The sequence below is a fragment of the Papio anubis genome, chromosome 1 (genome assembly GCF_008728515.1).
Source record: "Papio anubis isolate 15944 chromosome 1, Panubis1.0, whole genome shotgun sequence".
In the NCBI taxonomy this organism is placed as follows: domain Eukaryota; kingdom Metazoa; phylum Chordata; class Mammalia; order Primates; family Cercopithecidae; genus Papio; species Papio anubis.
In genome coordinates this window covers 123,178,789-123,322,967 of record NC_044976.1, presented here as the reverse complement: position 1 = coordinate 123,322,967, position 144,179 = coordinate 123,178,789, and the positions used below count along the sequence as shown (strand labels likewise).

The 144,179-nt window shown below is 41.5% G+C and overlaps 9 protein-coding genes across 9 annotated transcripts; 2 read left to right on the top strand and 7 right to left on the bottom strand.

Annotated features, from left to right (window-relative positions):
• Positions 1–28,078: 28,078 nt before the first annotated feature.
• Positions 28,079–36,069, bottom strand: C1H1orf68 (chromosome 1 C1orf68 homolog). The gene is given in 3 exon segments (XM_031652839.1): positions 28,079–33,043; positions 33,111–33,158; positions 33,161–36,069. Coding segments are annotated over 3 exon segments (750 nt in total). The 5' UTR covers positions 33,324–36,069; the 3' UTR covers positions 28,079–32,504.
• Positions 36,070–51,788: 15,719 nt separating this feature from the next.
• Positions 51,789–60,307, bottom strand: LOC110740912 (late cornified envelope protein 2A). Its single transcript, XM_021923776.2, has 2 exons — positions 54,785–60,307; positions 51,789–54,283 (listed from the first exon to the last, which is right to left on the bottom strand). Exon 2 carries the CDS (start codon positions 54,261–54,263, stop codon positions 53,967–53,969), a length of 297 nt encoding a protein of 98 aa, XP_021779468.1. The 5' UTR covers positions 54,264–54,283; positions 54,785–60,307; the 3' UTR covers positions 51,789–53,966.
• A 4,217-nt stretch (positions 60,308–64,524) lies between these two features.
• LOC101022264 (late cornified envelope protein 2D-like) lies at positions 64,525–73,944 on the bottom strand. The gene has a single exon (XM_021923771.2). It carries the CDS (start codon positions 65,080–65,082, stop codon positions 64,750–64,752), a length of 333 nt encoding a protein of 110 aa, XP_021779463.1. The 5' UTR covers positions 65,083–73,944; the 3' UTR covers positions 64,525–64,749.
• Positions 73,944–77,893, bottom strand: LOC110740910 (late cornified envelope protein 2D). The gene has a single exon (XM_031652835.1). It carries the CDS (start codon positions 75,944–75,946, stop codon positions 75,614–75,616), a length of 333 nt encoding a protein of 110 aa, XP_031508695.1. The 5' UTR covers positions 75,947–77,893; the 3' UTR covers positions 73,944–75,613.
• Positions 77,894–86,234: 8,341 nt separating this feature from the next.
• LOC103875991 (late cornified envelope protein 2D) lies at positions 86,235–88,129 on the bottom strand. The gene has a single exon (XM_021923764.2). The coding sequence runs from the start codon at positions 88,110–88,112 to the stop codon at positions 87,780–87,782; it is 333 nt and encodes a 110-aa protein (XP_021779456.1). The 5' UTR covers positions 88,113–88,129; the 3' UTR covers positions 86,235–87,779.
• Positions 88,130–105,288: 17,159 nt separating this feature from the next.
• Positions 105,289–110,450, top strand: LOC110740908 (late cornified envelope protein 2A-like). Its single transcript, XM_021923761.2, has one exon. It carries the CDS (start codon positions 108,981–108,983, stop codon positions 109,269–109,271), a length of 291 nt encoding a protein of 96 aa, XP_021779453.1. The 5' UTR covers positions 105,289–108,980; the 3' UTR covers positions 109,272–110,450.
• Positions 110,451–121,699: 11,249 nt separating this feature from the next.
• Positions 121,700–125,735, top strand: LOC101017778 (late cornified envelope protein 3A). The gene has a single exon (XM_021934478.2). It carries the CDS (start codon positions 123,323–123,325, stop codon positions 123,590–123,592), a length of 270 nt encoding a protein of 89 aa, XP_021790170.1. The 5' UTR covers positions 121,700–123,322; the 3' UTR covers positions 123,593–125,735.
• Positions 125,736–125,893: 158 nt separating this feature from the next.
• Positions 125,894–129,585, bottom strand: LOC101017424 (late cornified envelope protein 3B). Its single transcript, XM_021923759.2, has one exon. The coding sequence runs from the start codon at positions 129,555–129,557 to the stop codon at positions 129,270–129,272; it is 288 nt and encodes a 95-aa protein (XP_021779451.1). The 5' UTR covers positions 129,558–129,585; the 3' UTR covers positions 125,894–129,269.
• A 12,550-nt stretch (positions 129,586–142,135) lies between these two features.
• Positions 142,136–144,024, bottom strand: LOC110740409. The gene has a single exon (XM_003892631.4). It carries the CDS (start codon positions 142,767–142,769, stop codon positions 142,200–142,202), a length of 570 nt encoding a protein of 189 aa, XP_003892680.2. The 5' UTR covers positions 142,770–144,024; the 3' UTR covers positions 142,136–142,199.
• Positions 144,025–144,179: the final 155 nt, after the last annotated feature.

The window sequence follows — 144,179 nt, the reverse complement described above, 5'->3', positions numbered from 1 at the left end:
ACAGAAATATATGTATATTTCATTAACAGGACAAAAATGAGAGTAGGCAAGTTGTACTCCTGCTTGTACAGATAATTTAAGTTTCTATACAGCTCACTATCTTACAATACTCATTTTACTTAAACAATAATATTTGAAGCCTACTATGAAGCTAAATCACCCACTTTTTGAAACCATAGGAAACTCTCAGACCATCATCACATTTGGTGAATGGAGAGCCTTGCTTAATCACATCTTGAGTCTCATAGAATGTTAGTAGTATTGCTGGGTTATCAATATCCAATGATCTAGAAAACAGCAAAAGGGGCTCAGTTATTGGCAAGGATACACCAAATGCCAAGTAGTCTTTGGTTACTTAGAAGCCTTAAGCTACATCCAACTCCTCAAAATTGCTCCCTATGTAGGTTGGTGCTTCATTCACTTCCATTTCTCAAAATTCTTTCCGCTGCTAAGAACACTCTCTCCTCACTCACCCCAGTCCCATTGTATGCCAAACTCCTGCCAACATTGTAGGACCTACTGGTATTGCATTTCCATGCTGATGTGTCAGGTTTCTACACTAGATAATGAACCTCTTGATGGCAAAAGACTATGCACAGAAGAAAGCTGGCTTTCTAAAAGTGCTCATTAAATGTTTGTTGAATGACATAATAAAACTAGTGATAAGCCCCAGAGGACAATTAAAGTAATTGGTTATTTGATAGATAACAAGAATGACTTCAGCAGGCATAAGTTGGCTAGAAAAAAGATGACTTTCATGCCTGTAATAACAGCACTTTGGGAGGCTGAGGTAGGCGAATCTCCTGAGGTCAAGAGTTTGAGACCAGCCTGACCAACATGGAGAAGCCCTGTCTCTACTAAAAATACAAAATTAGCTGAGTGTGGTGATACACGCCTGTAATCCCAGCTACTCAGAAGGCTGAGGCAGGAGAATCTCTTGAACCCGGGAGGTGTAGTTTGCAGTGAGTCGAGATTGCATCATTGCTCTAAAGTCAATTTATTACTATAAAATTTATTAATTGATGATAAATACACTTTATTACAATAAAGAATACATTAGAAGTTACATGACCTTCAGCAAAATCACTTGAATTATCTGGGCCTCAATTGGACTAAATAAATCCTAAAATTACTTCTGGTCCTAATATTAGGTTCAAATTAGAGAGACAAAGACAGAGTTAGAAAAAGAGAGAGAAAGAAAGAAGAAGAGAGAGAGAGAGAACTATAGATTGAGGAAGAACAATGAAAGAAATAGACATAAAGCTGTGAAAATGGACTATTGTCATTAGACATGCATATAGAAAGATAAGAAGAGAAATTTGTGCAATAAGATTATACAGAATTGCCTGTAAGAATATACAGACGAAATTAAGATTAAAAAATATATGATTCCTCACATCATACACAGAAAGTTACTCAAAATAGATTATATACCTAAATGTAAAAGCTAAAACTATAAATCTCTTAGAAGAAAACATAGGAGTAAAACTTCATGCCATTGGGTTAGGCAATGGTTTTTTAGCTACAATACCAAAAACACAAGTAATAAATAAAAAAATTGAAAAATTGAATTTAATAAAATTAAAAACTTGCAAGTTGCAAATGATACCATTAAAAAGTGAAAAGATGACTCACATAATAAGAGAAAATATTTGCAATTCATATATCTATAAAGGACCTTTTATCCAGAATGTGTAAAAACTCTTGAGATTCAATAATAAGCACATAATACAATTTAAAAATGGGCAATGGATATGAATAGACAGTTCTCCAAAAAAGATATACAGACAGCCAATAAACACATGAAAAGTTGCTCAACATCATCGGTCGTGATGATGGAAATACAAATTAAAGCCACAATGACATACCACTTCATACCCACTAGCATTATTATAGTCAGAAAAAATAGACAGGAACAAGTGTTGGGGAGGATGTGGAGAAACTGGAACCATTAATATACTGCTGTGGGGATGGACATGGTGCAGTCACTGCGGAAAACAATTTGACAATTCTTCAAATAGTTAAACGTAGAGTATCACATGATCCATTAATCCCACTCCTAGCAAAAATGAAAATTCCATGCAAGCAAAATGAAAACATATATCCACTTAAAAACTTATACATGAATGTTTCAAAGCAGCACTATTCACAATAGCCAAAATGTGAAAACAACCTATACATCCATCAACTGATGAATGGATAAACAACATGGTTAACCTATATGAGGGAATATTAATTCGCCATGAAGAATAATAAAATTCTGATACACACTCCAATGTGGCTGAACCTTGAAAATGTCACGCTCAGTGAAAGAAGTAAGTCACAAAAGGCCACATACTGTATGATCCCATTTATATAAAATATCCAGAGTAGGCAAATTTGTAGAGATAGAAAATAGGACTTGGGGTAGTGGGGTGTGACTACTTTGACTGCAGAATTTCTTGGGGTGAGGAAAATATTCTAAAATTAGATTGTAGTGATGATAACACAGCCCTGCGAATACACTAAAAACATTGAGTTGTATACTTTAAATAAATGGATATGTGAATTATCTCAATAAAGATTATATATGTGTGTATACATATGTGCATATACATATATGTTGTATGCATAAGTACATATATATATCCACACACATATATATATACACACATGTCTGTGGGAATATATCTATAAATCTTGGTGAAACCTAAATTACATTTATGAACCATAGAATCACAAACTCCTTGAGATCCAACCTCTCTGCCATACATAATTCCCTCTAAAAGATGGAATCAGTCTCTGTTTGAACCTCAGTTAGCCATCTTTCCCAAGCATGCTGGGGATACTAATCACCTATATTGACGTGTTCACAAGATGTCAACCCATAATCCAGGAAAACAGTGTATTTCCTTTGGTGATTACCACACTTTAAAGGTCTTCCCTGTTAATAGTCATTATCTCACACACTCTACTTGGAATAGAAAAGATCTTAGTTTATGAAGTGGAGCTTATTCAGTCTAGTTCACTCAACACATATTTACAGATCACCTACCAGGTTCCTCACATTGGATTAAGAATAGTCAACATCATTTATTCCACAAGCACTCCCTGAGCATGTATTCACAGCATCTTCCCACAGGGACCTTACAGTCTAATAAGGAAAGCACAAAGATACACAGACAAGGTACTACCTTCCAAAGATTTTACCATCTGCTCTGGAGAAACAGCCACGCATGTCAAGCAGTGAGTGAGAGGATGGTCTGTGAATCTCCAGTTATGAAGTTGGGTAGTAGCCCACAGCATAAAAAGGCCAATGTGTGGGGTAGGATTTCCAGATTTAGCATATAAAAACACAAGATTCAGATACATTTGAATTTTAGGTAGACTACAAAATTTTTAGTATATATGTGTCCATGGGATATGAAGAGTTAAGAAAGATACTTCAATACTAATAATGATGAAAGGATGATGGTGATAATACTAAGGATACTGACTCAATTATTCATTCATTCATGCAAGTATTCACTCAGCAAATATTTATTAAGCATTTACTATGTAAGAAGCAACATGCTATGCCCTGTGGAGACAGTGGTAAGATATGCAAACTATCAAATACAATTCCAGTGCTGAATGAGCTTTTGGTCAGCAGGACAAACCCAAGGGTCACAGAGACAAATAGCCAATGCTAACCTTGATTACTGTTTGACAGGAGAAGTCCACAGAGCAGCAAAAGCTCCCTAGTGCTGGGTGCACAGAACAGGGGAGAGCCAACTGGGCCAGGGAGAGCTTTCCTGAATGAGCGGCTATGGGGCTGAGATCTGAAGGAAAAGTAGGAGCAAAGGAGTGGGAAGAGCATGCTAGAAAGGGAACTCCATGTGCAAGAGGAGTGTGTGGGGGGCAGGAGGGATCATGGCATCTTCACAGAACTGAAAGCAGCCAGTGTGGTGACAGCAGGAGAAGGGGCCAGTTGGTGCCTGGTTTTAAGAACCAGGTCTATGTCCTTAGACTGATAGCAACTGTTTTAGGTGGAGGTGTGATAGGACCAGTCTCCAGGTGCCCTGTGAGGGATGGTGTTGGGAAGTTGAGCAGAAGCAGAGAGACAGGGATGGAGACTATTTGTTTCAACACAGGAAATGAATCATTGACCCTATACTAGCACTAGGCACCATCAGACGTAATACTCTCTTGTTTGAATCTCAAGAAGCGAAAACCGCAGTTAGGAGGCTGAGTGGCCCAAAGAAACAGCAAGGTCTCCAAGTCAGACACATCTGCACTTATCCTGTTGCTTCCCTCTGGCCAACTGTGTGTCACACCAAGTCACGTGCTCTCTCTGAGCCTTTTTAGTTTCATCATACATACAGTGTAAACAATAGCTGCCTCATAGGTGGTTGTAAAGGCTAAAGAAAAGATATGTGAAGAGTCAAGCCATGAATAAGCCCTCAATAAAAGTAATTATCATTATTGCCATTATATTATTATTATTGCTTAATTATAGCCATTTTTGTTACATCATGATGCCACCTAGTGGAAAAATACTCATTTCTGAAACAGCTTACAATGAGCCAGAATTATGTGGAGTATGAAATCACATAGGCTGATCATGTGACATGAGGTGTGATGGAAAGGGAAACAGACTGGAGCTTCGGGCTAAGGTCCCAGCGGGCACTCCACATCTCTGTCTTCATCTTTCAATTCTGTGGGTTTTGTTTTTCTTGTTTATTTATCAAAGAATGCTATAAAAATAAAACAGAATAAATACTACAATTTTCTCTAAATTAAAATGTCAGCATAAGCATAGGAGTGTCTTCTCCTTGACAAATGTGGCATTTCTATTCCCTAACCCTGGGACTGGCAGAAGGGAAGCAAGTACTATTTCCAGATTCCACGATGAGGTCACTCTGAGGTTGTCTGGACAAAGCAGTGTGTTTTCTGGGATGTCTGGAGACTGAGTTGAGCCACCTTTCCTGGAAAACACTAATCAGCTTGGAGGAGCAGAGTTACTGGGAAGGCAGTATGTGTGTGTGAGGATCAAGAACAAGGAGCAGGTGGTACTGGAAGAAGAAATTTTATGTGATTTAGGATCTGATGTTCCACAGAGGGGTTTTGCATGGGCATGAGGTTAGGAGCTTAGGGAGTTTGTACAGAACAGAAGGTTGAGTCCTCTGAGAAGAGTTTGTCTTAGCATCTCTAACACCACAAGGTAAGAAAGAATGTGAGGGGAGGAAAACTCAGAAAGGGAGGTCCATGTTTAGTTGGGTCCTCCCATCACTGCTCCTCTGCAGAAAGGGCCCAGGTCAGCAGCAGCCTATAGAGCTGTGGCAGCAGCCAGATCCCTTAGTGGGCTCACAGCAGTCAGGGTTCTGGGTCTGGTGTCAGTGGAACAGACGGCCTGTGGTGGCTCAGTTGGCAGCCACCAATCAGAGCTGTAGCAGCCCCCAGAGCTGGGGCCACAGCAGCCCCCAGAGCTGACGCTGCAGCAGAAAAGACTGGAGGGACACATGGGGCAGGGCACTGGGGTGCCTCACTTAGAAGTGAAGCATTTGGAGGGCACTGGAAAAGGGGCTGGCACTGCTGCTGTTTTTAATGGCAAGACATGTTGGGAAAGGTTCAGTCAACCTGAAATTAAAATAAAAAAGAAATCAGTGCACAATATCAAGGACTATGTTGTTTTCTCCTGGATTTCATAGAAACCTACCACCTACAAAAAGCTGGTTCGTGAACTAACTTCTACAAAGGAATGTGGAAACCGATTTGGAGGAAAGTAAGTCTAATAAATACTCTCCCTGACTTCAGTCCACTTTGCCTCTGCTGAGGTATTCTGGTCTTCTCCCTCCATGCCCTTCAAAGTCAGCCCTACATAAGCCTTCTTGTCCCCAAGGGAAACAACGTAGTTTAGTCATTTTCTGACTCCTAATCTCAGGGATTTCTGGTGGGAGGATGACATTTCCAAGAACATTAATTTTCAGGTAAATAAATTGGAAGACAGTACTACTAAAAACCACAATGCCTGTAGGTTTCAGCATCCTTCCCCTCCTCCCTGGCCCCCAGTGATGCCTTCCTCTTTGCCTGCCTTCTTCTGTTCCTCTTTTCATACAGACCTATTACCCCTGGAGCTGTCTTTGCCAGGCACTCACATGGCTCAGTGGAGGATGCAAGAGCTGTCAGTAATAGTTGACAAGGCTGAGGACTGAGAAGCCCTGCACTGGAGCCCTTCTGTCCTGGGCCTGGTGTCTCCCTGGGAGTGAGGCACAGCCAGCGTGTGCAGAACAGTCACTTTCACAACCTGGGAGCAGGATGACTCTTGTCACACTCCTAGCCCTGAGGCTCCAGGATCTCCCCAGACAGAGGCCAAGAAGAATCTCAGGAACCAGAGATGACCCAGGTGTCTGCTCCACAGGCCTGCTGCAAGCCAGCCATTCCACCTTCATGCATTCACTCATCCATTAATTCTGTAAATATGTATTATCTGTCTTGGGCTTTGGTTTTGTAAGATGCTCTTGTCATAAATATGAGCCAAGTTGCCTTGAGGACATAAACGTAAACAACGCACTATGAAACATTCTATTACGTGCTGTAAGAGGGCACCATGACCGAGCGATGGGCTCCTAAAAACTTTTACACCAGGACAATGTCACGTCCATTTGTATGTCTTTCTGCTCTTCCACATGGATAGCATGTTGAAGGCAGAATCTATACTAGACTTTATTCAGCTTCATGTCCCTAGGAATACCATAAACAGAGAGGGCAGCCTTGAAGAATAAATGAGTTAAAGATTGACTGACTGAATAAAAGAACAAATGATTGGCTGCTTTATAGACACATGGGCAGAGGATGTGTCTTAGGATAACATTCTTTGGGCTTCAGAAGTGCCCTGAAGAATGGAACACATTAGGTTAAATGAGACATGACCCTTGGTTGTGATTATCTGTCAATGCCTCCATACCCCATTAACTGTTAATATTCCATTAACAGTCCTACAGGGATACCATTCAGATGGAACATGAGGATGTACAAGCAGGTCAAGAAAGGCAGTGAAGTTCAGGTCACCAATGAGGGAAGAAAATCCAAGGGGCAGTAAAGTGGGGGGTAGGAGACAGCCTAAGGCATTATAGGGTCATGGTGGAGTCAGTGCTATGAGAAACTGTGGGGGTGTAGAGGGGGAAATAACAAATGCTGCCACTTGGTCACAGGAGGGTTCATTGGACTTTGCTTTAAGGGAGGGTACAAGGGTAGAGAACACTCCGATATGTGAAAATCCATATTCTTGCCTTATTGATACATCTGAGACTAGAGACAAAATGACTTAATTTGGCAGATGGTTAATTTGTTCCACCTTGGCAGAGGCAATCTACTAAGTATTCAATATACAAGGATAATTATTCCTTTCCTGAAGGATTCACAGGCCAGTGTGGAAGACAGAGAAATACACAGATAATTTCTGTTAGATAAGTCCTGAGAGCCACTGGAGTGTGGAGGGCACGTAACTCTGCCTGGAGCATGAAATAGGGACCTGGCTGATGCCAGGAGCAAGGAGGAGGGCACCACAGTCATTAGGACCAAAGAGGTCCCGAGACCCCACGCTTTCATAGTTGGACGGCAGGTGAGGAAAGAGTATGAACACTGCATGGAATGGTCAGCGTTAGCCAAAGAGAAGGCAAATATTAAGAAAAAGTGGTGCATTGTTATTAAAGACAGAACTTTATGAAGCAGATGATCCCCATTGTCAAATGTCCCAGTGAGCCCACTCCATTTGGCTGTTTGGACATTAATTGTGACTTCAGAGCATCTGATTTCAGAGAATTAGAGCAAACGTCATGATTTAATCTTTCTACCAATGAATGGGCTTAAGTGATACATAATTAAGAGTTAGAAGACAACTTTATAAGATCTTAGAAAGGACAAATATGAGAAAACCACCCCTGAGAATTAAGAAAACAGAAAACTATTAGGACATAAAGCAGTATTCAATTGAGAGTCAAAAACATGGAACTTACTGAAAGAATTTCAGATATTTACAAAGGAAGTGAATAATAGGGCTGGACCAGTTAAGGGAGGTTTGCTCAAAGGATCAAGGTCACTAATGGGAGTGGCCATGATCATGGTGATGATGTTCTTGTTAGTGATGAAGGTAAGTTTAACCATGATGGTGATGGCAAAAGAGCTTCACTGCATGAAATAAATGGATTCCTGAGGGCTTTGTGTTACAATGATGGCTGTGGTATTATAAAAATTGTGTGTTTGGCCTTTGTCCCTAGTTCCTGATGCACAGCTCCTAAAACCCTTGGCAGTGAAACCCTTTTTGTTTCTCATAACAAGCCTCTTTAGGCCACACCTGAGTTTATGCTAATGGGACAGCTTGTGAAGGACCCCCTAGATAGCTTCAAGATTGAGGGCTGGTCACCAGAAAGGCCAAACACATGACTAGAGAGTAGGAACTTTCAACCTCACCAATAGCTGGTGATTTACTCAATCATGCCTACATATGGAACCTCCATGAACACCCCTGAAGGACAGGTTCCATAAGCTTCTGGCTGCCAACCTAGAACATACTCATTTTCTGGAAGGATGGTGTGGCCAGAGAGGACTTAGAAGCTCTGTGCCTCATATCCATACATACATTGCCTTATGCGTCTCTTCTATTTGACTGTTACTGAGGTTCATTTGTTTTATAATAAACAAGTAATCATAGATAAAGCACTTTTCTGAGTTCTATGAGTCAGTCTAGCAAATTATTAAGCCTGAGGAGGGGGTCATGGGAACCTCTGAGTTTGTAGTCATTTGGAAACCCATCTGCAGCTGGCATCTGAAGTGGGGACACTCTTGTGAGACTAACTCCTTAACCTGGGATGTCTATGCTAGCTCTGGGAGTTAGCGTCAGAAATGATTTGAATTGTTGGACACTCAGTTGGTGTTGAAGAAGGCAGAATTAGTGCAGAAAACAAACATGCATTTGATGTTGAAAGAAAACCACCCAGCTATCCTAAACTCATTTCATCCTCACAACAGCCCTATGGTTAAAGCAGCTATTTTAATCCTCTTTTTACAAAGTCTATACTAAAGCGCAGAGAAGTTAATAACTTACTTCAAGGTCACACAATGAGAATGAGAATTTTATTGAGATAATATATAGATTTCTAATTCATTTGTATCACCAACGAAAAATCATTCTCAATGACATCATAAAACACTTAAAATGACCTGTGTAAGTAAAAATAATTATTCATTTATATAAAAATATTCTTAGGCAGTGGTCTGAGTGTCATTTGGTTTAGTGAAATTTCAGCCTCTTCCTCTAGAGAGGAAGTCAGGAAACCTAAGGAGAAATTTCATAAGCCATTTGCACAAATGTCAGGCAGATATGTATGTCGTAGACAATGAATTTCATTGAATCCTCACTCCCAAACAAGTTATTTTGTGAAGATGATCCATAAATTGAATTTGGAAACTGATATGAAATGAAATTGAGTGCAAGAAAAGCTTTTTGTCTTGTGTTTCTTTCTCTTTTTTTTTTCCCAGTGAAAAATGCTAACCATCTTTCCACATGAGCTCCAAAATCAACCCCATAGAAGTCTTCCTAACTTGGAAACACGGTTGGCCATATGTTTGTAAACAATCCTTTAATGATATAATCATTCTTCTGCAAGTCAGATGGGTGTCTCTAAGAACATTTATTGGAAGGGGATTATAAGGAAAGAGATTGGAGATGTAAACCTGAGCCCCTCAATTCCTGTGACTACTCTTGCTTTGTTCCTTCTCCTCTTCCTCTACCCCACTGCTCATGATGCATTTCTTCTTGTTACTCTCCTTCCCTAAGTTAGACATTCACAGCTCCATGGTCTGCTTCTGACACATATTTAGCAAACTAAGAGAAGTGGAGGGAGGTTGTCACTAACAAGGATACATAAAAACAAGCCCAGACCTAGGTCAACTGCAGGTTGAAGAATTCTCACACATGTCCCTCCAAACCCACGTGACTTCTTCCTCTCTCCCTGCCTTTTTCTACCCTCTCTCCATGCAGTCCTGTCTGGCACCCATGAATCACCATACAGAGCCTTCTTTGAAAACCACTGACCTGGTTAGTGGAGGAGCAAGGGCTGTCACTAACAAGGCTAAGGACTAAGGAGCCTGGCACTGGAGGCCTTTTATCCTGGACTGATGTCTCCCTGGGAGTGAGGCACATCCTGTGTGTGCAAAACAATCACTTTCATTGCCTTAGAGAGGATGAACTCTTCTCACACTCCCAGCCCCAGGGCTCCAGGATTTCCCTGGACAGGAGCCAAGAGGAATCCCACAAGCTAGAGACTACTCCATACATGCTCCATAGATCTGCTGCAAGCCAGTCATTCCAGCTTCATACAGTCACTCATTCATTATTCCAATAAATATGTATAGTCTATCTTGGGACCATAATTTTGCCAGATATCAATGACACAGATGATGTAGATTGCTCTGAGGACGTTATGGTCCCAGAGTACAAATGTATAAACAATGATTTGTAAGTTTTTGTACCATGTGATTTTGAACTCTTGTTCAGGTCTCATACAGCATTTCCCCAAGGTGGTTTTACAGTCTTTGTACTTGTCTGTCCAATCTACGAACAGTGTGAAAGTATGGCATGTTTTGTTAGCCTCCATATTCCATGTGCTTTTACAGTATCTGGCACAATAAACATAGGAAAAAGATTAAACATCAGGAAAGACGAAGGCAGATGTTTAGAAAGCACTGAGGCAGATACTCAGGTCATAATGGTGCAGCCTCTTGGCTTTTAGAATCCCTTGTATGAAGATAGATTCCCAGGAAGGTATAGTGTTATTTCACTAACACAGAATACTAATTCCTGAGAAATAAGTTATTTCAGAGCATAACTCTGTGGAAATGAGACCAGGTTGGCAGAAGGTGGACCTAGAGGAATCCACGTGAGCATGGAAGTAAAGGCTTTGGGGAGCCTGATGGCCCCTAGAGGGCAGTGGGCACATGCAGGGCTGGTATTGCCATCAGAGAAGGGAGCGGGCTTGAAATGTGAATGAGTTAGAATAGAGACAGATATTATGTTGAACTCGGAAGTTCTAACAGACTTTTTATTTGGGAGTTGAAGGTAGGGGCTGAAAGTGCTTGAGAATTAGAATAATTGCATTATTGAGCATGTCCATAGGTAGATACTTTTAGAGAAGGAAAACAAAATAAGACATAAGTGGATTTAAGTTGACATTGATTCACACCTACTAGTTAGTAAACGCATCATTAAATTGCTGTGAATAAGGAGTTAGCACTAACTGAAGGAGCTCCTATTGTAGTTAAGGTGCTTTTTTTTTTTTTTTTTTTTTTTCAGAGAACAGAAGAGGGCGATCCTGTGATAGGGTTTTGCCAGGGCTCAATATAATAGGCAGATAGAGGAAAGTGTCACCTAAGACAAACTGGATTGCCTCTTTGGTAATTAAATAACCACCAAAGACATGCAAGTGGAGAAGGTTACCAAAAAAGAGTATGCATGCTGAGAGAAAAAAAAAAAAAGACAAAATGAGAGATAAAACCAGGCACAGAACCTTAAGGGTATTCCAACTGTTAGTGGGTAGGCAAAGGAGATGTAAAAATTAAGGAGTCTAAGAAAGTTAAGCCACATAGCTGGAAAAATAAAGAGAAAATAGTGGCATTTTGAAAAACAATGGGAAAAGAAATTTCAATAAAGGACATTATCTCGCATTATCAAATGCTAGGGAGACAGAATCCATAGCGACATTGGAAACAGTAGTTTCACAGTGAGGGCTAAAACTGCCTTAAAATAATTTTGGAAAGAAACAGGAGAGACAAGCAGAGATCACTATTTCAAAGAGTTTAAGAGATAGATGAACAATGAATTTTTTAAAGATGGAGAAATCACAATTTCTATATGTAGAAGTAAGGTCCAATGGCAAATTGTCCATGTGATGTGTTGATTCAAAGAACTACAGCAGTTCAGAGAGATTGATTTTTAAGAAAAATCCTTGAATTTTTAAATAAAAAGCTCTAATTTTAAGGGCAGGGGATTTTAAAGAAAGAGCTACTTAAAAGCCAATGACAACTGATGAAAGTGATGATGATACTGACCCTAATTATACCTCTCGTCAAGAGAAGCTTGAGCTGACATTAGAGACACAGGAGGTTGAAAGAAAAGAGGGATCAGGGCACAGTGGCTCATGCCTGTAATTCCAGCACTTTAGGAGGCCGAGGCAGGCGGATCATGAGGTCAGGAGTTCAAGACCAGACTGGCCAACATGGTGAAACCCCGTCTCTACTAAAAATACAAAAATTAGCTGGGTGTGGTGGCGGGTGCCTGTAATCCCAGCTACTGGGGAGAAAGAGGCAGGAGAATGGCTTGAACCCAGGAGGCAGAGGTTGCAGTGAGCCAAGATCGTGCCATTGCACTCCAGCCTGGGTGACAGAGCAAGACTCTGTCTCAAAAAAAAAAAAAAAAAAAAAAAAAAAAGACAGAGAGAAAAAAGAAAATAGGGAGGTGACTAAAACAAGTGGGAGGTATTTCAGAGTATTAATTTAAAAGGATAGTTTTAGGGTCAGTGAGACAGTGAGACTTAAGTTGACATTCCTGCTTCTTGAGAAAGTTGTGCAAACTTAAGCAAGTTATAGTTAGGGCACAGTTTCATTGTCTTCAAAATAGTGATCATAGTTCTGCTCATCTGTAAGCATGAAGTGAAATATTACCTATAAAGCACTGAGTACAGGACCATGTAGGTAGCTAGAACTCAAAAGGTGGTACCAACTTCTACATCTACTATTCTTACTACTCTACTGATTATTATTGTTTCACCTGCTTTGGTATTTTGATAGGCATTATTCTGCCTAGTAAGGTTCCTTTGTCACAAAGAAATGGTATTACCTGATATAATTAGAACTGTTGATTTTGTTCTGTTTTGCTTGTTGAACTCAACTAAGGCCATATGTGAATATTTATGAAGGTACATATGGCAAAAAAAAAAAAAAAAAAATGAGGGTTAGGTGTGTCTCATTCTATGTCACTTATTAAACATATTTAATGTGCAAAGTATTGCAGCAGGTAATATGGAAGATTCACAGAGACTTGGAAACCACACTTATCTTCAAAGATGTACTTATAAAGTTTACCATCTAGAAGACCAAACAGACAAGTACTTCACCATTCTCTACAAAATCAAGGTGTGACTGGAGATAGAATCTTAGCAATGAAAATAAGCAGGTGAATGTAGAGATGTAGAAATCTACACTGATAGCTACAGTGTGCAAGAATGAGACACAGAGAGGTGCAAAATAAGAGGATTCTGGCAGGAAAAACTTCTCCATAACTGGAGAAATAATAATTTGAGAACAATGAAGAAGAGATGGTTGTACAAGGTAATTCAGAAAGAGATATACATCTCCTTGCACTTAACATAGAACTAAAGGACCACACATTGCTCTCTAATTGAATCAATGATTCTAAATGTTGCAGAATTTCAGAGAATAAAGTTTTTCTTGTGGGCTGAAAAAATTAAAAGTTGTTTTTAGCAGAATTATAACTACTGAATATTACAATAAGATTGATACCAGTGGTGGTTGCATGATCTTAATTCAGTGGACACAACCATTTAATGACTGAGTCAAATAAATATATTATAACCTGAGTATTCCCCTTTGTTTCTTATAATACTAAGAACTACCTTCTTCCTAAACTATGTATTTGCCAACTTCACAATTAAAAGTAGAATAGTTTACCTAAAAGAGTGATTTTAAAAGTCAACTATGATAAAAAAACATTCTAGTTATAATAAATGAATTTGGTTTTCTTTTTTTTAAATTATTTTTTATTATTATACTTTAAGTTCTAGGGTACATGTGCATAACGTGCAGGTTTGTTACATATGTATACTTGTGCCATGTTGCTGTGCTGCACCCATCAACTCGTCAGCACCCATCAACTCGTCATTTACATCAGGTATAACTCCCAATGCAATCCCTCCCCCCTCCCCCCTCCCCATGATAGGCCCCGGTGTGTGATGTTCCCCTTCCAAAGTCCAAGTGATCTCATTGTTCAGTTCCCACCTATGAGTGAGAACATGCGGTGTTTGGTTTTCTGTTCTTGTGATAGTTTGCTAAGAGTGATGGTTTCCAGCTGCATCCATGTCCCTACAAAGGACACAAACTCATCCTTTTTTATGGCTGCATAGTGTTCCATGGTGTATATGTGCCACATTTTCTTAATCCAGTCTGTCACTGATGGACATTTGGGTTGATTCCAAGTCTTTGCTATTGTGAATAGTGCCGCAATAAACATACGTGTTCATGTGTCTTTATAGCAGCATGATTTATAATCCTTTGGGTATATACCCAGTAATGGGATGGCTGGGTCATATGGTACATCTAGTTCTAGATCCTTGAGGAATCGCCATACTGTTTTCCATAATGGTTGAACTAGTTTATAATCCCACCAACAGTGTAAAAGTGTTCCTATTTCTCCACATCCTCTCCAGCACCTGTTGTTTCCTGACTTTTTAATGAACGCCATTCTAACTGGTGTGAGATGGTATCTCATTGTGGTTTTGATTTGCATTTCTCTGATGGCCAGTGATGATGAGCATTTTTTCATGTGTTTGTTGGCTGTATGAATGTCTTCTTTTGAGAAATGTCTATTCATATCCTTTGCCCACTTTTTGATGGGGTTGTTTGTTTTTTTCTTGTAAATTTGTTTGAGTTCTTTGTAGGTTCTGGATATTAGCCCTTTGTCAGATGAGTAGATTGCAAAAATTTTCTCCCATTCTGTAGGTTGCCTGTTCACTCTGATGGTAGTTTCTTTTGCTGTGCAGAAGCTCTTTAGTTTAATGAGATCCCATTTGTCAATTTTAGCTTTTGCTGCCGTTGCTTTTGGTGTTTTAGACATGAAGTCTTTGCCCATGCCTATGTCCTGAATGGTACTACCTAGGTTTTCCTCTAGGATTTTTATGGTATTAGGTCTAACATTTAAGTCTCTAATCCATCTTGAATTAATTTTCGTATAAGGAGTAAGGAAAGGATCCAGTTTCAGCTTTCTACTTATGGCTAGCCAATTTTCCCAGCACCATTTATTAAATAGGGAATCCTTTCCCCATTTCTTGTTTCTCTCAGGTTTGTCAAAGATCAGATGGCTGTAGATGTGTGGTATTATTTCTGAGGACTCTGTTCTGTTCCATTGGTCTATATCTCTGTTTTGGTACCAGTACCATGCTGTTTTGGTTACTGTAGCCTTGTAGTATAGTTTGAAGTCAGGTAGCGTGATGCCTCCAGCTTTGTTCTTTTGACTTAGGATTGTCTTGGAGATGCGGGCTCTTTTTTGGTTCCATATGAACTTTAAAGCAGTTTTTTCCAATTCTGTGAAGAAACTCATTGGTAGCTTGATGGGGATGGCATTGAATCTATAAATTACCTTGGGCAGTATGGCCATTTTCACGATATTGATTCTTCCTATCCATGAGCATGGTATGTTCTTCCATTTGTTTGTGTCCTCTTTTATTTCACTGAGCAGTGGTTTGTAGTTCTCCTTGAAGAGGTCCTTTACATCCCTTGTAAGTTGGATTCCTAGGTATTTGATTCTCTTTGAAGCAATTGTGAATGGAAGTTCATTCATGATTTGGCTCTCTGTTTGTCTGTTACTGGTGTATATGAATGCTTGTGATTTTTGCACATTAATTTTGTATCCTGAGACTTTGCTGAAGTTGCTTATCAGCTTAAGGAGATTTTGGGCTGAGACAATGGGATTTTCTAAATATACAATCATGTCATCTGCAAACAGGGACAATTTGACTTCTTCTTTTCCTAACTGAATACCCTTGATTTCTTTCTCTTGCCTGATTGCCCTAGCCAGAACTTCCAACACTATGTTGAATAGGAGTGGTGAGAGAGGGCATCCCGGTCTTGTGCCAGTTTTCAAAGGGAATTTTTCCAGTTTTTGCCCATTCAGTATGATATTGGCTGTGGGTTTGTCATAAATAGCTCTTATGATTTTGAGGTACGTTCCATCAATACCGAATTTATTGAGCGTTTTTAGCATGAAGGGCTGTTGAATTTTGTCAAAAGCCTTTTCTGCATCTATTGAGATAATCATGTGGTTCTTGTCTTTGGTTCTGTTTATATGCTGGATTATGTTTATTGATTTGCGAATGTTGAACCAGCCTTGCATCCCAGGGATGAAGCCCACTTGATCATGGTGGATAAGCTTTTTGATGTGCTGCTGAATCTGGGTTGCCAGTATTTTATTGAGGATTTTTGCATCGATGTTCATCAGGGATATTGGTCTAAAATTCTCTTTTTTTGTTGTGTCTCTGCCAGGCTTTGGTATCAGGATGATGTTGGCCTCATAAAATGAGTTAGGGAGGATTCCCTCTTTTTCTATTGATTGGAATAGTTTCAGAAGGAATGGTACCAGCTCCTCCTTGTACCTCTGGTAGAATTCAGCTGTGAATCCATCTGGTCCTGGACTTTTTTTGGTTGGTAGGCTATTAATTATTGCCTCAATTTCAGAGCCTGCTATTGGTCTATTCAGGAATTCAACTTCTTCCTGGTTTAGTCTTGGAAGAGTGTATGTGTCCAGGAAATTATCCATTTCTTCTAGATTTTGTAGTTTATTTGCGTAGAGGTGTTTATAGTATTCTCTGATGGTAGTTTGTATTTCTGTGGGGTCGGTGGTGATATCCCCTTTATCATTTTTTATTGCGTCTATTTGATTCTTCTCTCTTTTCTTCTTTATTAGTCTTGCTAGTGGTCTGTCAATTTTGTTGATCTTTTCAAAAAACCAACTCCTGGATTCATTGATTTTTTGGAGGGTTTTTTGTGTCTCTATCTCCTTCAGTTCTGCTCTGATCTTAGTTATTTCTTGCCTTCTGCTAGCTTTTGAATGTGTTTTCTCTTGCTTCTCTAGTTCTTTTAATTGTGATGTTAGAGTGTCAATTTTAGATCTTTCCTGCTTTGTCTTGTGGGCATTTAGTGCTATAAATTTCCCTCTACACACTGCTTTAAATGTGTCCCAGAGATTCTGGTATGTTGTATCTTTGTTCTCATTGGTTTCAAAGAACATCTTTATTTCTGCCTTCATTTCGTGATGTACCCAGTAGTCATTCAGGAGCAGGTTGTTCAGTTTCCATGTAGTTGAGCGGTTTTGATTGAGTTTCTTAGTCCTGAGTTCTAGTTTGATTGCACTGTGGTCTGAGAGACAGTTTGTCACAATTTCTGTTCTTGTACATTTGCTGAGGAGTGCTTTACTTCCAATTATGTGGTCAATTTTGGAATAAGAGCGATGTGGTGCTGAGAAGAATGTATATTCTGTTGATTTGGGGTGGAGAGTTCTATAGATGTCTATTAGGTCTGCTTGCTGCAGAGATGAGTTCAATTCCTGGATATCCTTGTTAACTTTCTGTCTCGTTGATCTGTCTAATGTTGACAGTGGAGTGTTGAAGTCTCCCATTATTATTGTATGGGAGTCTAAGTCTCTTTGTAAGTCTCTAAGGACTTGCTTTATGAATCTGAGTGCTCCTGTATTGGGTGCATATATATTTAGGATAGTTAGCTCTTCCTGTTGAATTGATCCTTTTGCCATTATGTAATGGCCTTCTTTGTCTCTTTTGATCTTTGATGGTTTAAAGTCTGTTTTATCAGAGACTAGCATTGCAACCCCCACTTTTTTTTGTTCTCCATTTGCTTGGTAAATCTTCCTCCATCCCTTTATTTTGAGCCTATGTATGTCTCTGTGTGTGAGATGGGTCTCCTGAATACAGCAGACTGATGGGTCTTGACTCTTTATCCAGTTTGCCAGTCTGTGTCTTTCAATTGGAGCATTTAGTCCATTTACATTTAAGGTTAATATTGTTATGTGTGAACTTGATCCTGCCATTATGATATTAACTGGTTATTTTGCTCGTTAGTTGATGCAGTTTCTTCCTAGCCTAAATGGTCTTTACATTTTGGCATGTTTTTGCAATGGCTGGTACCGGTTGTTCCTTTCCATGTTGAGTGCTTCCTTCAGGGTCTCTTGTAAGGCAGGCCTAGTGGTGACAAAATCTCTAAGCATTTGCTTATCTGTAAAGGATTTTATTTCTCCTTCACTTATGAAACTTAGTTTGGCTGGATATGAAATTCTGGGTTGAAAATTCTTTTCTTTAAGAATGTTGAATATTGGCCCCCACTCTCTTCTGGCTTGTAGAGTTTCTGCCGAGAGATCTGCTGTTAGTCTGATGGGCTTCCCTTTGTGGGTAACCCGACCTTTCTCTCTGGCTGCCCTTAAGATTTTTTCCTTCATTTCAACTTTGGTGAATCTGGCAATTATGTGTCTTGGAGTTGCTCTTCTCGAGGAGTATCTTGGTGGCGTTCTCTGTATTTCCTGGATTTGAATGTTGGCCTGCCCTACTAGGTTGGGGAAGTTCTCCTGGATGATATCCTGAAGAGTGTTTTCCAACTTGGTTCCATTTTCCCCCTCACTTTCAGGCACCCCAATCAGACGTAGATTGGGTCTTTTTACATAATCCCATACTTCTTGCAGGCTTTGTTCATTTCTTTTTCTTCTTTTTTCTTTTGGTTTCTCTTCTCACTTCATTTTGTTCATTTGATCCTCAATCGCTGATACTCTTTCTTCCAGTTGATCCAGTCAGTTACTGAAGCTTGTGCATTTGTCACATATTTCTCGTGTCATGGTTTTCATCTCTTTCATTTCGTTTATGACCTTCTCTGCAGTAATTACTCTAGCCATCAATTCTTCCACTTTTTTTTCAAGATTTTTAGTTTCTTTGCGCTGGGTACGTAATTCCTCCTTTAGCTCTGAGAAGTTTGATGGACTGAAGCCTTCTTCTCTCATCTCGTCAAAGTCATTCTCCATCAAGCTTTGATCCGTTGCTGGCGATGAGCTGCGCTCCTTTGCCAGGGGAGATGCGCTCTTATTTTTTGAATTTCCAGCTTTTCTGCCCTGCTTTTTCCCCATCTTTGTGGTTTTATCTGCCTCTGGTCTTTGATGATGATGGTGATGTAATGATGGAGTTTTGGTGTAGGTGTCCTTCCTGTTTGATAGTTTTCCTTCTAACAGTCAGGACCCTCAGCTGTAGGTCTGTTGGCGATTGCTTGAGGTCCACTCCAGACCCCGTTTGCCTGGGTGTCAGCAGCAGAGGCTGCAGAAGATAGAATATTGCTGAATAGCGAGTGTACCTGTCTGATTCTTGCTTTGGAGGCTTCCTCTCAGGGGTGTACTCCACCCTGTGAGGTGTGGGGTGTCAGACTGCCCCTAGTGGGGGATGTCTCCCAGTTAGGCTACTCAGGGGTCAGGGACCCACTTGAGCAGGCAGTCTGTCCCTTCTCAGATCTCAACCTCCGTGTTGGGAGATCCACTGCTCTCCTCAAAGCTGTCAGACAGAGTCATTTGCGTCTGCAGAGGTTTCTGCTGCTTTTGGCTTTTGTTGTTGTTTACTGTGCCCTGTCCCCAGAGGTGGAGTCTACAGAGACAGGCAGGTTTCCTTGAGTTGCTGTGAGCTCCACCCAGTTCGAGCTTCCCAGCGGCTTTGTTTACCTACTTAAGCCTCAGCAATGGCGGGCACCCCTCCCCCAGCCTGGCTGCTGCCTTGCTGCGAGATCGCAGACTGCTGTGCTAGCAATGAGGGAGGCTCCGTGGGCGTGGGACCCTCCCGGCCAGGTGTGGGATATGATCTCCTGGTGTGCCTGTTTGCTTAAAGCATATTGGGGTGGGAGTTACCCGATTTTCCAGGTGTTGTGTGTCTCAGTTCCCCTGGCTAGGAAAAGGGATTCCCTTTCCCCTTGCGCTTCCCAGGTGAGGGGATGCCTCGCCCTGCTTCAGCTCTCACTGGTCAGGCTGCAGCAGCTGACCAGCACCGATTGTCCGGCACTCCCTAGTGAGTTTAACCCAGTACCTCAGTTGAAAATGCAGAAATCACAGGTCTTCTGTCTCACTCGCCCTGGGAGTTGGAGACTGGAGCTGTTCCTATTCGGCCATCTTGCTCCGCCCCCGAATTTGGTTTTCTTATACTGAGGCCCAACTTACTCTTCTTAAGATTTTGAGCTCATGCCTGTAATCTCAGCACTTTGGGAGGCAGAGGCAGGCAGATCACCTGAGGTCAAGAGTTGGAGACCAGGCTGACCAACATGGAGAAACCCCGTCTCGACTAAAAATACAAAATTAGCCAGACGTGGTGGCGCATGCCTGTAATCCCAGCTACTCGGGAGGCTGAGTCAGGAGAATCGCTTGAACCCAGGAGATGGAGGTCCAGTGAGCCAAGATCGTGCCACTGCACTCAAGCCTTCCAGCCTGGGTGACAACAGTGAAACTCCGTCACAAAAAAAAGAAAAAGATTTTGAGTATGTCTTAAAGAAGGATTGAGAATTCTTCTCCTCACCTCACCCTAAACAATGAAGAAGGCTTGACTCTTTTCAAGATACCTGCAGGCATATGGATTTGTATTAGGGACACAAGGACTCAGGGGAATGAGGGAAGGGCACAGGGCAACATTTTTACTTTGTCTTTGTTCCAGAGGAAGATAGTAGTTTGTTCTTACTGAGGGGACATGGTCAGATATTTCCACCTAGAAATAAAGAATACAGATTCCTTTTCCATAGATCTCTTCATTCACGGCCAGACACTTTCCAGGAAATATGCAACACTTTCTGGCCTGCTAGGGTAGGCAGCAAGTCTAAGAATTGACTTCTAATAGGAAAGAACGCAGCTCTATTCATACCTGCTTTACAGAGAAGCTGGGTCTGAGAGAGACGTGAATAGAGAAATAAATAGGTTGAGGGCAAAGGTAGGTACTCAGTTACTTCTGAGCTCTTCTCCAATTCTGTATTCACATTGGACGACTAGATTGAATGGACTCTTAGCATTTTGTTCCAAAGGCCTGACCCACTCTCTTCCTCAGTTTTAGGCAGTAATAATTAAGGATAGTATCTGTGGAATATCTACTGTGCACTAGAGCCTCTGTCATCATTTTATGTTACACATCTCATCTAGTCTCTACGAAAGCCTATATACTAAATAGTGATAATAATTATCATCAGCTTTGTTTGCTTGTTTGTTTGTTTGTTTGCTGAGATGGGGGGGTCTCATTCTGTTGCTCAGGCTGGAGTGCAGTGGCATAATTATAGCTTGTTGCAACCCCTGACTCCTGAACTCAAGAAGTCCTCCTGTATCAGCCTCCCAAGTAGCTGGGACAACAGGTGTGCGTCACCATGTCCAGCTAATTTTTGTATATTTTGTAGAGATGGGATCTCACTATAATGCCCAGGCTGATCTCGAACTCCTGGGCTCAAGTGATCTTCGAATCTCAGCATCCCAAAGTGCTAGGATTACAGGCATAAACCACTGCATCCAGTCTATTATTTGGATGTGAAGACTGAGGCAAAAAGAAGTTAAGTAACTTGCCCAAAGTTTGAGAGTTATTAGTGGCCTAGTGATTTAAACCCTGGCATGCTAACTCCAAAACCATAAAACAACATTATCACCCTAATTCTTTTCTGGCAGTTTTTCTTCTTAGTTCATTTTCTGCTACTATAACTGAGTATCTCAGACTTTGTAATTTATAAAGAACAGAAGTTTATTTGGCTCATACTTTTGGAGGCTGGGAAGTCCAAGAGCATAGCATCACATCTGACAAGGGTCATCCCATGGTGGAAGATGGAAGGCAGAAAAGAGCACATGAGACAGAGTCACCAGGGGCTGGATCAACTTGATTTTTATTTCGAGACAGGGTCTTGCTCTGTCACCCAGGCTGGAGTGCAGTAGCACAATCACAGCTCACTGCAGCCCTAATACCCTGGACTCAAGTGATCCTCCTGCCTCAGTCTCCCAAGTAGCTGGGATCACAGGTGTGCATCACCACACCTGGCTAATATTTTTAAATGTTTTGTACAGAAGAGGTTTCACTGTGTTGGCCAGACAGGTCTCAAACAATCCTCCCGCCTCGGCCTTTCAATGTGCTGGAATTACAGGCGTGAGCCACCACGCCTGGCCCAGATTCACTTTATAACAACCCACTCTCGAGATAATTAACCCACTCCCATGATAACAACAGAATCCATTCATGAGGGCTCTGCCATTCATGAGCCCTCATGACCCAATTTCCTCTTACTAGGCCCTACCGCTCAACACTGTTGCATTAGGGATTAAGTTTCCAACACAAAAACTTTTTGGGAACACATTGAAATCACAGTGCCTTTCTTCAAAATTTGGCTTTAGGAAAGAAGGCTGATTCGCTAAACACAACTATTTTTGATAAGCAAGTACATGGGCCCTTTGTATTCTGCAGGAATGCACAGCCATCAGAGTGCTGTAGAAATCACACACAATATACAAGGCACAAAAATCCAAGAAATTCCCATGAGAAGAGTTCCTGTGCTTCATGAAATGTAAATTAATTTCTGTCTTTCTTCCTCCAACTCCGTCTTTGACTCCCAGTCTCAGATACCTTAGCAAGTTCCTCTCCCCTCACTCCCTTCCCCTGTCACACAGACTCTAGTTTAATCTTCAAGTTGTGGGGTGAAGCTCACCTCACCCATAAAGCATATATATGTATATACAGACATACACTCTAGGAGAAGCACTACCCCAGGGTCCAGCAGAGCAGACGTCCTGACTGGTGATGGCCAGGGCACGGCAGGAAAAGCATGGGTATGAAACCGGAGGGCATCACCCCCACTCCGCAGAGCAGCAGGGCCACCCCAGCCAGTGCCCACTTCTAGGGTACTCCTCTCTAGGGTACAGCCTGGGACCCTAGGGACCTGGGGTAACAATGAGAACTTTGATAGGTCTACATAGTTTGAGTCTTAGAATTCTGTACTTCTTTTCTGACTGCTGACTCACTTTCATTTTTGTAGTGAGTTTAATGTATGGCACTCTCCAACAATACTCAGAGGCTAACGACAATGATGCACAAGTTAGACACATTATGATATTTACTACATTTTTGAAACCTTTTTCAAGAAAACATTATTTGAAATAATGTCCGCAATGGCTCAGATAGTCTACAAATATTAACGTCATTCAGTCCTTAAAATAACACTGCAAGGCTGATAACAATATTTGTCTTTCACAAGTGAAGAAATTAAAACTCAAAGAAGTTAAAATATCTTGTCTCAGTGCAGTAAACTAGTAGGCGGTAGAAGTAAAATTATAATTTAGAGGCATTTGACTCCAAAGCTTGTGCTGTTTTCACTCTGTCTCGCTGAGAATTTAGAAGGGTAAACTTTATATATTTTATACTACAAAGGGATTGGCATTAGGATTGCTGACATTGAAAAGATACTTGTCAGTGCCTTTTGTGGAGATGTTGATTATAATTGAGTTAAACGGCGGGAAAGCATGCCAATGTCCAACATGTATTAGATCCTCAATGGTTTTTAAGGGGAATCTATGATAAACATCAATAAATATTCTCGTAGGTGTGTCATGAGATGGCTCCATCGAACATCCAATGGCCCAGAACTAGCCCAGGAATGTGGAACTGCATAATAATTAGAAGGGCATAGGCACTGGAAATATGTAGATTCTTTTTCTTATCTCCATGAGAAAGTAGTTCAGATCTTTAAAGATACAGTGCTTCCTGATGCCTATTTTCTTAATGATATGAAAGATGAAACTGCTGGAAATGGAGATGTTCTTTTTAAAAAATATACTCCATAGTTGGTGTATATATCTAATGTAGCATTTCTGTAAAACCAGCTCTTTTGTGTGTGTGCAACTGTATGTATGCATGTGTGCGTGCATTTACACACACTCACACTAGTTAGGAATAGGTATTACCAAGCAAAAACTAAAGAGCAAATGAGAGAAAATAGAAACTATGTAAGAGTAATTTGCTTTTGCTCTAAAAATAAAATCAATATAATCAGCCTTTCCTTTTGCTCACCTTGCTTGATGAGGACAGAAGTCAGAGCCCAGTCCCCTGACGGTGTGTAAAATTGAATAGCAGACCACCCCGGAGTCAGCTGGACTCATTCTCAGGGGAGGCTGAGCTGGAGAAAGCAACTGCAAAGGCTTGCCGCCGTGCTCTAGACCCCCCCCCCCCCCCCCGCCGTGAACTTTGTCACAGGTGGTCCTAGAAGAGGAGACCCTCTGGCCTCTGGCAGAAGCAAAAACAAATCGTCCCTGCTGGGAGACACTTGTGTCCTAGGCAAGCTGTTTTCACAAGTACATTTTCAGGTCAGTGACCCCTCACTGTCCTCTCTGACTGAGGAGCTCCTCATCTCTTGAATGTCGTAATAGACTTTTCATAGGTTGTCCTGACCTCCAGCAGATGTTGAGCATCTTTCCTCTCTTCCCATAATGTCTTGTTTGCTATGTTTATAATTTTGTTTTTGTTATCTGACATGCTGGTTCAGCCAGGAGACTGTGAGCTCCTCAAAGGCAGAGACCCTGCCTTCTTCATGTTGGTGTTCCCCACACCCAGCACTGAGTTCAATACGTGTTACCAAGTGAAAATATAAACCCTTCCTGAGGGTCTGGGTGAGGAGTGGTCCTGTGTGTGAACAGGCAGGTAATTTCTGAGATGTGTGGCCACACCCACCTCAACCTGGGCTTTCCAGAGCCCTCTTGGTTTATCCCCAGGACTTAAGTCCCCAATAATGGGGATGATGCCAATCATGCCTTCAGGAAGTCTGTCATGGAAGAAGCAACTTATTCTGAAGAGCTTTTGCAATATGCAAGGAGGAACACGAGGCTCCAGGGGGACCAGGAAGAGAAGGATGAGGAAAAGAGAAGGACACAGTGGAAGCAAGAGGCACCAGCTGTTACAGACACAAGAATGGGATCTGCGTACAAAACTCCTGTTCTGGATTTTGTCCCACCACATACTTAGTCACCTGGATCAATTCCAACTTAACTTCTTAACTTCTCTGAACCAACTTAACTTCTCTGAACCTCCGTTTCCTCACCTGTTATAATGGAGCAGTTATAAATATTTACTGTTGCATATGGCTGCTTTTTAAATGGAACATTGGATTTTAGATTGCTGTATAATACAAAAAGAGCATGTGAAGTAGATTTTACCTTGCAGTTTTTTTGTTTGTTTCTTCAAGACGAAGTCTCACTCTGTTGCCCAGGCTGGAGTGAGTGCAGTGGCATCATATCAGTTCATTGCAACTTCTGCCTCCTGGGTTCAAGTGATTCTCCTGCCTCAGCCTTCCCAGTAGCTGGGACTACAGGTGCCTGCCATCACACCTGGCTAATTTTTGCATTTTTAGTTTCTGCCATGTTGGCCAGACGGGTCTTGAACTCCCGACCTCAGGTGATCCGCCCACCTCAGCCTCCAAAAGTGCTGGGATTACAGGCATGAGCCACTGCACCCGGCCTCCCTTATAGTTTTTAGTTATCATTACTAGTAGTATTTAAAAGGAGACCTGGAGAGAAAAGGATGCACAAAATGAAGAGAGGTTGAAGATAAAAGACTTTGCTCATTTGATAGGAAGCAGATTCTCAAGTGCCATGAAGGCACAGAAGCCTTCCCTATGTATTATGTTCTAAAGTAGAGAGAAAAAACACACACTGGTTGAGAACGAAGGCTCTGAAGTAAGATTGGGTTAAAATCTGAGCAACAATTCGTGTGGTTTTAGGTGAGTTAGTTAACCCTAGGAGGCTATCCTTAGCTATAAAATGAGGATAAAGCTTACATCTACCTCTTGGATTATGAATGAAAATTAATCACTCTTCCAATAAATATGCATTAACTATTTGTTATGTTATGTTATATTATGTTATGCTATGTTATGTTATGTTATGTTAATGCAAGACATTGCTCTTGGCATGAGGATACAAACAATGAATAAGATACACAGGACCCTTGACATCAAGGTGCTTCCATCCTAACAGGAAAGGAAAAACAATTAACAAATGAATATATAATGTAGTATCAGGCAGTAAAACGTCTAGGAAGAAAAATAAAACAGGGTAGGGTGAGGAATTGGACAATGTACTCTCTGAGACAGGGTGGTCAGAGGACCTGGCACTATGACAGGCTCAATGAACAGTAGATAGTGTTTAGTTGACATTTTCCGGTCTGAGAAATCTAAAGAAGCCAGGCCCGGGAGTCCTTTCTGATACTCCCTGAGTAATTAGACTGGATTTACACAATACAGGAAATCTCCATAGGGTAAACACTTAAACGGGGAAAATTTATTCCTTTATTTGACAGGAATATATTGAGTGCCATCCTGTGCTTGGCTATGGGTAAATCAAAGCAAACAAGGCAGGGTGCCCAGTCTAGTAGGTTAAGACAAACAGGTCTCCCAGCAGAACATCCATGTAAGCTGAACACAAGCGCTGGTCATGAGGATCTCCGAGAATATGACTCACTGCCCGCCTTTCTCAGCCCTTTGGTGCTGCACATACTACCCTGCCTCCTCTTTCTCCCCCGGTGGCCCAGCCCGCCCCAACACCCATTTGTTTCACACAGCAGACATGCTAAATCAGGCCATACGCTGCCATCAGCTGGGTGGAGATCCTTACACAGATGACAAAGAAACATATCTGATCATGACATTTTCCCAAGCCAACTTCTGTCTGAGGACCCAGTATAGATTCCCCTTTTTTTCTCAAGCACTGGCTCCAATCCAGGAGCTATTATTCGGGTGCCCCACTTCTTATGCTCCATTATGGGGTGCAAGTGGTGATCTCTAAAACCACTGTCCCATTTCTAGTATCTTAGGGAGATACTCTCTCTGAACTTTGAGGAAGAGTCAAAGAATGGGAGCTACAGAGTATTAGAGGTAGAAAAGCCTCTTAGTGATGGTTGCACCCAACTTCCCCATTTTACAGAAGAGGCAACTGAGGCTAAAATAGGTGAAGTGGCTTATTTAACGTTACAAAAAGAATTTGTGGCAGAGCTGGTATAAAAACAGAGGTAGGAGAAGCTGGGAGACAACAGTCACTTGTAATGTCAGGTTACACATTTTCATAACTTTGTAATGAAAACCTTCTCTCACTACATTTTGCCATAGAACTAAAAATTCCAAACCACAAACCCCCCTTAATACTTTTCATCTAATATGATTGTGACCCTCTTAGCCTCTAAGTTGCGTTTCATATTTCCTGCCAGAGCACCTCCAACCAGGAATAGGAAAATGGCTTAACACATTATGAACCTATTATGTGGAAGGCATTATCTTAGGCAGTTTAAGACACAATCTCTCTGAGCAGAGAGACCACAAACTTGTCTGGAGTCATAGGGTCAGTAAATACACGTGTCTGACTCAAAAGTCCAGATCTTACCACAACACTGACAACACTGGCCTTCTCCCAAAACCTGCCGGCTAATTTAGACCAGTGTTCCCATTGTTCAGATAAGGAGAACATCACACGCGGAGTGACTAACACAGTGCCTGGCACACATCATAGGCCCTCAATAAATAAAGGGCAATTCTCTGTCTTTTCCTTTAGGTGTGAGGAATAAACAGATTTGAGTAATTTGTCTTATGGGTATTTACTAATATTGGCTGTACATTCACAATATATGTATAATATACATGTAAGATACAAAAATTTAGATGTATGTGACTATGTTTTATTTAGTAATTTTGTGAAATATTACAAAGTCTCTCTGCAGGTATTAGCCTTACTTGTCAGGAAATTTGGCAGAAGTATTTTCCTGCAAGAGAAATCATCATAAAAACTATCTTACCCAGGCAAGTGGGGTTAGGATTCTACTCAGTAGACTTTTCTACTCCAGAAATATTATGGGACAGCAGATTCCTAGTAGATCCCAGGATAGCAGCATCTCAGCCTGTTCAAGGAATCTCTGTCCAGTTTCCCTGGGGTTTCGTTCCGTGTTTTGGACTTGTCATTGTCTCTAAATGATTTACTGTTAAATCTCCAATAAATATTGTAGAGGTATCAAGAGTCAGGAAGTTGGCCGGGCGTGGCGGCTTACGCCTGTATTCCCAGCATTTTGGGAGGCCAAGGGGGCGGATCACAAGGTCAGAAGATTGAGACCATCCTGGCTAACATGATGAAAGCCCGTATCTACTAAAAATACAAAAAATTAGCCGGGCGTGGTGGCGGGCGTCTGTAGTCCCAGCTACTCTGGAGGCTGAGGCAGGAGAATGGCGTGAACCCGGAAGGCGGAGCTTGCAGTGAGTCGATGTCATGCCACTGCACTCCAGCCTGGGAGACAGAGAGAGACTCCACCTCAAAACAAAAAACAAAAAACAAAACAAAACAAAAAACCCAGGAAATTTGGATTATCTTACATTAGAAACAGTGCATCAAGATTACACGGCACATGTATATATATGTAACAAACCTGCACATTGTGCACATGTACCCTAGAACTTAAAGTATTAAAAACAAGAATTTGACGTCAAAATGAGAGGCACAGGAATTGATGTTAGTAGGAGCTGAGTCACATTTGTAGGATCAGCTTTTATCAAAAAGGCCACAGACTCCTGGAACTGAAGTCCTTGTGATTTCCTCAGTTTGTTTTTCCTGAAATTCAAGTGTTCCATTTCTTACTTAAATCTGTGACTACTCCATTTCCAATAAATCCTTTGTCACCTGAAACAAAAACAGAAACAAAAACAAAAAAACCAAAACAAACAAACAAAAAAACAGAATATGGTAGAACTTTTGGTTAAACAAAAAATGTCTTGAAACTGAATATTCTGAAGGCCATAACTCATCGGTTTTAAAATGAGACCCTGAAGTCCTTGTACCGGGAGGCAAAGATCACCTGATGCTGGTGCCGAAATGCACCCTACTCGTCTTATGGCCCAAGGTGCCATCTCACAGACATGAAAACCAGACCCAGAGAGGGAGTTACGCATGGCAGGGCCAGAAGAGAACCAGGTACACTAATGCTCTTGGGCAATTGTTTTAGATTCTCCTTTATATGCTCTAAAAGTATAGCTATTTTTTTTTTCCTGCAGAGAAAATTAAACTTTAAAAGGCACAAATCACATGGCCTGTTTGCAACCTGGCAGTGGCTGCTGGGATGCCCCACACTGAGGCTGCCCTTAGCTCCCAGGCACTTCTGCCCCTTTCTGCTTCAATTCTCACTCTCTCATCACCAGCCCCTTACACTTGTTGTTCTCTGCCCCTCCCGCTCCCCGCAGCTGACCCTGCCTGTGCCCTTGCCTCTGCGTGGAAAAATCTTCCTTCACTGCTTTGTTAGTAACACCTGCTCAACCTTGGGGTCAAGCTGCACTTGCTCAGGGAAGTCTTTTCTGATCTTCCTGACCATGTAAAATGTGCATATTACAGAGTATTTGAAACACTTTCTTTATAACTCTAGTCTTAGATGCAACTTTCATTTGTTTATTGAATTACTTGATTTTTAAAATTCTTCCTCTCTGCTGTAAACTCCAAACCAATAGAGATGGTACCCAGAATGACACAGAAGTTCAATGACTGTGTATTAGATAAATGAATTATAATCTGACAAGAAAGTTGTTATAGACCCTTCACACTGGCCAGGTTACTGAGGGTTTCTCAAGCACTGGTCACAGGCTGCTCAGTGTCCTCTGCGCTGTGTAAGAGCAAGGTCATGCTGCTATGTGTTGGGGTCACTGGTGGGTGCTCTCAGAACTCACCTGGATGCCTGGAGGACCTAGACCTCAGGGCTGATGCTTCTCTTTACATTGTCTTTTCTACATATCCACCTAACACACAATCAGGGCTCCTGCGAAGGTTTGGGGTTATATAAAGCTATTTCTGCTCTAATCCATCTCATATCTCCAAATTCAGCCTCCTAGTTCATGGTAAACAGAGACTTTATTTGTTTTTAATATGACATTAGATTTCTGGGGTCCAGATGGTGGTTACACGTGTGTGTTCAGTGAGTAATACACTTATAATCTGTATACTTTTCTAGAAGTGTGTTTCATTTCAATAGAAAATGTGAAAACATTTTTAAAAAGCATTAACAGCAACTTATATAGTAATAATAAGAGACAAACAGAGACAGAGAGAAAAACAGAAGAGAAAGAGAGAAATCAAAAAGGGCAATTTAGGGAGGTGGTTAAATAAATCTTTGAGCAACCACACTAAGAAAATATTAAAAACCAAACAACAAAAGGAAATAAGATACAACTATGTGCACTAACCAAAATTTATGTTCAATATTTGTGTATTAAATGAAAACAGCTAGTCATAGGGCAACATGTATTATGATCCTATATAATAAAACAGAAAAGTCTAAGATATGCAGTCAATTGAGATGTACTAATGTGTAAGTTTTTGCTCCTTGACTTTTTCTTCCACTCATACACCCTATTAAAGAAAATTATATTTTTGCCCTTTGAGCTTTATAATTGTGCTACTGAACTAGATGTGTGCTACCTGTGCACTGTAAGCCAGGACAGCCAACATATCTCAAATCCACCTTTCCAAAGATATGGTTTCAGAGATATTTATGGAATAGAGGAGCAAGGTAGTTCAGGGCCTGGGGAAAGGCAGTTGGAGGCGAGGAACAGTGAGGCAAGTGGCGATCTGCACATGCATGGTCGAGCTTCACGGCTCTTCATAAGAAGCATGTTCAGAAAATGGTGGTATTAGCATAATCTGAGGGAGGAGCTTCTGACCCTCTGACATCAAAAGGTCACCTCTCAGGCATTCTTGCAGGCCCAGTTGAAGGGTCAGTGGTTTCAGCTTGAACTAGAAAACAACCAACAGCAAGTTCTTAAAAAAACAACAAGGGACCATCAGCATGGTAACTTATGTGTCAGGGATGTTCTCTAAAAGGAAGCTAGCAGATTGCTTAGCTGTGTGACTTTTAGCTACACAGGTTTTAAGATTAACTAGACGTAAGTAACTAAAAGCAAGCAAGGCAGGTTAAGTTTGGTGAGCTTCATAAGGTTAGCTCTTGGTTTCAACTACATTCCTCCCTCTTGTACAAAGTCGGTAGAGTGAGTTAGAGAGAACATTAGAACAGCTGGAGAAAAGAGGAGAGGTTTTATTCCTCGGTTAATTCCTGTGGAGCAGAGAATACTAAGATTGGGTAAGTACAGAGAGAATTAACAAGGGAGACAGAAAAACTCAAGTCATTTGCATAACCAGTACCAGAACCAGGTGGGATTGAGGAGGAAAGGAGAGTAAGCAAGGAGAGAAAGAAATCAAAGAAGCCACAATGTCTGGATGTTAAGAACATTTGGGAGAATTTAGTGAGAAGCTGATGAACAGCTATGGAATATGAAGGAATTCAAAAGGATAGAAATGGGATTTTTAGAAGTATGCATTGGATTTTAAAGAGATTTCCCTACAATATTTTCAGTGCTGGGTTGGGCTTTGCAGATACCATTCTCTAAAGAGACCAGACCACAGGGAACTTCAGCACCCCATCCTCCTACGTCGCAGGACCCAGTTGGTACAAGAGGGAAGTGTGGCCCTGGCCAAGGCAGTTCCATCCCTGAGTGGGTTTCCAGTGACTGGGCTGCAAGTTTAGGGAGTTTGGATGAAGGGATGGTGTGCTGTTTGTGGAACTACAGGTGTTTAGACATTCAAAGGCAGCAGAGTAGTCAAGATGACCTTCTGCTAGTGTCCAGGGTTAATCCACGGAGACAGTTTAGAAACAAACACATGATTCCCTGCTCTTTTTCATTCATTCCTTTATACATTCATTTATGCATCACCAAACATATTGTCTCCTATGAACCAGGCCTTGTGGGGTTGTTTTAAATACTTGTTACTCCTCTATTTTTTAATGTGCGTATTTTGGAATCTCTAGTTACAGAAGTCCACCCCAAATTCTCTAGAGCTAGCTAAGCAATGGAGAAGAAAGAGTTAACTAGGATGAGGGGCCCAGAATGGGACCCAGAAGCCCCTCACACAAGATTCACCTTCCTTCGGAGATGGCTCACTTACTACCCAGACTGACCTGGTGAATAGCTACCCACTTCAGGGGGCTCCTAGTCTCTTCCTTCAGGCGTTCAATCTATAGTTTCAAGAGAGCAAGCCTGTCAGGTGAGAAAATGTAATTCATAAAGTCCTGCATGGGTTCAAGCCCTCTGCACAGTGGTGGGGACATGGTCCAGTGATACTCCTGAGTGGACACAATTTCACAATCCCTCCAACACCCAGGAAGATGAGAGTCTCTTCATGGTCAACCCCGCTCTGAGACTCATCAAAGGGCAGCACAAAAACAGCCCCAACTCTCAAATCTCCGTTATCAGATGCTTCTAACTTGCATGGGAAAGTTTATTCACAGCATTCTAGAAGGCATGGGGCTCCCAGGCTGGGATTTCACCAGCTCAGTCCACTTGTTCATGTTCATGAAGATCTTTCCTCTAGCTGAGAAACAAGAGTAAGAAGAGAAAGACGCAGAAGAGTGCCTGATAGAAAGCATACATATGGACCAAACAAACAGACAGAAAATGAATTGCATTCAGAGCTTTATTCATGCCAAAGTTTGGGGATTGCGCTAACTCTGGCAGGCTGCCTTGGTAGAGAAGCAAAGCACAGAGGCGAAGTGATGAGGTTCTACCTCACTGGCAATAACAGAAAGGGGGCCAGAAGCTGGTGTGTGTTCCAGAAGGGGTAGCTGGGCAGTGCATTCCGGAGTTGAGCTGTCGTATGTTTAGCAGCAGCAGTCATCCTCATGGTCACAGCATGCAGGACCTCGGGACCTCATGGGGATGATTCCCAAACAGCAGCACCCAGAGCTGCCACATCCACAGCCGCAGCCACAGTCCCCAGAACCACAGCATCCAGAGCTTCCCGAATTGTCACAGCAGCCAGATGATCCTGTGTTGCAGTCCTGGGGCCGCTGAATCCAGCGTCTCAGGGGACTCACGCCGAAGGTCCGGGGAGCCAGACAACAGTAGCTGGTGGAACAGGGAGCAGAGCATGGGTCAGGGGCACAGTACTGGGAGGTTGAGCCACTTGTAGGAGCTTGAACGTAATAGCTCTGGCAAGGAGAAGCACCCTGGACACAGCACGTCTGGGTCTGGCAGGGAGCTGGACTTTTGATGTAGGTCGTCTGGCAGGGAGCTGGGCACTTCACGTAGGTTTGGCAGGGAGCTGGGTATTTCACATAGGTCGTCTGGCAGGGAGCTGGGCACTTCACGTAGGTTTGGCAGGGAGTTGGGCATTTCACATAGGTCGTCTGGCAGGGAGCTGGGCACTTCCGCGTAAGTTTGGCAGGGGAGTTGGGTGTTCACATAGGTCCGTGCAGCGGGGGAGCTGGAGCACTTCCGCGTGGAAGCGGTCTGGCATGGAACTTGGTACTTCCATAGGTTTGGTGGGGCGCTGGGCAAGAGCCCGTCACACAGACAGTTTTGGTCTGGCATGGAACTGGGCATTTCACAGAGGCACCATTGGTACCCTGTCCAGCCCCTAGTCCCGAACCTTTCACACAAGATGGAGGGAACTGTGGCTGCTTCTGCTGGTCACACATTGTTCTGTGGCTTTGCAAAATCTGTAAAGAAAGGTTTCATTAGAACTATGTAACTATGAAGGTTTCTAGGGGAAACCTTCAACATCTCCTTTGAATACAGTGATTTGCAAGCAGCGCTTTCTTGAGAAGGATGCAGACATCCAGAGGCTGTATACTTGTCAGGAGGTAGATTCAGAGCCAGGGACTCTCAGCTCTGCTCCTGTGCCTGTAGCTGGCTATGTGGCTTGGTACAAGTCACCGCTCATCTCTGGGCCTCAGTCTCTATATTGGGAAATGGAGGCTTGAAATGGTGCTGCCTGTGTTTCTACCCAACTCTCCGAGCCTCCCCTCATCTTACTTCAGTGTCTGCATTGTGAATTACCCTTTGGAAACTGCTGCTCCCAGATGATTGCCCCCTGCCACCAGTTCTCTCCAGGGTGACTTCCCCTCTTCCTCCTGCCCAGACAAGGAATACCCAGGAAAGGCAAATTTGTGTCAATGGACCCTGAGCCAACATGAGCCTCAAGCTGTGCCCGGTAAGGAGCAAAGAACAAGGCTAAATTTGAGCAGGTTTCCACCACGTGCTCCTCGAACCAGCTGGACTATCAGTTGGCCTCATTAGCCCATGGACCCAAGAGAGGACTGCACAACCATACTCAGCTAAGGGGATGGGGAGCCAGTTCTCTAAAGTCCCTTCTTACACAGGAATATCAGCTCGTCTTGCCCCCCTCCCTTTCCTCTCACACCCCAGGCTCCAAGTTTCCCACCAGCATTGCCTTCAGCCTCCTTCAGTAGATTTCCTCAGTGTCTAGTCCTCACTCACCCTTCATCCCATAGCTCTCATTCCACCCCAGCTTCACCAAGGCTCTGTTTCTCACCATGTCTTTATCCAGTATAGAGACTTACCCTCTTTGCTGACAGGAATAAGACTGGAAGAAGCCAGTGATCTGAAAAACTGGCAGGTGGGGAGACCTTTTATAGGGCAGCAATGAGGCAATTTAATGGCATCTAAATGAAGCACCAGAGATCACAAGGAGGAGGGCTGGCATTGCATTGGCAAGATTCCTCCCCAGTATGCCTGACTCCTCAGTCAGAGGCAGGGCATGTCTGTGCTTGACACTGGGTTTTCCCAAACACTAGATAAATGATTCCTGTTCCCTTCTTCAGGAAACAAGTCAGTCTCCTTTTCCTAGAAGTTATGAGTGATGCCTATGTGATCTGTCTCTAATGAAGCTGTTTCTAGGTCACTTGAGTCTTCAAGGACTTATCCAAGGTATAGTTAGATTCTCAATTTTTCATACACTGTGCCAAAAGCTAAGTGTAGCTTAGATAATCTAACTAAAATTGAGAATCTAATCTAAAGCTAAGTGTAGCTTTTGGCACAGTGTATGAAAAATTGAAAATTGAACTATAGATTCACTTCACTTCACTCAGCCTGAGTGTTCTGTGGGATTCCAAGGTAACTTCTGCTGGTCTAGGTTGCTGAGCAGTTTGGCCCAGTGGTCTCTGGCCCAATATGACAGCAACACCTCCAAGAAATGGTTTGTTTCGTGTAATATCAGGTTATTCTAGGTTCATTTGGAAACTGGGTGGGTGCTTGATGATCCTAGGCTCCAGGCTGGGGTCTAGACTGCCTCCCTTCAGCCTTCTCATGCCCCTTAGGCTCCCCGATTCTTACCTTTCAGGACCTCACTACCAGGCTTCAATTCCAAAGAATGCTGAGCAGGGAAAATTCCAGCCAGATGAACACTGTGTGATAACAACAACAACAACAACAACAATAATAGAATCTAAAGTTTATTTGAATACTTTATATATAACAAACAATTCATGAGGAAGTACATTTACAGAGGGACACAACTGAGGCCCTGAAAGATTAAGGGAGTTACCCATCATCACAAGCCGGTAAGTAAGGAAGCCAGACCTCAGATGCAGGCTGTCTGCTTTCATAGATCATGATCTTTATCACTACAATATGTTGCCTTTTATTTCTGAACATGGCATTGTCCTTGAATCCCTGCCTCTTTTCTTTTCCACAATGCAGAAGATGCAGAAAGAGAGATGGGAATATTATGTACTGAGCACTTACTATGTGGTGGATACTGTCCTAGGCTCTTTGCCTGTGTTATTTCATTTGATTTTGAAATAACTCTATGAGACAGGCTTCATTAGCCCCAATTTTACATAAGAGAAAACTGAGACCCAGAGGTCTATTTCACCAAGGTCATCCCATCAGTAGGTAATGGAGTGACATTGGAACCCAAATCTATCCAACTCCAGAGCCCATGCTGCCCCCACTGAGCTGTATCAGGTCGCCCACTGAAGAAGGTTTTCTTGAGCCTAAGCCTAGCACTGGTCCAAATAAATGTCAATTCCTTAGATAAGCCAGTGCAGGCTCTACCGTGGCCTCTATGGCCTCTCAGGTAAATGGTTCTATTGTATTTGTACATAATAGATCCCCACATTTCCCAGGACCCATAGGCTTTAAGGCCTCTACATTTCCTAAACAAAGAGTTTGCAAAGACCCACTAATTCACAGACCCTCCCCCATGCCAAGTCAGGTCTTGCAAAGTCTTCCCCTGAATACTTTAAAAAATCTCCCCAACTCCGCCTACCAGGCACCCCAACCTCTGGTAACCAGCACTCTGCTCTCTATTTCTACGAGATCAACATTTCTAGATTCCACATATAAATTAGATCATGCAGGCGGCCGGGCGCGGTGGCTCAAGCCTGTAATCCCAGCACTTTGGGAGGCCGAGACGGGCGGATCACGAGGTCAGGAGATCGAGACCATCCTGGCTAACAGGGTGAAACCCCGTCTCTATTAAGAAATACAAAAAACTAGCCGGGCGAGGTGGCGGGCGCCTGTAGTCCCAGCTACTCGGGAGGCTGAGGCTGGAGAATGGCGTGAACCCGGGAGGCGGAGCTTGCAGTGAGCTGAGATCCGGCCACTGCACTCCAGCCTGGGCGACAGAGCGAGACTCCGTCTCAAAAAAAAAAAAAAAAAAAAATTAGATCATGCAGTATGTCTATCTATGCCTGGTTTATTTTGCTTAGCATATTGTCTTCCAGGTTCATTCACCTTCTCACAAATGACAGGATTTCCTTCTTTTTATAGAATATTATAGAATAATATTCTCTGTGTATATATAGCATTTTTAAGCATCCATTTATCCTTTGATTTACACTTAGGTTGATTCCTTTTATTGCCTATTGTGAATAGTGCTGCAATAAACATGGGAATGCAGATATCTCTTCAACATTACTGACTTCAATTTCTTTGGATATATGCCTACTAGTGTGATTGAAGGATTATATGCCAGTTCTATTTTTAATTTTTGAGGACCCTCCGTACTGTTTTCTACATGGCTGTACTAAATTGCATTCCCACCAATGGTGTACTAGATTTTATTTCCTCCACATCCTTGCCAACATGTTATCTTTTATCTTTCTAATTTCACTTACCATAATGACCTCCAGTTCCATCCATGTTGCTGGAAATGACAGGATTTTATTCCTTTTTATGGTTGGATAGTATTCCATTGTGTGTTCATACTCCATTTTCTTTATTCATTTGTTCACTGATGAACACTTGGGTTGATTCTGTGTGTTTGCTATTTATTGTAAACAGCACTGCAATAAACATAGGAATACAGTTATCCCTGTGATATACTAATTTTCTTTCATTTGGACAAATACCTAGTAGTGAGATTGCTGGATAATGTGATAGTTCTATTTGCAGTTTCTTGAGACACCTCCATACTGTTTCTCATAATGGCTGCACTAACTTACATTCTCGCCAATGGTGTATGAGTTCCCTTTCCTCTACATCTTTGTCGTCATTTTCGTTTGTTTGTTTTTTGATAATAGCCATTATTACAAGAGTGAGGTATTATTTCATTGTGGTTTTGATTTGCATTTCCCTGGTGATTAGTGATATTGAGCACTTTTTCTAGACATGTTGACCATTTGTATGTCTTCTTTCGAGAAATGTATATTCAGATCCTCTGCCCATTTTTTTAATTGGGATATTTGTGTTCTTTCTATTGGGTTGTTTGAGTTCCTTATACATTTTGGATATTAACTCCTTATGAGATGTATAGTTTGCAAATGTTTTCTCATTTTGTAGGTTGTCTATTTACTCTGTTGTTTATTTCCTTTTCTGTACAGAAGCATTTTAACTTGATTTAATCTTATTTGTCTATTTCTGCTTTTGCTGTCTATGTTTTTGAGGTCATATTCAAAAGGTCATTGCCCAGACCAATATCGTGGAGTTTTCCCCTGTTTTTTTCCTAGCAGTTTCATAGTTTTGAATCTTAAATTTACATTTTTAATTCATTTTTTGGTTGATTTTAGTATGCAGTGTGAGATAAGCATCTTATTTCATTCTTCTTCATGAGGATACCCAGTTTTTTCAGAATCACTTATTCAAGAGACTTTCCTTTCCCTATTGTGTGTTCTTGGCACCTTTGTCAAAGATCAGTTGATAGCAAATATATGGATTAATTTCTGGGTTCTCTGTTCTGTTCCATTGGTCTATGTGTCTGTTTTTATGCCAGTACCATGTTGTTTGGGTTACTATAGCTTTGTAGTATATTTTAAAGTCAGGTAGTGTGATGCCTCTCTGATCCTGAACATTTTGGAAGAAGCAAGATGGGAGACTCTGCTTGAGGCTTGGTGTCTTGGCTTGGTGTCCTCAGGCATGGTGTCCTGCTTCTTCCTGTCATTCCTGCCTCTGATGGGCTTGTCTTACTGCACAGCTTCCACCATGAAGACCACCAGTCAGTCCCTCTCCCCAAAGGGAGGGGTAAATGAGAAGGGATGTGGTTCCAGGCCATTCCACTTCTGCTCTCCTAAGTGTCCCGCCTCAGTGCATCCCCAGACCTGATGTTTTATGGAGTAAAAGGAAAAGGAACATTCTCTTTTTGGGGTTAGACACCGCGTGGGATAGCTCATCAAATTTGGTTCTCACAATAGTGTCCCAAACAAAAAATAACTTGCCCAAGCTCACACAGTTAGAAGTGATAGAGCCAGAATTTGAACCCAGGTAAAAGAGACTTCAAAATTTGTTTTTCTACCAAAACATGCTGCTTCTCGTGTTACAATCCATGATGCTTCAGGAACCATACCTTTCAGTCACCCAACATACAAGCAGTCATTAGGAAGTCTTCTGCATTATATGTAGGATGGGATATCCCCACTTTACAGAGAAGAAAATGCCCTAGAAGACCAGTCATTTTAAGGTGTGCCAACAAAACTGGAGACAGACATTTCAAGGCACAAATAGAAAGACCTGGACCCTTATCCTGATTGTGCCACCGCTCCACCCTGTGATTCCACAGTGCCCTGGTGTCTCTAGGCCTTTCCTCTTCCAATCTAAAGCAAAGAGGCTAGATGAGACCCCTTCTGGCTATGATATTCTGTGGTTGTAGGAGCCTGTTCTACAAGGGAAATGTATACTTCCACAACCTAACCTTCCATGGAGTTATTCCCACGAGACTATGATTTTCAAGATTTGTCAACTGTGGACATATTCACCATATATCATCATAGGACCTGGGAAACATTGACTAAACAAATGAATGAGTGAATGAATGAATGGGGATACTTTACATTGACAGCACAGCCCAGGCTGACCTCCTTCCTCCACGTGGTCAGTGCCATCCTGTCATTAGCCAATCTGTGCATCTCATGCCATCTGTGAGCTCTGATTGGCTCACTTCCTGCTGTATGGAGTCAAGCTCTCACTAATGGGTTTGACATCTGCAAGCAGTACTAGCATACCTGGTGAGAGACACCTTATCTATGTGCCACCAAAACAGGTGGGTGGGTTGTGCCCCACCCACTGTATAGGCTGGGAAGGCAAGGCATGGAGAAGTCAGATAACTGGTGCAAGTGCCAGGATGACTCACAGGGTTATCCCAAAAATCTGCTCCCAGAACCTCCCTTACATTTATCTCTTTGGATACAAGCTGATAGAATCAGAGACTTGTGGATTCATGGAAAACTGGTCCAGAGTAGTAGGCAGAGAGAATAATCTCCAAGGCAGAAAGTACTAAAATAGGTCAAGGGGTCTGGCCCCTGCCAGAATGCAATTGAATACCTGTGTCATACAGCCTAATGGGCTGCTATTCTTAGAAAGATCGGCTAATCTTTGCAAGTTCTCTGTAAGCTAGGTACAGTGGCTTGTGCAATTCTAGTTACTCCAGAGGCTGAGGCAAGAGGATTGCTTGAGTGCATGAGTTCAAGGCTGCAGTGAGCTATGATGATGCCACTGCACTGGAGATCCTGTCTCCAGAAATTAAAATAAAATAAAATAATACAAGTCCTCTGTAGTGCCCCTGGTTAGCTTCTTTTGGGATTTACCATCAGGATAGTCAGGAACTGTATACTAGATTATCTCTCAGATCCCTTACAGCACCAATATCCATGAATCTTGGCATTCACTATACATTTGAAGCTGGGCGCCTTATTGTGTGAACCAGACTCAGATTTTAACCCAGATCAGGGGATTAGACAGGGAGGTGCCCAAAAAGACATGTTGCTCTCTGACATCATGTTCTGGGTCTCCTCTCATCCTAGGAACTTTTCCTGATCAAAGAATGGGGACAATCTAAAGGTCAAATCTGGGTCCCTCCCCTTCTGGGGACAAGAAGGAGGAAGAAATGAGAAGCCATACACTGAAGAAAGGGAGTGCACAGGAATGTTGGTACTTGGTGAGAAATCTCTCTACTGTGTCTGAGACCAGTGATCTCCACTCTTAGATTTTATGTCTATGTGTGTCTGCTTTAGGCTTAGCTCCAAGGCTTGCACCGGAGATCCCCTGCGATATTGCTGTGATAATTGGGGGTTCTTCCTAGACTATCAGGAGATTCTGTTGTAGAACCACAGAATAAAGGACAGAGGGCAGCCCCTATATTGTAACTGAGGCTCACAGAGAAGGGAAGAAACTTGCTTGAGGTCACACAGCCAGGCAGGAGCCAACTCTAGACAGGAATTTCTCAATCTCATCTAGGACATGTTCCGTAACCACACGTGGACACTGAGCTGGCTTTCTAGGGAGCTCCCTCACCTGCTTTCCTCCTTACCTCCATTCCCACTCACCACTTCCACCCAGACTACCACAAGAAGAGCCAAGGAACATCTTGTAAAGGACATCCTCTATGGAGCAGAGACGGTTTTCACATATGGAGGGGAAAAGTCATACAGGACTCCCACTGTGTGCAAATGTGTGGGTCATCCAAACATGAGAATGCAAGCCCCACCTAGCTCAGAGTCACATGAGCTGTTTGCTCTGGGGACACAGCAAGACAGCACCAAACCCTTCTTGATCACAGAGGTCAGTGAATATCAATGTCCAGATACTTCTCTTTCTCCTGGAATGGCCCACACTAGTGGGCCTCGAATGTCCACCAGCCTTTCCCTAACCCATTTATTCCTTTATAACATACAGCAGGTAACTAGTCCCTCAGATTTACCTACAGTGTTGTAGAACTGTTTCATTGTATTTGATCTTACAACCACCTCCTGGATTTTCAGTGGAAGTTGTCTCTTCATCTTTTCATTTCAAGATGTAAAGGGATACAGAAAACTTTTACAGGTAGAACACACTGGATTATGTCCCCTTGTGGACCCTTCTCAACTATTTTATCCATCCTCTCTGTGCAAATGGCCTATTCTGACCTTTATTTTAATCTCTTCAAGACCTTCACCCAAAGAGCCAGCTGAACTTTTCATATCTCCTTTCAGACAGTCCCAGTCCTAGTCATAGCTCTGCCAATGCCAGGATGTGTGACCTTAGATAATTAGCTGTACATTCTGAAGCGGTTTTCTCATCTATAAAATGAAGATATTAATAGTAAGAGCATGTCATTCCTCTGCTCAAAAATGTTCGAATGAATTCTCATTCTGCTCATGGTAAAAACCAAAGTCCTTAAAAAGGCTTTCAAAAGGGATGCATGGACTGGACCCTATACCCTGTACTTCACTGATCTCGTGTCCCATCCTCTCCCCTCACTCTGACCCCGCACCAGTCCACTTGCAGTTTGTCTGATGCTCAGGCACAGTCCCACTGCAGGCCCTTTGCTGTTGCTTCTTCTCTACCCACACTGTTCCCCCAGATGCCCACGTGGCTGACTTTCTCACTCAAGTCTTTGCTCAAATGTGGCTCCTGTGAACCCTTCACTGGTGACCCCATTTAGCGTTATAATCCATACCCACTTGCCCTCCCTGTCCCTCTTCCAACCTTATTTCTCTCCTTAGAGTTTATCCTCATCTAATACATTATATATTTTATGTATGCATGTATTTTTCATTTTGCCCCATCAAAATGTGAACCCTATTGGGTGAGAACTTTCATTGCTTTTGTTCACTGCTCTGTCCACAGTGCCTTACTATACATAATACTTGGTGCACTCAAAACATATTTGTCGGTTGCGTGAATAATACATATTTTTTAATTCATTTTGTTTGTCACCTGCCTTCTTTTCTTAGAATAAGTTCAATGAGGAAGAAATTTTTGGCTGTTTTGTTCACAAGTATATTCTCAAATCTTAAAACTGCACTTGATAGATAGTAGGCACTTAATAAATACCGTTAGAATAAACAGACCAAGCAAATGTTAATGTGAGATAAAGCAGATGCCTAACATGAGTAAATGCTAACTGAATATTGGTTAGTTTTCCTGGTGTTGCTATTTCTTATCCCCCATCAACCATTTGTAGTCATTACAGTTGCATTTGGTTCTGAACAGTGACCAGAGCAGGGGAACAGGGTGAGGAACAGGGCTCTTTCTTCACTTCGGATGGCCTATGTCCCAGAAAGCCTGTGACCTGCCACACCAGCCCCTGACCTCCAAAACCACTGGTCTCCACCCTTTCCCCCATCCCAATACGTCATTCTGGGGACTAGTGAACCAGAATTTCAAAGAGTGATCTTGGAGCTGTCACACCTGGCTGCTGTCTGTGAGAATACGGCAAGAATGACAGTTTTGTTTCCATTGCTCTCCTGAGCCAGCACAGCTATTTGGCAAGTCCTACGTCCTGCCCCAAATTCTTCCAGATCTCTGGGTAATCCCTGAGTACCACTTTTACTTATTTGGCCCCTCCAAGACTTTTCTAACAAATTCAACAAATTCCCTGCATTAGATCTTTCTGTGTTTAAACTAGTTCGAATGTGGCTAGAATGGTCTTTGTTTCCATGACCAGACAATGACATCTTGAAGCATATACATTATATATAATAAATAGTTTATAGTATAATCTTCTTCGGGGATAAGGTGAGAGGCACTTAACAACCAAAGAGAAATAAATATGTAATTTCAATTGGTGGTAAGTGCAAGAACAACAGCAGGAAAAGCAACAAACCAAGTTTATTTCAACAGCGGTCTGCAAAGGCCCAAGGCTGCACACTGATGCCCACCTCAGTCTGCACTTTCTCCCAGTGAAATCATTTGAACTCCCTGCATGACCACAAGGCTAAGACAGGTCTGCAACCTGTGACCTATCATTACCAATGTGTCTGCCTCAGAGAAAGTCCTAAGTCAGCAGAGCTCTGTAACAAGGGGCTCCTTACCTTTAGGACAGAGTGGAGAGAACGAGGGAAATAGTACTTCATTGAATTCCAATTCTGACTTTTGGATACCGTAAATAGGCTTCTCGAAAAAAGAAACCTGGGACTCAATAGAATTTTATTTAACCAGACTCTTGTATGTGCACAACACAATTAATAAGAACAGCTACAAAAATTAGTACACTTTTCTACATGGTTCCCAAATGGATGTGATGCTATTCTGCTTTCTTAATGTTAATCTTTTAAACACACACACACACACACACACACACGCACAGAGAGAGAAAGAGAGACAGAGAGAGACAGAGAGAGACAGAGAGAAAGAGAATATTGCTTTAGAAAATGTATGGAGCAGTAAGTACATTTTTTTTAACTTAAGTAAATTAGATTTTTTCTGTCCAAACAACTTTAGTGACTTGGCTATTTCACCACTATTTTTTTTTTAATTTAAGTTAGGTTTATCTTGGAATTCTATTCAATCCTTACTGTTTTCACAAATACTGCAGAATTTTAGATTTTCGTGAAAGTATGTGTACACAAATAAGTAATTCATTAAAGTTTAATTGGTTGAATTTCTCTATTCCAGTAAAAGCAATACATCTATCTATCTAGGGAAAAGGATTGGGATTTAGGTAAAAGTGAAGAAAAGTGGAATAAAAACCACCATCAAACTGGGACTTGAAAATTACTTGAAAGTAAATTTATTGTTGCAAAGCACGTCAGACAATTTTTCAACAATCTGAAATACAGATATTCACATAAAGCTAAAATAATGCAAATCCAAGGTCTGAAGTTGATGAGAAGCAAACCTGCATGTTTATTCAATTGATGGGGCTGCAAAAAGGAAAGGCAAGAGAGTGGAGGAGGTAAAACACCAGGCTGCAATGGGTCCTTCGCCCACTAATTCCTTCAGTGCTGCTCCTGGTCCAGGTCAGCAGCAGCCCCCTCCCGAGCAGCAGCCAGAACCCCCAGACTGCTGGCTGCTGCCACTGCCACAGCAATCGGAGCTCTGGGGTCTGTGGCAGTGGGGCCTGCGGCGTCTGCGGTGGCTCAGGCAGCAGCCACCTCCCCCAGAGCTGGAGTCACAGCAAGAAGGGATTGGAGGTGGGCATGGGGATGCACACTTTTGGGGGCATTTAAGGGGACACTTGGGGATAGAACACTTGGGAGGGGGCTGGCACTGCTGGCAGGACATCTTGGTGGGATTTCAATAAACCTGAATGACAAAATAGAAACATATATAGAAACTTAATATCAAGAGCCATTACATTTTTTCTATTTTAAAATCCTCCCCCAAGGTGATGAAGAGGAATATCTAAAATAAGGACATGTATAGAAACCTCTTTGAGACAGAGTATATCTTCATTACTTTTGTATCCCTAGAGCTTTCAATAATTCTTAGTATTTGTTAGGCGGTTTATAGGTGACTTCTGAACTAATAAAGCCAGCAAAATTTGAATGCCATCTCAAAGACATGTTAAATACATTGCAATTCTACCCACATGAATCTATCTAGAAATGGAATTTAGAAATTGGTAGAAAATCTGTTTAATAAATAATAATAAATTTGAGATCTGCACAGCTACAGAAAAGCTTCCTTCAGAGCAATGGGCTTAGCGCCAGCAGGCCAACCATTGGTAGGGCTGCAGCAATCCTAGGTCATTCATCATCTCCCTGTCTGATCACAGGGATAATCCTTCCCAGGTTGGTTCCTGCTTTGTTCAGAGTCAACTACTACTTCCGGCCTTCTGGCCTTGTCCACCATTTCTTCCTCCTACTCCTCCTCCATGCTTCACTCTTCCCCTTCCAGAATTACTCTCCATCTCCATCTTCATCCCGCTAGCGCCGCCCTCTGGATTCCTATAGAAACACTCATCCTGGGCTGAGACGCAGCCGCAGATGCGTCCCTTAGGAAGCAGAGCAGATGAGGAGCCAGCAGCAGAACACACTTGATATGGATCCTGGGACTGGGCCTCGGATGAGCCATTCTAAGGGCAGGAGCAGGATGTGGTTGTTGCACATGTGCAGGGTCATGCCTGACATTCTCCTGCCTCCTGGTTTCACCTCCTCCTGAGCTGGATGATGAGCTTCCCAGGTAGCCTATTCAGCACTAGTGGGAGAGAGGGTGACTTTATGAGACTTTTTGTAAATCAGACCCTTTTCCCAGGCTAAAGTCTCAAGGTGTGGCAAGCAGAGGGGTTTAAGGCTATGGGTACTTACCTTTCAAGCCTCCCTCCTGAACACACTTTACTCAGTCCCTCAGGAAGAACTTTGGCACCAAAGGCTCCAAGACTGCCCGAGATTTAGCCCCTAACATATTCCAGCCAAATTTCAGCCAGAGGCTGTGGACCTTTCCCAGGTCAGTCAATCCTGAGATGCTGGTCTGGTACCTTAGGCCTCCTTACTCTTTTAGAGAGTATCCCCCATGCTTTTAGACCAGGCCAAGTCCCCAATCCTAACTGTGGAGAGGAATGCCCCTTGGTCAGTCACTCTTCTCTTTAGAATTTCTCTTCTAAGAACACTTCAGCCTGGAATTCAAAGGCTATCATATTTGTCTACTTCTATTTGGGTTACCAAGGAACTTGTCATTAGCAAGGGGCCTTTTGAGTAGGAGTTTCTGAGTTTTTCTGTGGTGTGTTGTGTATGTGATTCTGCCACATTTAAGTAGCTCATGAGCACAGGTCAGAGACTTGAGACTTCTACCAATTCAGGAACTTTTTGTGAAAGTATCTGTCAACCACACACACACACACACACACACACACACACACACACACAGACTTGTTGCATTTATTGCAACTATATTTTTTTAAAAAGGACTGATTTTTTTTCCTCAACAAACATACAAGAAGATCATTACGAGGAAGGTATTTTTCCTATCATAGAAAAAAATTCTTCCCTTTTACCCATCAAAACACTCTAAACCAACAAGAAAAAGAAATTTGGTGTGTGTTGCTCTAATTCTCAAAAGGTTTATATAGGATGCAACTCTTCATGCAACCCATTAAGATTGGTTTATTTCTCCTTACATATATCATATATGATATATGTAGATACACATATAATCACGATGTACTTCTGGAAATACGTACTATGTAAAATAAATGCCTAACAATGACAAAGTTAGCTGATATGAATGAACATGAAGACATTGATAATGATGATAAGGAAGATCAGTAAATCTCCAGCCTATATTTCCCCTCTGTAAAGAAAGAAATTACTTACTTTTATAGTAACTTCTGCTATTACTAACTCAGAAAATGTGCATTAGACAGCAGGAATGGAATTGTTGTGGAGGGCAGATTTTCCAGCAAGTATTTTTGTAAGAATGGCCTCCCATTTTCCATCTCTCTCTCCCAGTCCAGTGCCCCATGTTGATGGTGTTTATGGCAAGCGAATCATCGCTACAGAGGGCTGTTGTAACAAGCAGTGACCTACCACATTTGAGCTCTTAATCTGGGACCAGCACTGCCTCAATTGTGTGAGAAATACAGATGAATTAACCTTGTTCCTGTCCTCAGGACCTCACAGTAGAACTGGAGAAAGAAACAGAAACATCTAAGAAGTTAGATGGTGATGCTGAACCTCAACACAGAAGAAACATGGTGTGATTAAAGGAAAATTTCAAGGTTGACACCAGTGGTCTTAGTCGGCAGTCATAAAACAAAAAGATGCCAGGACTCAACTGTAGACTAATTAATTCAGAATTTCTGGGAATAGGGCCCCAGCACTGGTGTTTTTAAAAATGTCCCAGTTGAATGTGTTGTGCAAACAGAGATGAAAACTATTGGTGTAGCCCTACTCTGTCCAATACAGTAGCCAATAATCACATGAGACAATAAAGCCCTTGAAATACAACTTGTCTGAATTGAGATGTGCCGTAGCATAATGCTGAGTTTGAAGACATAAAATTGCTTCAAATGTAAAATATCTCACTAATATTTTAGACTGATTACATGCTGAAATGCAAAATTATGGATATACTAGCCTAAATAAAATATAGTATTAAAATTAATTTTACCTAAATGACCTATAAATCAAAGATGAAGTCATAAGAAAAACTAGAAAATAGTTTTATTTGAATAAAAATGAAAACACAGACCATCAAAGCTTGTGGGATGCAGCTAAAGCAGTGCTTCCATCGCACTTAGAACAAAATCCATACCCTTACTGTGGTGTACAAGGCCCCGTCCAATCCTACTTCCATACTTGGACATTATTGCCTAACTTACTTTATCTCAACCACTAGGCTCTGGCAGCTCTGCTCCACTTGCTAGTCTTCTAATATACCAAGCATACTTGTTACTCACAGCCTTTACACTTGTTCTTCCAGCTACCTGGAAGAATTCTCTTCATCTAAATAGTAAATTGGTCCACTCTCTCATTTCACTGAGCCCTCTGCTTAAATGCCACCTCTCAACCCACCTTGACTATAATAGAAAACAAAACATAAACACCATTATTCTCCATCTCTACTCTGTTTATTTACTTCATACCTGTCAACACGTTACAATTTATCTATTTGTAGCCTTTCTTTGAAATAGAATGAAGGCTCCATGAAAGCTGAGATTTAATCAGTTTTGGTCATTGCTCCACTCTCTTAATATGTTGATATAAAGAAATATATTTTCTAATGATAAACAAATCTTACATTCCTAGATTAATCAGTAATTGGACAAAATATATTCTTTTTTTCATACTGCTGATCTAATTACTTAGCATTTAGTTTGTAACTTTCATATATTTGTTTACAATTAATGTTAGTTTATCATTGTTTTGAGAAATTTGAGTTTAGGTGTGGTATAAATGTTGTATCTTCCAATCATTTATATGACTCGCAAGATTTTGTAAAGATAATTGATATGGTTTGGATATTTGTCCCCTCCGAATCTCATGTTGAAATGTGACTCCAAATATTGGAAGTTGGGACTGGTGGAAGGTGATGAGTTATGGGGTCAGATCCCTCATGAATGGTGTTCTGCACAAGGTAATGAGTGGTAATGAGATCTGGTTCATGGGATATCTATTTTTTTAAAGAGTATGACAACCCCCATGCACTTTTCTCCCCTTTCTCATCATGTGATATGCCAGCTTCCTCTTTGCCTTCCACCATGAGTGGGAGCTTTCTGAAGCTTCACCAGGAGCAGATGCCAGCACCATGCTTCTTGTGCAGCCTGCAAAACTATGAGCCAAATAAACCTTTTTTCTCTATAAATTACCCAGCCTCAGGTATTCCTTTATATCAATGCGGAACAAGCTAACACAATAATAATTATTTGTTCCTTGAGTTGGTATTAAAACTCTCTTTTTAATTCCTTTTAGTTTGATAATTACTGAGGCATAGTTTTTTAATTCTCTGTTTTAATACAAAATGGAAATCAATAAAGAAAGAAAACAAAAAAATCTCTAAACATATGGAAATTAAACAGTATACTCCTAGTCTAGGAGTTAAAGAGGAAATCTCAAAGAAAATTCTTAAAAATACTTAGAAATGAACAAAAATGAATATACAATATATAAATATGGGATTATTTATAGGCTGAATGTGTCCCTCACAAAAAAAAAACACTCATATATCCCCATGTGATATTATTAAGAGAGGGACCTTTGGGATGTGACTAGATTATGAGGGTGGAGCCCTCATGAATGGGATTAGTGCCCTTATAAGAGGAAGTAGGAGAGAATTTTTCCCTGGCCATGTGAATATACAATGAGAAGGTGGACATCTGCAAGCCAGAAAGAGTGCCCTCACCAGACACTGGATCTGCTATCACTTTGATTATGAACTTCCCAGCCCTCAGCACTGTAAGAAATAAATGTTTGTTGTTTGAGCCGCCCAGTCTATGATCCTTTGCTATTGTAACCAAAACTAACTAAGACAGAGAAACAGCCAAAGCAGTGTTAAGAGGAAAATTTTTAGCCCTAAGTGTTCACTAGAAACAAATAAATTCCACAAAACAGTAATCTAAGTCTCTGGCTCACGATACAAGACAAAGAGCAAAATACACCTGAAACAGATAGAAGAAAAAGTAAAGATGAAACAAAAATCAACCTAATTTAAACTAGAAAATAATATAAGAAATTATTGCAATAAGGCTCATTAACCAAAAATAAAATTTATAAACCTCTAGCAAGTTTCACAAAAATAAAAAGAGAGAAGACAAAAATCACCAATACCAGGAATAAAAAGTTTAGTATCACTACAGATCCTGCAGCCATTAAAAAGATAAGGGAATGCTACAAACACTTCTCTGCTCATGAATGCGACAGCTTTAAAAAACTGAGCCAATTTCTCTAAAACCACAAACTACTAAGACTAAGCTAAGATGAAATAAGTGATCTAGATAGTCCCAGAACCATTCAAGAAATTGAATTTATTGCTTAAAAGCTCTGGAAAAAAAATGTGTAAGCCCAGATGGATTCACTGGAGAATTCTACCAAACATGTTAAACAAAAATAACATTTGTTTTCCATACTTTCTTTCAGAAATTTCCACAATTTCTTTCAGAAAATAGAAGTAGGCAGAATATTCTCAACTCATTTAATGAGGCCCATCATTTCTCTGATATTATAATCAGATAAATATAGTACGAAAATAAAGAAAACTACAATACGCCTTTTAAACTTAGACACTAAAATCGTCAACAAAATACCAGCAGATCTCATCCAACAATATGTAAAAATAATTATACATAATGATCAACTGGGATTTATTCCAGGTATGCAAAGCAGGATCAGCATTTGAAAATTTATGAAACCCATTATATCAACAAGCTAAAACAGAAAAATCACACAATCATATCAATTGGTGCAGTTAAACACTTGACAAAATTCAGTACCAATTCATAATACAATCTCTTAGCAAGTTAAAAATAGAGGGGAATTAGCTCCAATCGATAAAGACCATCTACAAAAATTCTACAGCTAACATCATACTTAGTTGTGAAAACCTGAATTCTTTCTCCCACGATTGAAAACAAGGCAAAAATGTCAGGTGTTCACTATCTCCATTTGCTGATGGCATATCTCAAGAAATCTAAGAAAAAACAAAAACTCTAGAACTAATAAATGAATCAAAAAATGTTGCAAGGTACAAAGTCAACACAAGAAAACAAAACACATTTCTACAGGTTAACAGTGAACATGCCAAAAGTCTAATACCATTTATAATCCTTCCAAAAAAAATGCTTAGGTATACACTGAGCAAAATATGGACAGAATTGGTATACTGAAAATCAGAAAACAATGATGAAAGAAATCAGAGAAGACCTAAATAAATGGAAAAATACACTGTGTTCAAGGATTGGAAGACAACAATAAAGATGCCAATTTTCCCCAAACTGAGCTAAAGGTCTAATACAATTCCCAATAAAATCTCAGCAAAGTTTTTTTTTTTTCCCAAATTAAACTTGTTTAAACATTTATATTAAAAGGCATAGGCCCTAAAGTAGATCAAATGGCCTTGCTACATAAGAATAATTCTATCCAATATTAAGTCTACAGTAACCAAGATCGTATGGTACTGGTGTAGGGACACACACAGAGATCAATGGAATGGAATAGAGAACTCATAAACAGACCTACACAAATATGTTCAACTCATCTTTGACAAAAGTGCAAAAGAATTTAAGTGGAAGAATATCTTTTTCAACAAATGGTGTTGGAGCAATTGGACATCAACAGGTAAAAAGAAATTTTGAGCTAAACCCTACACTTTATACAAATGAACTCAAGTGGAAATGTAATGTCATTAAATAACTAAAGTAATCACTGAGTGGCAAAACATATCTGCATTACACATAACTAATAAAAGTCTGGTACCCAAAATGCAGAAATAAAATGCCTACCCATCTTTACAAAACAGAAACACATAATAGAAATATGAGCAAAGGGCTTGAAAATAAATCTAACAAAAGGGGAGGTTCAAATGGCCAATGAAAGATGCTCAACTTCATAAGTAATCTAGAAAATGCAAATTAAAGAGATGATAATAGATACTGACACTCACCCGATTAGCAAAATTAAAATGGTGTGCCAGTACCAGTAATGGTGAGGATGCAGAGCAGCAGAAATTATCATACAATACTGATCAGGATAAATATTAATGCAATCCCTCTGGAAAACATTTTGTTGTTATCCAGATAGATGAAAATATGTCTATCCAGTAATCGTACTTCTGGGGAAAAATAAAAACTTCCCAGATATGTCCCAGAAGACATATATAAGAATTTTCATAACAGAATTAGAATTATTTGTCAAAAACTAGACGCAAACTAAATGATCATCATCAGTAGAATAGATAAATATGTTTTGGTATAGTGTAATATACTATTCAATAATGAAAATGAATAAGGTACAGATCAACATACAGTAGGATTTACCTTCTCAACTGGACATTGAACAAAGAGAAAAAAATTATATAAAACTGTGACTCCTTGTTTATAAAGCTTAAAAACTCAACTGGGAAGCATACATCGATGGCAAAACTACAATGAAAATTAAAAATTGTGACATGCTTACCTTTGGTGGGGGTGGAGAAGCATCTTGTGATTGGGGGACATGGGGCAACTCTGGAGTTCTAGCAGTCTTCTCTTTCTTATCCTCATTGTGGTTGGTATTATTTGTGTTTCTTTTTAAATTACATAAATATATTTTATTTATTCTTTTGTATGTAGATTATATCTCACAATAAAAATGAATATACTAACAAATTAGGAAGTAAAACAGCAAGCAAATAAAATCTTAGCAGAAAGTCTTGAAGACTATGTGTATAACTTAAGAACATGAAAAAAAAAAAACTCTTAACCAAGAAGTCTAAAACTTTCAAGATAAAAGAAAATTTAAAATTTAAAATTTCTTATAGCAAACAATATTACTATAAGCCAATATGGCTCATTAAAATATAAGGAGGAAGAGGAGAAGTACGCTGGCTAATTTTATGGAGACTTGACTGGGCCATAAGGTGCCCAGACATTTGGTCAAACATTACTCGGGCTGTTTCTGTGTAGATGTTTTTGGATGAAATTAACATTTGAATTTGTAGACCGATTAAAGTAGATTACTCTTCCCTGTGTGACTGGGCTTCATTCAATCAACTGATGACTAGAATAGAACAATAGGGCTGAGTAAGAGGAGATTTCTTCTGCCTGACTGCTTTGTGCTGGGATATTGATCTTATTGTGCTGGGATCGTGCTCAGATTGCAATTTCCACCATCAGCTCTCCTGGTTCTCAGGCCTTCAGATTCAGACTAGAACTATCCCCTCTTCTAGGTTTCCAGTTTTCCAACGACAGATCTTGAGATTTCTCAGCCTTCATAATCATAAATCCATTTCCAATTCTTATCATAAATTTGTATCTCTACCTATATCTGTAACTAACTATATCTATATTTCTATCCAGACCTATATCTCCTACTGGTTCTGTTTCTTTGGAGAATACTGACTAATGCAGAGGGAAAATACTTAAGATAGACCAGAAAAAAAAAAACAAGGAGTATGCTGAAAAATAAGGCAGAGTATATGAATAGGTAGTTCGCAGAGAAACAAAAAAGAAAAAGTGTGGGCAATACATATATGAACGTAGACTCAGAATTAGTACTATGAGAATTTCAAATTAAACTAACAATGACATATAATTACCTATAGGAGTTGCAATATTTACAAAAAGGGGCAAAGAAAAGAAGCCTCAAGCATGATAAGGAGGGACTAGAGTGGAAGAACACAGGTGGAGATGTTAATTGGTACCCATTGGTGTCATGCAGAAGAAGGCATAGGATGCTTTATAAGCCCATTTTCAGCAGGGCCTTGCTCTGAACTGAGCCCATCATCTCACCACACGCACCTCTCAGCCTGCTGATAGACTGCTATTTTTAATTCCCCTGATGGTGCCCTCACTCTTCCTCACACTTCCTCCCCAAGGCACAGAGCCTCAGTCATCCAAACAAGCTGCTTCTCTGTCCTAAAATTATTTTAATATGAGTGCTGAGCTGAGACCAGAACCTAAGGAGGGCCAGACCTAGGCTGGGCTACATGCAGCTTATTTTACAGCTATGTAAGAGTGATATTTCTTTTTTTGTTTATTTTGGTTTATATTTTGTTTCATATATATATTTTGAGAGTGATATTTCTCATAATTCTCCTTCACACCCTCCAGGCCTGATCCTTTGCAGTGAGGCAGATACAGCAATAAAGGTGGGACATGGCCCAGAGCCCGGTTCCATACTGTGTCTCACTTAGCCGTGGATTGAGTCACAGGGACTGAGCAGGCCCATACTCAGGTGTTCCTTCAGCCTTACATTGCTTAAGTATTTATTTAACCATTGTTTCGTGGAGAGGCTGGAACATGAAAGAAAGCAAAAACTGGACAGACTCCTCCTCCCCGGAGAGTAGTCGAGTGACAATGAGTTGTCATTTAAACTTGCCCCTAAGGGTTCTGATTCTCATACCAAGCATTTTAAATCTGATGAAAAGAATTCTGTTAAATAAATCTTTTTGCTCGGAGTGCAAAAGATTTTTCTAACTTTGTCATCATGGCATGAAGAGAACATGAAAATAAGTTACATTCGGCATGGTGAGTTAAACTGAGCAAGCAGCACATGGCCAGCAGCGCTCAGCCCTAGGGCTGTCAGTCCCTTCAGGCCCCTGCCTGGGCTGAGAGGGTCCACATCTCGCAGTCTCCGAGTGCACACGCGCAGTCCCATTGAGAAGCCCTACTGTGAGGCTGCTCTTTCAGGATTGCCCCTCTGGAGACTGCTTCCAGCATACCTCTTTCTCACGCCCCACTCTTACCAAAGCATCCTTAAAAGTGTATGGCTGGGGCACTGGACTTTAAGGGATTTGAAAAGAATAAAAGAATTGACAATGGCCAGGATACTTCACGAAGAGGCAGAAGAGCTTTATTTTTGTATAAAGTAAGGTGGGAAGGTAAGATCAGGATCCAGGATGGGCTCTTGGGCCATGACAACAGACAAAACACTTCACAAGGTGTGTCAGCCCAAAGGAAGGAGAAAAAGGGGCAGGAGAAGCATCATTCTGGGACAGGTCCTGGCTGCAAGTTTTTCCATAAGTGTTTCTCTGTGATGTTTGAGGTCTGGTCAGCAGCAGCCCCCAGAGCTGTGGCAGCAGCTAGAGCCCCCAGAGGGTTCACACTCACAGCAGTCTGGGCTCTGGTGCCGGTGCCGGTGGAAGAGACGGGGCCTGTGGTGGCTCAGACAGCAACTGCCACCCCCAGAGCTCCAGCAGCCCCCAGAGCTGGAGCCGCAGCAGGAAGAGACTGGAGGTGGGCATGGGGCTGGGCACTGGGGTGGGCACTTTGGAGGACACTTGAGTGGGCATTTTGGGGGGCACTTGGGAGGGGGCTGGCACTGCTGCTGGTTTTGCTGGCAGGACATCTCAGTGCAACTTTTTCAACCTGAAAGTTGAAATAATCAAACCCTTTAGCTGTGAAAAGGCAAGGATGGCAATTTTATCTCTTTTAAAACTAAATCATATGGTGACGGTGAATAATATTCAGTGTGTGTATATGTATACACATACACACATATGTATCAACAAGTGAAAGAAAACAACTGAAATCTTTCCTGCTGAATGAAGATATATACTTGAAAATCAGATGCAATAAGAAGCTTCTTATTCTGTCTTTTAGTAGATAGGCAGTATCTTCAAATCTTCATAACCTTGAATAGAGTATTCACACCCAACAAAGTATCCATTTTTGAAATATAAGAATAAGCCCTTGATGAAACTGTCAGATACACATTTCTCATAGCCCAAGGCAAGATTTCCAGAAACTCAAGTCAGACTGTCTCTCTTTTCTGCACATAATAGCACAGAATCAAAGACATAACTCTCTGAAGCCTTCGTTCATCCTCCCATTCCCCTGTGCCCTCTGGTCTCCCAGGTTGCCACTCACCGTGGTCACACACAGCACAGACACGTCCCAGGGGAGTCAGAGCAGATGAGGTGCTGGAGCTGAGTATGTCTTTTATAGGCTCAGGCTTGGCTCTGGGAAGAGCAGGAGGTGGCTCTTGCACAACCAGGCACATGCTGGGTCATTCTGACATTCTTCTGCCTTCTTGTCCCTACAATCCAAGGAAGCACTGGGAGCTCCCAAGACCTCCCTCCGGGACGAGGGTCTAAAGGAGCTTTAACCAGTCACAGCTTCCTCCAGGCCGGGTACCCATGGAGCTGCCAGAAGATTCTTAAGGAACTCGTGCCCGGACAAAAGCTCAAAGAGTGACTTCTAAGAACACCAGAGATCCTTGCCATAGCTTCTCTGTGGAAGTATGCTATTTCAGTTTCTTCCCATCCCTGAGTATAGTTTTCCAAGCCTGCTTCCACAGCTAAGCAGGTTTCTTTGTGGCATTGAGTCAGAGACCAATTCCTTCATGGAATACTCTTCCCCTTCTGCTCAGACCCTCATTCCTGACCCCATGTCCCTGTGTAGCCCACAGAACCCTGCTAACAGGATTAATAAGTGATACAAGATGGTTTCCTCAGATTTGGTGGTGATGATCATTGTGACTAAACTTCTTCACTTAGAAATTAAAATGTCTACTGTGTAACAAGGCAGTTTTTAAAATAAGGCAATAGTTTCTTGAATTGGACTCAGAAGAGCTCTGTGTTTATGAGCCCAGTCACCTCAAAGACTTTATTTAGACAATCTAAACCCTCAACTGTAAAACAGGCCTATTAGCACCTTCCTCTCTGAATTGTTGGTTCCATCAAGTGAGGCTTTAGCACATGATAAGGCACAAGGAAGACACTTAAACAATGTCAATTTTTAAAAGAACAGGGGCAGGGTGTAAGACAGAAAAATGGACAATATTCAGTTCCTGTCTTTGAAATTTTTATTTAAAAATATAGGTAGGCTAGCGAAGACTCTCTTAAGAATGTACAGTGTACATTCAGGATTTTGAGAAGTCTAATTATTTCTTGTCAAGAGGATGATGGGAATCAAATTATTTATTTAATCTTGTTGGTGAATGACAGGAGAGTAAGGAATCTGATACCATTTTGGATAAGATACATTCATCCATTAATCAATTTATTTCATCCATCCATCAAACATTTACTGACAACTTACTATATGGCATAAGTTAGAATACAGCTTTTGAAAAAGATAGTCCCTTCTTTCATATACCCTTGGTCTAGAAGGTTGAAGTATATGATCTTTACATTTCTGTCATACTAAGAGATGCCCCATCTCCAATAGTTTTATTTTCTAGTCTCAGATGTAGTTCCCTACCCTTGAGGGTATTCAGGTCAAGAGTAAAAAATGTTGATATCCAAACATAGCAGTTAATCAAAAAGATACTATTTTGTCAGCTACGAGGTATTCAGTGATCATCTATCCAAACACTTTGGTTTATAGAGGCGAATACCATGTGTGTTGTGTGACCTCTAGGAATTCAAAATCAGGGGACATTCTGAAGACCTCTGTGAAATTTATGTGCATACAAAATGAGTCTATTTTCCAAGGAGATTGTTGGGACACTGGATCACCTGATAATGCCTGAGGGGATGTTATGCCAGGTTCCTCATTCTCCTTGACAAAGATGGTAGTAACCATGAAGGAAGAGAATGGGATGGGCTGTGCCTTTATGAATGTGTGTGTATGTGTGTGTAGGCAGCATGGGCATGAGGGTGCATTTGCAAGGCCAGGAACAAGCACAGCAGTGTGGCCAAGGGTTGGAGAGAAGACCACAAAGCTGCTATGTGCCTCATTCACAGGAAGCCAGTCTCAGGAGACAAAATGTCCTTCCATATTTTTTATGATAAAATATGATCAGCCACTGTTAGAGATCAGGCTTACAGCCTTTGACAACAGTAAGAATTCCAGGTAATCTTGGCTTTGTGTCCACAGTCATTAAGTCACCAGAGCATGAGCTCAGGATCAGGTCTTACCCCTTGTTTCTTTTCCTGGGGAGTCTAGCAGTTGACTGTAGCCTATTGATTAGATGGATGAATGGATGAATTAAATGTTATTAGAAGAATTACCTGGGAGTTATTTAAAATACTTCCTTTAAGCCACTTCCACCTCCCCTTTGCCTAGAAAGTCACTGACCTGCAGTTTGATCCTGCCAAATGTCTTCTAAGAGGCAAATATTTTTGCTGTGACCTCAAACTAACTCTATCACAAAACCTACTGATCTCCAAAACATGCTCTCTCTTTGTAGTACTTCCTCTCTTATTCACCAGTCATGGGACGTTACCAATGTCACTCACCCCTCTCCTTCAGCTTCTGCAAGTGATAGGTTGATTATTTTATAGTTTCTTCTTGTAAAATGCATCTCTTAGCTCATTTCAACCTCTCCTTCCCACTGAAAACAGATAACCCCAGTCCTAAGCCACCAGCTCATAGAGCAGACCTGGAGGTGAGGTGGGGGACAATAGTTTCCTAACAAGGGATGGCTACATAGTGACCTGGGTCCCTGCAACTATTGCCCAGTGGTAAGATTCCTGCTGAAGCCATTTATAACTTTTGGGCAGAAGAAGCTGGTGGGGTATCCTGGAATCTCCCATGATTTTTCAAAGGGACAGAAGAGGAGACAAGAATATCAAGAATATCTAGACATGTACATTTAATGTGTAAGAATCACACCCTGCTCCTCCTGGAGCCAGAATGAACCCTACAACCTGCTCCAGGACCCTCTATATGAGGCATCCTTGGCCCTGGTCCTGGTCCGTTAAAGGTTTTTACTTTTCAGATACCGGTCCTCTTCTTGGTCCATCATTATTGTGAGTTTATCCAGAGAAGCCAAGGAAGGGGCCCTAATCAGGAGTGGGGCAGACAAATAGAGAACCCCTTTGGGAGACTGGATCTTCAGAAAGGACAGAAGGACATGGGGGGAGAGAAGGGCACGAGGAATAGAGGGTCATTTGTACAGTATGGGAACTAGCCCAGAAACATTAGTATGTCAGCGAAGGAAATTAGGGAATACCTGCTTTAAGTCTAGCTTGCTGAGAAGAACTTACTATAAGCTGTGTGAATTTCACACAGTAAATAGTGCAGGCCTTCCCAGTTTAACTGCTTGAGGTCTGCTTGAGATCACAGACTCTGTAGCTAAATTACCTAGATTTGGATTCTAAGAACCAGCTGTGGAACCTTAAAAATGTTCCCAAAATTGTCTGTGACTCTGTTTTCTCATCTATGAAGTGTGTAAAATAACTGTAATTACCTAATAGCAATGTTGTATGAATTAAAGAGTACATATCTTATAACAAGTAAAAAAGTTTAGAATTACATACTTCTACAATTACTGTACATAGTTCTGAATTAGGTGTGAAGATGGAGCAATCCAACCAGCATGGGGGTTGACTAGGACTGAAATCTCACCTAGCAAGACCAAAGAGCAAACATGAAAGAGTAACATGGGGAATGTCTTTCTTAATATTAATGGTTTTGTCAGTTACTTACAAGCAGGGGGAGAATTGTTTAGAAAAAGAAAAGTATCCTTAATCTAGGTTTACACACGTGTTCTACTGCTGAATTCACTTTCAGCTGAACTCTCATTGAGATATCCTGCCAACTGAGCCAGCAACAGTAAGAGTACCTCCCAGGAGCTAGCCAATATGCTCATCCCTTGATATCCTGAGTTCTTTTTAGCATTGGGGGTAGTGCTGGTCCTGCTCTGGGAGCAGCTGCTTCTGGAGTTAGCACAGGCAACACACAGTCAGCTGACCTTGGTTTCAGAGCTGCTGCGGCAGCAGCGAGAGAGCCTGGGGAGTCAGAGAGAGAGCAGCACCGCAGCTCTCGGATACTGCTGTGGATCTCAGAGGGTCTGAGTTGAGATAACCACACACAAGAATCCACCCTGGCCCCAAACTCCTTTTCTATTCTCCCCTCTTTCTGGGCTGACCCTTTGGGGACACAAGAGGGTGACCAGGTAGAATTTTCACTCCATTTGGAGGTGAAAATTCTCTCTGGGGATTCTGGCCCCAGTGACAATCCATCCACCTTTTCCTTTTCACAATGTGTTCTGGTTACTGTTGACTCTCTTCACTTGGGTTATGTTTCTAATAGCCCAACTCAGAGTTAATCATCTGCTATCTTCCCCCTCTAGATATCTTTGAAAGAGTTGAAGCCATAACACCAAATATGGTTTCTGATTGCACAGCATACTTCTTCTCGGAGCCTCACCCTCTTCCTGCCCTTGAGAGATGATCCAGACCCCTGATCCTTGGCCCACCTCTGGGTGATGGGTGGATTAGAGGTGGGGAGACAGCAGAAGTAACTTGGAGCCTTCTCCAGGCATCCATAAGCCAGGTCTTGTGCCTGTCTCCAAGGAGCTCCCCACAGCACTCCAGACCTCAGCTGCAGGCAGTGAATTCCCCTGCCTAATCAACCTTCCACGCAGGCTTGCCTCAGTGCATATAGCAGAGCCCATAAAGATGGAACTGTGGGCGGGACGTTCCTGAATGTTGTGTTAAGAGGTAAGTGAAGTGTACCCAACGAGTCTGTGTCACTGTTTCCAGAAACCCAGAAATCCAGATGTCTTTTCTCAGCAGGTCAAATTATATCAAGAACTACTTGATTGGATGTGTGCCCAATATACATGCCCCCTTCATTCTTAACTCACATCTTCAAATTCTGTCCAGAACCAAACCATGTCTAGATATTAAAATTTATACTTCTTCATCCTCCTTGTACATACAAGCAGCCAGGGAGATTTAGGAAGTCATTGGGGCTTTAGGAAAGCGCACGTAAGAGGCTTTGCAGCGTTCAGGGCCTTTTACCCACCCTTTCTCCTTCCTAGCTGAAGCACAGCCTTGCAGATCAGAACTGTATCAGGCACCTCAAGATCACCAACTGCCTCCCAGGAAACAACCACTAAAAATGAAATAATGAGACAGAGGTGTATCCATCTCTAAAGACTTCGTGGAACCACTGCAACAGCCATGGACTACCGACTTCTGACTTCATCATATATGAGTGGAAATAGACTCCCTTCTTTTTTAAATCGCTGTCATTTTTGAGTTCCTGTGATAGCAGAAGAAAATAACTTCTAACACACATGCACACATGCCAAACACAAGGTAAGATGCAATGAAAAGCAAATAGTTATACTGGAAATTATCCTGCGTATGGAAGGTTAGTTAGAGAAAGGATTATGCTCACTATGAAAGGAGCACATGGAGGCCCGGATAGTAGGCCCACTGGGGATTGCTCCCACTTAAGGCAGAGGTTCCTGAAAGCAGACTCAGTGCCCACCTCTCTGCAGGCCAGCCTTCACCTATCCCAGGCAACCTTAGGTCCCCTGCTTTGTGTTCCATTTTATACTATTTGGGTTTTTTGGTTTGTTTTGTTTGCTGACATGTAAACACTAAAGACAAGGGAAAACTTCTTAATCAACTCAAGAAACCCTGAAGCTATAAAAGCAAAGAAAGTCATGTTTGAGTATATAAAAACTAAAAATGTTTCCATAGCAAAAGTTATTACAAACAGAGTCAATTAAATCTGATGCATTAAATATTTTAATAAAGGTAGATCAAGGTTAATATCTGTGATATATCAAAAGCTCTTGAAAATTGAAAAGAAAATTTGAAATCATATTATGAAAGTTGTAGAAATGGCCAATGTGCATGTTTTTAGCAGAATAAAATTACTACTGGTCAGGGACTTGAAATTTCAGTTAATAATGAGACTGACTGAGCAGAAGCTCTTTAGTTTAATTAGATGCCATTTGTCGATTTGGGCTTTTGTTACAATTGCTTTTGCTGTTTTAGTCATGAAGTCTTTGCCCATGCCTATGTCCTGAATGGTATTGCCTAGGTTTTCTTCTAGTGTTTTTGTACTTTCGGGTTTTACGTTTAAGTCTTTAACGTCCATCTTGAGTTAATTTTTGTATAAGGTGTAAGGAAGGGGTCGAGCTTCTGTTTTCCGCATATGGTTAGCCAGTTTTTCCAGCACCATTTATTAAATAGGGAATCCTTTCCCCATTGCTTTTTTTTTTTTTTTTTTGGTCAGGTTTGTTGAAGATCAGATGGTCATAGAGGTGTGGCGTTATTTCTGAGGCCTCTATTTTGTTCCATTGCTCTACGTATCTGTTTAGGTATCAGTACCATGCTGTTTTGGTTACTGTAGCCCTGTAGTACCGTTTGAAGTCAGGTAGTGTGATGCCTCCAGCTTTGTTCCTTTTGCTTAGGATTGTCTTGGCTATACGGGCTCTGTTTTGGTTCCATATGAAATTTAAAGTAGTTTTTTTGTAGTTCTGTGAAAAAAGTCAGTGGTAGCTTGATGGGAAGAGCATTGAATCTATAAATTACTCTGGACAGTATGGCCATTTTCAAGATATTGATTCTTCCTATCCATGAGCGTGGAATGTTTTCCATTTGTTTGTGTTCTCTCTTATTTCCTCCGGCAGTGGTTTGTAGTTCTCCTTGAAGAATTCCTTCACCTCCCTTGTAAGTTATATTCCTAGGTATTTTATTTTCTTTGTAGCAATTGCAAATGGGAGTTCACTCATGGTTTGGCTCTCTGCTTGTCTATTGTTGGTGTATAAGAATGCTTGTGATTTTTGCACATTGATTTTGTATCTTGAGACTTTGCTGAAGTTGTTTATCAGCTTAAAGAGTTTTTGGACTGAGACGATAGGGTTTTCTGAATATACAGTCATGTCATCTGCAAAGAGATTCGATTTGATGTCCTCTCTTCCTATTTGAATACCCTTTATTTCCTTATCTTGCCTGATTGTTCTGGCCAGAACTTCCGATACTGTGTTGAATAGGAGTGGTGAGAGAGGGCACCCTTGTCTTGTGCCGATTTTCAAAGGGAATGCTTCCAACTTTTGCCCATTCAGTATGATATTGGCTATGGGATTGTCATAAATTGCTCTTATTATTTTGAAATATGTTCCATCAATACCTAGCTTATTGAGAGTTTTTATCATGAAGGGGTGTTGAATTTTATCAAAGGCCTTTTCTGCATCTATTGAGATAATCATGTGGTTTTTGTCATTGGTTCTGTTTATGTGATGGATTATGTTTATTAATTTCTGTATGTTGAACCAGCCTTGCATCCCAGGGATGAAGCTGACTTAAATGTGGTGGATAAGCTTTTTGATGTGCTGCTGGAATCAGTTTGCCAGTATTTTATTGAGGATTTTTGCATTGATGTTCATCAGTGATATTGGCCTGAAATTTTCTATTTTTGTCGTGTCTCTGCCAGATTTTAAAATCAGGATGATGCTGGCCTCATAAAATGAGTTAGGGAAGATTCCCTCTTTTTCTATCGTTTGGAATAGTTTCAGAAGGAATGCTACCATCTCCTCTTTGTACCTCCGGTAGAATTTGACTGTGAATCTGTCTGGTCCTGGGTTTTTTTTTTTGGTTGGTAGTCTATTAATTATTGCCTCAATTTCAGAACTTGTTATCGGTCTATTCAGGGATTCGACTTCTTCCTAGTTTAGTATTGGGAGAGTTTCTGTGTCCAGGAATTTATCCATTTCTTCTAGATTTTCTAGTTTATTTGCATAGAGGTGTTGCATAGTATTCTCTGATGGTAGTTTGTATTTCTGTGTTATCAGTGGTGATATACGCTCTATCACTTTTTATTGTGTCTATTTGACTCTTCTCTCACTTCTTCTTTATTAGTCTGGCTAGTGGCCTATGTATTTTGTTAATCTTTTCAAAAAATAATGTCATCAGAGTGAATAGGCAACCCACAGAATGGGAGAAAATTTTTGCAATCTATCCATCTGACAAAGGTCTAATGTTCAGAATCTACAAGGAACTTAAACAAATTTTCAAGAAAAAAGCAAACAACCCCATCAAGAAGTGGGCAAAGGGTATGAACAGACACTTCTCAAAAGAAAACATTTATGCGGTCAACAAACATATTAAAAAAAACTCATCATCACTGATCATTAGAGAAATGCAAATCAAAACCACAATGAGATACCATCTCAGGCTAGTTAGAATGGTGATCATTAAAAAGTCTGGAAACAACTGATGCTCAAGAGGATGCAGAGAAATAGGAATGCTTTTACACCATTGGTGGGACTGTAAATTAGTTCACCCATTATGGAAGACAGTGTGGTGATTCCTCAAGTATATAGAACCAGAAATACTATTTGACCCAGCAATCCCATTAATGGGTATATATCCAAAGGATTATAAATCATTCTACTAGAAAGACACATGCACATGTAGGTTTATAGCACCACTGTTTACAATAGCAAAGACTTGGAACCAACCCAAATGCCCATCAATGATAGAGTGGATAAAGAAAATGTGGCACATATACACCATGGAATACTATGCAGCTTTAAAAAGAATGAGTTTATGTCCTTTACAGGGACATGGATGAAGCTGGAAACCATCATCCTCAGCAAACTAACACAGGAACAGAAAACCAAACACCACATGTTCTCACTAATAAGTGGGAGCTGAACAATGAGAACACATAGACATAGGGCAGGGAATATCACACATTGGGGCATACTAGGGTTAGAGGTAAGAGGAGGGAGAGCATTAGGAAAAATACATAATGCATGCGGAGCTTAAAACCTAGATGATTTGTTCATAGGTACAGCAAACCACCATGGCACATATACACCTATGTAACAAACCTGTACATTCAACACATGTATCCCAGAACTTAAAGTAAAATAAAAAAAAAATGAGACTGGCAAAAATAATAAACAGCATTAAATCAAATAAAGTGACTCAGTGCAAAGGGTAATTTAAAATGCAGAGAATATGGAATCTCAGACTGGTTAAAGAGCTAGGTGTTTTTCTTAGCAGAAGTAAGGGTGAGGAGGCAGCTGAACATTTTAATAACAGACTCCGTCTCTGTCAGATTCTCTCTTCTCTGAATCAATTATCTTCATGTGGACACCTGTCAGTCTGAACCTAAGAAGCACTAGTCCTTATTTCTCCTGCTGTTTCCCTGTTTCCCTCCCCTTCTCTTATTAATACTAAAGATCCCCCAACCATCCTGGCACTTCTCTCCCCTCACATCTGAGGGTGGCTGGACAAAGAAGATAAACACTGAAGGAGAAAAAGTCTAATCTTCCCTACAGCATCTTGTACCATTTATTCACTGTATTTTCAAAGTGGAACCTCCATGTTTTTTGTAATAAAAATCTATGTCACTCATCACTCACCTGCCCGGCACATAGACCAAGTGGCAGGACAGCATCCTGGGACTCAGATCTAACACTGAGAGGAATTGAAGACAGGTGTCCGAGGCAGCAAGTCAAAGGGCTGATTTTAACCAGTCACTCTCCCTGAAAAGGAATTCGGTGACTATGGGCTGTACTTTGCAGAATGAAGAGTCTCAACATTCATTTCAAGCATTGTATTCAACTATTGATTCTAACAGCAGGGAAGTTTTGCTTCATAGAGATGTGTTCTTCTCCATGGAGAAGAAGAAGTCTACAGAGGTTCCCAACCTTCCCAATGTCTGGAATACACAGAAAATTAGAACATGTGTCTGACTTAATGGACAGAAAGGCAAAGCTGCCATAGCCAGAGATGACCCTCTTGGAGCTCCATCCACCCTGCATTTGGGGGAATTAGTTCCTCGGAGCAGCTTTTCATGTATCACCTACTCAGGTCCTGTCCTTGACCCATGAAGAGAATTTCTCTGAGGCACTGACCTTTGGAGGACATTTGAAATCTCAGAAGAGAAGAGAATGACCAAGACAATTTGTGAGTCAGAAATCAGAGCTTTATTATAGCATGAGGTAAAGGAGGAAAAGAAGACCTGCAATTGAGGTGCTCCATCAAGTGCAAAGTTCTTCCAGGGAAGCCCCATGAGTCTTGGTGGCCCCTGTCCACCCATGAATGGAATGAGAGGAAATGGAAAGAGTTAAGCATCAGGTTGTAGCAGGTTCTTGAACATTCTGTCCAAAGAGTTCTTCTTAGCCCAGGTCAGCAGCAGCTCCCAGAGCTGTGGCAGCAGCCAGAGCCCCCAGAAGGTTCACTCTCACAGCAATCTGGGCTCTGGTGCCGGCGCCGGTGGAAGAGACGGGGCCTGTGGTGGCTCAGGCAGTAGCCACCACTCCCAGAACTGCAGCAGCCCCCAGAGCTGGAGCCACAGCAGCCCCCAGAGCTGGGACCACAGCAGGAAGAGACTGTAGGGGAACATGGAGCTGGGCACTGGGGTGGGCATTTGGGGGGACACTTAGGTGGACATTTTGGGGTACACTTAGGAGGACACTTGGGAGGGGGCTGGCACTGCTGCTGGTTTTGCTGGCAAGACATCCTGGCAGAGTTTAGTGAGCCTAAAACATAATAATGAAACTCTTTAAATATTTAAAACCAACGATCATTTATACCTCTTCTGAAATCAATGCATGGGTGGGAGAAGAATGATATTTAGATTATACAGTCATATCAGTAATCTGAAAGAAACAACTTGAATCTTTCCTCCAAATGAAAGCACATACATTTAAAAATCCACAGAATGAGCTCCTTATTCTTCCTTTCAGGGGAAGCTGGGATTTCTCTATCCTCACAAGCCTGAGTACAGTATTCACAGCTCCCTAAAGTACCTATTTCCTTAATACAAGCCCTAAGGACCAGCTGGGTGTTGCAGGACACACCAGGGTGTCCTCTGGAAAAAGATTTTGCAATGAAACCTCCAGATAAAAGGACTTGGCTTGAAGTATTAGCCAGTTTCCATGGTGGAAATATGCCCAACACGGCAGTTTTGAAGTTACCCATGTGAAGTCACTGAACAAGAATTGGAAAAGATGTGCACAGTTAGCTTTCCCCACCTATATGAGCTCCAGTAGGCCTCAGAGCCTCAATAGATTTGAGGCAGACTGGGTCCTATTCCTGCTCAGCATGGCAGAACACAAGCACACAACTCTCTTTCTCCAGCCTATCTCCATCCTCCCCATCCCTCTGCCTTGCTCATACCTCTCTGGTATCCCAGGTTGCCACTCACCCTGGTCACACGCAGGAGCACAGACACGTCCCTGGGGAGTCAGAGCAGATGAGGTGCTGAAGCTGGATATGTCTTTTATAGGGCCCAGGCTTGGCTCTGAGAAGAGCAGGAGGTGGCTCTTGCACAACCAGGCACGTGCTGGATCATTCCTGACATTCTTCTGCCTCCTTGTCCCTGCAATCCAAAGAGGCCTCAGGAGCTTCCAGGACTCCTCTCTGGGGCTGGGGTCTGGGGAGGCTTTAGCCAGTCAGAGCCTCCACCAGGCGGGAGCCCTAAAGAGTTAACTTAGGGTACACAAGGGACTCGTGCCTGGATGAGATCCTGTTCCCTGCATCTTTTGTATTCGTGTCCTCTGAAGAAACATCAGTTCTGAGCCACAACATTCCCTGACCTTGTAAAAATGTTCCATTATGACTCCCTCTACCCTGAGCAGTTTATCTTCCATGTTCTGCTGTAGATCCAGCCGTTCCAGGGGGCTTCTACAGCCTTGGCTCTTTCTAAGCATCCTACTCCCTTGCCTAGGTTCTCAGCCCTTCCTCCTGGGCTCTGTGTTTCTGCTTTTCCTCCGACTCACCATGGCAAGCAGATTCAGTGGATTAAATCTGAATTGGTTCTGTGGTCTAGAGCAGAGTATGATTGAGAATAAACAATTCCTTCTAAAATCAGAACATTATTCTTAGTCAGAGGAATTGTACTGAATGTGGTACTGGAATCAGAAAAATTGCATATGCTAATTGAGGGATCTTTGGAAATTGCTAGAACAATTATCAACAATTGCTAGAGTGTCACTATGATACTCACAATGAGTATCAGGTCTCATATGTAATAGCCGTTATAAACCAGGTACACCTATCTCACTGAGCTGTTTTTAATATTAAGTGATAAATAAGAAAGAGCTTAGTGTGACACTGTGTACCTGATAGACACTTAATAAATATGTGTTTAAAAGAAAAACTAATGCCATGTATTGAGTACTTACCCAGGTCTTATGTGGCATTCATTGTCCATATAGAACCCTTGCAAGACACTTAGTTTATTTGAAAACTCCCTTAGGAAGTGGACATCATTTCTTGTGGCTTCTGTGGAGAGGGAACTCCTTTCCTACCCTGAAGTAGAGGGTCAGAAAGGGGTCTACTTGTTCAGAGTTCTGATTCGGGGTTGCGCTAGACAAGTTACCCATTCGTTTATTCATTTATTTTAAACAGATATACTGAGGATGAACTTTGAAAACCTTAGGCTAACTGAAATAAATCAATCACAAAAGACTGCATTTCTTATGATCCTGTTTATATGAAATGTGTAGTCAACAAATCTGTGGAAATAGAAAGGGGATGAGGCTTTAGCCAGTTATAGCCTCTCTCAGGATGGATCCCTGAAGAGCTGACTTAGGGCATCTGAGGAACCAGAGCCTAAACAAGATTCTGTTCCCTGTACCTCATTTTACTTTTATGCACATCCTCTGAGGAAACATCAGTGGCTTCCAGGTACTTTAGCAGGCTGGGAGAAATTAGAAAATTACAACTAATGGATACAGGTTTTCTTTCTGGAGTAATGAAAATGTTCTGGAATTGTGGTGGTGATTGTCCAACTCTATGAATATACTGAAAACCACTGCATTAACACTTTAAATAAATGAACTATGTAATATGTGAATTATGTCTCAATGAAAACATTGAAATTAGAATTGAAAAAGATAGTTATTCACACCTCTGATTAAAACAGAAACAGACCACGCTTTCACACTGTCTAATGCCTACTTGGTGGGGGAGGGTGGATAGGTAGAAAACATAGTTTCCCATTGTCTGCTTCTACCTGAGGGATTCTATTCACCTATTTATCCAATCCTATTTTCAGACCTGATTCCTGTTCTCAGAGAGCTTTTACCTCAAGGATAAAGTAAGTCCACAGTGTGATTAGAGCAGTGTATTCAAAAGGCATTCTTTGAAAGCCTACAACATTCTTGGAGCACGTATGTCCAAACATACGGATATAGAGGTGAACAATAAGTAGCCCATGACCTCAAGGACTGCAGAATGTAGTGGCCTTTTTGAAGATGACTGCAGAAAAACTGGGTACCAAAGAAGTGATGTTTGGGGCCTGAACCTCCTGAGTCACTAATTCCCAATGTGATTGAAAGATGTTAGTTCATTCCACTGTCTTCATGGTGATATCACCCTCAGCTTCCTCATACTCTTTGACAAAGATATTTGTAACAATGTTGTAAGTGAGGAAGTAGGGGAGGCAAGCTTGTGTGTGTGTATGTGTGTGTGTGTGCACTGTGTGCATGTATGCTGTATTCATATAAAAATGTAAGTGAAATGAACATGCACATACTTGAGCATCTGGATTGAGTGGTTGAATAAGCAATGGAAGGACTAGTGGAAACCAATCCTCTGAGAAACCAGAACTGGGAGATAAACAGCTCTTTTTTGCCCACATTTTTGCTCACTTTTCCCCTTTATATCTCAAAAAGTGGTAGGAATTGGTTCACAAGTCGGTGAAGAAACACCTGACTACAGGTATTCTTGCTTCTGTCTCCACAGTCTTCACACCATCATGTGTGATCTCTCTGAGCCAGGAGACCCATGGGTCACATTGCCCATGCTCCCTCAGGGACCACCCAAATACATAATTGCCTCATGAATGTTTGCAGGATCAATGCACCATTTCAGGATCACATGAATGAGTACATAGGTGTCATGAGAAGAATGGCCTGGGCGTGATTTCAGACATTTCATCTGAAGTTCATGACATCTGGAAAGTCACTCTCCTGTAGGCTGGTCTCTCTAAGTAGCTCCTTGATTTCTCTCCCTGGCAACTTAAATGCCATATATTCCAGAAAAACACTCCCTACCAAATGTTGGAACTTTATTTTACCTACAGTACAAGAAAAAGCCTTACCATGTCTTTTTATTTGTCTCCCCTTATTTAATAGACTGACTAATCCAAAATTTTCCTGTACCATAACTTTTGATCTTTTTTTCAATATTGTCTAGCAGAGTCTAGTGCTAGACAGAGAGACAGGGAGGAGCACAGCAGAGGGGTGTTCTGGGCAAAGCCAGAATTGGCTTGTCTAGTATTTACATACATATTTATATGACCTAAAGTGGATCAGTTTTATACTTATCTTAATTCATCAATTCCATGATACAGTCTTCTAACGTTTGTTAACAGCCCTTAAATCAGTATATACCATATGATTGGTGGCACGTAATAGTTGAATTTGCAGCATTTTTTTCTTTCCTTGTGGTGCATGAAATAAGGGTGCCCCTTACAACTGATAGCCTCTTAAAGCTCAGAAATACAGTAGGTAGGAAGTGAGTACGTAGATATGAAATGAGATGATGACAGAATTGACATTGTTTAGTATTAGTTCTGTTTCTAAGAATGTCAGTTCTAACACTTTTAACTTGGAGTTATATGTTTCTTTACAGGTACTAATTTGATACTAATGTATTTTATAAACTGTCTGCCAGCACACCAAGAATAGGTTTAAAAGGGCAAAATTATTCTCGTCCTGGCTCTAATTTATCTGACATATTATTCAATTCATTTTGAAACTCAGAAACCTTGCCAAAAAACCACCAGCAATGCCAGTGCCTTTAAAGGGCCCTCCACAGTGCCACTCCAGTGCACAGCCCATGTTCACCTCCAAATCTTCTTGTGTGACCCCTGCATGGGAAGCAGCTACAGCAATTATCAGTTCCCAGAGCTCCAGCTACTGTGCGGTGTCAGCAGCCTTGTCTGTGCTGTACTGACTACATCTCTGTGGAACCAACGTCCAAAGGCCAAGGGCCTCCCCAGCCGCGTGCTGCATTCCCTCTCTCCAGTCCTTCTAACATCACACCCTTGTTGAGACTCCCGGGGTTACCAGGTAGAAGTTTCTGTTTTCCCAATATTCTCCAAAGGTCTGTCCAGAAATTTGCCTTTATCCTAAGTGAAAATAAAACCATCATTTCATGTTCTTAGTGTGTCCTGGTCACAGTTGGCCCCTCTTCTGTCTCTTGGGTCGTATCTCCAGTGACCTCCATGTATTCTCTCAGTCTCGGTGATGGTTAATTTTGCCCAGGCTGTGCTATGGTACCCAGCTGTTTGATCAAACGGCAATCCACAGGTTTCTCTGTAAGTATTTAATCAGTAGACTGAGTAAGCAGGTTATCTTCCCTAATGTGAGCCTCATCCAATAAGCTGAAGCCTTTAATAATGGAGACTGAGGTTTCCCAAAGAAGAAGAAATCAAGACTGCAGTGTAGAGACTCTGCCTGTTTCCGGACTACTGCAGAATTTAGACTCAACGTTGCAACATCAACTGTTATCTGAATTTCCAGCCAAGACTTTGGACTTGCCAGCCCACACAGTCATCACATGAGTCAATTTCTTAAAATAAATTTCTCTCTCTCTTCTGTTTCTCTGCATAACCCTAGCCAATACAGTTCTACCTACCTCCCTGTCTTCCCCTGAGGTATAGGTTGAGTGGAGTTGTGCTTTTGGGTCAAATACTTCCATATGTGTATATACATATATACACCTACATGTGTGTACAAATGATAAAAATAACAGAAAGTAATAACTGATGCTGACTGACCTTCTATTTTGTTCTAGGTATATTTAACTGTTTTATACACATTATCTCATTTAATCTTCATACCAATCCTGTGATGTAGGTAGTATTAATATCCCCACTATACTAACTAGAAAACAAAGGCTCCTAGAGCTAAACAAATAGCCCAAGTTGACACAGCTGGGAATAAAGTTCAGAAAATTTAACCCAAAAAATTTCAATTATTTTAGCATAATGTTAACAGGTTTCTGAGAACAAGTTTACACACAGCATAAATACACTACCACACACACACACACACACACACACAATGTCAGACCATCTTTCTAGTCCAGATTGTCAATTATTTTGTTTGGTGGGGTGAATTTTCCAGATCATTTATAACTATGCTTTCTAAATCCCTCTCCCATGCCAATTCCCTGCCAACCTCATTGTCTGTGTACCTCTCTTTTATGCAATATCTATGCACTTACTTCTTAATCAAAACCAAGACAGAACCCATCATTTTTCATGACCCAGACAGCACTATTTATAGGCTATCATGGGATAAAACTATGTTAATTACATATGATCACTACACACACACACCAACACCCTCACTGCCTATGTCCATTTATGTCCAGTATTTCTATCTTTCTAATCATTGGAATTAGAAGAATTTCAGTGTTAGATGAATAGGACACATTAATTAAATATTATAATTTCAATCACTTCTTATCTATGCCTTGGGATTCTCTGGAGCAAGGAACTATTTCCAAGGATTCTGTGCTGAGCAATTTAGGTAACTATTAAGCAGGTCTTATGAGAGTAAATGAGAGAAGGATATGATCAGATGAATTAGAAGAACTGAACATCTCTAAAGAAAAAACAATTTGAGGATTTTCTTGGACTGTCTCCCATTAGTAAATTCAATAATCAGAGTTTATTAATTCACTCTCGTATACACCCAGCAAGTATTGTTGACTATGTGGCCAACTCTGAGGATACTACATGATATGAAAGAAATATAATCTCTGCCCACTGTGACTATATTCTTAAGAAAGGATGGAAGGACGTGGATGAAGATAACGGCATGAGAAATAGAGGCTCATTTTGTGCAGTGTGGGAACTAACACAGAAACATTAGTATATCAGGCAAGAAAAGAAGGGATAGCTGTTTTAAGTCTAGCTTGTTGAGAAAAACTTACCATAAGCTGTTTGAATTTCACACGCAGTAAATAGTGCATGCCTTCCCAGTTTAACCCCAGAGAACTGGTTGAGACCACACACTGTAGTTAAATCACCTAGATTTGGATTCTGAGAACCAGTTACTTGCCTTAAAACCTGAGAAATGTGCCCAAAATTGTCTGTGCATCTGTCTTTTCATCTATGACGTGTGGAAAATAGCTGTAATTTCCTAATAGCAATATTGTGTGAATTGTTATTTTGGTTGAGTTACACCCAAAACACTTATAAGAGTGCATATCTTATAACAAGTACAAAAGTTTAGAATTTCATAGTTTTACTCTTTCTGTACATAGTTCTGAATTAGGTGTGAAGATGGAGCAATGCAACCAGCGTGGGTGTGGACTAGGATTGAAAACTCACCTAGCAAGGTCAAGGAGCAACCACGAAATGGTAACATGGGGAATGTGTTTCTGAATATTAATGATTTTGTCAATTATTTACAAGCAGAGGGAGAATTGTTTAGAAAGTGAAAAGTAGCCTTATTCTAGGTTTACACATGTGTTCTTTCCAGCTGAATTTACTTCCAGCTGAATTCAGGTTGAGACATCCTGTCAACTGAGCCAGCGACAGCAAGAGTCCCTCCAAGAGCCGGCCAATATACTTGTCTCTCAGGCTCCCGAGTTTTTCTTAGCACTGTGGGTAGTTTTGGTCTTACTCTGGGAGCAGCTGCTCCTGGAGTTAGCACAGGCAAAACACAGTCCGCCGACCTTGGCTGCAGAGCTGCTGCAGCAGCAGCAACAGAGCCTGGAGAGTCAGCGAGAGAGCAGCGCCACAGCTCTCGGGCACTGCTGTGGATCTCACAGGGTCCGAGTTGAGATAACCACACACACAAGCATCCATCCTGGCCCAAAACTCCTTTTCTACTCTACCGTATTCCTGGGCTGACCTCTGGGGACTCAAGAGGGTGACCAGGTAGAATTTTCACTCCATGTGGAGGTGAAAGTGCTCTCTGGGGATTCTGGCCCAGGTGACAATCCATCCACCTTTTCCTTTTCACAGTGTGTTCTGGTTACTGTTGACTCTCCTCACTTGGGTCATATTTCAGATAACCCAGAGTTAATCATCTGTCACCCTCCCCCTCTAGATACCTTTGAAAGAGATGCAGTCATAACACCAAATATGGTGTCTGATTGCACAGCACACTTCTTCTCAGAGCCTCACCCTCTTCCTGCCCTTGAGAGATGATCCAGACCCCTGATCTTTGGCCCACTTCTGGGTGATGGGTGGATTAGAGGTGGGGAGACAGGCAGAAGTAACTCTGAGCCTCTGCCAGGCATCCATAAGCCAGGTCTTGTGCCTGTCTCCAAGGTGCTCCCCACAGCACTCCAGACCTCAGCTGCAGGCAGTGAATTCCCCTGCCTAATCAACCTTCCATGCAGATTTGCCTCAGTGCATACAGCAGAGCCCATAAAGGTAGGACTGTGGGCAGGACGTTCCTGAATGTTGTGTTAAGAGGTAAGAGAAGTGTACCCAGAGAGTCTGTGTCACTATTTCCAGAAACACAGCAATCCAGTTGTCTTTACTCAGCAGGTCGAACTATATCAAGAACTACTTGATTGGATGTGTGCGCGATATACGTGCTCCGCTTCATTCTTAACTCACATCTTTAAATTTTGTCCAGAACCACACTGCATCCAGATATCAAAATTTATACTTCTGTATCCCTTCTGTACATACAAGCAGCCAGTGAGATTTAGGAAGTTCTTGGGGCTTTAGGAAAGCTCGGGTAAAAGGCTGTATTGGGGTCAGGGCCTTTTACCCACCCTTTCTCTTTCTTCAGACCTGAAGTACAGCGTTGCAGATCAGAGCTCCATCAGGCATCCTGAGATCACCAACTGTTTCCTAGGAAACAACCACTAATAATGAAATGACAAGACAGAGAGGTATCCATCTCTGAAGACTCCAGGGAACAACCGTACCAGCCGTGGACTACTGACCTCTGACTTCATCATAAGTGAGTGGAAATAGCCTGCTCTACTTTTTAAATTGCTGTGATTTTGAGTTCCTGTGATAGTAGCAGAACGTACTTTGTGACACACATGCAAACATGCCAAACATAAGATAAGATGCAAGTAGAAACCAATAGTCAGATTGGAAATTATTCTGTGTATGGAAGTTTGGATGAAGAAAGGATTATGTTCACCACGAAAGGAGCACATGGGGGCCCAGATAGCAGATCCACTGGATAAGGGAAGGGCCGGTGAGTTGCTCTTACTTAAGGCAGAGGTCCCTGAAAGCACATTCAGGTGTCCACCCCTCCACAGGCCAGCCTTCACCTGCCCCAGGCAACCTTAGGTCTCTTGCTTGGAATTCCATTTTATACTATTCGGGTTTTTTTGTTTGTTTTGTTTGCTGACATGTAAACACTAAGGACAAGGGAAAACTTCTTAACCAACTCAGGAAACCCTGAAGCTATGAAAACAAAGAAAGTCATATTTGAGTATTTATAAACTACAAATATTTCCTTGGCAAAAGTTATTATAAACAGAGTCAATTAATTATGATGTATTCAATATTTTAATAAAGACAGATCAAGGTTAATATCCATGATATATCAAGAGCTCTTGAAAATTGAAAAGAAAATTTAAAATCCTATTACAATTGTTGTAGAAATGGCACATGTACATATTTATGGAAGATCAAAATTAATACTGGTCAGGGACTTGAAAATTGGTTAACAATGAGACTGGCAAAATAATAAAGAACATTAAGTCAAATAAACTGACAGTGCAGAGGGTGATTTAAAATGCAGTCAGTACAGAATCTCGACTGGTTAATCAGCCAGGTTTTTGTCTTAGTGGCACTAAGGGTAAGTAAGAAGCTAAACATATTAATAAGAGACTCCATCTCTGTCAAAATCCATCTTTGCTGAGTCCATTATCTTCATGTAGACACCTGTCAGCCTGAACCTAAGAAACACTAGCCCTTATTTCCCCTGCTGTGTCCCTGCTTCCCTCCCCTTCCTCTATTAATAATTAAGATGCCCCACCCATCCTGGCACTTCTCCCCCCTCACATCTGAGGGTGGCTTGGCAAAGAAGATAAGTATTGAAGGAGGAAAGGTCTTTTCTTTTGTACAGTGTCTTGTATTCTTATATTCCTTATATTCTTTGTATTTTCTAAGTAACTCTTCCATGTTTTTTCTATTTATTATCTCCATTACTCATCACTCCCCTGCCCAGCACGTGGGCCAAGTGGCAGGACAGCATCCTGGGGCTCAGATCTAACACTGAGAGGAACTGAAGCCAGGTATCCAAGGCAGCAAGTCAAAAGGCTGATCTTCACCAGACTCACCCTCCCTGAAAAGGAGTTCAGTGACCACGGACTATACTTAACAGGAGGAAGGGTCTCAACATCCGTTTCAAGCATTTTACCAACTATTGATTCTAAGAGCAGGTAAGTATTTCTTCATTTAAATGTGTTCTTCTCCCTAGAGAAGAACAAGTCTGCAGAGCTTCCCAACCTTCCCAACGTCTGGAATAGACAGAAAATTAGAACATGTGTCTGGCTTAGTGGAGAGAAAGGCAAAGCTGCCATAGCCAGAGTTGACCCTCTTGGAGCTCCATCCACCCTGCCTTTGGGGGAATCAGTTCCTCGGAGCAGCTTTTCATGTATCACCTACTCATGTCTTCTCCTTGCCTCATGAAGAAAATTTCTCTGGAGGAAAGGTCTTTTCTTTCTTACAGTGTCTTGTATTCTTTGTATTCTTATATTCCTTATATTCTTTGTATTTTCTAAGTAACTCTTCCACATTTTTTCTATTTATTATCTCTGAGGCCCTGTCCTTTGGAGGACATTACAAATCTCAGAAGAAAATAGAATGACCGAGACATTTAGCGAGTCAGAAATCAGAGCTTTATTATAACATGAGATAAAGGAGGAAAAGAAAACTGCAATTGGGGTCCTCCATCAAGCACGAAGTTATTGCAGGGAAACCCCATGAGTCTTTGTGGTCTCTGCACACCAATGAATGGAATGAGAGGAAGCAGAAAGCGTATCCATCAGGCTGCAGCAGGTTCTTGACCATTCAGTTCCAAGAGCTCCTCTGAAGACCAGGTCAGCAGCAGCCCCCAGAGCTGTGGCAGCAGCCAGAGCCCCCAGAAGGTTCACTCTCACAGCAATCTGGGCTCTGGTGCCGACGCCGGTGGAAGAGACGGGGCCTGTGGTGACTCAGGCAGCAGCCACCACTCCCAGAGCTGCAGCAGCCCCCAGAGCTGGGACCACAGCAGCCTCCAGAGCTGGGACCACAGCAGGAAGAGACTGCAGGGGAGCATGGAGCTGGGCACTGGGGTGGGCATTTGGGGGGACACTTAGGTGGACATTTTGGGGTACACTTAGGAGGACACGTGGGAGGGGGCTGGCACTGCTGCTGGTTTTGCTGGCAAGACATGCTGGCAGGAGTTTAGTCAACCTAAAAGATAGTAATGAAACTCTTTAAATATTTCAAACCAAAGGTCGTAAGTATACCTCCTCTAAAATCAATGCATGTGTAGCAGAAGAATGATATTTAGATCATACAGTCACATCAGTAACCTGAAAGAAACGACTTGAATCTTTCCTCCAGATAAAAGTACATAGATTAAAAATCAACAGAATGAGCTTCTTCTTCTTCCTTTCAAGGGAAACTGGGATTGCTCTGTCCTCACAAGCCTGAGTACAGTATTCACAGCTCCCTGAAGTACCTATTTCCTTAATACAAGCCCTAAGGACCAGCTGGGTGTTTCAGAATACACCAAGGGGTCCTCTGGAAAATATTTCACAATGAAACCTCCAGATAAAAGGGCCTGGCTTGAAGTATTTGCCAGTTTCCATGGTGGAAATATACCCAACATGGCAGTTTTGAAGTTACCAATGTGAAGTCACTGAGCACAAAATTGGAAAAGATGTGCACAGTTAGCTTTTCCCACCTAAATGAGCTCCAGTAGGCCTCAGAGCCTCAGTAGATTCAAGGCAGACTGAGTCCTATTCCTGCTCAGTATGGCAGAACACAAGCACACAACTCTCTTACTCCAGCCTACCTCCATCCTCCCCATCCCTCTGCCCTGCTCATACCTCTCTGGTATCCCAGGTTGCCACTCACCCTGGTCACACGCAGGAGCACAGACACGTCCCTGGGGAGTCAGAGCAGATGAGGTGCTGAAGCTGGATGTGTCTTTTATAGGGCCCAGGCTTGACTCTGGGAAGAGCAGAAGGTGGCTCTTGCACAACCAGGCACGTGCTGGGTCATTCCTGACATTCTTCTGCCTCCCAGTCCCTGCAATCCAAAGAGGCCTCAGGAGCTTCCAGGACTCCTCTCTGGAGCTGGGGTCTAGAGAGGCTTTAGCCAGTCACAGACTTCACCAGGTGGGAGCCCTAACGAGTTAAGTTAGGGTACCCAAGTGACCCACACCTGGACAAGATTCTGTTCCCTGCATTTTCTTAATGCATTTCCTCTGAGGAAATATCAGTTCTGAGCCACAGCTTTCCTTGAACTTGTGGAAATGTTCCATTATGACTCCCTCCACCCTGAGCAGTTTCTTTTCCATGTTCTGTTGTAGATCCAGCCATCCCAGGGGGCTTCTACAGCCTTGGCTCTTTCTAGGCATCCCTCCCTTGCCTAGGCTCTCAGCCCTTCCTCCTGGCCTCTGGGTTTCTGCTTTTCCTCCGGCTCACCATGGCAAGCAGATTCAGTGGGTTAAATCTGAATTGATTCCGTCACCTAGAGCAAGGAGAATGATTGAGAATAAACAATTCCCTCTAAAATCTAAACATTTCCTTCAGTCGGAGGAATTGTATTGAATCTGCTACTGGAATCAGAAAACCTGCATGTGATAAATGGGTAATCTCTGGAAGTTGCTGGAACAATTATCAGTAATTGCTAGAGTATTATTATGATACTCACTATGAGTATCACTTCTCATATGTAATGCCCATTATAAACCAGATATACCTATCTCACTGAGCAGGTTGTAATATAAAGTGAGAAGTAAGAAAGAACTAAGTATGACACTTTGTGCCTGATAGACCCTTAATAAATATATGTTTAAAAGAAAAACTAAAGCCATGTGTTGGGTACTTGCCCAGGTCTTATGTGTCATTAATTGTCTGTATAGAGCCCTTACCCTCCAAGAGCTTAACTCAACCAGAAACTTAGATTATTCGAAACCTCTCTTAGGAAGTAGACATCTTTTCTTGGGGCTCCTATGGAGAGGGAACTCTTTTCCTACCAGGAAGTAGAGGGTCAGCCAGGGGTCGGTTATTCAGAGTTCTGATTCTGGGTTGCACTAGACAGAGTTACCCATTCATTTATTCATTTATTTTAAACAGATATATTGAGGGTGAACCTTGAAAACATTACACTAAGTGAAAGAAGCCAGTCACAAAAGACTGCACATTGACGGCCGGGCACGGTGGCTCAAGCCTGTAATCCCAGCACTTTGGGAGGCCGAGACGGGCGGATCACGAGGTCAGGAGATCGAGACTATCCTGGCTAATACGGTGAAACCCCGTCTCTACTAAAAAATACAAAAATATAGCCGAGCAAGGTGGCGGGCGCCTGTAGTCCCAGCTACTCGGGAGGCTGAGGCAGGAGAATGGCGTAAACCCGGGAGACGGAGCTTGCAGTGAGCTGAGATCCGGCCACTGCACTCCAGCCTGGGCAACGGAGCAAGACTCCGTCTCAAAAAAAAAAAAAAAAGACTGCACATTGTATGATGTTATTTATATGAAATGTGTAGAGTAGGCAAATCTGTGAAAGTAGAAAGGAGATGAGGCTTTAGCCAGTTACAGCCTCTCCCAGGCTGGCCCCCTGAAGAGCTGACTTAGGGCATCTGAGGAACGAGAGCCTGGACAAGATTCTCTTCACTGTATCTCCTTTTATATTTATGCCTGTCCTCTAAGAAATATCAGCATCTTCCAGGAGCTTTAGCGGGTTGGGAGAAATTGGGAAATTACTGCCAATGGATACAGGTTTTCTTTGTGGAGTAATGAAAATGTTCTAAAATGATGGTGGTGATTGTCCAACTCTATGAATATACTGAAAACCACTGAATTTACACTTTAAACAAATGAACTATGCAATATGTGAATTACGTCTCAATAAAGATGTTAAAATTAAAATTGAAAAAGATCGATATTCACACCTCTGATTAAAACAGAAAAACAGACTGCGCCTTCACATTACTTAATGCCTACTTAGAGGGGGAGGGGAGGATGCAGAGAAAGCCCAGTTTCCCATTGTCAGTTTCTAACGGAGGGATTCTATTCTAGTTATCCAGTCCTATTATCAGATCTGATTCCTGCTCTCAGACAGCTTTTACCTGAAGGATAAAGTAAGTCAACAGTGTGACCAGTGCAGTGTATTCAAAAGGCATTCCTTGAAAGCCTACAACATTCTTGGAGCACGTATGTCCAGACACAGGGATATAGAGGTGAATAATAAGTAGCCCATGACCTCAAGGACTGCAGAATTTAGTGGCCTTTTTGAAGATGACTGCAGACAAATGGGCACCAAAGGAGATGACGTCTGGGGACTGAACCTCCTGAGTCACTATTTCCCAATGTGATTAGAACATGTTAGTTCATTCCACTGTCTTCATGGTGATATCACCCTCAGCTTCCTCATACTCTTTGACAAAGATACTTGTAACAATGTTGTAAGTAAGGATGTGGGGGAGGCAAGCTTGTGTGTGTGCGTGTGTGTGTGTGTGCACGCGTGCACTGTATGTGTGTATGCTGTATTTATATAAAAATGTAGGTGAAATGAACATGCACATACATGAGCATCTGGATTGAATGGTTGAGTAAGCGATGGAAGAACTAATGGGATCTGATCCCCTGGGAAACCAGAATTGGGAGATAAGCAGCTCTTTAATATGTCGCCTTTGTCCCTTTATATCTGAGAAAATGTTGAGAATTGGTTCAGAAGTCAGTGGAGAAACACCTGCCTGCATGTATTCTCGCTTCTGTTTCCACAGTCCTCACACCATCATAGGTGATCCCTCTGAGCCAGGAGACCCCATGTCACATTGTGCATATTCCCTCAGGGACCAGCCAAACACTTAATTGTCTCGTGAATGTTGGCAGGATCAAGGCATGATTGCGGGACCACATGAATGAGTACGTAGGTGACATGAGAAGAATGACCCGGGATTGATTCCAGACATTTCATCTGAAGTTCACCTCATCTGAAAAGTCAGTCTCCTGAAAGCTGGTATTTCCAACTAGCTCCTTGAATTGTCTCTCTGGGAGCTTAAGCTCCACATATTCCGGAAAATTATCCCCCACCAAATGCTGGAACTTTATTTTAGCCACAGTACAATAAAAAGTCTTACCATGTCCCTTGAAGTATCTCACCTTATTTAATAGATTCACTAACCCAAATTTTCCCTTTACTATATCTTTGTAGCCCTTTTCATCTTCTTGTCAATACTGTCTGGCAGTGTCTGATTTTGGCACAGTTTCCACTCCTGAAAGGGTATGTGTGGAGATAAAGGTTTATTGAATTGTAATTTCCAAAAAGTTAAAAGCATGACTCATATAAATATATAGCAGGCATATAGTAAAGATTTGTTTCACTCGTTAATAAGAGAATCCGCATGATGGTAATGCTGGTTCAAAGAATAGGAAAGACGAAAGTATATACATTCAGTGAAAAAAATTCTGGAACAAGGTTGCAAATTTAGATACAAAACTGGTTAAAGTTTTCAAGGGCAATGAAACAATTAGTTTACATTTTCTAGAGCACACAAAATGATTTTCAACTTATAAATCTTCTATAAGTTAAATCTAGCTTTATAGTGTCTGGGCCTTAATCAATACCAAATATATTAAGTAAAATCATGCCACCATTTTTTAAAAAAACCTAGAGAGTCATATAAACCTTAGGCAAGGTTGTTATTTACTAGGAAGAAGTAAAAATTTAAAAGACTAATCAGAAATCACTTTTTTGCTTAATCTTAAGTTTTGGATAAGTTTAACCCCCAATTTCCTAACAAGAGATGGTTCCACAGAAAATTGGGACTTCAAAACCCAGGTCCAGAATAACTTCTTGCTGAAGTCATATTGGCTGATATGACATCAGAGGGGCATGGATTCCAGGCAGAGAGTTGCTGGAGAATTCACGTGTCGTGGTCCTGCTAGAGGGGGGACTCACTTCATATCTTGGTATTAGCGTAGCTGATAAGAGAATGTCCTAACACTGTCCCACATCTGTTTTGCCTCATCTGGGACCTGCCATTTTCCTTGCATGGTTACCAGGGTGAGTTTACCCCTGGGAGCCATCAAACTGGCTCTCAGCAGAACCATATGGGAGTCTAAAGAGTGACACTGGGAGTGTGGAATATGAAGGGAGAAGAGGGCCCAGCGACAGGGAGGAGTACAGCAGAGGGATATTCTGGGCAAAGCAAGAATTGGCCTGTCTGGTTTGTACATACATGTTTATATGACCTAAAAAGGATGGATTTTATACTTATCTTAATTCATCAATTCCATGATACACTCTTCTTACCTTTGTTAACAGCCCTTAAATCAGCATATAACATATGACTGGTGGCATGTAATAGTTGAATTTGCAACATTTTTTAAATTTTTTATGGTGCATGAAATAAGGGTGCCCCTTACAGCTGATAGCCTCTTTATGCTCATGAAATACAGTAGGTAGGAAATGGGTATGTAGATATGAAATGAAATGATGAGAGACAGAAATAGACATTGATTTAGCATTAGTTCTGTTTTCAGAAATGTCACTTCTAACACTTTTAACTTGGAGTTATATGTTTCTTCATAGGTACTATTAGATACTAATGTATTTTATAAACTGTCTGCCAGTACACCATGAATAGGTTTAAAAGGGCAAAATTGTGCCCATGTTGGCTCTAATTTATCTGACTTATTATTCAATTCATTTTCAAACTCAGAAACCTTACCAAAACACCACCGGCAATGCTAATGTCTTTAAAGGGCCCTCCACAATGCCACTCCAGTGCACAGCCCATGTTCAACTCCAGTTCTTCTTGTGTGACTGATCCTGCATGGGAAGCAGCTCCAGCTTCATCAGCTCCCAGAGCTCCAGCTACTGTGCAGTGTCAGCAGCCTTGTCTGTGCTGTGCTGACTATACCTCTGTGAAACCAAAGTGCAAAGGCCAAGGGCCTCCCCAGTCACATGCTGCACTCCCTCTCTTCAGTCCTCCTAACACCACAGCCTTGCTGAGACTCCTGGGGTTGCCAGGTGGAAGATTCTGTTTTCCCAATATTTTCCAAAGGTCTGTCCAGAAATTTGCCTTTATCCTAAGTGAAAATAAAACCATCATTTCATGTTCCTAGTGTGTCCTGGTCACTGTTGACCCTCTGCAGTCTCTTGGATCGTGTCTCTAATGACTTCCATGTATCCTCTCAGTCTCTGTGATGGTTAATTTTGCCTAGGCTATTCTATGATATCCAGTCGTTGATGAAACACCAGTCCAGATGTTGCTTTGTACATATTTAATCAGTAGACTGAGTAGGCTGATTATCTTTCCTGATGTGAGCCTCATCCAATCAGCAGAAGCCTTTAATAGCTGAGACTGAGGTTTCCAAAGAAGAAATTATCATCAACACTGCCATATAGAAACTCTGCCTGTTTCCAGACTACTGCCTTGCAGAATTTAGACTCAAGGCTGCAACATCAACTGTTACCTGAATTTCCAGCCTGCAGGCCTGCATGATCACCGCAATCATCACGCGATGACTGTGGGGTCTGGCAAGATTTCAGACTTGCCAGCCCCCACAGTCATCACATTAGCCAATTTCCTAAAATAAATTTCTCCCTCTGTCTCTTCTATTTCTCTGGAAATCCCTAACTAATACAGTTCTCCTTCCCTGCCTCCATATGTATATATACATATATACACACACATGTCTGTACAAATGATAAAAATAACAGAATGTAATATATTAACTGAAGCTTATTGACCACCTGTTTTGTTCTAGCTCTTATTTGTTTTATACACATTATCTCATTTACTCCTCATACCGATCCTGTGATGTAGGTAGTATTAATATCCCCACTATACTAATGAGAAAACAAAGGCTCCTAGAGCTAAGCAAATAGCCCAACTTCACACAGCTGGGAATAAAGTTCAGAAAATTTAACCAAAAAAAATTTCGAGAACTTTAGTATAATGTCAACAGGTTTCTGAGAACAAATTTACACACAGCTTAGATACAGTACCATACACACACACACACACGCACACACACACACATACACACAATGTCAGGCCATCTGTCTGTCCCAGATAGCCAATTATTTTGTTTGGTGGGATGAATCTTCCAGATTATTTATAACTATGCTTTCTAAATCTCTCTCTCATACCAAGTCCCTGGCAAACTCATTGTCCACGTAACCTCTCTCTTATGCAGTATCTATGCACTTACTTCCCAATCAGAACAAAGACAGCACTTATCATTTTTCATGACCCAGACAGCACTATTTATAGGCCACCATGGGATAAAACTATGTTAATTACATATGATCACTACACACACACACACAGCAGTGCCCACACTGCCTATGCCCGTTTGTATCCAGCATTTATATCATTTTAAGCACTAGAATTAGAAAAATTGTAGTGTTACATGAGTAGGTTACATTAATTAAATATTATAATTGCAATCACTGCCTATCCATGCCTTGGGATTCCCTGGAGCAAGGAACTGTTTTTAAAGATCCAGTACTCAGCAAATTAGGTAAACATTAAGCAGCTTTACGAGAGTAAATGGGAGAAGGATATGAACAGGTGAATTAAAAGAACAGAACATCACTAAAGAGAAAAAAAAATGGAGGATTTTCTTGGACTGTCTTCCATTAGTAAGTTCAAGATTCAGAATTCAAAAATCACTCTCACATGCACTCAGCAAGTATTGTTGACTACGTGGCAAACTCTGGAGATACAACGTGATATGAAAGGAATATAATCTCTGCCCATTGTGACTATATTCTTCAGAAAGGACAGAGGGACATGGGTGAAGAGAAGGGTATGAGAAATCGAGATTTCTTTTGTGCAGTATGGGAACTAGCCCAGAAACCTTAGTATATCAGGCAAGAAAATTAGGGGATAGCTGCTTTAAGTCTAGCTTGTTGAGAAGATCTCACCATAAGCTGTTTGAATTTCATGCATGGTAATTAATGCAGGCCTTTCCAGTTTAACTCCAGAGAACTGGTTCAGATCACAGACTAAGTAGCTATATAACCTAGAGTTAGATTCTGAGTACCAGGTGCTTGCTTTATAACCTTAGAAATGTTCTCAAATTGTCTGTGCCTCTGTTTTCTCATCTATGAAGTGTGGAAAATAACTGTAATGACCTAATAGCAATATTGTGTGAATTAATTGATCCTTTGGTTGAGTTACACATAAAACATTTATAAGAGTACATATCTTATAACAAGTACAAAAGTTTAGAATTACCTAATTCTACAATTACCGTACAGAGTTCTGAATTAGGTGTGCAGCTGCAGCAATGCAACCAGCATGGGAGTTGACTAGGATTGAAATCTGACCTAGCAAGCCCAAAGAGCAACCATGAAATGGTAACACGGAGAATGTCTTTCTGAATATTAATAGTTTTGCCAATTAATTAGAAGCAGAGGGAGAATTGTTTAGAAAAAGAAAAATATCCTTATTCTAGGTTTACACATGTGGTCTACTGCTGAATTCACTCTGAGCGTAACTCCTGTTGAGATATCCTGAAAACTGAGCTAGTAACAGGCTCCCTCCCAAGAGCCTTCCAATATGCTCATCCCGCAGTCTCAAGTTTTTCTTAGCACTGGAGATACTGTTGGTCCTGCTCCGGGAGAAGCTGCTCCTAGAGTTAGCACAGGCACCACAGAGCCAGCTGACTTTAACTGCAGAGCTGCTGCAGCAGCAGCGACAGAGCCTGGGAGTCTGTGAGAGAGCAGCGCCGCAGCTCTAGGGCACTGCTGTGAATCTCACAGGGTCCGAGTTGAAATAACCACCCACTCAAGAATCCATCCTGGCCCACAACTACTTTTCTACTCTTCCCTCTTCTTGGGCTGACCCTCTGGGGACACAAGAGGGTGACCAGGTAGAATTTTCACTTGATGTGAAGGTGAAAGTGCTCTCTGGGTATTCTGGCCCAGGTGACAATCCATCCACCTTCTCCTTTTCACAATGTGTTCTGGTTACTGTTGACTCTCTTCACTTGGGTCATATTTCAGATAACCCAACTCAGAGTTAATCATCTGTCACCCTCCAATTCTAGATATCTTTGAAAGAGATGCAGCCATAACACCAAATACGTTTTCTTCTTGCACACTTCTTCTCAGAGTCTCACCCTCTTTCTGCCTCTGAGAGATGATCCAGACCCCTGGTCCTTGGCCCACAGCTGGATGATTGATCGATTAGAGGTGGGGAGACAGGCAGAAGTAACTCTGAGCCTACCCAAGGCGTCCATAAGCCAGGTCTTGTGTCTCCAGGGAGCTCCCTACAACACTCCAGACCTCAGCTGCAAGCAGTGAATTCCCCTGCCTAATCAACCTTCCACGCAGGCTTGCCTCAGTGCATACAGTAGAGCTCATGGAGGTGAACTGTGGGTGGGACACTCCTGAATGCTTGTGTTAAGAGGTAAGTGAAGTGTAACCACAGAGTCTGTGTCACTATTTCTGGATAACCAGCAATCCAGCTGTCTTTACTCAGCAGGTCAAACTGTATAGAAAACTACTTAATTGGATGGTTCCCAATATACATGTCCCCTTCATTCTTAACTTGTATCTTTAAATTTTGGCCAGAACCAAACCATGTCCAGATATCAAAATTTACACTTTTCCATTCCCCTTCTATGCACAAGCAGCCAGTGAGATTTAGGAAATTGTTGGGACTTTAGGAAAGCTCAGGTATGAGACTTTACTGGGGTCAGGGCCTTTACCCACCCATTCTCCTTCTTCCTACTTGAAGCACAGCCTTGCAGATCAGAGCTCCATCATCCACCCTGATATCACCAACTGCCTCCCAGGAAACAACTGCTAACAATGAATTGACAAGACAGAGGGGTATCCATCTCTGAAGACTCCAGGGAACCACCATAACAGCCATGGACTACTGACCTCTGACTTCATCATATATGAGTGGAAATAGCCTGCTTTCCTTTTTAAATTGCTATGATTTTGTGTTCCTCTGATAGCATCAGAACACAACACACCTGCACACATGCCAAATACAAGGTAAGATGCAACTAAAAACAAATGTTAGACTGGATAAAGAAAATGAGGCAGATATACACCATGGAATACTATGCAGCCATAAAAAAGGATGAGTTCATGACCTTTGGGGGTACATGGATGAATCTGGAAACCATTATTCTCAGCAAACTAACACAGGAGCAGAAAACCAAACACTGCAGACGCCAGGTGTCTCATAAGTGGGAGTCGAAAAATGAAAACACGTGGACACATGTAGGGGAACATCACACACCGGGGCCTGTCAGTGGGTAGGGGGCTAGGGGAGGGATAGCATTAGCAGAAATACCTAATGTACTTGACAGGTTGATGGGTGCAGCAAACCACCATGGCACATGTATACCTATGTAACAAACCTGCACGTTCTGCACATGTATCCCAGAACTTAAAGTATAATTTAAAAAAAAAAAAAAAAAACAGTTAGATGGGAAATTATTCTGTGTATGGAGGGTTAGATAGAGAAAGGAAGTTGCTCACCATGAAAGGAACACATGGAGGCCCAGATAGCAGGCCCACTGGGGAAGGGAATGGCCGGTAGGTTGCTCTTACTTAAGGCAGAGGTCCCTGAAAGCAGACCCAGTGTCCACCTCTCTGTAGGCCAGTCTTCAACTGCCCCAGGCAACTTTAGGTCCCCTGCTTGGCATTCCATTTTGTACTGTTTGGTTTTTTCATTTGTTTTGCTGCTCACATGTAAACACTAAGGACAGGGGAAAGCTTCTTAACCAACTCAAGGAACCCTGAAGCTTTAAAAGCAAAGAAAGTCATATTTGAGTATATAAAAACTAAAAATGTTTGCATAGCAAAAGCTATTATAAACAGATTCAATTAAATCTGATGATTAACTGTTTTAATAAAGACAGATCAAGGTTAATATCTTTGATGTATCAAGAGCTCTTGGAAATTGAAAAGAAAATTTAAAATCATATTATAAATTTTGTAGAAATGGCCAATGTACATATTTTTAGAAGCTCAAAATTACTACTGGTCAGGGACTTGAAAATTCAGTTAATAATGAGACTGGCAAAAATAATGAATAGCATCAAGTCAAATAAACTGACTCAGTGCAGAGGGTGATTTAAAATGCATAGAGTACAGAATCTCAGACTGGTTAAACAGTTGGGTGTTTGTCTTAGCAGCAGTAAGGATGAGGAGGGAGATGAACATCTTAATAAGAGACTCCATCTCTGTCAGATTTTCTCTGCACTGAATCCATCATCTTCATGTAGACACCTGTCAGCCTGAACCTAAGAAGCACTAGTCCTTATTTCCCCCTGCTGTGTCGTTTTTCCCTTAACACTGAGAGGAAGAGACACTGGGTGTCTGAGGGGCAAGTCAAAAGGCGGATCTTAACCACAGTCACCCTCCCAGGACAGAAGTTCACTGAACATGGGCTGTACTTTGCAGGAGGAGAGGTCTCAACTTTCGTTTCAAGCATTTTATTCAACTATTGATCCTAACAGCAGGGAAGTTTTGCTTCATAGAGGTGTGTTCTTCTCACTAGAGAAGAACAAGTCAGCAGAGGTTCCCAACCTTCCCAATGTCTGGAATAGACAGAGAATTAGAACATGTGTCTGGCTTAGTGGAGAGAAAGGCAAAGCTGCCATAACCAGATGTGACCCTCTAGGATCTCCATCTATCCTCCAGTTGGGGTAATCAGTTCCTCGGAGCAGCCTTTCACGTATCAGCTACTCATGTCCTGTCCTTGCCTCATGAAGAGAATTTCTCTGAGGCTCTGACCTTTGGAAGACATTAGAAATCTCAGAAGGGAAGAGAATGACCAAGATATTTAGCGAGTCAGAAATCAGAGCTTTATTGTAATATGAAGCAAAAGAGGAAGAGAAGGCTTCCATTTGGGGTGCTCCATCAAGCACGAAGTTCTTCCAGGGAAGCCCCATGAGTCTCTGCGGTTTCTGACGACCCATGAAAGGAATGAGAGGAAGTGGGAAGAGTACCCATCAGGCTGTAGCATGTTCTTGACCATTCAGTCCCAAGAGCTCCTCTGAAGACCAGGTCAGCAGCAGCTCCCAGAGCTGTGGCAGCAGCCAGAGCCCCCAGAAGGTTCACTCTCACAGCAATCTGGGCTCTGGTGCCGGCGCCGGTGGAAGAGACGGGGCCTGTGGTGGCTCACGCAGCAGCCACCACTCCCAGAACTGCAGCAACCCCCAGAGCTGGGACCACAGCAGCCCCCAGAGCTGGGACCACAGCAGGAAGAGACTGCAGGGGAGCATGGAGCTGGGCACTGGGGTGGACATTTGGGAGGACACTTAGGTGGACATTTTGGAGTACACTTGGGAGGACACTTGGGAGGGGGCTGGCACTGCTGCTGGTTTTGCTGGCAAGACATGCTGGCGGGAGTGTAGTCAACCTAAAATAATAAAACTCTTTAAATATTTCAAACCAAAGGTCATAAGTATACCTCTTCTAAAATCAATGCATGGATGAAGAAAAATGATACTTAGATCATACAATCCCATCAGTAACCTGAAAGAAACAACTTGAATCTTTCCTCCAGATAAAAGTACATAGATTTTAAATATCAACAGAATGAGCTTCTTATTCTTCCTTTCATGGGGAAACTGGGATTGCTCTGTCCTCACAAGCCTGAATAGAGTATTCACAGCTCCACGAAGTACCTGTTCTCTTAGTACAAGCCCCAGCACCCAGGTGGGTGTTGCAGACACACCAGGGATCCTCTGGAAAATGTTTAGCCATGAAAACTCCAGGTAAAAGGGCCTGGCCTGAAGCAGTTGACAATTTCCATGGTGCAAATCTGCCCAAGATGGCGAACATGAAGTCATTGAAGACAGAGTTGGAAAAGATGGGCAGAGTTAGCTATTCCCTTCGATATGAGCTCCAGCAAGTCCCAGAGCTTCTAGAGATTTGAGGCAAACTGAGTCCTATTCCTGCTCAGCATGGCAGAACACAAGCACACAACTCTCTTTCTCCAGCCTACCTCCATCCTCCCCATCCCTCTGCCTTGCTCATACCTCTCTGGTATCCCAGGTTGCCACTCACCCTGGTCACACGCAGGAGCACAGACACGTCCCTGGGGAGTCAGAGCAGATGAGGTGCTGAAGCTGGATGTGTCTTTTATAGGGCCCAGGCTTGACTCTGGGAAGAGCAGGAGGTGGCTCTTGCACAACCAGGCACATGCTGGGTCATTCCTGACATTCTCCTGCCTCCCAATCCCTGCAATCCAAAGAGGCCTCAGGAGCTTCCAGGACTCCTCTCTGGGGCTAGAGTCTAGGGAGGCTTTAGCCAGTCAGAGCCTCCACCAGGTGGGAACCCTAAAGAGTTAACTTAGGGAACCCAAGGCACACATGCCTGGATATGGCTCTGTTGGTTGCATCTTTTTATGCATGTCCACTGAGGAAACATCAGTTCTGAGCCACAGCTTTCTCTGACCTTGTGGAAATGTTCCATTACAATTCCCTCCACCCTGAGCAGTTTCTCTTCCATGTTCTGCTGTGGATCCAGCCATCCCAGGAGGCTTCTACAGCCTTGGCTCTTTCTAGGCATCCCTCCCTTGCCTAGGCTCTTAGCCCTTCCTCCTGGCCTCTGAGTTTCTGCTTTTCCTCCGATTCACCATGACAAGCCATTCACTGTATTAAATCTGAGTTGATTCTGTGGTCTAGAGCAAGGAGAATGATTGAGAATAAACAATTCCCCTCTAAAATCTAAATGTTTCCTTTAGTCGAAGGAATTGTATTGAATCCATTACTGGAATCAGGAAACTTGCATATGCTAACTGGGTAGTCTATAGAAGCAGCTAGAACAATTATTAACAATTGCTAGAGTGTCACTATGATACTCACTATGAGTATCAGTTCTCATATGTAATGGCCGTTATAAACCAGGTATACCTATCTCACTGAGCTGTTTTTAATATTAAGTGAGAAATAAGAAAAAGTTTGATAGGACACTATGTGCCTGATAGGCCCTTAATAAATATGTGTTTCAAAGAAAACTAATGCCATGTATTGGGTACTTGCCCAGGTCTTATGTGTCATTAACACAATAGTTAGCTTCTAACTGAGGGATTCTATTCCCATTGTCAACTTCTAACGGAGGGATTCTATTCTAGTTATCCAGTCCTATTACCAGATCTGATTCCTGCTCTCAGACAGCTTTTACCTGAAGGATAAAGTAAGTCAACAGTGTGACCAGAGCAGTGTATTCAAAAGGCATTCCTTGAAAGCCTACAACATTCTTGGAGCACGTATGTCCAGACACAGGGATATAGAGGTGAATAATAAGTAGCCCATGACCTCAAGGACTGTAGAATTTAGTGGCCTTTTTGAAGATGACTGCAGACAAACATGGGCACCAAAGGAGATGACGTCTGGGGACTGAACCTCCTGAGTCACTATTTCCCAATATGATTCGAACACGTTAGTTCATTCCACTGTCTTCATGGTGATATCACCCTCAGCTTCCTCATACTCTTTGACAAAGATACTTGTAACAATGTTGTAAGTGAGGAAGTAGGGGGGGCAAACCTATGTTTGTGTGTGTGTGTGTGCACATGTGCATGCGCACTGTATGTGTGTATGTTGTATTCATATAAAAGTGCAGGTGAAATGAACATGCACATACATGAGCATCTGGACTGAGTGGCTGAATGAGCAATGGAAGAACTAATGGGATCCGATCCCCTGGGAAACCAGAAATGGGATATAAGCAGCTCTTTAACGTATCCCCTTTGTCTGTTTATAACTCAGAAAATGTTGAGAATTGGTTCACAAGTCAGCGAAGAAACACCTGCCTGCAAGTATTCTTGCTTCTGTCTCCACAGTTCTCACACCATCATATGTGATGCCTCTGCTCCAGGAGAACCTGTGTTAAGTTGCCCATGTTCCCGAAGGGACCAGCCAACCCATTGCCACATGAATGTTGGCAGGATCAATGCATGATTGCAAGACCTCATAAACGAGCACATAGGTGTCATGAGAAGAACATCCTGGTGGTGATTTCAGACATTTCATCTGAAGTTCACCTCATCTAGAAAGTCAGTATCCTGCAGGCTGGTATCTCCATGTAGTTCCTTGATTTGTCTCCCTGGGAACTTAAACTCCATATAATCCAAAAAATTATTCCCCCGGAAATGCTGGAACTTTATTTTAGCCACAGTACAAGAAAAAGCCTTACATGTATCTTGATGTAGCTCACCTTATTTAATAGATTCACTAATCCAAATTTTCCCTTTACTATATCTTTGTAGCCCTTTTGATCTTCTTGTTGATACTGTCTGGCACTGTCTGGTTGGACCTGTTTTCACTCCCGAAAGAGTAAGTGTGGAGATAAGAGTTTATTTAACTATAATTTCCAAAAAGTTAAAAGCATGTTTATATATGTTAATATATTACAGACATATATCAAAGATTTGTTTCACTTGTTAGTAAGGGAACCAGCATGATAGTAATGCTGGTTCAAAGAATTGGAGATAACAAAGTATATACAGTCAGAGGAAAAACTTCTAAAACAAGATTGCAAATTTAGATACATACTGGTTATACTTTTAAAAGGCAATGAAACCATGAGGTTATAAATCTTCTGTTAAGTCCAGTCTAGCTTTACAGAGTCTGGGCCTTAATCGACACCAAATATAGTAAGTAAAATCACCCCACCAATTTAAAAAAATAAACCTAGAGGGTCCCCATAAATCTTAGGCAAGGTTGTTAGTTAGTAGGAAGAAGTAAAACTTTAAAAGACTGATCAGAAATCACTTTTTGGCTAAATTTTAAGTTCTGGACAATTTTATCCCCTAATTTTTAACAAGAAATGATTCCACAGGAAAGTGGGGCTTCAGAACCCAGGTCCAGAATGGCTCCTTGCTGAAGTCACATTTGGCTGATAGACATTAGAGGGGCATGAACTCCAGAATTCGTGTGTCATGGTCCTGCTAGAACTGGGACTCATTTCAGATCTTAATATTAGCATAGCTTATAAGAGATGTTCTAATACTGCCCCGCATCTGTTTCGCCACATCTGGGACCTGCCATTTTCCTTAGCTGGTTGCCCTGGTGAGTTTACCACTGGGGGCCATCGAACTGGCTCTTGACAGACCCATATGGGAGCCTAAAGAGCAACAGTGGGAGTATGGAATATGAGAGGAGAAGAGGGCCCCGTGATAGGGAGCAGGGCAGCAGAGGGGTATTCTGGGCAAAGCAAGAATTGGCCCATCTAGTATTTACATACATATTTATATGACCTAAAGAAGATTGGTTTTATACTTATCTTAATTCATCAATTCCATGATACACTCTTCTTACATTTGTTAACAGTCCTTAAATCAGCATATAACATATGATTGGTGGCATGTAATAGTTGAATTTGCAACATTTTTCTCTTTCTTTATGGTGCATGAAATAAGGGTGCACCTTACAACTGATAGCCTCTTAAAGCTCATGAAATACAGTAGGTAGGAATGGGGTATGTAGATATGAAATGAATTGAGAGACAGAAATTGACATTGATTTAGCATTAGTTCTGTTTTCAGGAATGTTGCTTCTAACACTTTTAACTTGGAGTAATATGTTTCTTCACAGGTACTAATTAGATACTAATGCATTGTATAAACTGTCTGCCAGCACACCATGAATAGGTTTAAAAGGGCAAAATTATTCCCTTCCTGGATCTAATTTATCTGACTTATTATTCAATTCACTTTCAAACTCAGATACTTTGACAAAACATCATCATCAATGCCAACATCATCATCAAGGGCCCTCCACAGTGCCGCTCCAGTGCACAGCCCATGTTCATCTCCGGTTCTTCTTGTGTGACTGATCCCTGCATGGGAAGCAGCTCCAGCTTCATCAGCTCCCAGAGCTCCAGTTACTGTGCAGTGTCAGCAGCCTTGTCTGTGCTGTAAAGACTATACCTCTGTGGCACCAAAGTGCAAAAGGCAAAGACCAAGGACTTCCCCAGCCGAATGCTGTGCTCCGTCTCTCCAGTCCTCCTAGTTTTATGCAACATCTATGCCTATGCACTTACTTCCCAATAAAAACCAAGACAGAGCCCATCATTTTTCATGACCCAGACAGCACTCTTTATAGACTATCATGGGATAAAACTATGTTAATTACATATGATCGCTACACACACACACCCCAACACCCTCACTGCCTATGTCCATTTATATCCAGTATTTCTATCTTCTTAATCACTGGAATTAGAAGAATTTCAGTTAGATGAATAGGTCACATTAAATATTATAATTGCAATCACTGCATATATATGCCTTGGGATTTCCCGGAGCAAGGAACTATTTCCAAAGATTCTGTGCTAAGCAAATTAGGTAATTATTAAGCAGGTCTTACAAGGGTAAATGAGAGAAAGATATGATCAGGTGAATTAAAAAAAAAAAAAAAAAAAAAAAAAGAACATCTCTAAAGAGAAAACAATTTGAGGATTTCCTGGACTGTCCTCCATTAGTAAGTTCAAAAATCAGAGTTCATTAATTCACTCTCACATACATTCAACAAGTATTGTTGACTATGTGGTCAACTCTGGAGATACAACATGATATGAAAGAAATATAATCTCTGCCCACTGTGACTATGTTTCAATGTAGAGACAGAAGCTTGACAAATAAAAGAAAATATATAATCACTAATTCTAAATGGTTCTCAACTTACGACAGTTGAACTTAGGATTTTTCAACTTTATTATTTCGGTAGAAATTATACTTGGGATTTTGAATTTTAATATTTTCCAAAGCTAGCAATACATCCTATGTCTGTGTTGATGCTTGGCATGCTGCTGCAGCTCCCAGTCAGCCATGGGGTTGCAAGAGTAAACAGTCAATACTCTATGGTATACGCTGTTGCCAGATGATCTTGCTCAACTGTTGGCTAATGTAAGTGTTCTGAGCCTGTTTAAGGAAGGCTAGGCTAAGCTTTGATGTTTGGTAGGTTCGTTATTTTAAATGTGTTTTTGCTTAGGATATTTTCAACTCGCCATAGGTTTATCTGGATATAAACCCATTGTAAGTTGAGGAACACCTGTATAGGCATTCAGGTGGGTGGAACTATCCCACTGCAGGTTTTCAAGTGTTGCTAGGAATTCCCGTTGAGACCTAACCTTATTCCTCAAGGCCTTTCCTGATTGACTATTCTGGAGGTCCAACAGAGGTGGATACTAAGATTGCTTAATAGCTCTCCACCACATCAGCCAGAAGGGTCTGTAGGCTGGAGAAACTGTAAACTGAGTGTCTTTGAGACATCCCCACCCCGAGGCTATAGGAGTGAAAAAGACAAGGAAGAACCACATAGGCATCCTTTCCGGATCACTGCACATTTGGAAATGGGCTTCTGTTTTCATGTGTGGATGTCAAGAGGGCTTAATTCAATTAGCTTTACCTGTGCATGAGAAAGAACAAAGAATCAGAGCAGGGGATAATATGCTTCCTTCATTTGGACTCAGGGAAACCATGGCATTCCTCTGCAGAAATCCTCTTTTATATAACAGCTAGCTCAGCCACAGAGACTGAGCACAAAATTATAGATTTATCTCATATTTTATCATGAGAGCATTTGGGAAACAATGTCTTTTAATTTGCAAGGACATTTTCTTTCAGAGTCACTTAAAAGACAATTATTTCAAGGAATATTTTGAACATATTATAGTAATATTTTCCCTGATACACCATTATAGCCTTAATTTATTTATTTCAACAGTGTGTCCATATTTTAGGTTATTTATTTTGTCTTATTTTATTTATTAAAACAAAGCATTTATGTATTTTTAAAAGTCAATTTCTTTATGTTGGAAGGTTGATTTTTCTTCTATTCATCAAAAGTTAGGAACCTTAGCAATGTATTCAGGAAGAAGAAGTGGGAATTGGTAAGTAGATGGAAACATAAAATATTTAAAAATAGAAGCAAGGAAACTTGAAAATATTTATTGTGGCAAAGCAACTTGTTCAGAGCAATCACATCCAAACTTCAGGCGAGTAAATTTTGAGCCCAGCCCCAAGTCATTGTGCCAATGGCTGCCTCTGAGACACAGCTCAGGTGTAGCAATGCTCCGAGCCAAGCGCTCTTGAAAGGATGAAAGGCACTGATGAGCGAGACGCATGAGACGGGTGCAGGTCGTTGGTGTTTCAGTGTCTCAGGTGATGCTCAAAGTCCTGGTAGCAGCAGCCCCAAAGCAATAGCTGGAGCCCTGATGCCATCGTCAGTGAGACCACAGCAGCTCCAGAGCTAGGCCCACAGCAGGAAGAGACTTGAACAGGGCACCTTAGGAGGTCCCTTAGGGGGACACTTTGGGGGGCACTTGGTAGTGAGCCCTTTGAAAAGAGGCTGGCACAGCTGCTGGGTTTGCTGGCAGGACATCTTGGTGGGAGTTCAGTCAACCTAAAAGCCAATACAGTTGTTTTATAGACTTGTTAAATGTTAGATCATTGTTTCCTCCTTTGGAATCTACCCTGGGGTTGCTGAAATATTGAACAAACCATAACCCCATACACACACACACACACACACACACACACACACACACACACTCACTCAAGTCAAAGCCTCCATCTTGTTCATTTCTCTGTCTCTAAGATATGGCACAGTTCTTGTCACATAGATGATGTCCAATAAATATAGATTTCCCCCTGAAATGGAAGCACCATAAGAACAGCGATTATCCTCCCCTCTTTTGCATACTTCTGTATTCTAATGTCTAGAATAACACCAGGTAATTAATAGGAGCTCAATAAATAGCTGGTGATACAAGAATAATATATGAATGAATAAACGAATGAGATACAAGAATAATATATGAATGAACAAACGAACGAGATAAGAAAGGTATCCAAGAAGGGAGGGAGGAAGAGAGTGGGGAAGGGAAGGAGGGAGGGAATTATAGCTGAGGTAGAGGAAAGGATACCAGTTGGCATTTCATGGTAATATTGGGTATTGCCATTTTCTCTGGGTGCCTCTGCCATCTTCTCTAAGCATCTAGAAATGGATCTGTGAGATGTGAATAGCGTGGAATAATCCCTCCCCAGCCAGCTGACTCAGTTGCCAGAAGCCAGACATTGGCAAGAATTTGGATTGGCTAATCCCTCTAATTCCCAGGGACTCTTAATTCCTAGGCTGGATCTTCCTAGGCAACATCTCTACTCCTATTACCCACTTTTCTCCTGTCTTTCCTTTCCCCCTGTGATTTTCAACAGCTACTTACTTTTCAGTTGTGCTCTAAGTTCCAAAAGACCCACTCACACTGGTCAGACCCAGGTGTGGAGCAGGCAGACCTGAGGATGTCAGGGCAGATGAGAAGTGGGGTCCTGACACACATTTTATAGGCAGGCACTCGCCTGACTGGGCCTTAGTGAGCCATGGTTCTGGGTGGAGCAGGAAGTGGCTCCTCCCATACTGGGGCATCCGCAGGGTAATTCCTGACATTTCCCTCCCTGCCTTTTCAATCCATCCTTCCCGGGGAGATACTGAGTTACTCTTCTGAAGCTAGAGAACGAAATCTCACCAAAGTATATTATTTCCTAGGCTGTGACTCCATGAAACAGCATGAAGATTCCTGACCCCTGAGACAAGAATCTGGTTTCTCAAGACTCTATGGTCCTGTTCCTTCTTGGAAATAAATAAATAAGTTTCCTCTCTTCCTAATTCAGTCTGTGATCCAGCTTCTCGCTCTCTTTCTCTTTTCAAAAACATACATTAACTATAAATTTTTAAACAGGACTGTTTAAAAATATTTTTTCTTTTTTTTTTTTAATTTATTTATTATTATTATACTTTAAGTTGTAGGGTACATGTGCATAATGTGCAGGTTTGTTACATATGTATACTTGTGCCATGTTGGTCTGCTGCACCCATCAACTCGTCATTTACATCAGGTATAACTCCCAATGCAATCCCTCCCCCCTCCCCCCTCCCCATGATAGGCCCCGGTGTGTGATGTTCCCCTTCCTGAGTCCAAGTGATCTCATTGTTCAGTTCCCACCTATGAGTGAGAACATGCGGTGTTTGGTTTTCTGTTCTTGTGATAGTTTGCTAAGAATGATGGTTTCCAGCTGCATCCATGTCCCTACAAAGGACGCAAACTCATCCTTTTTTATGGCTGCATAGTATTCCATGGTGTATATGTGCCACATTTTCTTAATCCAATCTGTCACTGATGGACATTTGGGTTGATTCCAAGTCTTTGCTATTGTGAATAGTGCTGCAATAAACATACGTGTGCATGTGTCTTTATAGCAGCATAATTTATAATCCTTTGGGTATATCCCCAGTAATGGGATGGCTGGGTCATATGGTACATCTAGTTCTAGATCCTTGAGGAATCGCCATACTGTTTTCCATAATGGTTGAACTAGTTTACAATCCCACCAACAGTGTAAAAGTGTTCCTATTTCTCCACATCCTCTCCAGCACCTGTTGTTTCCTGACTTTTTAATGATCGCCATTCTAACTGGTGTGAGATGGTATCTCATTGTGGTTTTGATTTGCATTTCTCTGATGGCCAGTGATGATGAGCATTTTTTCATGTGTTTGTTGGCTGTATGAATGTCTTCTTTTGAGAAATGTCTATTCATATCCTTTGCCCACTTTTTGATGGGGTTGTTTGTTTTTTTCTTGTAAATTTGTTGGAGTTCTTTGTAGGTTCTGGATATTAGCCCTTTGTCAGATGAGTAGATTGCAAAAATTTTCTCCCATTCTGTAGGTTGCCTGTTCACTCTGATGGTAGTTTCTTTTGCTGTGCAGAAGCTCTTTAGTTTAATTAGATCCCATTTGTCAATTTTAGCTTTTGCTGCCGTTGCTTTTGGTGTTTTAGACATGAAGTCTTTGCCCATGCCTATGTCCTGAATGGTACTACCTAGGTTTTCCTCTAGGGTTTTTATAGTATTAGGTCTAACATTTAAGTCTCTAATCCATCTTGAATTAATTTTCATATAAGGAGTAAGGAAAGGATCCAGTTTCAGCTTTCTACTTATGGCTAGCCAATTTTCCCAGCACCATTTATTAAATAGGGAATCCTTTCCCCATTTCTTGTTTTTCTCAGGTTTGTCAAAGATCAGCAAAATAAGGGATCTATTACATTCATTGAATGTCGGTGTTCTCCGTGTCTATCAAAGATCTTCTGTAAGAACTGGATACTTACACTCTTTCCCTTCACAAAGTCTTCCCAATTTTAAGAAACTATGTTTTGCTCTTACATTTTACTTAAACATTTGACATTTCAATGCCTCTCTGCTAGCAAGAAAGAGTATAAATATCTAAGATTTCTTAAAACATCAGGTACAGTTGCTTTTGAATTATATAGACCTATTTTCATTTTATAGGTCACATTTTTCTGCCAGTAAAATTGTTACCAGTTCACAAAATGAAATAAGTACATTATTATTTCAGGATATTCTTTTAGTCCATCAGTTCCTCCATGTTAACCTATTAGAGATTTGTATCAGTCTGTGTCCATTCAGGAAAACAAAAACACTCCTTATTTTGACAGAAATAATAAGCATTGGATTAAACAGGTATTAGAGGATTGAAAAGGCAAATGGAGAATTCTAGCATCACACGGAGCAGCTATTGCCACACTAAGGATAGGGAACAAGGGAAAGGGGGTTGGACTTCTTGAAACCTAGAGACCCGCAGAGCGAGAACCCAAACTTCTGAGGTGGGACACTGGCTAGTGGGGCCTGTGCTTCTGAGGAAAGGAGAAGAGGATAGTTCTGGAAGTGTGGCGAAAACTGGGAACAGGAACCAACTGCTACTGCCAGATTTAAAAAAAAAAAAAAAAAAAAAAAAAAAAAAAAAAAACTGTGAGGTGACGCTTACGGTCCTTTCTCTCCTGACTTCTGCGTCCTCTTGCGCCCCCTGGTGACAAAACCTAATAGAGGACTACCAGCAAAGTAGAACCACAGTTGCAAAGCCCAGGCCAACATCACAAAGTAGAGCCCAGAAGGGTAGGTTTGGAGCTGACAGACGTGAGTTTATGAGTCCACAGAGAGCTGCTGGGGTAGATGGAGAAAATAGAGAAGCATGTTTCAAGCAGGGATGCGTGCATGATTCCACACTTTAAAAGTGCAACTAAAGTCAGTAAATGCAGAGTAAGTAGATCTATGTGACTCCAACTGAGGGTTTGTATTGCTGAAAAAGAACTCAAACAAATTTACAAGAAAAAAACAAACAACTCCATCAAAAAGTGAGCAAAGGATATGAACAGACATTTCTCAAAAGAAGACATTCATACAGCCAACAGACACATGAAAAAATGCTCATCGTCGCTGGCCATCAGAGAAATGCAAATCAAAACCACAATGAGATACCATCTCACACCAGTTAGAATGGTGATCATTAAAAAGTCAGGAAACAATAGGTGCTGGAAAGGATGTGAAGAAATACGAACACTTTTACACTGTTGGTGGGATTGTAAACTAGTTCAACCATTATGGAAAACAGTATGGCGATTCCTCAAGGATCTAGAACTAGATGTACCATATGACCCAGCCATCCCATTACTGGGTATATACCCAAAGGATTATAAATCATGCTGCTATAAAGACACATGAACATGTATGTTTATTGTGGCACTATTCACAATAGCAAAGACTTGGAATCAACCCAAATGTCCATCAGTGACAGACTGGATTAAGAAAATGTGGCACATATACACCATGGAATACTATGCAGCCATAAAAAAGGATGAGTTTGTGTCCTTTGTAGGGACATGGATGCAGCTGGAAACCATCATTCTTAGCAAACTATCACAAGAACAGAAAACCAAACACCGCATGTTCTCACTCATAGGTGGGAACTGAACAACGAGATCACTTGGACTTGGGAAGGGGAACATCACACACCGGGGCCTATCATGGGGAGGGGGGAGAGGGGAGGGATTGCATTGGGAGTTATACCTGATGTAAATGACGAGTTGATGGGTGCTGACGAGTTGATGGGTGCAGCACAGCAACATGGCACAAGTATACATATGTAACAAACCTGCATGATATGCTCATGTACCCTAGAACTTAAAGTATAATAATAATAAAAAAAAAAAAGAAAAAAAAAGCCAAGTTGTAGTCAGCAGATGAAGTTGAAAATTAGGAGAAAAATTTTTACTTAATTGACTTCTTTCTATCAGGAGTAAGGACACAGTGCAAGGTTTTGTGCAAGCCTCAAAGTGTTTACTGTCCAACAGTAGACAGGGAATTAAAAAAAAAAAAAAAAACCCTCTAGCTTTGGCTTTGCCTGCATTTTCATTTGCGACTGGGGATCAGTCACTTCACCTCTACGAGCATCAGTTTCTCTGTCTAAGATCCATGTGACTTTAAAAATGTAATGGCAACATAATAAAAGCAGTTTTATATTTTTTTTAAAAGTGCCTATCTGCAGCTCCAACAAGGGGAAGAAGCACGAATATCCAAATATATTTCCTTTTTTAAGAGATATTGTCATGTCACCTAGGCTGGTCTCAAACTCGTGGTCTCAAGCAATCCTCCCACCTCACTCTCCTGAGTAGCTGGGACTACAGGCACACACCACCATGCCTGGCTCTACTAGATTTTAAAATGTGTTTGATAACAAAAAAGTTTAATAAAATTCTAGTGTCAGTCAAAATGAAGAAAAAAAAAATCTAAACTTGTGAGTTCCAGTTCAAGAAGGTTGACTGAATACATGCTGCAGACTTTTGCTAATTACTGTTTAGTGGAATAAGACTATTCTCCTTGATTACAGGTTTTCAGAGGTCTGTATTGTGAATGGTATTAAAGTTTGTTAAATGTTTTTCTCTACACCTATTAAGATGATCTTTTTGTTTTTTTCTTCAATCTGTAAATACACTGAATTACATTGGTAGATTTTCTAGTTACAAAACATACCTTCCCTTGCAAACTTTCCTCATTGGATAGGATGAAATAGTTATTGGGAGACCAGTTCTCCTTACTAACACAACTATAAAACTCAGATTAAACCAGAAATTGTATTTTGGAAGGCAGCAGAGAAGTGCTGAGGTAGTGTGAACTGGAGAAGCTAAGACTCCAGGGAGAGGAGCTGACTTCTGCAACCACTTTTAATCCCGAGAGCATCTGTCAATTCTGGGCAGGTAAAACACTGAGAATCCAGATTATTTTAAGCATGGAAAGAACATAGCTGGGAGACAAAGAAATCAGCTGAGCCTGTAGCAGAGACATGGGGGCCCTCAAGTGCACACCTAGTTTTCTCCTAAGGTATTTCACAAGTTCGGGGAGATGTAGGACAATAAGCTAAAACCTAAGTGGGAAGTTTCTAGAATGTTGCAAAGCTTTTCGTGGTTTATGAGACAAAGATTACAGTTCAGGAATATATCTGTTAACTATGGCCTCAATTATAGTGCACAACAACAACGTAATAAACAAAATGCATAGAACAATTATTTCTTTAGTTTGTGAGAGTGCAGGTCTTCAGGGTGATAGAGGTCAAATCTGACCTAGGCTGGGCTCAGCTGGGTGGCTCAGCTCTGCTCCACAGGTCTTTCATTCCTCCTTTTGGGGCCTGTAGGCTATCTAGGACATGTTTTCTTGCGGGCATGGGATACCATCGCTGCTGCCTTATTCTATTAATCAAAGAAAGCCAGAAGGCCAAACTCAAGGTCAAGGGATTAGGAAATACATTTTGCTCCTCAGTGAGGGGAACTGCAAAGTCACAAGGCATAAAGGCATGAATACTGGCAACAATGCAATCTATCTCTACCATGGGAAACCAAGGGAGGGGAGGCATCACCAAATACTTCAGACAAATTCTAGATTTATCGAAGACTTGAAAGGAGAAGAAAAGCATATATCTTTATTTAGAAAAAATAAAGCAAATATGTATTACATGTTAGCTGAGTGGAAAAATAATTTAAATATTTAAAATTAATGAAAACATAAATGTGTATACCCATAAAACAAGGAAATAAAAATGAGATGGCACACAATGTGAAAAATTTTACCATAAATAAAACAAAAATGTATATGAATGAAAACTAATTGTGAACAAATGAACTTTGATGTGTATGCATAATAAGTCTAAATGAAGAATAGAAATGAGCAATGTAAGTCCTCTGTTATGATTCTTAAAATATAAAAAGCATACTTCAGGGGAAACTTTGGCAGTCAACATGCATGTACTGCCTGGATTATCTCTTGTCCCTTTTTATTGCTCTTGCGCACACTGCCCACCCCACTCCCCACCTTCTGATGTCTTCCCACCTTCAATAGCCAGCACCTGCAGCTCTTCATCAGTAGCTGGGCTGCCCTTGAGTTCTGGAGCCACTTTGCCCACACATGCAGAGAGCTGGAAGTACCAGGGATGTCCAGGTGGGCAGGTCCTAAATTCCCTTAGTTTTCTCCCATCTGAGAATGTCTTTATATAACTTTCATTGCTGAAAGACAGAAAATTCTTTGCTGCATGTAAATATCTGATTGACAATTGTAATTTTTGTTGTTTTCCTTCAGTACTTTAAAAATCATAAGCTGCCTTCTGTGATTTCTGATAAGAAATCTGCAACAATTTGAATCTTTGCTCCTGTTTTAGTGATGCATCATTTTTTTCTGGCTGTTTTCAGGATTACTCCTTTGTCTTTAGTTTTCAGCTGATGTTACCAGGGTTTTTTGAGCTTAGCTTGGGGTCACTCTTGGTGATCTCATGAGTTTTGGATTTGCTCTGATTCTTGAATCTGTATGTTTATTTCTTTTATTAAACTTGAAAAGTTTCAACCGTTATTTCTTCACACATTTTTTTTTCAGTTCCACATTCATTCTTCTGTCTTTCTGGGATTTCAATGGCATAAATGATAGATTTCGTTATTGTCTCACAGATCCCTGATGCTCTGCTAAATTTTTGTTTGTTTTTCTCTCTGTTTTTTAGATTAGATTATTTATCTTGATCTATTTTCAAGTCTACTGACTCTTTCTTTGTCATCTCCATTCTGTTATTAAATTTACTCAATGGCTTTTTAAAAATTTAATTATTGCATTTTTTAGTTTTAACATTTCTATTTGGTTCTTCTTTATATTTCTTATTATTTTGCTGAAACTTTTTATTTTAACATTGTTTCAATATTGTTTATAATTGCTCATTTGAGCATTCATACAATAGCTGATTTAAAGTCTTTCCCAGATAATTTCAATATTTGTGTTGTCTGAGCATTGGTTTCTGTTTGTTGTTTTTTCCTATGTGAGTGACATTTTCATGGTTCTTCTTTTGCCAAGTAATTGTGGTTTGTATGTTGGACACTTTTAACATTTTAAACAAGACTCCAGATCTTGTTTAAATTTGATGGAAAATGTTGATTTTTTTTTTAAACAGGCAATCTTCCATGTAAAACTATTCCAATTATCAGTTAAGTTTTTGAAGTTTTTGTAGTGCTATTCATAACTATCCAGAGTGAGTGCCATCCAGCATCAACCTGAGGTCTGGGAAGTAGAACCTCTATTAATGAGTCATCATATGTTTTTATTTGCTAATTAGGATCAGATCCTTGCACATGTGTCCTCGCAGCAAACTCTAGAATTCATAAACAATTTTATGGGGTCTCTTTCCTAAACTTCTGTCTCTCCCTCTGCAATCTCCTCAGTACTTTCAGATTCAGCGAGGCTCACCTTCATGGTCTTCTTGCCAGAAATTGAGCCTCTAGTTACCCTTCTCTGCCACACATTTATGTGACTAGACCCATGTCTAGGACCAAGAATTGGGAAGACAGCGAGAGACAGAAAGCAATAGGGGTTGGCCCCACCCCTTTGAGATTACAGCTCCACAAAATGGAGAAGGAAGTTCCCCTTCTCACATTTTATGCTCCTGCTAGGTCCCTTATCAGTTGTTGCCACTGCCATCCACCATGGAGTTGCCTGAGATATGTGGTAAGAAAGAACAAGGAGATTGAAATGGGGGACTTCTACACCCTCTATGGGCTTACCCTTTTGCTCCTTAAGCCAGAACTAGCTGACTTCTTCAAAACCTCTCTATGTGCCCCACAGCACTCATTTCCAGGTTTCCAAATGCATTAAGTTCAGGCCAGGAGAAACCAAAGGAGGAAAAGGGAAGCTATGCACCTTTTCAGATCTACTTTTTGAATTCTCATGTCCTTCCGCTATCTGTCTGCTGCTATTTCTAGCTCCTAGCTAGCTAGCTCCTGTCAGTTTTCCCAGGTTTTTATGGTTGCATTGAGTGGAGGAAAGATAATTTTACTCCATCATACACAGAATAAAAGTCCCTGAATTGTAATGTGAAGTATTTATTCTAATTCATTGTCTTCCTTTCTTTCTTCAGGTATACAACTTCTGTATAAATTAGATCTCCATTGTGTATCTTCTATATTCATTACTTTCTGTCTTATCCTTTAGGGGTTTTTGTTGTTGTTGTTATTCTTTTATATTTTCTAACTTGTGTGTCCCTTATTGTATATTTAGTTGTATTTATTATTCTTGGGATATCTCATAAGGAGTTTTGTCTTTTGATTCAATTTCTTTTTTTGTGTCTTTTGATTCAATTTATTTTCATATCCATTGCATTTATAATATATTTTTTAAAAGTATTGGTCAGGCAAAAAGTGCTGATAAATTAAGAAGTTACTTCATAGAATTTCAAATAATCTTATGCATTCATTTTAAAAAATGGTGAATTATATCTAATACCTCTGATGCTAATGGAATCTTTTTAAATGCTTGTGACTTTACATATCTTATCATTTAGGCCTGTGAATTCATATTCTGCTAGGGAATATTAGAGATTCTGACTGGAAATAATTACAAGGGAAATACTCCAGTGTCTATGTCAAGGCCCCAGTGAGGTCAAGGCCCCACTTTATAGTCCAAGCACCAGGAAACCAGCTCATCAGGTGAAGACTTTACCTCAGTACTTCTCCTTCCCCCACCCCAGCAAAAAATATTACCTACTTTTTCTATTGTAATCTGACCACCTTCTAGGGGGTCAGAGAAGGAGGGATGAGGATGTGAAAACTCAAACTAAGTTTATCCCCAGCCATATTCCTGAGTTCTTCGCAGGAGCAGGATTTCCCTATGTTTCCCTGGCTTTACTCAAGAGGGGACTTAAGCCTCCTCGGTAGCTCCCTGACCACCATATCCTGGGGTCTGAAAAGAGTTAAAATGAAAATTTGGCAGGAACTTTCATCCTTAAGGATGAGAAATATTTTTAAATAGAGGAGTTCCAATACCAGAATAGGCAAACGAACAAACAACAACAATAAATACCCAGAAAACCCACCGTGGCAAGAGTAATCTAGGTTAAAAAAAAGATAAAATATTATAAATTATCATCAAATATTATAAATTAAAAGGTTATGTATCTTCATAACAATAATAAAGCAGAGAATAAAATATAAAAATAAAAGACTGTCAGTAACTATACACTGCCAACGCTGAAAGCTTAGACAAAATGGGAAGCATACACGAAAAAGTATAATCTAGTAAAATAAACTCAAGAAGAGACAAAAAGCATGAATTCTCTTATAACTAGTTAAGAAACTAAAGTACTATTAAGAGACATAGAAAACAATGGCCAAAATTGTTTTCTAGGCAAACAGTACAAAACTATAAAGGAGGAGATCGTTTCAAATTTATTTAAGGATATTGGGCATAAAAATTCAGTCATTTTGAAAAACAGATTAGCACTCTATTATAAATTTAAATTCTTAGCTACTAAATACACCAAGATTCAGCAATTCTGCTCCTAGAAGATATGTACAAGAATAAACATCTGAAAACCACAAAACTGCCAAATCCAGAGATGTCCTTTGGTCTTGCACAGACACACTTACCAGGATGAGTCTCAGAATCAGCTCAGGCTGCAGAGGTGTCCAAAATGATGAGGAAGAAGAACCAGGGATACCTTTCATAGGAGGAGTCCCCAGGCCGGGCTCAGAGATGAGCCTTGTCTATGGAAGGAGCAGGAGAAAATCTCTCACAACCAAGGAACATGTAGGGCCATTCCTGACATTCTCCTTCCAAAAGAGCTGTAGGAGCACTCTGGCCTCTCACTGGGACCCAAGACCTGTGGGCCTTCAACAAATCACGCCCTTTCTCAAATATAAGCCTCAGATGGCCTGATATCCCAAGAACCTGGTCACTGGGCTGAGGCTTTAAGGCCCGGGTCACTGCGTGCCAGTCCCTTCTCATGAAATAGGTGGTCACATCTTTCTTGCCAGGCTTTGTGAGGTGGGGCTTAGATGAGACAAATAGGAAAGAGAGGATAGAAAACTTTAAGAGAGTTTTTTCAGAAGAATCTATAAGACTAGATGTCCCTTTGTGTATATATGATGGAGAAACGGGATAGATCAAAGATTGTACCAACATATCAAATGTCTTGACCAAAGAAATGATCATATGGTGGAAAGAGAACAAACGTTGGGAGGGGTGTAGATTTGAGGTCTTAGCCAGACCTTCTGATGAATGAAAAGGTTCTGGAGACATTTAGAGATACCACCTTGGAGATTATCGATTCCTGGTCTAAAGGGACTTTGAGATAAACTTCTGAAATCATCACCCTGGCATTAATCATTATTTATTCATACATCTAACATGATTATTTATTTATTTGAACAACCAAAATGTGTGGGGTATTTTACAGGGACCCAAGAGGATGAGAACAGGGTTTCTTTACTCAGCAGCTCTCACATTCTGATAGGATCAGAATTGTAGAGATAAACACACATATCTTATAATGTTTTACAATACTAGTAAGAAATCTTATGGAGTAGGGACAACTTTGTGAAATAGTATGCTGTTTCATACGCGTTGCGTTCATGGAACAATGAGAAGGCACACTAAAAAAAAAAATTGGACACCAGTGGGTGTAATGAAGTGCTTCTCTGTCCCCCAGTCACCAAAAACCAGGGGAATTGGCTTTTTTGTGCTTTTGTACCCTACCGCCAATTAAGTATATGTGTGTGTGTGTGTGTGTGTGTACACGCATGGATGCACACACACACACCACATGTAAATGCCCATACACTTCAATCCTGCCTCTCACTCCATCATGGTTGCTACAAACATCTCTTCACAGAGAATGAGGAAACTCAGGCTGATAACACCAAAGAAAAAGTTGGACTAATCGAAGTATCCCACATATCTCATTGCAAAGTAATGATTCAGGAGATGAGATTCAGAGCCACCTGCTTTGGACCTCCTGGGCTTTTCTCAGGCAAAGAACTGCTTCAGAGATTCTAGTGGACTGTGAGCTTCTCAAGGTCAGAAGTTGTGTCTGATTCACCTCCGAATCCCAAATTCCAGACTGATGTCCACAGACCTCATCTGGTGTGCTAAATGAATGTCCATTTAACCAAATACTTTGTTCATTTTTTAATCTATTTTACATTTGTCCTGAAAGCTTGTGGAAGGTATGGACCTTGTCTGAAAATAGGTAATAAATAAATTGAGAATGGAGCACCTCTAAAAGAGACTTAGAGGTCATACTTTTCTCCTTATTTGGGAACCTCACTGAGGGAGTGGCCACTGCCATTTAGTTCACAGCTGTATTCTGCTCCCTAAACAATGAATGGTAGAATGATAGGCTTCAATCAATGAAAAAAATCTGACTAATCCAAACTCTTCCTTGATTATTCAATGTCATGCTGTACTCAATCCCTCAGTCAATGTCACCTCCCGTTCCTCATTCCCAGGGATAACTGGACTCCAGGTTTAGAAGCTCCCCAGCATGGCAAGCCCTTCTCAGGCCACTTGTTAGAGTTTAGGAATAAGCTCCTTAAAAGTAGCAACCATAAGTGACCATCTCTAGAGCCCCCATAAGGCCTAGACGCTGTTCATTTGTTTTAGCTTGCATTATTGAGCATCTTCTACATACCAAACATATGCTACATATTTTCATTTCTTAATGTTCAAATCAATGAGTATTAGGATACTCATTGATCATTTTAAAAAGAACACAGATGCCTAGGAAACATGAATGATATTTCAAAGGTCATGAGTTAGAGCTAGAATTGACACCAGGTTCCCTGAGTGTAGTTACAGAGACCTGACCTCTATAACCTGCCTTCCTCTTGCCAAATTAAGAAAGAGTTAATTGTTTTGATTAAATCGGCTCAATCATCACTATCCTCACAACTGAAATAAATCAGAACAGCACAGCTGCTCTTCAGAGGACAGCTGAGGGAGAAGCAGAGACCCAGAGTCCACCCTGAAGGACAGGTCCCAGGAAGGATGGCTGGGTGGGGAAGGTTCTTCCTAATTCAAAACTCCAGAACAACCAGCCTAGGAATGGCTGGTACCTAAAGCAGGACCTCAAAGGCAAACCCCAAGTGTAGGGAAAATCAGAATGGGATGTTTCCACAATGAAAAATAAAAATAAAAAATAAAACAGCCTGTGACTTTGACCTGAGTTTTCCCAAAGAACAAATAGCATATTTATCCAGACATTGGCTCCTTGTACATCCCAACCTAACTCTTCAGAGTTCCAGCCTAGAATGGGGTGCAACTGGATAAAGCCTATCTAGACCCTAGCCCCAGACAGGGGCCCTGGGAGCTCCCAAGGCCTCCTTGAATTGCAGGGACAAGGAGAGAAGAGAACGTCACAAATCACCCAGAACGTGCCTGGCTGGGCAAGAGCCACTTCCTGCTCTTACTAGAGCCAAGCCTGGGTCTATAAAAGACACATACCCAGCTCCAGCACCTCATCTGCTCTGACTCCCTAGGGACATGTCTGTGCTCCTGTGTGTGACCAGGATGAATGAGAACCTGGGAGACCAGAGGGGTTGGAGAAGAACAGAGAGATTGGAGGAAGTAAAGAGTCTTAGGAAAAACAGTTATGTATTTGATACTGAACAGGAATAAAATTCAGAGGGAGCGAAAACTATTGTGCTGTGGTTTAAGATGTCAGTGGCACTTTGCCACTCTGGAAACTGACCTGGGCCGAAAGGCAGTTGTGCCAACCTCATCTATTTTAGGAGCTTGTTTTTATAATAATATGGTGGCACTTCAGAGAGTTTTGAATACTGCATGCAGGACTATGAAGACTGAGAAATCCTTGTGTGCTTTTGTAGAGGAGAATAAGACGTTGTTTACTACATCTGCATTTTAAATCTATGTACTTTTAATTAGAGGAAAGATTTATATGTTTCCTCTGGATGCTTATTCATGTTTTCTAAATATCATTTACTATCGCCCTTCATAGTGATTCTAGATGAGGTAGAAAAAAACATGCCCCTTGATTTAACTAATCCATACTATGTCATTATGCTCTTCCAGGTTGATTGAACACCTGCCCAGATGTCCTGCCAGCAGAACCAGCAGCAGTGTCAGCCCCCTGCCAAATGCCCTTCCAAGTGTACTCTGAAATGCCCCCCAAAGTGTCCATCCCAGTGCGCAGCACTATGCCCAGTTTCTTCCTGCTGCAGTTCCAGCTCTCGGGACTGCTGCAGCTCGGGAGGTGGTAGCTGCTGCCTGAGCCACTACAGGTGCCACAGGTCCCACTGCCACAGACCCCAGAGCTCCAATTGCTGTGAATGTGAGCCTTCACGGGGCTCCAGCTGCTGCCACAGCTCTGGGAGCTGCTGGTGACTTGGGTCCTGAGGACCTCTGAAGTACACATGGGCCAAAGCATCAATTTGCTTCTCATTCTTCCATTCCCTCATTTTGACATCCTGGGGATGGTAGATCTCAAAGCTAACTCAGGCATTTCCACACATAGAACATTCTGCTTATCTTCCATTTTCTTTGCAAAAATAAAGTTCCTGTTTCCTACTTAAAGTGTGTCCTGGTCACTCTCTCAGCCCTGTGTAGTCCAGAATCATCAGTGAGCCCTTCTTCAGAGAGCCTGAGGCCAAGGCAGAGCTTGACTAAGGGGTGGGTAATTGGGCAGCTTCCCAAGGGTGTGTGTGTGTGTGTGTGTGTGTGTGTGTGTGTGTGTGTGTTTAATATAAAATATAAGAAAATATCACCAGAAGTGTAGTGAAACTGAAGAATATGTACTCGGCAGAGCTTGTTTGGAGGAATGAGCTTACGTAACAGAAGAAATGGAAAGCAGAGAAAAAGTAAAAATATGCTATTTGATGGCAGTGTAGCTTCATAATCAGTCTTCTAAGTATAGACATACCTGTCATTGCAAATAGCTTTAGTGTTTGTCACAGACACTGCTTTTTTTACAATTGAGATCTGCAGAAACCCTGCATCCAGCAAGTCTGTCGGTGCCATTTCTCTAGGAGCATGTGGTCTTTGTGCCGTTTTGTCACATTTTGGAAGTTCTCAAAATATTTCAACTTTTTCATTATTATTATATGTGTCGTGGCGATCTGTGATCAGTGACCTTTGAAGCAATGACTGCAATTGTTTTGGGAGCACTATGAACTGCATTCATGTAATACAGCAATCCTAATCAGTAAGTGTCGTGTGGGTTCTGACTGCCCAACCTATTGGCCATTCTCCTGTCTCTTTGTCTCCTGGGGTATTCCTATTCCTTGAGACATAACAGTATTGAAATCAGGCTAGTTTATAACCCTACAATGGTCTCTAGGCATTCAAGTGAAATGAAGAGTCACAAATCTCTCATATTAAATAAAAGCTAGAAATAATTAAGCTTAATGAGAAAGGCATGTGGAAAGTCAAGCTATGCCTTTTGGTCCAAACAGTTAGCCAAGTTGTGATTGCAAAGGAAAAGTTCTTGTAGGAAATTAAAAGTGCTACTCCAGTGAATACATAAGTGTAAGAAAGCAAAACTGCCTTATTGCTGATATCATAAAAAATAAATAAATAAATAAATAAATAAATAAATAAATAAATAACTCGTGGTCTGGATAATAGATCAAAGCAGCCACAAGATTTCTTTAAGCCAAAACCTATTCCAGAGCAAAGCCCTAACTCTCTTCAATTCCATGATGGCTGAGAAATGTGAGGAAGCTGCAGAAGAAAAGTTGGAAGCTAACAGAGGTTGGTTCATGACGTTTAAAGAAAGAAGCCATCTTCAAAACCTAAAGTGCAAGGTGAAGCAGCAAGGGCTGATGCAGAAGCTGCAGCAAGTGATCCAGAAGATGTAACTAAGATAATTGATAAAAGTGAATACACTAAGCAACAGATTTTTAATGTAGATGAAACAGCCTTATATTGGAAGAAGATGCCATCTAGGACGTTGATAGCTAGAGAGGAGAAATCAATGCTAAGTCTCAAAGAAAGGCTGACTCTTGTGGTAGGAACTAATGCAGCTGTTGACATTAAGTCTAAGTCAATGCTCATTTTTAATTCCAAAAATCCTGGGGCCCTTAAGAATTATGCTAAATCTAATATATCTGTGCTCTATAAAATGGAACAACAAAGCCTGGATGGCAGCACATGTGTTTACAGCATGGTTTACTGAATATTTTAAGCCCACTTTTGAGGCCTACTGCTCAGAACAAAGAATACCTTTCAAAATATTACTGCTCATTCACAATGCACTTATTCACCAAAGAACTCTGATAGAGATGTACAAGATTAATCTTGTTTTAATGCCTGCTAAGAGAACAACTGTTATGAAGTCCATGAATCAAGAAGTAATTTCAGTTTTTAAGCATCATTATTACATAAGAAACATATTTTGTAAGGCTATAGCTACCATAGACAGCGATTTCTCTGATGGGTCTGAGCTAAATCAATTGAAAACCTTCTAGAAAGGATGCTCCATTCTAGATACCATTAAGAAAATTCATGATTCATAGGACAATGTCAAAATAACAACACGAACAAGAGTTTGGAAGAAGTTGATTCCAACCCTCATGGATAACTTTGAGGGATTCAAGACTTCAGTGGAGAAAGTAACTGTATACATGATGGAAATAGGAAGAGAAAAACAAGTGGAGTCAGAAGATGGGACTGAATTGTTGCAATCTTATGACAAAACTTGAATGGATGTGGAGTTGCTTCTTATGGATGAACAAATAAAGTGGTTTCTTGACATGGAATCTACTCCTGGTGAAGATACTGTGAACATTACTGAATGACAACAAAGGATTTAAAATATTACATGAACTTTGTGATAAAGCAGCAGCAAGGTTTGAGAGGTTTGACTCAAATTTTGAAAGAAGTTCCACTGTAAGTAAAATGTTATCAAACAGCATCACATGCTACAGAGAAATCTTTTGTGAAAGAAGAGTCAATCAAATGCAGCAAATGTCACTGTTGACTTTAGAGAAAATTGTCACAACCACTCCACCTTTGGCAGCCACCACCCTGATCAGTCAGAAGCCATCAACATCAAGACAAGACTCTTCATCAGCAAAAATATTATAACTCACTGAAGGCTCACGTTATAGTGGTTTTTTAGAAATGAAGTATTTTTAATTAAGATATCCACATTATTTCTTAAATGTAATGCTATTGCACACTTAATAGACTGTAGTATAGTGTGAACATAACTTTCACATGCACTGAGAAGCCAAAAAATTCATTTGACTTGGTTTATTACAATATTTGCTTTATTGTGGTGGTCTGCAACTGAACCCACAGTGTCTTCGAAATATGCCTATAGAGTAAATCCAGTTAACTGTAGAATTTTATTTTACCAACTGGTGATACATCTTTTTGCTTAAACCTTCTCCTATTACAGAGCTCAATCTCTCTTCTCAATCTCTGTTGAATATATATTTACACAAGACCAGATTGAAATTACCCGTAAAATGAGTTCATCCAGATGCCTATGTGTCTCTGTCTAGTCTGGCCCATTACCTGGTGGTTAAGAGCATAGACTTTGAACTTCTTGGGCTTGAATTCCAGTCCTGCCACTTAGTAGCTGTGTGAACCTCTCTGAGCCTGAGATTACTCATCTGTAAAATGGAAAAGATAATAATAATGTCTTCCTTGAAGAGTTGTTGTGAGTTAAATGGGTTAATATATGTAACATGCTAACAGCAGAGACTGTCCTAAAATGAAGCCTGTATAATTATTTGCTGTTCTTGCTGCTGGTGTTTTGCTGTGAAAAGCGAATCTGGGTTGCCAGAAAGTCTAGACTAGGAAGCTGAACCAATGTCTTGTTTCCATTTGGACTTACTCAACAATCATACCCACCACAGGAGGCCATAGCTGAAGGCCATTACCCTTGTTGCTTTTCTTGCTTGCCAGAGTCCAAGAACAGGTGAGAGCTGAGAATACATTTTTGGAACACCCACAGCCCTCAAGATCCAACCAGAATATCTGCTTCCTTTCCAAGCTTAATCCTCTGGCCATCAGAGGGCCTATGACTCAGGAAAATGTTGGGGAAATGGCTCAAGTACCAACAGGGAAATAAAGACAACTTTCCCTAGTGTCAAACTGAGAAGAGTCTATGTAGAGAAAATTCCAGACCCAGATTGGACTGAGATTCTGATAACAGAGTGACTCTGCGTGTGATACAGCTATCTGCTCCTCCCTATGCCACTGCACATGCCACAGACTGGCCTTTGCCTATCTCCTGAACTAGAGAAATAACTGGTTGGGTGGCCATTCTGCATATGAGCTTACTCCAACCAAAATAAAAAAAAAAACCTTCCATACTGCAACAGTAACCATTTAGGATTCTTTTTCAATCAACTTTAAAATTGTAAAACTAATTTAGAAACTATGGGAATATAGAAAGAATAGATTAATAATCACCCCCACATATCCTGCCACCCAGATACTATTATTGACACCCCTGCTTATTGGTACCAGAGCACACCTTTCATCCTACTGCCTTCAGGTACAAACTCATGCTATCCTTGGGCCTTGAAAACCTTCCTCCCTTTTAATTTTAATTAAATAAAAATTTACTGTCTCCAATTAGTCAAAGCTCGCTGAGGGCAGAAATCAAGACCCACTAAACTGTTTCTGTCACCCAGCTCTAGCACAGACCTGAGTACAGAGCCAAGGAGAAGATATGCTGATTGGTCAATTGGTTGCCATGAGTCCCTTCAGAAGCTTCTCTCCAGTAATGTACAGTGGACCATACATGGGAGACACTCATACTAATTGTTAGTGTTTTGCTAGTGGGGCAAAAAAAAAAAAAAAAAAGGAAGATATAAAGGAAAATGGACATTTCTATGGTTAAGATTGCCAATTAAACACTCTAATCCCACAACCACATCATAAGATGGCACCTAGACACAGGATTTTTGTCAATATCACCACCTTTGTCATCTTAAATATCATCAACGTAAGGGGGCAGCTGCTTTAAATAGTAAATATATTTCTAAAAAATTTTAGGGGGGGATTCACAACAAAATATCATCCATTTGTTCATTGATAGTTACTTATTGAGTGCCAAATTTATGCCAGAAATTATTAAGTGATTTCTTAGTCTATTTTCTGCTGCCATGACAGAGTACCAAGCCCTAGTTAATTTTTTGTGTGTCTCACTTGTAAGTGGGAGCTAAACAATGAGAACACATGGACACAAAGAGGGTAACAACAGACACAAGAGCCCACTTGAGGATGGAGACTGGGAGAAGAGAGAGAATCAAAAAAAGTACCTCTCAGCTACTACACTTATTACTTGGGTGACTAAATAATCTGTATACCAAACCCCCACAACATGCAATCTGCCTATATAACAATCCTGCACATGTACTCCTAAACCTAAAATAAAAGTTAGGAAAAAAAAAAAAAAAGACTGGATAATTTAGACACAATAGTTTATTTGGCTTACAGTTCTGGAGGCTGGGAAGTCCAAGAGCATGGAGCTAGTATCTGGTAAGGGTTATTCTGTGGCAGAAAGCAGAAGGCCAAGTGAATATATGAGACAGAGAGAAAATGGGGACTGAATTTATTCCTTTATCAGGAACCCACTCCTGCAACAACTAGCCCACTCCCATGACAATGGCACCAATCCACTCATGACGGTGGAGCCCTCATGGCCCAATCACCTCTGAAAGGCCCAAATTTTCAACACTGTTACAATGGCAACCAAATTTCAACATGAGTATTGGAGGGAACATTTAAACTATTGCAGATAAACAAAACAATTTTAGTCTCTATGCTCATGGAGGTAATAAACTCATGGCTAAAGCAGCCAATTATGCAAGAAGTTACTACAAAATGTGGACTGTGGGAGTAAATAGTAAGATAACCCAAGATAGTCTATGTAGGACTGAAGGGAGTTGGCTAATAAAAGTACTTTCTCAATGAGAACAGCCTACACCACCTCTCTCCTGCCCAAGACGCATCACGGACACAAGGCAGATTCTGGCTGCCATTGAGACAAACACTAAGAATGGGTAACATGATGACACAAATGATGCCAAGGATTTCCAAGAATACAGAGCAATAACTCTCATACAGACTCTTTACAAAACTACTTGGTAGTGTCTACTAAAACTGAGCATATGCACAACTTGTGACCTATTCCACAATATAATCCTCCGAAATCCACACGTATGTGTACCAAAGGCATATATGAGAACGGTCATGGCAGAACTACTTGTAATATATAAAAAACTGAAACCTGACCAAATGTCCTTTAATCAGATAATTAAGTGTGGAATGCTTACCCAATTAAACACTATATCACTATAATAATTGACAAACTATAACTTCACACAATACTATGGATGAGTCTCATAAACATAATGCTGAAAAAAGAAACCAGGTGCAAAAGAGCACTTAGCATATGGTTTCATTTCTATAAAGTTCGAAAACAAGCAAAATTAAGCCATACTGTTAAAAATCAGGATAACAGTTACCTTTGGTGTGGATGGGAATCATGGTAATTTGAAAGGGGAGAAGGAGAGCTTCTAAGATGCTGGTAATCATTTCTTTCTTGATCTGGGTGTTGTTACATAAGTGTGTTACCTTTTTGAAAAAAGCATCAAGCTGTATACAATGATTGTGTGCTTTATGCACGTAATACTTCAATTAAGTTATCTTTTAAAACTCAGCAATTTCTCTCCCAGCAACAGCCAACTAGGTTGTTTTAGCTTCCCAATAAGAACAGCTAAAAAATGTGGACAATACGTTTCTAAACTCCTTTGAAGGCACAGAAGAGGCACTAAGGTAGATTGCTGGATTTAGCAAATAAACATACAAGACACCCAGATAAATGTAAATTTCAGATAAACAATAGCTTTTTAGTATAAATCTCCAATACTATATAGCATATGCTTACACTAAAAATGTATTTGTTGTTTATCTTTTGTTTAAATTTAACTGGGCATCTTATATTTTATCTCACAAGCCTATTCTAAGGCAGTGAAGAGAGATTGATGGCAAGACCTGGAAACAGAGGGGATTCAAGCAGGGTGGGCCAGGTATTTGGGACATGCAGCCATTTGTGAATGCTGAAAGTGAAAGCGGTGGCTAAGAAGCTGAGAGGCCAAATCAAGATTTCAGCATCTCACCAGGAAGGAGTTCAGAGCTTGACAAGAAGGAGTACAAGAAACACCAGGCCTCAGGTGGATCCCCAAGCACTAATAGTAGAAGAAATTTGTGCATGGGATGCCTAATCATTCTTGAACCTGTGGTTTGATATCTTTTGTCAGTTTGTCAAAATTCAGAGGGATTATCTCTTCATATACTGCTTATTTCTGTTGTCTCTCTTCTTCTGGGATTCCAAGTATTACTATCTAGATATTAGACCTTTCACTATAGTCCATATATATTTTGTATGCTTTTTTTGTATTTTCCAGTGTTTGTCTTCCCTTGCTTCAATATTTTCTTCTGTCCAATCTAACAGTTGCTAATTATCTCCTCTGTAGTGCTCAGTCTGTTATTTAACCTCTCTACCCAGTTCTTAATTTTGGTTATTAATTTTTCAGGTCTAGACTTCCATGTTGTTACCTTTAGAATTTCTAGATCTCTGTCAAGTTTTCCACCTTGCCTTTTAATTTATTCAGCATACAAATCACAGATATTTTCAAATCTGTATCTCATAACTATACTAGCTATATATCCTGTGGTCTGTTTGCATTGCTTGTTTTCTCTTATTTTTCATAGTCAAATTTTAAAAAACATATTTGGTTATTTTTTTCATTAATTATAGAGCTCTGTGTGAAAAATTTATAGAAGTCATTTAGTCTCTAAGTGTTGATTTTTACTTTCTTTCTAGCAAGTATCTAGGCTAGGAGCACTAACACTCCCAGGTAATATTAGTCTGATCAGGGACTAAGATCATTCAAAGGCTGGCTTCAATCTCTTTGCAGAATTGCAGGATTTTTTTTTTTATTTTTTATTTTTTATTTTTATTTATTTATTTATTTTGAGACAGAGTCTTGTTCTGTCACCCAGGCTGGAGTGCAGTGGTGTGATCTCTGCTCACTGTAACTTCCACCTCTCAGGCTCAAATGATTCTCCTGCCTCAGCCTCACAAGTAGCTGGGACCACAGGCACGCATCACCACACCCGGCTAATTTTTGCAGCTAATTCTTGTGTTTTTAGTAGAAAAGGGGTTTCACAATGTTGCCCAGGCTGGACTCCAACTCCTGCGCTCAAGTGACCCTCTCACCTTTGCCTCCAAAGTACTGGGATTACAGGCATAAGCTACTGCACCCTGCTAGGATGCTCTATTTCTGATTCTCCTCATTCATACTTTATAGCCCTTCTGGCTCCAACCAAATCCTGGAGTGTTTACCAGAACCCCTCCGTCATGACAGCCCTGAGTTCTAATTTTTGTCCTCCCTCCTCCCTGACCCCGATGAATTTTCTGAAAGATGTACTCATATTCTCAACTTCCAGCTACAGCTTTTCAGAATTGGCAAATGTATCAAGAGAAAAGTTGTGTTACATTCTAGGCTGTCTTTTGGCTTCTCTGCTTTTTAGAATTTGGTTCCAAAAATCTTCACTGAATTGATAGATTGGTGACATATTTAGACAGGTATTTTATTTTGTCTTTTCTAGCTTTTACAGTTATTCTCTGTGGAAATATTGTATAAAGTAACCTACTCTTCCATTTCCAAAAGCAAGTCTCTTCTTTTACATCTAACGGTATATAAAATGTCCATGAATTCAATTGCTTGAGTTTTTACATTCCACAAATGGTGAAAACATGAGAAGTTTGTCTTTCTGTGCCTGGCTTATTTCACTTAACATGACATCTTCCAGTTCCATCCATGTTGTTGTAAATGACAGGATCTCATTCTTTTTATGGCTGAATAATACTCCATTGTATATATGTACCACATTTTCTTTATCCATTCATCTGTTGATGGACACTTAGGTTGCTTCCAATTTTTGGCTATTGTGATTAGTACTGCAATAAATATAAAAGCACCGATATATCTTCGGCATGCTGATTTCATTTCCTTTGGAGAAATACCTAGCAGTGGGATTGCTGGATCGTATGGTAGTCATATCTTTAGTTTTTTGAGGAACCTCCATATTGTTCTCCATAGTGGCTGTACTAATTTACATTCCCAACAGTAGCGTTCCCTTTTCTCCACATCCTCTCCAGCATTCATTATTGCCTGTCTTTTGGATAAAAGTCATTTTTACTGGGGTGAGATTATACCTCATTGCATTTTTAATTTGCATTTCTCTAACAAGCACTGATGAGTAGTACCGTTTCATGTGCCTGTTTGACATTCGTGTATCCTCTTTTGAGAAATGCCTATTCAGGTCTTTTGCCCATTTTTAAAAACAGATTATTAGGCCAGGCATGGTGGCTCACTCCTGTAATCCTAGCACTTTGGGAGGCACAGGCAGGTGGATCACCTGAGGTCAGGAGTTTGAGACCAGCCTGGCCAATATGGTGAAATCCTATCTCTACTAAAAATACAAAAGTTAGCTGGGTATGTTGGCATGGGCCTATAATCCCAGCTACTGGGGAGGCTAAGGCAGGAGAATCACTTGAAGCCGGGAGGCCGAGGTTGCAATGAGCCTAGATCGTGACACTGCACTCCAGCCTGGGTGACAGAGCAAGACAAAAATAAAAAATAAATAAATGAAATAAAATCAGATTATTAGACTTTTTCCCTATAGAGTTGTTTGAGTTCCTTATATATTGTCACTAATCTCTTGTCAGATGCATAGTTTGCAAATATATTCTCCCATTCTGTGGGTTGTCTCTTCACTTCATTGATTGTTCCTTTGCTGTGCAGAAGCTTTTTAATTTGATGTGATCCAATTTGTTCATTTTGCTTTTGTTGCCTGTGCTTTGGGATATTACTGAAGAAATCTTTGCCCAGATCAATGTCCTAGAGAGTTTCCCCAATGTTTCCTTATAGTGGTTTCACATTTTCAGGTCTAAGTCCATCAAGTCTTAGTCCATTTTGATTTGATTTTTTATATGGCCATAGATAGTGGTTGAGTTTCATTCTTCTGCATATGGATATCCAGTTTTTCCAGCACCACTGATTGAAGAGACTGTCCTTTCCTCAGTGTATATTCTTGGCACCTTAGTCAAAAAATGAGTTTACTGTAGATATATGAATTTATTTCTGGATTTTCTATTTGATTCTATTGATCTATATGTCTGTTTTTATGCCAATACCATACAGTTTTGGTTACTATAGCTCTGTAACTGAAGTCAAATAATGTGATTCCTCCAGTTTTTTACTTTTTATCTTTTATTATGGGTTCGGGACAATATGTGCAGGTTTGTTATATAGGTAAACTCATGCCATAGGGGTTTATTGTACAGATTATTTCATCACCATGGTACTAAGCCTAGTACTCAATAGTTACCTTTCTGATCCCCTCCCTCCTCCTACCCTCCAACCTCAAGTAAGCCCCAGTGTCTGTTGTTCCCCTCCTTGTGTTCTCATCACTTAGCTCGCACTTATAAGTGAGAATGTGTGAAATTCAGTTTTCTGTTCCTGCATTAGTTTGCTAAGGATAATGGTTTCCAGCTTCGTTTATGTTCCTGCAAAAGACATAATCTCATTATTTCTTATAGCTGCATTGTATTCCATGGTATATGTGGAGCACATTTTCTTTATCCAATCTGTCATTGATGGGCATTTAGGTTGAATCCATGTCTTTGCTATTGTGAATAGTGCTGCAGTGAATATACGTGTGCATGTGTCTTTATGGTAGAACAATTTATATTCCTTTGGGTATATACCCAGTAATGGGATTGCTACATTGAATGGTAGTTCTGTTTTTAGCTCTTTTAGGAATTACCACACTGTTATCCACAATGGTTAAACTAACTCACACTCCCATCAACAGAATATAAGCATTTTTTTTCTCTGCAACTTTGCCAGCACCTGTTATTTTTTGGCTTTTTAATAGTAGCCATTTCAACTGGTGTGAGATGACATCCCATTGTGGTTTTGATTTGTATTTCTGTAATGGTCAATGATACTGAACTTTTTTTCATATGATTGTTGGCTGCATGTATATAATTTTTTGAAAAGTGTCTGTTCGTGTACTTTGCCCACTTATGTTTTTTTTTTTCTTGTAAATTTGTTTAAGTTTGTTATAGATGCTGGATATTAGATCTTTGTCAGATGCATAATTTGCAAAAATTTTCTCCCATTTTGTAGGTTGTCTGTTTACTCTGTTATAGTTTCTTTTATTGTTCAGAAACTCTTAAATTTAATTAGATCCTACTTGTCAATTTTTGCTTTTGTTGTGATTGTTTTTGGCATCTTCATCATGAAATCTGTGCCCATTCCTACATCCAGAATGGTATTGCCTAGGTTGTCTTCCAAGGTTTTTATAGTTTTAGATTTTACACTTAAGTCTTTTATCCATCTTGAGTTGAATTTTGTATATCGTGCAAGGAAAGGGTCCAGTTTCTGTCTTCTCTGTGTGATTAGACAATTATCTCAGCACAATTTATTGAATAGATAGTTCTTTCCCCATTGCTTATTTCTGTCAATTTTGTTGAAGATCAGATGGCTATAGGTGTGCAGCCTTATTCCTGGGCTCTCTACTCTGTTCCATTTGTCTATGTGTCTGTTTTTGTACCGGTAATATGCTGTTTTGATTACTGTAGCTCTGTAGTGTAGTTTGAAATTGGGTAACGTGATACCTCCAGCTTTGTTCTTTTTGCTTAGGATTACCTTGGCTATTTGGGCTCCTTTTTGGTTCCATTTAAATTTTAAAAGAGTTTTTCTAGTTCGTGAAGAATGTCATTGGTAGTTTGTGCTCCTGATACAACTGTCCTAGCTTTTCACCAGCTTTCCACCCGGAATTCCCACTCTTCCATTCATAATTCTACAGAACTCTTTATTTATTTATTTATTTAATTTTTGAGACAGAGTCTCTCTCTGTCATCCAAGCTGGAGTGCAGTTGCACGATCTCAGCTCATTGCAACCTCTGTCTTCCTTGTTCAAGTGATTCTCCTGCCTCAGCCTCCCAAGTAGCTGGGATTACAGACGCCTGCCACCACACCCAGCTAATTTTTGTATTTTTAGTAGAGACGGGGTTTTGCCATGTTGAACCATCTGGTCTTGAACTCCTGACCTCATAGAACTCTTAAAAGAATGCATGGTATTGGCCGGGTGCAGTGGCTCACACCTGTAATCTCAGCACTTTGGGAGGCCGAGGCAGGTGGGTCAAGGTCTGGAGATCAAGACCATCCTGGCTAACACGGTGAAACCCCATCTCTACTAAAAAAAAATACAAAAAATTAGCTGGGCGTGGTGGTGGGCGCCTGTAGTCCCAGCTATTCGGGAGGCTGAGGCAGGAGAATGGTGTGAACCTGGGAGGCAGAGCTTGCAGTGAGCCGAGATTGCACCACTGCACTCCAGCCTGGGCAACAGAGCGAGACTCTGTCTCAAAAAAAAAAAAAAAAGAATGCATGATATTGCAATTGTTCAAAGCGGAGTGACAGGCAAAGGGGAAGAAGGAACTAATATCCTCTAGCAGTGTATTTTGTGCCAAAAACAAGTATCTTCAAGCTTTCATATTCTCTGATCAAAATAACATTTTGCTTAAAATTACAATATAATTTAATTTCATTATTATTAGAAACTCAATATGGTCTGAATTGTGATGATTTTCCTTGGAAGAATATAAAGTATAATAAAGATTATTTTAAAATTCATGATAGTGGTTTTTATTTAGAGGCTATAGCATATTGTATTGTATTATTAGAGATGAATTAATTGATAAATTTATCACAGATATAAGTAAAACCAAATGGGAAATAATATTCCATTTATATGAATTCATCATACACAAACTTCAAGCATTATCACAGATTTTCATCAAGTGAAATGCATACAACCCCATCAACCTCATCATTATCAACAAATTCAATGAAATTTTAATGAATTACTAACATAATGTATAGGATTAAACACAGACAGCCAAAAACGGATACCCCTTTTTTCCCATTAAGTGAGATTTCTGTTGACCCCACAGATGGAGGTCACATTTTTATACCATCAGCTCCTCCCTCCACTCTACTCCTCTCCCCTCACAGTGCCCTATGCCACCTATAAGATGCCATTATATTCCCTGAAGGCACTACCTCTCAAGCCATGGCCCCAGCTCCATTCTTCCATCCCTTACTCAATCCAAGTCCAGTGAGCTCAGTGCAACCAACACCTCAGGACAGCGGTTGATTCCATCACCCATGCAAAGGAATCCACAAAGCAATGGGGACTGACACCCAAAGGCAGTGACCCCAGGCCTGCCGTGTTTGCGCACACTTGTGCTGCGTCGCTTAGCACATAGGATCTGATTTAATTGCTCAGTTGTCTATCTGGCCTTCTGAGAAGCTGTGAGCTAGTCAAGGAGAGAAATGTGTCCCTATATTACCAGGGCCCACAAAGGACGTACCCTGGCTTCGGAGCATGTGAGCTGAATGAAGAAAAAAAAAGTGGAACAGCAGCCAGGGGGCCTGAACGGTGGATAATTGGACCGTCATCGGGATTTCCTGCTTCCCTTTGGTCATTCCTCAAAATATGCGCCTTAAGTATATGCTGAAAGCCTGGTCCTTGGGAGCGTGTGGTGCTTCCCCTCCCTTTGGGGAGCGAAGGAGGACACATGATTGAGCTGTGCATCGTAACACCCAGGATAAAAGGGCTGAGGCCGTAGGTTCGTCAGTCCACAATCACCTCAGGAAGAACCTTCGCCTGCCTCCACCAAACTAGGTGAGCGTCCAGCTGGCGAGAGGAACTGGGCTGAAAGGGCTGCACAAACACGCCTGTGCTTCAGCAAGGAGAGGGGAGGAGGCAGACAGGGTGGAGGCGGCAGAGAGGCTGTGGTGGGCGGCCAGCTGTGACTGGGATGGGAGATGGGCGGCGTTGTGAGGAAGACAGACGAGTCTGCGAGCCACTTCAGGGGCTCCGCGATGCTGCGACCTCTGGACCCTCCTTTCCTCATGTGCCCGGAGATGCATTGCCTCCTCATACCCCTCCGCTCACAGGCGTCCAGAGAGACGCCACCCTGGAGGGTCATGGGCGTTGTGTTCACGGGACGCCTGCAGGAGGCGCTGTTCGCGTCGGACCCGGAGGTGTGACAGGCCCAGCGAGGCGTGCGCAGGAGCCCCAGAGGCCCACCCAGGAGTGTCAGCTGCCTCCCAGGCAGGGGAGAGGGCCGGAGGAAGGAGCAGTATCAGGCCGGTTTAACTTCAGATCCCTTTGCATTCCCCTTCCCCAGGTCTTGGCTGGAGGGCAGACTGAGTTTAGGGAAAGGGATCCACAATTAAAGCAAAGCATGAAGAGGCCCTGGCCTGAAACCTGCATTGACACCTATTTTGCTTTGCTTTTATTTTGCCCAGGCTCCCCGACCTCCTGCCCAGATGTTCTGCCAGCAGAACCAGCAGCAGTACCAGCCTCCGCCCAAGTGCCCTGTAAAGAGCCCAGCACAGTGTCTGCCTCCAGCTTCCTCTGGCTGTGCCCCAAGCTCTGGGGGCTGTGGCCCCAGCTCCGAGGGTGGCTGCTGTCTGAGTCACCACAGATGCCACAGGTCCCACCGTTGCCGGCGCCAGAGCTCCAACTCCTGTGACAGGGGAAGTGGTCAGCAAGGCGGGGGCTCCAGCTGTGGTCACAGTTCTGGGGGCTGCTGCTGACCTGAGCCACGAGATTAAGTGAAAATATCTGAGAAAAGAAAGTGCCAAAATGACTGGAACCAGCCCTAGCCTGGTGCTTCTTTGCTCCTGTCCCCTCTTTCCTACTGAGATGTTCCTTCATAAGTTTCAAGTACTCCCCCAGGGGGTTTATCCTGCTGGTCTCAGTGTTTCCCCTCCTTCTTTAATATCCCTGTGTTGTGAAGAATAAAGCTATGCTTTCTTGTTGCACCCTCTGTCAAGTGCGTTCCTCTCTGCCCTATGGAAGGCTGCCCCACATTGGGTACATAGGCCTATCTTAGGAACAGACACAAGTGGATCATACACCCCTCAATTCACAAAACCCTTTTAGTGGGGTTGTATGTTAGTATGGGAATGAGGTGAGCAGTCTGTCACAAGGTCAAGGACAGAAGCATGAGTTGGGAATAAACACAGAGCTCTGGAAAGCAAAGGGAATTAGCTTACTTCAGAAAACACTTTGGTAGCTCAGCCCTAGGCATGGCAGAGAAGAGGAGAGGCTCCAGACGGGAGCAGGTCCTTGGTCCTCTGGTTCCTCCAACTCCGATACTGTGTAGTCTTCATGACCCAGGACCACAGCAGCCCCCAGAGCTGTGGCAGCAACTGGAGCCTCCAGAATGCTCTGGTGGGCATGTCAGTGGGATCTGAAGGCCCATGGTGACTCTGGTAGCAGCTTCCTGCAGAGCTGGAACCACCACAGAAATAGACTGGCAGCAAACAACCAAAAGGATACTTGAGGATTAGGCACTTGGGAGGGGGCTGACAGAGCTATTAGTTTTTCCTTTCAGGACATCTCAGCTCGGTGATCCCTGGAAGAAATGAAAAAGTAAATCATTGTTTTCTTTCTTTCTATCTGTCTATCTATCTATCTCCCTTTGTCCCTCACCATCTTTCTCAGACCCTGACCCAATGACCCTAAGCTCACAGTTTTGCTAACCTAAGGGCAGCAGGGAAACAGGGCCTTGGCAGGAATGAATTGGCTCAGGGTGTTTGCTGATGAAGGTGTTCTCTCTTCCTACTTTGATTTAGAATCAGAAAAAAGGAGATGGGACATGGAGAGTGATGATGGTGATGGGTTCTACTCCAAGTAACAGCTCTTCAAAATCTAACCCTTCAGTAGGAAATTCAACAATTATTCAGTAGGTGCCGAGATGTTTTCTGATAGAAGGGAAACAGGAAGTCCCTATAACACCCAAAAATCTGGCCTTGATTATCAGGACTGTTGAAAACTAATTGTCCATACTATTTTATTCATTAATTCATTCATTCAAACAACAGGAGATGAGGACACAGTTCAGATATATGTTGACACAAAGGACTCAGAAATGTGTAAAATATGATTCTCATCTTGAGATGCTGACTGACAAGTCAGCAATCCACGTATGAGCTAGAATGATATGGACTATTACATAAGTGTGTGGGAAGTCCATGGGACTTATTCTTTGGATGGTAACTCCCGGTTTCCTTGACAAGAGTGAAGTGTTCAGACATTGTCACTAGTATCGTTTGTGGGTGTTGGGTGAGGTTTCTGGCCTGCAAAATGACCTGTGATGGTCCTGTGGTGGCCTAGCTAAAGTGACTAAGAAGAATAATGGGACCCAAGAGCCAGGAGTCCCTGGTCAGAAGGTTTCCTGGCAGAGGGAAGAAATGAAGCTGCCCTTTGAGAGAAGTTGGATCTGAAAGGGAAGCAAGCTAAGATAATGTGAGGCAGAATAGTGTGCAGACCAAGAATATGAGCACTGGAGTCAGACTCCATTGCCTCCCTCTTTTAAATACCGGGAGAAACCTAGAGGTGTCTAGGGAAAAACAAACCAAAAAATAAAGGCAAAATGAACCAGAAAGGCTGGAATTAAAAGCAGAGACACCAATTAGCAGTCTAGATCTTTGATATGACAGACCTGCAAATCTAGCAGTCTAGATCTGTGACGTGACAGACATTGCTTCAGCATTTACTTGACTGCACTATTGATCAAAGAGATAGGAATGGTTCAGACACAGGGAAGCTCATATCACATTGGGCAGAACGCTCTAGGAAAAAGGAGGGATTGAATGATAATTGATGGGAGGAATAATAAAGTGATTGATAACAGTGGTAATCAAGTTTATTTCACCAGTGTTTCTGCTGAATATAAATAACAGCTTTTTAATATTTTCCCATTGCATTTAATTTTTTTTTTTTTTTAGGTGGAGTCTTACTCTGTCTCCAGGGCTGGAGTGCAGTGGCGCTATCTCTGCTCACTGCAACCTCCCAGGTTCAACTGATTCTCCTGCCTCAGCCTCCTAAGTAGCTGGAGCTACAGGCACAAGCCACCATGCCTGGTTAATTTTTGTATTTTTAGTAGAGATGGGGTTTCACCATGTTGGCCAGGAATTAGATAATTATTTGGCATATGTAAATAACTTTGATATCTTTTGGTAAGACATCATTATTGCAGCAATAGTTCTGAACATTCTAGTTCCATAAAGGTTATATGGAACATTCTAGTTCCATAACCTCTTCAAAGCTTGAATATGTTACAACCGTGACCAAAATATGAGTCTTTTCAAAACACTGTGGGAACATTAATTTTATACTAGGGCTTCAGCAATACATACAGTGAACTGACAAGAGGGTGAGGATATGGCTAATACCTATTTGTGGTGGTTTTAAGGCATGGTTCAAAGTTTTTTGACATTCCTTTCATTGAGAAGTTAGGCCTATGTCCACTTACCTTGAATCTAAGCAGGCTTGTGACTCCTTTAACCAAATGAATATGGTTGAAATATGCTATGTGACTTCAAAGGCTGGGTCACAAAAGGTCATGCAGATTCCATCTGGTCCTCTTAGGAGGCTGTCTCTGGGGAAGCCAGTACCATGTAAAAAGTCTGGCTATTCTAAGACCATCATGCAAGAGAGGCCAGATGTAGGTCCTCCAGGTGACAACCCCAGAAGAGGTCCCAGCTGGCATTCAGCATCAAGAGCCAACAATCCGAGTGAGCCTTCTCAGATGTCCAGCCCAGTCAGCCTTCAGGTGACCACAGCTTCAATCAACATCTGATGACAAATGTATGAAATGAGAATTGCCCTGCTGACTCCTTTCTGAATTTCTGACCCATAAAATTGTGAGAAAACCAAGATGGCTGTCATTCCACATCACTTAGTGTGTTGTTTCACATCACTAAGTTTTGGGGTGATTTGTTATGTAACAATAGGACATCCACTGATTTTCTGCCATCAGCAACTTACCTTCTTCCTTCTAAAATTGTTGGCTCTGCTGAGGTGCCAATAGCCACTAGATGGCTTTCTTAGTCCCCACAAAATTCACCGCTTTCATGCCTTAATGTTTTTCCAAGGCTAGGTTTACCTCACCTACATTGACACTCATGACACACAGGGTATGAGAATCCAACTGAATGCAGAGCAAGGAAAATGTCAGCCTGCAACATGCTCAATCGATGTCTGCTCCAAGTAAAAAGAAACTTCATCTGTTCCCATTGTACCTACAATGCCTAGAGTGGCACCTGGCATTGGAGATACACTCATTATTGGCAGAAAAGCTGAGTGTTGGGAGAGAAGCTAAGGCAGGGCTTGGAATATGTCTGGGGTCCAGGGTCTAAAACCTGTCACGGCCTCTGGAATGTGTCTAGACTTGCTGGCTCCTTATGTCTAGCACTCCCATTATCTCAAATAGCCATATGTTTCAAAGAAAATGATAACCATCACAGCTGTAGCTCATTTGCTTGATACATAGCTTCCTTTCAACCCCCACATCCTCACAACCTGTTTCTTTGTTTGATCACCAATAAATAGCATGGGCTCCCAGAGCTCAGGGCCTTTGCAGCCTCCATACTAGCATTGGCCCCCTGGTCCCACTTTCTCTCTTGTCTTTTCTCATTCCTTTGACTCCACTGGACTCCGTAGCCCCTCCCTGCCCCCGGCAGGCTGGTGTTGGGTCTGATCACCCCAACACTCATCAAATGTTTGTGCAATCTCAGTCTCTATGAACCCTGAAATGCACACAATGAATTTTAGGCCAACTAGCTTCATCAATGCTTGAGGCTTTGCATGTACAACATAGCTTAGTGTGGGACTCAGGTATTCCCATAAGGAGCTTGCCCATCCTTTTTCTTTTTTATCCATTGTGTGTTTTAATTCTGACTTTTAAAGAGTACTTCCCAAGCATGTCTTAAGTGTACCAGGGCAAGAAGCCTATTACATTGATTCAAGTCTACCCAACTGTAAGTTTCATATCTCTGTTCACTTTCTCAGAGAACCCTTCTTAGCCAGTTAAGTGATTTGACTAGCAGAGCAGATTTGACTTCAACTTTCAGTCATGGTTCCTTTTGACACTTTTCATTCCAGTTTCTTAAGAAATAATGTATCCAAGTATATTGGAGCAAAACTGATTTCTAGTTTGCCACTTTTTAAAAATGAAAATTTAAAGAAAGTATTATAATCAGTATTTCCAAAGTATCATATAGGTCTTATTCTCTGTCTAAAATGTCCATGCTCAACCTCTGATTTCCCTCAAAACTTTCTACTTTGACTTAGCCACAGCTATATGATTTATTTTCATCTTTCTGAAGTTATCTTGAGAGCCATTATGGCTTGGGTTAAACAGCCCCCTTTTTTGCAATATTATTTCCAAAATCCAGCTATCAAAATGAGACAGCACTGATGATTCACATCAATCACTTTGGTTTGGAGTAGAGATAAAACACTGCCATATTCCAATGTTGGGACAGGAGCTCCTCAATTAGAGTCCAACTATAATATGGCTGTGTCTCATTATTGTTGAGTTCACAAAGTAACACATGACAGAAAATAATAATAATAACGAGTTCAATTCTATCTCAAATCTCTTAAATTTACAGATATGTAATCTGTACCCCCAGAAACATTAATCCTGTCTCTTTTTTCTGTTTTCTCAGAGCACAGAGCCTCTCATTGGCATTCCCATCAGAGAAAACTTCAATTCCAATTGCTTCAGAATTTACTAACTTCAACTCACCTCCCTCCCTAAAGTCCATTATGTGCAGCTTGATTTGATCTTCATCCTTCAGACCTTTCTGCCTCCACACCTTCCATCCTCTTTGGTCTCATTCTTGTCGATTTTCTGATTCCCTATGCCACCCTCAAGAGAAACTGTGGGCTCCAAGATCAAATTACTCCTCCCACGGTATCACACAAGAAAAGTCAGGCCTTTTCTAAGAGATTTTCATCAACCTCTCTCAACACCTCCCCTTTCTCCTACACTTCTATCCTCAAATCTCCCACAGGGACCCCCTGCATGAAGAAAAATATGACCCATTGATTTTCCAGCCACAAGCCGGTATTATTCTGGATGCAGGGTGTGCTAGACCTTAAGGAGCTGAGGGAGGGGAGACCCACTGAGCAGCCTTCTGTGTAGCAGAGTGAAAGACAAGTGAGATGCAGGTGCTGTTCAGAAGCTTTATTTCTCTGTATAATCAGACACAAGTGATAACATTGTCAGGAGAAAAGGAGGCTTCCACAATCTAGGAAAACACATGGGTGGAGCCTTTTGGAAAAAGCATAATCCTTCCCCATGAATGAATGCTTAATTAGGATGTCTAAGAAAGGATCTGTCAAGTTAGGACTTTTCCTTGGTCCTTGAGATACTTGTTTCCTCTAAAGTCACTTGTCTCCACATCAGGAATTAGGTCAGCAGCAGCCTCCAGAGCCATAGCCACAGCTGGAGGCACCATCTTGCCGACCACAGCCCCTGTCACAGGAGTTGGAGCTCTGGCGCCGGCATCGGTGGGACCTGCCATGCCTGTGGTGGCTCAGGCAGCAGCCGCCCTCAGAGCTGGGGCCACCGCAGCCCCCAGGGCTTGGAGCACAGCAGGAGGAGGCTGGAGGCAGACACTGTGCTGAGCTCTTTGGGGGGCATTTGGGTGAGGGGCACTTGGGTGGAGGCTGGCACTGCTGCTGGTTCTGCTGGCAGGACATCTTGGCAGGAGGTGAGAGCCTGGATAGATAAAAGGAAAAGCTCAACGCAAAAGCTCCAGGCTAGTGTCTCCTCTACGAATGGTTTTATGAAGTCCTAAGACCAGTTGCTTCCTGAGATATACACTTCATGAATAAAAACAGAAACTCGTCTCAAGTAAAACTGGCCTGGTAAGACGTTTCCTTCTACTTTTCCCTCTTCCAGAAAAGAATACTGGTGTCTTCTAACTGGGCCCCAAGTCCTTCTGTCTTCATAGAAACACTGGTGCAAAAACACCAAATTGAGTAATGATTCTCAGAGAATATCACTGGACATGTATGCATCTCTTAGGAAGAGTAGAGAGAATGCTGAGAGCCAGGGCTCTGGTGTGTCACAGACTTCCATGCACCCCAAAGAGGTTCCTTGCTCACTGCCCCTTCCCCTACCCTCAATTGCCCTCTGAAGTCCTCTTCCTGCTGTGTGTACATCTGTGTACATCTGACACCTCTTCTTCCCCCTTCCCTAGTAAAATCTGGGCTTATCTTCCCCAGACATCCCCAGCTGTGGGTCCCCTCTAGATACTTACCCGGTACAGAAGATACTAAGGAGGAGAAGGCTGTTCTTTAGGAGGCTATGGATGAGGAGCCCAAAATAAGAGCCTTTTTATCTTGTGCAGGGTTACTGATGCACAGCCCAGGCATGCTGCTTTCACAACAAGGGGAGGTGGCAGAGCCAAACACTCCCATCCTAGGCATCCAGCATCTTCCTTCACGCTTGCCAAGATGCCTGTCAAGAGGAAACCAGGAAGTCTTGATGACAGATCTCCACCTGTGTTGGGGACCTGTCATTTCTTCTCCTTTCACTCATTCAGCTCAGATGTTTTAGTCTGAGCTCTGTCCCTTGCATTTTGCAGTGAGAATGTATAGATGCATATGACACATTTCCTGACCTTGAGCCTTTCAAAGTTAACTGGACTTATATCAGAGATGAAAACATATGTGTCTGATATGGTATCATGTGGTGCGTCCTGGGATACAAACATCTTTTTTTTGGACATCAGTTCCCTATTCCTCTGCATATTCCCCAGGGGTATGGTTTGTTGAGATGTAATTGGCTCCTGACTCTTGGGGATGTTGGGTGATCTGAGACCACAGGACCCTGGGAGTGAGATGTATTAGGTAATGAATGGAGGATGGGACCCAGACCCTGTCTGGGGCAGTTGGAGCCCAAAAGAGAATTAAGGTAGGATTATATGAATAAGCAAATGAAATCATTAAGGAACGTGCAACAGTTGAGATCACAAGACTCATACTTAATATGAAAAACGTAGGTTGGCCCATATGTAGCTTCCCATGGGATGTATGATACTGATGGTAAGCAAATAAAATGGTCCATGAGCAAAAATATATAAGATAATTGGTGAGAGTCATGAAGATGATTTGTTCAATGAATTGCGGATGATGAGGTTAGTGATGGTAGTGACATCATGTGCATCACATTTAATGGAACAAACCTCATACATTCTAAGGTTTCTGTAGGATGAAATATAAAGTCTGATTCTTATTTTTCCCATTCAATTTTGTAATAGTTTTAGACATGAATTTTTCACTGAATTCATCTCTATTATCATAATACCTGTACTTTGCTATTTGTTTCTAAAAAATTAAAGTCAGAAGTATAACAGAACATTATATTTAAGTTAAATGGCAATTTTAAATAATACATGTTTATGGTAAATGCCTGTTATTGTTCCCTGTACTTGATAGTTTATGGCTTTTAGACAACAAACTCCCTATCGGAGCATGCACTTTACAACTTACCCTCTTTAAAACACAGTGGGAGGTCGGGGGCAGAATTCCATGATTTATTTTGAGGTATTTAAGAGAAAATGAGTTGTCTCTAGGAATGTGGCTTGGGAATGGAGGAGGAGGAATAGGATTGATTCTCCTCTCTGATATTCTTCTGTCTGCAGAGGCCTCTTGCTGAAGGGATATTTTTGGGCTTAGCTCCAGGGCTACACTAGGTGTCCATTTCTTTTACATTCTTTAGAATCCACCAATTGCTAGTGCATTGGAAGGAATTACTCATGATGGTTGAAATGGGTGCTTTCTCATTCCATACTGGTGAAGCTGAAGAGGGGCACAATCTTTTGAAAAATTCAGTTAAAAAGTTACTGGGGTTTAGACTTTGCTGCAAATCTGAACATTCATTTCTCTGTATCTTGTGTTTATCATAAGCAAGGCTTGTCCTCCCAACAGAGAAAGCATGATAGCCATTTTCCTGCATGGGTTGCAACCCTGAGTCATTGGCAGCTGGGAGAGGTAGGAGGTGGAAGCATTAATTGAGAAAGAAACATAAATCACACATTTTGGGCAAGTTTCAAAGAAACAAAGCATCCTTGCCAATGACATTCAATATATCGTGTTACCTCTGTTTTATAAAACACAGTGGATGACAGTTAGGCTTTCCTCCAGCCCCATTCTTGACTGCCTGTCTTGAAAGCCACCCCACAAGACCTGGAGAGCACATTAATCTCCCTTCTACTGTAGTGATTCCTCCTGTCACTCGCTGTCCTCCTTCTGAGATCAGGTGTCCACAGTCCTCACACGCACAGGATTTGTCCTGTGCTGACAAACAGTAGCTATAAGATCATGATCTGGTCACTTCCCCTACAGCACAAGGCCACCTCCCTGAGAATGACAAGTCCCAGGAGTCCCATCCTGAGGAGCCTTGGCTTCCTGTGGTCCAAAGACAGCAAGGAAATACAGAGACTGCTCTGGCTGGATGAATCCAGGAAGAATTTCATGACTTAGTCATTCCAATTGGTACTATGGGAACAGGCACTGCAGGACCTCAGGTTTAGCTCCTTGGAGTGCATTTTGGACATTCCACATCAGCAATGAAGGATGAGTAAACAAACAGAATTCTTCTCCCTTTGCTTACAACTCACAGTTCCTTCTCCATTCTCTTCCTGCTATGACTGTGACTATTACATTCCATGGCAAGCAGCTAAGTCATTCTTAAGGAAAATGGGAAGCAGTAGCCAGAAAGTGCCACATATCTCTAACATACCTAAGTTTCTTATATGGATTTGAATTTTCCCCTCAGATTAAGTGGTATTTTGAGATATTTACACCTCTCTCTATTTTCCTGAGAAAGCTCTGGTAGGACCCAGTGTGTAAGAAGATGTTGGACTCAAATTTTCTTCTTGTATTAGGATGTTGGCTGAAGTCAAAAGATGAAAATAATAGATGCCTCTTATCCCCATATACTAAAGTAACCTTAGGATAAGCTGCTGAAAATCTCTGCAGGACTTGCTAAGTAAAAAAAAAAATGGAACTCTATTTCTCTGGTTCAGTTATATATTTGGAAGGCTGAACTTTGGTGAGAATTTTTTAGATAGGGAAGTTGTTGTCCTGAAAGACAATGTTGTAATCTCCCCCTAATCTTGTACGGGGGAGGGAAACTGGTTGTCCTCCTACAACAGAAGTCAATTGAAAGGGCAGGATTCACAATGACAGCTTGTAGATGTTAGAGATTCCCTCAAGAAATCTTTATTCCTTTATCCCTCAGCAGAATGTCTGCTATGGTAGTAGACTTGATGTTCTAACCTCTGAGCCTATTGTTGAATAAAGAAAAGGAACTGAAGAGATAGAACAGGACGTTGAGACATAACAGCAGATGACATCTAAGAAGGAAGACCAGCTTCCACAGTCTTGCTAGTATTGTGCTTAGGATGGTTTTCTGTTGGGCAGAGAGACCTCAATATCGAGAAGCTATGGCTGGTGACAATGAAGGTAGGAGCTTAGGCAGTACCTGAAGGGTTAAATCTGACTGCTCATCCCATGTCTGGAAATCATGCTGTGAGGAAAATCCTTGAAGATGCTCCAGAAGCACTCACAAAAGCACCCTATAAGACAGCCCTCCTGCAGAACCTGCCACACAGAGGGAGCAGAGATAGCCCTCCTGCAGAACCTGCCAATAGAGGAAGCTAGTGGTACAGTCACATGTATACTGATTTCCCCTCCCCTTTTCCATCTCCCAATACAAAGGAGGAGGAAGGGGTACTCAGGAAAAAGATGGAGAAGTGGTAGTGAATGAGAGAAAGAGCCCATCATATTCCCCTTCCAACTCCAGTCTCCTGGGAGATACCTGGGCAATGCTTGTGTGCAAGGGAGAATTTGAGTTTCAAGTTTTGTTCAGAATTAAATTTAGCTAGTCTGGACTTTAATATCCATAGAAGTGACTGACGAAATGTGAAATTTCCCTGAGGTATTTTCAAGAGAGATTCAACACAGCATAGGAAAAAACAATGACCAGAAAAGACAATGCTTCCTGTTTTTGTTGTACTGACTTTAGACTGTTCAATACACAAGTTCGTAGGCTCTTGGGTTTTTATAAGAAGGGGGCAGTTTTGGATGCTCCCACCCTTTCTAGCATCAATCAAATCAATAAATGCCAAGATTCCAGGTCCCCAAGGGCAAACGAGAAGCAAGTTCAGGAATGTTGGGTGGAAGCTTCATAATGACCACACAAAGGTACTGTAAAGGCAATTGGAAGTAGAAACTGGGTAGTTACTGGAGATGTGATGGGGTTTGGAAGGTCAGGGAGGAAGTCCTTCAGGAATAGGAGTATCTTGGAAGATCAAGAGGGAGGACAGGGAGCTGGGTGTTGGATGGTGAGAATATTCATGTGCTACTTACCTGTAGTCCATGGGGAAAAAGGAAAACTCTCTGGGAGGCAATAGAAGACCCTGACCAATATGACCCTTGCCAAATTCCTTTTCCTCAACAACTTCCATCTCTTTTGCCAATTCTTTGCTACAATTATCTTTTACCATGTTTTCTCTCAATATTCTGCCTATCCTGAATGTAGGGAGAGGATTGGACACACTAGAGGCATAAAGGATCTGTGCTAGGTCCCAGGCGGCTGCATCACTTTAGTGACAGATACTGTGTGCTCAATGAATATACTTTGACTCTGAGGGAGGTCTCATCTCCAGGGGGCTTGGAATGGACACAGGTTTGTTCATTGTGGAATGCAAAACTTCAGCAGAGTGGTTAGGGAAAAAGTGAATGAAAGCATTGAAAGAGCTCAATGATATTTGACAGAGAAAATCTGGAGTGGGCAAAACAAGAGTGTTCTGGCTGCAACTACACCTGGGCATTCTGTTGAGTGAGGATCTTTCTAGAAATAAGACCTAAGAAGGGATTACTAAGACAAGGATACACTGAGTTAAAAACCAAACGTTTGTTGATGCAAATGGCTTTGAAACACAAAAGATTAGAATATATGGTGCATGCCCAATTTTCAGACTATTAAGAGTAAATTCTACAAGGGCATTCCCATCCTTATCATCTTTACTAATGTTCCATGGGACTTCTCCACCAACGAGGTGCAGAGGTGAGGGAGGAGGAAAAGCACCACACTGGGAAGAGGCTTCTCTCTTTGCTTCACTGGATCATCCAGCCCTGCTGCACTGTGGTTTTCAGTGCCCTGGTCACTGCATGAATGACAGCATCCAGAGAGCTGATGCTGTGCCTAGTGGGATGTGTAAAGCCTGTGATGGAGCGTACTCCAGACCTGAGGCTATGACAGCCCCCAGAGCTGAGGCTTAGTGGGAAGAGACTGCAGTGGACACTGAGGAGCATGTCTGAGTACCCACTTTGAGGGACATTGGGAGAGGCTTGAAGCTCCTCCTAGTTTTACTTCCAGGATGTCTTGGGAAAAGTATAGTGACTATAGATGAAGTAAAAAGAGAGATAATAATAGGTAATTGTATTAATTTTTTAAATTGGATCTTTTTATATTTATTTCAAAGCGTATGTGGCTTTGAATCCACAACTTAGGAAAAATTCCCGAGCAGAGGAGAGCAGGAAATAGAAAGTAGCTTGGGTTGAAGTATTCTGATTCCAGTGAGGACTGAGCAAACCTTGGAGCTCTTTTTCTATTTTGTTTTGCAGGCAGCAAATGGGTGGTGGGATTGGGAGGGGTGAGAGTGTGGGTCTTGTTTAGGAGTCAGCTTCTTTGCCTCTGTAGCCCCAAGGCCTCTGCATCTCCATGGCAAGTGTCAAGAGTTTTGAGGAGAGTGGGGATTCAAGAAACCCCATGACTATTCACCTATCTGTGCCTCAGTCTTTCTGTAGGTCTGCAATTCTTTATTTTTCATTCATTAACATCATTCCTTCTTTAAACAAGTTATATTGACATGGTGACCCTGTGCTGGGCAAAGCATATTCAAGACTGAAGAATATACCATCCCTACCTCTTAGGCTGATGGAGTAGTGAGACTGACAGATAAGTAGGAAACTAAGCCTGAGCCAGGCTGAAATACAGTGTGTGGGAGTCCCTAGGCCTGAAGTCAGGGTTTTGGGGCATTAGTCCCTTTTGGTTCTGTAGTGACTCTGAATAAATGATGAATCCAGATGGTGTCACCTGCTGTCACTTGGGATTGTTGATGGGATGAGTAAGATGTGGAGCCTGTATCCATCCAAGGGCAGTAAACCCAGGCATGGCAACTAAGAGAAATTTGTGGACCCAAGAAACATCAAGGAGGTGCCCAGGAGAAAGAGACAATGCTGAGGTCGAGGTAGAACAGGGCTGAGGGGAGCACTGGGGACATGTACAATCTCAAAGGTAGAATAATTTTCTCATTAAGAGCATCTGTTTTGGAGACAGGAACTTTCAGGTTTTAATCTTTCCCTGCTTCTCCTAATAGCTGTATTAAGGTAGAGATGTCCGAGGCAAAACAAATCTGTTTATATGAAGGCAAAATGACCCAGGGATATCACAGGTAAATTCAGAGACAAGTATAAGAAATCTACAATGGCTTTGTAATATGCATCATGGATTAACATACATTTAAGGAACCTTGTGTCAGGATCTTAGTGACTGTAGTATTGATTCTAAGAGACCCAGGGAAGACAGTGATTCAAATTGCATGGGATGACTAAGAGAGATTTGTCCACACAGAAATGGTAATTGATGGGTGTGATTATAATGAGGTTAATATGATCACCGTGAGCACCAGACACAAAGTGGACCAAGGTTGTAGAGAGAGCACTAAACTCTATAGTATTTTCCCAATGCATTTATTATAACAATAGATACGTATTTTATCCTGAATCATGATATATTAAAAGTATATAAAAATGGAATACACAAGTAAGTTTCAAACATATCCTAAAATTACAAGGTTTTGATAAAACATTATTATTGCATTAAATGTGTCTGAGTATCCTGATACAGGAAAGGATATACGTGTGGCCATTTTTTAAATTTGCTCCATACATTATAGCCAAGTACCAAACAGAAGCACTTTCAAGATACCTGGGTGAATGGGGTTGTTCACTGAGAACTGGGAAGTGAGAAAGGCACTGGGAAGGGACAAGGACAAACAAACATTTCACCACTGGAATCACCCACCTACCCCTTGCCTCACTAAGCTCCTACCTTTGGTGTAGAAGCAACCAGACATTGAATGCCCTTTTTGTATTCACCCAAACAATGATACCCAGTTCTCAAAAGTTTGCCCTTGATGGGCGCCTTCACTGGGTTTAGCCACCCTTTACCAGCATCTGTCAAGTGCTCCAGAGTGGGAATCCAGCTGAATATAGAACCACCTTTGTCTAAATGTGCTGTCAGGCAAGGAAATCGGAAAACGTCTCTAATGGACCCACTGGAACATAAGCTCCCTAAGAGGGGACTCCGTCTTGTTTCAAACTGATCTAAGCACCAAGACCAGTGCCAGATAACTATGAGCAGATAAATTATGAATGAATGGGTGTTGGACTTGGTCTAGAAGTCATAACACAACATTCTTTATGTCTCCTAGGCTGATTTTATTCAAGAATTTCTCAATTTTTGAGTAGCAAGTGGTTGTAGTAGTGAATCAAAAGTGTATATAATAGGCTTTTATAAGTCCTACACCTGTGGTAACTTCTCAAAGAAATCTTTCTTAGCCAGTTGAATGACTAAAAGATGAATTCAGCCTGAGTAAATGATGAATTCAGATGTTGTCACCTGCTGTCACTTGGGACAGTTAATGGGATGAGTAAGATGTGGAGCCTGTATCCATCCAAGAGCAATAAACCCAGGCATGGCAAGTAAGAGGAATCAAGCTGGGAAGTTGATCTAAACTCATCGGAGCAGTTCTGACATCAACTTCCTCATAGGATCCCTTTGGGTACCTTTTTCATCCCAATGAGTTAAGAAAATGAATGTCTATGAACACAGAAGAGGGGAGCAATTTTCATTTCCCTATTTCCCAAGAGCTTGGAAAAAAAGCTTCTAAAATTTAATATATTCGCCTATTACTGGATACATTAATTTCTCTGTTGTATCTAGCCCTAAACTACTCTTAAGATCTGCTCTTTCACTTTGGCTCAGTTTATGAGACCTCCTTGGATTGCTAGTATTTTCCTGATGAGCACCAAGGCTTGAATTTTTACCGAGTCTTTCTCCAGTTCATTAACATTCTCAAAATTGGTAGTGAAAGTGAATTGTTCTTTTAACACACATCAAAAATAATTATTTTAATCCTGTGGTGCAGCTGAATACTACACTCTGGGTCCAAACTCTGGGAGGCAAACTCCTTAAAAGTGTGATTCATATGGTTTGGTGGTTTAGTGATGTATAATTCAAACAACAAAATACTGTGGAGTAAAATAATTACAAAACAAATCCACTGTTTACTCACATCTCTTAAAACATTTTAGAAGAACTCCGAACACCACAGCCATCAGGAGCGTAGGCTTCTCAGCAAAACTGCCAAGGTTTTCATGGCAGCTGTTGGGAGACCCTGGACACTCATTCCATGATGATTCCCATCTGTAAAATGGGACAAGGGTTGTACCTAACTTGAAGGACTGCAGTGAGGATTCAATTATTTACTGTATGTCAAGTCACCGGCACATCATGAGTAGTATACAAGTCATTGACCCTATGAATATATCCAGTTTACAACTCCTGCAATGATCAGGTTTTTATTTTTCTTACTTCCCCTAAGTTCCTCTCAGTGTATACCTCTGCAACTATCTCCATTTCTTTCCTTGCACCCATCAACTATTCAGCTTTCAAGGATCCCTTCCTACGTCCTCAACACCCAGATCTTCCATATAGAAATAAGGTGAATGTTCCTTCCTGCAGCCGTGTGGCCTTCTGCAACCTCTTTCTAGCAGCAACACATAAAGTCCTCATGGTCTCCCTATGAGTGAAGAGAAGTATTGTCTCTCATTCTTCTCATCCTGTGAAACATTCAATCTGGGAGATAAGGAGTGAGAGAGCAATGGAGCAACCTTGGGAGGGGGCAATATAGAAATGTAAGTGGGAAAGAGAAGCTTTATTTTTTACAGAGTGAGACATAAGTGCTGCTAAGCACTGACCAGAACATGAGTGTGGAGACAACCATGAGGGACACTCAGGGAGACTGCTGGAGATCACTGACAGCCCTCATCAGGATGAACTCAGGAGCTCAGACCGTGGGCAGGAGGTTAGGAGTGGGTACATCAGACTGAGGTTAATCCTAGGCACTTAGGGTCTCTGATTCCTCTAAAACTGCTTATCTCAATGCACTGCCAAGGTCAGCAGCAGCAGCCAAAGCCCTGGCAACAGCTGCAGCTGCCAGTGGATAAACTCGGAGCAGTCATGTCTGTAATGCTTGTGCCAGTGGAAGAGACAGCACCTGTGGTGGCTCAGGCAGCAGCTACCCCCTAAGAGTAAAAGCAACGCCTGGAGCTGTAGCCATAGCAGGAGAAGACTAGAGGTGGACATGGGGCTCGGACTGGGTGGGGAAATCTGGGAGCCTTTGGAGGCTATCCTTGCTGCTGGTTTTGCTGACACGAAATCTCACAAAGCATCAGTGACTCTCGAGAGAATGCAATAACGCAAATGAATCTTTGTAATGTCTCTTCTCTGATGGGTGTACTTCTGCACTAGGAAATATAGGGAGGAAATGAAAATCAATTTGGAGTTAGTTTATCATGGAAAGATGCTCTTTTCTCTTTGGTCACCTGCTACAAAATGATACTGGGTTTTTTCTAATTGAGCACCTAAGGTGTCCTATCTCCATGTAATCACAGAGGAGAATAAACTTGTTTGGGTAAAGCTTCCTTGATGATGTCTGGTGAGATCAATGCATCTCTCAGAACACATGTATAGGAAGATGAGAGTGTGCTGAAGACCCATGACCTTCACAGTCACAGGACACTGAAACATCCTGGGAGGGTACCCATTAATCCCACACTCTTCCTGCTACCTCCATCCCAGACCCTCTGCTTCCTTCTCCCCTGATGGAAGCCTGGGTTTGTCTTCCTAGGTCTTCCAGCTCCAGGTCCTGTCTACAACTAGACATCCATCTGATGTCATGGCAGCAAGAGAAAGCTTATTCAAAAGAAGTCCATGGTCTGGGAAGCCCAAGACAGAGCTGCTAGATTGTGAGGGGCAACATGAATGGGTTGCTCGGGGAGGTGACAGCACCAAACACCACAGCCCAGGTCCAGGCCTTCACCATCTTCCCAGGAATAGGATGGCATGTTTGACACAGGAAGCCCTGGTCCTCACTTGTACACCTCCCACCCAGGCCTACATGTGTGCTTAAAATATGTCATGCTCCATGCATTGTGGTGGAAGGTAGAGTTACATATGACACATCACCTGACCTATAGAAATTAACTGTCTAACTGCACAGGCAGTCAAGTAAATAGGGAGCCTGCTTCCATGAGATAAGTACTACAATGTAAATGACTACCCACAAAGTCCATGGTTCTTTGCCCATCTACTTTTTTCTTTGTAATGTTCCCTTAGCAAAATCAAGCACCAGATGTGATCAGCACTTGCTGTTGGGGTGGTGACTGAGCTAAGGATGCTGGACATTCAGAATGGGCTGTGTGTAAAACAGATGGAAGCGTAAAGTCAGCGGAGATGAGGACTCTTGAAAGAGACTCACTGGTACCCAGGAAGTAACATAGGGCCCTGGGCAGGAAAGGAGGAGAACCAAATGAATACCGGATTGAGGGACAAATATGGAGAAGGAAAGTACAACAATTGGAATGCCAAGAGTCACAATAAGCACATTACAAAAGGCATGACCTTCCATCAAAATCCAGAGAATGTGTGCTCTTTATTTGGAGACCATGAAAACATCGAGGGAGGAGTCGTTCATCTGCTTGGACTCGAAATGAAGTTCTGCAAGCATGCATGATAATGAATGGGCTTGATGAAGATGACTTTGGTATGTGTTGCTGCTTTTGAGGTTGATGATAGTGTGGGTACATCTCATGTAATGGAACTGACCTGATCATGTCTATATTTTGGGTACGGAGAATTGATGCAAACTGAATGCTATTTTCCCTGTGAATTTCGTTTTAATTTGAGATACATTTCTCATTCAATTAATATCTAATATTAAAATAAATACCTTTTGCTAGATATCTTTCAAGATAAATCAGTCAGGCTGTAACCAAACTTTATCTGTATTTAAATTAAATTATAATTGTCAATGAAAATTAAATTGTGTTCACTATCGGGGTTATAATTTTTGTCTTCTCATTCTGCCTGACAGTCCACTCTAGTGAACTGAAATAGTGATGCCTGTGGGAGCATAAAGGCACTGGACCATAGGAAAGAGGGTGGCTCCAAATGTGGAGTGGGGAGAGGGTAGATTTAGGTATTGATATTCTCAGCAGCCTTTTTCTGCCTCCAGCACATGACCCCTGTCTCTGTCTTGGAAGTATTTTCAAGAATTATCCCTTGATCTACTTTTGAGTGGCCACTTTACTTATAATGCTAAGGGTTCCTTCAATGGCCTCTGTCCTGCAAAGAGACATTTACAAGAGATGGACGAAGCACTTTCTCATGGTAGCCAGATTGTGGGGCTGAATATAGCTGAGTGGCCACTTTTGCTTCTTAGGAGTAAAATCTGTAGTCATTGGGATACAACAACAGAGAAGTAAGTTCTGAGGTTTCAGTACACCCCAGAACTGTAGTGGGGGCCCCTTTCTGTTCCTATGGAATGCAGCAGATGTCCACACATGGCTTTCTCCACAGCCCCAACCCTGGCTTGGGAGGCTCTATACTTATCCTGGTGATGGTGCCCATCAACCTTTCCTCCCTTCCATGAGGGGCTCCCAATTCCTGGCTCCGCTGTCATCAGAGCAAAAACTACACAGGTCTGAGGCTGTGCAGCCGTCCTGTGATGGCAGAGGGTTGGCTGAGAGACCACAGTCCAGCTACTTGCCCAGAGCATGAGGTCAGCTCTCTGGGGTCACTTCTACCGGGGGTAACACACTTAAATCTCTGGATTTCTAAGGTCCTTGGAGGTCAGGTGACAGGAGAACCTGGCCTGGATGGATAAATCCTGGATAATTTCCTAACAAGTGAGACACCAGTGGTAATGAAAACAAGAAGCTTTATTTTTTGGCAGCGTTAGGCACAGGGACCTGCCAATCCTTGGCAGGGGCAGGGATGAGGGAACTGTGAGCTCCTGGACATCAGACAGGAAGCACCTTCTGGGGACAGCTTGGATACTCAACAGGAACACCCCCAGCTCAGCTTGTGAAAGCCAGAACAAGGTATCTGGAAAAGCATGCATCAGGATGGGGCTTTTCCTGGGCCCTTGGGATTCTTGTTTCCTCCAAAGATCACTCATCTCATCATCAGGATGCAGGTCAGCAGCAGCTCCCAGAGCCATGGCCACAGCAGGAGCCCCCACCTTGCTGAACACTGCCTCTGTCACAGGAGTTGGATCTCTGGCGCCGGCATCGATGGGACCTGCGGTGTCTGTGGTGGCTCAGGCAGCAGCCACCTTCAGAGCTGGGGCCACAGCCCCTGGAGTTTAAAGCACAGCCAGAAGAGGCTGGAGGCAGACACTGTGCTGGGCTCTTTGGGGGGCACTTGGGTGAGGGGCACTTGGGCAGGGACTGGCACTGCTGCTGGTTCTGCTGGCAGGACATCTTTGCAGGAATTTTACCTTGAACAAAATAATAGAAACATTTGAGCACAGAACCTTCAGACCATCTCCTTATTCTGGGGTTTGTCACACACTGATACCCTTGATGAAGCCACTTTCCAAGCCAAGATCTGTGCGAGAGAAATGGAAACGTAGTAGAGGGAACCCTACACATGCATTTGGATAAAGCATCCTCAAGAATGTAAAATGGATCTATGTGCATTCCTGACAACATGCTCCAAACAAGAATGTGAAGGAATCCTAAGGTCCTATGGCTTTTGCAGCTCATGAGTTCCTGATATGTACCTTTGAGGCTCCTTATTCACTATCACCTCCCCCACTGCTGCCCACTGTGGGCCTCTTTCTGATGGTTCCATTTCAGTTCTAGGCCTCTCTTTCCCAAACACTCCCAGTTGAGGGTCTGTCCCCTTGCTGGCCACTCACCAGATGCAGAGGAGGTAGGAGAAGAAGGCTGCTCCTAAGGATGCTGTGGATGAGAAGCCTAGGGTAGGAGCCCTTTTATCCCATGCAGTGTACATGATGCACAACCTGAGTATGCTGCTGCTTTCACAACCAGGGAGGTGACAGCACCAGATACTTCCCAGTTGTCTGCTTCCTCAGCATGTGCCTGAAGGTGTAATAAGATGACCCCATGTGTCTTCCTGGGCACATGCCTAAAGATTTAATAAGATGGAAGCAGGATGCCCTTGTGAGTACTTCCCACTCTGGTCCACCCTGAACCTCCTGCCCACCTCTGCTTGTTCATTCACAGGCTCTGTTTGTTTCACTTATTTCAACAGTAGTAGTATGGAGATGTATTGGATGTATTTCTTCCATTGAATACCTTGCAGTCTAAATGGACTATCACTCAGAAAAGTAAATATATTTGATCTGATGAAATAAGCACTATCACGGAAGTGTTTAAAAAGACTTCAAGCCTAAGACCACAGCGTTTGTAAGTCAGTCCTCCATTGCAGTGATGGTCCCAAAGGGTGACGGTGTTCAGGTGTTCTCCAGGAATGACAGCTGGACACACTTACCATTTTTTGTAATAAGAACAAAGTCTACTCTTTTAGAAATTTTCAAGAACATAATACATTGTTATAGTCATCATGCTGTACAATAAATCTCCTGAACTTATTACTCCTGTCTCATTGAAATTTTGTATCCTTTGACCAACATCTCCCCAGTTCTTCCCCACTCCCCAACCCAACCCCCGATAATGATCATTTCTACTTCTATGCACTTCACTTTTTAAGATTCTACATATAAGTGAGATCATGGAATATTTGTCTTTCTATATCTGGCTTATTTTACTTAGCATAATATCTTTCAGGTTTATCCAGGTTGTCACAAATTAGAAACTTCCCTTTTTATATAAGGCTGAATTGTATTTCATTATGCTTATATATCATGTTTTTTTATCCATTTACCCACTAAAGGACACTTAGGTTGATTCCTTATCTTGGCTGTAGTAAACAATGCTGCAATAAATATGGGAGTGCAGATATCTCTTCAAAATACTGATTTCATTTCCTTTAGGTATATACCCAGTAGTGGGATTGTTGAATCACATGGTAGTTTCATTTTTAATTTTTTAAGGAAACTTCATAATGTTTTCCACAATGGCCATACTACTTTATATTCCCACTAATACTGGAAAAAGGTTCCCTTTTCTCCAAGTCTTTGCCAATACTTG

Coding starts and splice junctions, on each gene's coding strand:
- LOC103875991 (XM_021923764.2), bottom strand. CDS start 88,112: ATGTCTTGCCAGCAAAACCAGCAGCAGTGCCAGCCCCCTCCCAAGTGT.
- LOC110740912 (XM_021923776.2), bottom strand. CDS start 54,263: ATGTCCTGCCAGCAAAACCAGCAGCAGTGCCAGCCCCCTCCCAAGTGC.
- LOC101017424 (XM_021923759.2), bottom strand. CDS start 129,557: ATGTCCTGCCAGCAGAACCAGCAGCAGTGCCAGCCTCCACCCAAGTGC.
- LOC101022264 (XM_021923771.2), bottom strand. CDS start 65,082: ATGTCTTGCCAGCAAAACCAGCAGCAGTGCCAGCCCCCTCCCAAGTGT.
- LOC110740409 (XM_003892631.4), bottom strand. CDS start 142,769: ATGAGCTGCAAAAGCCATAGGACCTTAGGATTCCTTCACATTCTTGTT.
- LOC110740908 (XM_021923761.2), top strand. CDS start 108,981: ATGTCCTGCCAGCAGAACCAGCAGCAGTGTCAGCCCCCTGCCAAATGC.
- LOC110740910 (XM_031652835.1), bottom strand. CDS start 75,946: ATGTCTTGCCAGCAAAACCAGCAGCAGTGCCAGCCCCCTCCCACGTGT.
- LOC101017778 (XM_021934478.2), top strand. CDS start 123,323: ATGTTCTGCCAGCAGAACCAGCAGCAGTACCAGCCTCCGCCCAAGTGC.